Below are 112,109 nucleotides of genomic sequence, written 5' to 3' on the forward strand. Positions count from 1 at the left end.
CAACCTGCACATGGCATTCATCTCAGTTCCTCTTTACCTGGGACAATGACTCAACCAAATGTCTCACAACTGCTTGTACAGGGTGAGGTCAGCAAAGTAAACTAATGTGACATTACAATAGATTTCAGATGACTGATTGTGACTGTATGGACTACAACTGGCAGTGACTTTACATACAGTCATATGATGATCTATCAAACTAATCGGAACATAAACACATGATTTGGAACATAGGAAGTGGAAGGCTTGTTAAATATACATTTGAATATTGTATGCTTATGTTTCCCCCTCTTCTTAGATTGCCCATTGGTATTTCTGTATTTAACATCATGCTCACACTTAGCGTGACCTTGGAGGAGACAGACAGATTATGTGCAGACTAGCACAGCTGTTGGCCATTCAGCTCTGTCCTTGAGGTTTGTTGAGTTGATTCTGTGGTGTCTAAGTCAGGATCAAAACCCTTAGATGGAGCATGCTGTTCTGTTAGATAAAACCTACAAGCTACTAAAATTAAGTCAGCATTCGCCTGAAATATAGTCTATGTATTAAAGCATATGGTTAAGCTGTATTAATTACTGCTGAGGCAGAAATGCTTACATTGCGATAACAAGTCTTCAAGATGCAACATAGATGCAGTTGAGGAGAGGTTTGCTATGCACTGCTTCAGAGGAGTTGGTTATGATCTATGATGGCATAACCACTGTACACTGTATGATGACAACTGCCCACATATTGGAGGCAGGTGAACAAATTGTTCAGAAAGATGTAGATAAACTATATATTGTGGTTGTGTGTATTTGACAATGATGAAAACCTTTCAGAGTCCTTGCCTTTTCAGAATTGCCACTGATAGTCTCCTGCCTAGGGGCATTGTTGCACTGCTGCTTGTATCAGAACAAGGAGCAACACAAAAGATTTTGGCATTTGTGCAGCTGTCAAGATTTTTTTTTTGTAAAACACTGTACAGAACTTCTTTTAAGTAAGAATTCACTTGGAAAACAGTGTCCAAAGGGAAAATGGATTCTTTGAATTAAATCATAGATTGAATGGACTATTTTTTCAACTTGAACAGATTGGCTTTTATGATTATGTCCATGTTCATGCTCTAAACATTATCTAGACTCTAATGTTAAAAAAAAGAAAAAGAAATGAAAAAAGAAAAGAAAAAAGAATACCACACAATCACAGTGCAGTGGCCTTTGCAATGCCTGCAACCCTGTGTCTGGTAGGAGATGCAATATTCTTGGAGTAGAAGACATGATGGGCACATGCACCTGTGAGCACACACACACACACACACACACACACACACACACACACACACACACCTGTCTCTTTACGTTACTAGAGGTGCTGCATTCTGATAGATTCAGCTTATAAGACTGACAGCTGGCAAGTTCACTTTCTCTTACCTACCACTCAATTACTTTTGGCATATCAGTCAAAACATCTATTACACACACACTCACAAACACTGACAGATATACACGTGTGTTCCCGCGCACACACACACACTCTCATGCCTCATACACACTTATACACGCACACTCTGTTGCTCCACTCCCACGACTCAATTACCTGAAATATAGCACTCTAAACAGCTGGAGGGCCTGAGCTCAATAATACAAAGTCGGAGCTGCTATAGGACGAGGAGGGACTGTGATGACCTGGCTGGGAATATCATATCATCAGGCCAAGGGGACATGCTTATCATTCACCTCATGCCATGCACTCAGTGTCCTACTAGGGACACCAGCACAGCAGAGAATAAATCTACAAGGCACACATGGTTCCCACTGATAAACCAAGAAACTGCACTTGGATTTTATGCAGAAGCCAAGGTATTGATACACATTGACTTTCTGTCAGCCAGTGTTTATATGACCGGTGCTGTGACTTTGGCTCTGCATGTGCAAGAGATGCAATATTTTCATTTTTGCTGGGTTAATGAAAGACATAGTTGAGCTCGCCTGACATCATCATGAGTGATTCTCTTCTCTTTGATTCGCAAGTCCTGAATGCCATGCACAAGGTGATAGATGTGGTGTCCATGGCTACAATGTTAATATTGTATTGTCACCTTGGAGACAGAGCATCGAGTCAGAGAAGACAACTAATAGCTAACAGCAACAGTAGGAGCTATTGTAACTACTGTGGATCTGTTCAAGTGTCAGTCAACGAGGTTTAATGAGGCTGTACATTGTACAGTGATTGTCTTATCACCTAAATGAAATAGGCAGACCTATCTGGCATTGTGGGCATGCAGCAAAGAGCGCCCTGTACACCATGCCTGCCAGGAATAAATTGGTTGGAAATTGCTGTATGTCTCAGACAGCAATTAGGAGGTCTCCTGTGGTGAAAAGGCAGGAATTTAATATAGGCTACATTTCCCTCATTTCCCTTGCAAATAAACCTTCTGTCACACCTATGATGATATCAATCACTCTAATTAACCTGCAGATATAGGTTTGTGTGTTCACGTGTCTATGTGTGTGTGCTTTTGTGTGAAAGCCCCATCCTCCTAAATTGCAAGGACTGCTGAGAATTTGGACACTAAGGTAAGAGAGGAGTAACAGCAATACAGAGGATAATTACATGTTGATAAGATATAGTTTCCTAATTGGGTTGGACTTGAATGAGGTGCTGGGTTTTGTGTAATGATGAACTATCCCTCACAGGACTTGAGGTCCTTCTGTTTACATCCCTTACTGTGTTTAGTACATTCACCATGATAAGTAGGACATTAAGAAGGATGGTCACCACTTTCCCTAAAACGCTCCTATCATATCCTGAGCATCTTTTGAGTGTGAATGATGTTATCTAAGCCACCATTAATCTCCTGGTCTTTGCCCAACTTCCTCTGATGGTAGAAATAGATAATTAGCACATTTGGCCATTGTGCCAAAAATAAAGATGAAACGATGACTTTCAGGGAAGGCTGTCTTTGGCTCTCCAGTCACTTGAACAGTCTCCACAGTGGTAACATCACTTGCCAGAGCTGCTAAATCAAGCAGTCTTCAAGTGGTTTATTTTCCCCCATATTTATTTGAGATATGCCAGCTTTTGTCTTTGCTAATCTTTGTTTTTGATCCTCCCATTGCAGAGTTTCAGTTAAAGAAACAGTTCAACATTTCAGAAAATATGCAAATTCGCTTGCTCACTAAAAATTTAATGAGAACATTGATACCACAATGTGGTAAGTATGACACTAAAGCCAGGAGACAATTAACACCTTTTAAGCTCACTAATTAACATGTTTTATCACAGTACTCTAATCCGTATATAAACAGAAGCTGTGTTTTATTGGGGATTACATGCTATAATTGTATCTTTGTTGAAAACAGTGGCCTGGTGCAGTAACTTCCTGGAGTCTCTGATGGTTGCCTGGGAACCTTACATTTATGACTAAACTCCAGCAAGTCACAGCACCCAGCCACTAATCAGCAAGAAATAATTCTAAAGTAAAACCGTAGATACAGCATGTTGGTTAGTGAGATTTGGAAAGGGCTGGGAGGTGTATTTTTGAATATCAGATAGAGCCAATCTAGCTCCTTCCCCCTACTTCCAGTCTTTATGCTTAGTTAATCACCTACTGTTTCTAGCCAAATACATGAGAGTGGCATTGATCTTCTCAACTAACTCTAAAGTGGTTAGTCATGCATCATGAAATGACAAACCATTCCTCTGTGGCAATAACCACTCCATCTGCCACCACCACAGTCATCATTCTTCTTATACCAGGATTATTAATCCTAGTTACAGTAATATTTCAGCAGCTACCTTGTGCCCAGAACCACCACACTGGGAAAAACTAAAACATGTATTATTTCTGTGAAGGACATTTTCTTTTTGAAGGGGGTGCAACCATGAAACAGTGTCAGCAGCAAGACCTGTAAGAAAAAGTGCAATATCAAGGGCATGCTGTAATTACAATGTGTTCAATTTGCCCTGTGTAGACTTTAGTCTCTGCAGAGGAATAGAGCCCACTGCCCTTGAAAAACGCAGCCACACTGTCTGAGTGAAATCAAGAGGTTTCTAAAGGTGGGGTAAACTGCAGGAATTTGAGTGCATAAATGGTTGTGTTGGTAACTGCCATCCACTTACAGAGCAAGTTCACTCAATTTAGAGCAAGCTCAGTCACTTTGTGAAGGTCAGTCAAACCAGTAATAAGTGATTGTTTGAGTTGTTTTGGGAGATCACTCCTGACTGAGCTGATACCAGAGGACATGTAGACTCTGGTCGCCAGTAGAAACAGACAGGGTTGTGGTCCAGATTAAAGGTTACTGTTTTATCCTGTGGGGATGGAAAGGCCATCTTTCATTTCTCATTTAATAAGTGCATGCATTTGTGCACGCGAGTGTGGGTTTGTATGGATATGGATATGTGAATAAGCAAAAATGGCTGGTTTAAAAGGAGAGTGAAGAAATATTTCTCAAATTTAGGTGTTTGACCTTTGATGAACTGATACTGTATGTAACCTGGATAGATAAGGCTGATCAGTAGTGCTTTCATAATACAGATGATGTGTTAGATAATGACTTGTTTTTACACTTATGCACACCAGAGGAAAAAGCTCTACAAGAATGTTGCTTTATGTGCACTGAATACAGGCTCTTGTAAATACCCAAAACACACTGCTGTTGTTTACTAATGTACACCATCATCATCTTGAAGGTAATGTTTCATGTTTAAGTGGAACTGGAAGGTACTTATTCATCAGTGTCAGCGGGTCATGCTCTCAACAGATCCTGCAGCAGTGTGTTACAAATAAAGACTAATAGCCCAGCCAGTGGCAAAATAAGTCCACTGACACAAAATATTACCTCTTATGCATTACAGACATAACAATTATCTACCTATTTAAGACCTTGTAGGGAACATACTGGACTGACTGACCAATGGTATAATTTATAAGTCCACCAAGTAGCAGTAAGTCATACAAAATGGCTGCTACAGAGTGAAATAACCATACCTCAGCCTGCAATTTTCATATTATGACACATTTACCCATACACAGTCAGTCCTCCTGGTAGGAATGGCAGCATAAGGTGTTTTCTCATAATGGTGATTGAGAGGAAGGGCCAGCATACAAATCCATGCAGTGATATACGTATCTGGCATCCTGTATCATTCCCTTTTCAGTCATATGACCCTGTAGTAAGTCAGCGTAATCACCACTGCTCAGGGAGCCATGTGATTTAAAGACAAGGGCTTCAACCTGTAAATCTGGACAATATATCACCTGCCTCTGCACCTCATCTTCTCCTCTTTATCTCCACACTTGGCTCTTGGTTGTTGTCTGTTTCAAGCCTTCTCTCTGTCTCTCTCGCTCTCCTCTCTCTCTTGTGTCTCTTCTCTCTTGTTCTCTCTTCCTGTTGCTATTTCCCATACACACACACACACACACACACACACACACACACACACACACACACACCACACACACACACACACACACACACACACAGGCAGACACACACTCCCAGGCACCTACCCTCATCACCCCTGAGGCCCACACAATAAGACCTTAATGAAAAGGTACTTTACACTGGCGGCTGTGCACTGGGGAGATATCTTTAAATGTCACTGTTAATGGGAGGAATTAGCAGAGAGCAGGGTATTCTCTATCTCTGTGTGAATGTGAGCATCCTGATGACAGTGTATGATACCTGGTTAAATGGTTTACAGTTTATTTGTCCTACTGCCTGCATGTGAGTGTGCATTTGTGTGCTAGTTCACCACCCAGCAGTAAATAGCTGCAGTTCATGTGCCTGATTTATGCTCCCTGGGCCTCAGCTCTTGATTGCAGTGTATCACTGCAGATATAGCCATGACCCCTCTGTGACCTCATAAATTAGCCCCACTGCATGATGGGAGCTTGCAAAATCAGATGATGCTGATCTTCTTGAGCTGATTGATTTAACTACAGTCATAATTTCAGAGTATCATTTATTCTCCCCTAGTCTCTTTTCTTCAAATCGAGTATCTCAGTGGTGCAATGCATCACAGCTCCAGCGAGCCTGGAGGACTACAGCGAGAAGGATTGATGTTCTCCCATGGATCACTGCTGAGAGGGTATATTTAATGGTTACAGCAACAGTTTACATGCTTGATAGAAAGGTATTGAATGAAATGAATGAACTGATGGAGGTGGAAAAATGGAGACAGATCACGATGCTGCTGTCTTATAATCTCAGCTGATGAAACTATGATACACTGAGGTGGAACAATAGGTACTTTCTCAAACTCTGGTTTTACACTGAGACACAGTTGACAGAACCAGTGCAGAATTTATCACTTTTGACCTTTTCCTGAACTTTACTCTGTCTGTGGCAGCTATTTACAGAGCCTTGCAGAGAGGAGCATGGCTGCTGGAGAGAGGGATAAGTGTCCAAGAGAGAAAAGAGGGTGGTTGTTTAGGAAGGAAGGAGGTCATGAGTGTGTGTGTGTCTGTGATTTGCTGCCTCCTTCATATCAAAGCAGCTTTTAGGGAGCAGTTAGCAGAGCTGCAAATGGGCAAATAACACAATTTACAGTGACACAATCTTTACATTTAATATGGCCCCAGGTTAAGTGAATTTATGATGGCAAACGCAAAAAGCAATCTGTGAACACTTACTAATGAAGGGCACTCCTCTGATTCCCTCAATTAGGCATAGATTTGAGATTGCCAGGAGATGCACAGATGTGTGCTGTGATCAGAAGTAGAGCAAGCCACCACAGGGAGAAAGGGAGAGATTCGCACGTGACTGGTAGACTGCAGAGTGTGTCTGCAAAGTCATCTGAGGTCAGCCAGTCTGTGTGATGAGGTAGATGACGCAGAGTAAGGGCTTAGGCCGAGTACAGCTCAGTGCCACACAGGCCCAGGCTCATACACAGAACCACCTCACATACTAGATTAGATAGGGATTGAACCCTGGCTTTATTTGCAAACAAGAAAGCTGTACAGATTATAGCTACTAACAGTAAAGTTAGTAGCTATAATCATGTCCACCATCTTGATTTAGCATGTTAACATGCTACAAGACTGGCAAATTTATTGTAAAATAAATCACTTTTGCTGGTGTGTTGTAGCTGATCTAAGCAATTTATAGATAATTTTATAAGATATTTTATAGGATAATTTTTGCAATTACACAGTAAGACAGTGATGACGTGAGTGAGACAGAAATTGAAGAGAAGAAACTGCTATGGACCAGTGTGATTAGCCCTGTCATCTGTGTTTTAACACAGTGGCAGTGGCTGCTTGGTGATGTTCTATGGCTCAGCATACTAACACAACAGAAGAGAGGAGAGTGAAGGAGAGATGGGGGATTGGAGCAGAGCTACACTGGCCTTCCTCCAGCCCCATCCCAGGCACAGTCTGGGTAGTAGCTGTATGTTGATTCCTATGAATACACCACTCCTACAGGAAGAGAGGTGACTGAACCTCGATAATGGATGCAGCTCAGATTCCACGTTAGCCAGGATTTGATTTCACTCCCAGTTCTTCAAAGGGTATATCTACTACGTTTTTTCCCCCACTTTCCTGTTAGATCCATGGGCAGACATATCCCTTTTACCAGGAGGTGCTTTTCTCTGACAGCACAGATTAGTGCAAATGCATTTAGAAACGGCAGGCTCATTTTCCTTGCTTACAGACTGAGCCTTTACCATGCTTTGCATTCAAAAATGGTTCATCCAAGGTCTTCTACACATTTTCCCATTAAATTCAGCATATGTAATTTTGATGTAAACTCAAATCACACGAAGGAATACTAAGTTCAAGTGATACCAACAGAAGCCAATAGAATGTAAAGACAGAAGATTGCGAGGTGGGGATGAATAAAAAGACAAGGAAAGAACAAGGCACTGTAAGTCCAGCTTAGATTGGTGATGACAGCAGGGATGCTTGGTGACAGAAACTCTTTGGACTTGGCCTCAGCTCTCTCTGCTGGAGTATGGAGCCTCAGTCTCTGTCCTGGAGTTCCTGTAAATCCTGCCTTCTGCTGTTTACACTGAGGCTGAAGCTGATGTTACAGAGGCCTGCTCCTTCCATCTGGAGGAAGCAGACCCATGTGTTTGGTGCTGATCAAGACACTCCCTGAATTTAAGACCCTGGTTTGATCAAACATGTCAACAGCACATGAAATTGCTTTGCTAAATTGCATTTCTTAAAACCACTATGTAAAGATTTTTGACATCTCTGACTTTGGTACCTCACCTCCTGTAGAATCAACAGACCCGTGCTCACAGCGACAATGCTATCATGCTTAGGTTTAGCAGATATAATGTTTATACCATGTTCATCATCTTAGTTCAGAGTGTAAGCATGCAAATATTTGCTAATAGCAACAAACTGCAGCTGCCAAAATATTGGACAAAAAAGTCAGAGGATCCCTAAAGTCAGAGGGATTTATCCTCTTGGGATCATGAATATCTAAACAATTTAATGGCTATCCATCAAATAGTTGTTGAGATTTTTCAATTTGGATTTAAGTGGTGGACCAACTGACTGAAATTACCTTCCCTAGGGTTCAAAAACTGTGCACCAAATCAAACATTGAAGGAAACAACAGAATAATGCCATATTCTCCTCTTCAGTTCTTTGTAAGAATGATTATTGCAAAATTCTTTGTAAAATTTTCACATTTTGCGTAAAAAGCATCTTACGTGCTTTAAAATTGTTATGGTCTTCACACTAAAGTCAGAGGAGCTAAACCTACTGTGTGATTGTTTTTATAGCCTTTTGGTCCTTTCCCAGAGAGAGCAATCGTTCCCCAGGCAAGAGACTGTGTAGAGACTGTGAGACCATCAGGCCATTGTGATGTAACATCAGGGCAAGAGAGGATAAAGACAAACACACACCCTAATAGACACAAATATATTTAATCATGTTATGCACAAATTCAACACATTTTTTATGCATAGAACTGAAATGTTGTGACTCTGATATCACAGGAGAGTGATCTCCACAAGAGTATTTTAAATTATTCAGTTTGTATAATGTACCATGAGAGAAATGCAGTATAAATAGGCTAATGCAAGGGCCACGACATTAGTAGATTTTATTCCAACACAAACAAGTCTCCTCTATCATGTATTTGTATTCTGTATGTTTCCTTGCCAGGGTAGGAGCTGCCTTCCCTGACAGGCACATTTCCTTTGAAGCTGGAGGCTGGGTACATCCAGATTGCACGATGGGGATATAGGCCAGGAATCCAGGATCACGGATATGGGAATAGGCAGTGTCCTTGGGAAAACGAGTTGTGTTGATAAGCCGCTAAGGGATTCCTGGAATGGAAATGGGGTGAGCCAATCGATCAGGAGAGTAAAACCCTGAGGCGGAGCAGAGGTGGTGATGGGTGGGGTGGGAAGTTGAACTGAATGATGGTATCTCCATCATTGCTCTAATCCCCCCCTTGATACCAATGACCAATTGAACGCTCTGGAAAATTAACATTAACATCAACCCTTACACACATGCAAGGACCAGTTATTCTGCATACATAATCCAATTTACAGCAAATCATGAATACAAACCACTGTTTTAGATGTTTCAGATTTTTAAATTGATTTATTATCTCACCTTTCAGGCTGCCATTTGTTTCCATTCATCTGTATGGTTGAAAATCAATTTGCTGACCCTTGAGACTTTCTTTGGTTGTGTCATCTATCACAGTGAACATCAACTATTAATTTATTTTTTGTCAGAGTTACAGCTGTCAGGCAGTATGACAGTGGTTGCATACTTATGTGATAACAACTGAGCAGACTCCATTTGCTGATGAAGACTGTGAGATGTGGTTGAAAATTACTTATTGCTGTTGACCTTGATTTAATATTATTTTATCAATTTACTACTCTTAGCTTAAAGAATTATTTTGTATTTGTATACAAATTGTATACAAATACAAAATAATTATTGTATCTCATATTATACTCATATTTGGTAGGCACCACTCAGGTCATTTAATGAAGTATACATGAACAGGATATCAAATGTATCTTTGCAAGTGCAAACACTACACTTGTTCTTGAGTTGAATTTAAATCATTTTTCTTGTCAATTTGCAACATCCACTCAGGACAGTAAGCCTTGGCTGAGGGTGTTGCCTTTCCTGACCAATCAGAGAGGCTGAGCCTGTCTTTTTTTCCTCTCTGACGTCAGGCAGATGAAAACAAGGAAAGAGAGAGGGAGACTGAGAGAAAGAGGAAGACAGGGTGAGGAGCGAGAGCTTAAGAAAGAGTTATATCAGAGGAGTTACATGGGATAAGCTGAGTGGGAGAATAGGGGAGAAAAGGAAAGAGAGAGATGTGGCAGTAGAAATGAGGAAAGAGGTGCAGACAGATCATTGAAAAGAGGATAAGAAAGAAAAAGTGTGAATTTTGAAGAGGAGAAAGAGAGAATGAAGAGCCTGCATCTTAGCTGTAAAAAACGAACAGGAAATGGAAGAGATACAGTGACAGAATCACTTAAAGAGGTCCTTTTCCATGCTGACACGGTGTGTAGGAGGTGTGAAGGTTGCAGATTTGACACAAGTTGGCAAATGGCCATGTGCACAGTTGGATGATGTCACCTGTATCTTTTCTCTCACTCCATTCTCCTCCTCCTCCTCTGATTGTCAGATGGTCCAGTCTAGCAAACTCCTCTCTCCTCTTCCCTGTCTCCCTCCATCAGGAATGCTGACAGGTGGGGAGAGACATCGCAGTGATGAGACAGTGAACATCAAGGCACAAATAGGTCTTGACAAAAACTTCAAATGTTCATTACGAATGACCCTTTAAAGAACTGACATTGTCAGCATCATTTTGAGCTTTCAGTATGACTCATGGAAACAATACAGAATGAGGTTACTGTTTATAGTTTCAAAACAATCAGAATCAGAATGATTTAAAAAGCATTAAAGACAAGCCTAGAAAGGGCTCTGAACCTTCCACTTGGTTGTTTTTGATTTGTTAATAAAATATTTTTAAACAGACATTTATAAATATAATTTTTTGTTTAATCTGAATGACTGAAATGTCCTTTCAAGTGCCACTGATGAGCCAGACAGAGCAATGGTGTAAAAATAGATATAAAAGCAATTTTGATATTGAATGACGCACTTATTGTTATCTTTTGAATTCCTAGAAACTTAAATAGAAAAAAGCCTGATCAGTACAGCAAGATAATACAATCAACACATGCATGTACAGTTATTTACACACTCGCAGCGTGGATAGTGGATGAGTCATGTCTGCCAGCCCTTACTGTTACTGTGATGGCTCCAGATTTAAGGGCCAGCTATCTGCATTCATCTCACAGGCATTCTCTCTCTACCTCCCAGCCCCACCCCCCACCCCCACCCTCTCTGGTCTGTCTCACTCTTGCCCTCACACTACTTCTGTCTCCTTCTCACACACACACATACAGGTAGGAAAGTGTTGTGGGTGGTGTCAAGCTGACAACTCTCTGTTGTGCCAAACACACACTCCATATGTTGTTGATTGGCTGCCTCTCAGGTGCTGAACTAAGTCAGGCGTTCAGCTCCAACCAATCAAACTGCAGATCTGGAAACGGTATTATGAGACTCCTGGCCAGGTTCCTATATTCATACTTTTACCGACAGAGCAGGGGAAGGCAGGCACACACACCTAGGCTGGGTCAAAGACAGAGTATGAAACTGTGCAACTACAGTTAAAGGCAAACTAGACAATCCCTGCCGAAGTAGGACATCTATCCCCGCGAGGCACAATCACAGCATCCTGCAGTGACATAATATGTGAGAGCAATGAGTGATGAATGATGAGCGTTCAGGCACCCCTAGCAACAACACAACAGATGTTTGCCATTACACCATCCGCAGTTTCAACTGCAGTTAATGTTCCTACCAAAAGCCATGGCAAACGGTTACCATTATGGTAAGAGATGAATCACAGAGCAAGGGGTTCAAAAGCATCAAGCAAATTGAATCTCCTTGTGTGAGCGCCTGCTGACACTTTGATGATACATCAGCAAATTCTGTCAATGACAAGATTTATTCCCTTCACTCGGGAAATCATGACAGAAGTGGCCTATGTTACTGACTGTCCTCGAAAAGCAGTTTTGATTTTCCCTGACAGCTTTTTTTCTTTTTCTTTTTTTTTTAAAATCTTCAACAAAAACACTCAGTGGACGGTGCAGTGCCATCAGCAACACAACACGTAAACATGTCTGTTTGTTGTATTTGGGGGCAGTTTCACAAAGTAAACCTCTCTGACAGGAAACTGGTGAAACTGCAGCTTTCATACAAACAGTGAGCTGTCCATGGTGCTGAAATTCAACACTAAACGTTTTTTAACAGTATGTAATGTTTGGATTAAATTCCCTGCAATATTTAATATTTGTATCTTTTTTTGGCAGAGGGACACTGGCTGCACTAAAACTAATTGGACTGGTGTTAGATGATCACTTTTTTCTTTCAAAAACAAATTATAGAATAAGCTGCCTCCCACCCTGCCTTAAGGACAAATTAATCAGGTAATCATCTCTTGTCTTATCCCCAATATACAGCCCATTAACATGAAGTAACACTCTCTTGTCTCTTTGGTAGCATTCCAAGCCATGGAATGCTGACAATGATTAGTAGTTTTAAGGACTAGAATAAATACTATAATTTACTTTTAGCACCCCGAGACCAACTGGCCACCTCTCTTTCACTCCCTCTCTTTCACTCACTCATTGTCTCTCTCTCTCTGTCACACACACACACACACCGGATCATTGCATATAGGGCTCATACAGTAAGTTGTGTGTTTGTTCTAGACCCACTGACCAAACACAACACAGCTGATAAGATGGGACCCACTTGCAGGGAACAGGTACATGATATTGTTAAACCTACAAGCACAAACCTTTTGCTTGTTCAGCTGCTTCCCACTCGTTCACAGGCTCAAGCCTGACTAGGTTTCACTGGTGTTATCATCAAAGCCTTTATTTACATCTTTTTAATTTCACCTCCTTCCTCTTCTCGTCTGGGTAAAAAAAAAAACATGATCACTTGAGGATATGCGGTATACATTGTGTTGTATGAAACGGGCCAGATCATTGAATCTTAATGACTGTATGGAAGGAGTGATGAGTTAACTGCATTGTTGTTCTTGTGAATGGACTCGCATCTATCCTGCACCAAAAACAAGATGTCGTCAAAAGTGTGTGTGTGCGTTCTGGCCAAGACAGTAACTGTAGATTATTACTCATGAAGAGCAGAGAGGATAGCCAAAACACCTTTAACCATCTTTATGTTTGCCAGTGCTCTCTCTCTATCCCTCCCTCCATGTGTATGTGTGTGTGTGTGTATATGTGTGTGTGTGTGTGTGTGTGTGTGCATATAGGTAATAAACTGCTCCGCCACTGCGCAACGATGGAGCTATCGCAACGATGGAGATGACGCAAACAGACCCAGCTCTCCAAAAAAGTGTTTCAAGACGAACATGGCGGCAACTTAACCGCGGTCCAAGATGACAATGGCCAACGGGAGAAAAGATTCTAGACTTTCCGCCCAGGTACGGGACAGAGAAACCAGCCTGTGTGCATCGAAAGGGCTCGTTGCTCTCCTTTAAGTGTATCTGCAAACCGAACGGCGGCAGACGCTCAGCATCAGCACCGAGAGGCTCGCAACAGCTGGTCTCCCTGCACCCCCCGACGAGAGAACAAACCCGGGGAGGGACGGTAGGGAGAGGGGGGCATGCGGTCAAAGAGGACGCCGTTTCCCCCTGGAGAGCCATGGAGAACCGGGATGCGGCAGCGCGAAGCTTAATCTGTGCGGGCGCGCTAATTGGATCGGAATAGCACCGATTGCTGCGGGCGCGATAGAGGAGCGCCCTGGACCGGCGGAGGCACGGCACCCCACCGTTACAGAGGAGAACCAACCGGACTCCCATCTCCCCCAAAGTCAATGAGTATTGTGGCAGAGCAGCCCCCGCGGTGGAGTCGGCCAGGGCAGCACTTTCCTAAAATATGACCAGGGGTGCTTGGATGCGTCGGCAGCATGATGAAGGCTTAAAATACTGGTTTGCACCCCGAGAGAACGAGAAGCCATTTACCGAGTCGGAGCGGGCCCAGAGATGGCGACTGTCGCTGGCCTCTCTGCTGTTCATCACCGTCCTGCTCTCTGATCACTTGTGGTTCTGCGCCGAGGCGAAACTGACGCGAACCCGAGACAAGCGGTCGGACGAGGGGCTTGCAACTACGGACATGGGCGAGAACCCAAACTCCCTCCAACGACACCATATCCCAACATCACCTGACCCCGACCGTCTCGCCAGAGAGCAAGATGTTATTTTTCTAGGGAATTCTACCAAATTTCTGTGGCGGATGGACGACTGTCACCCTGACAGCCTGTCCAAAGACTGCTTTACTTTCACGGACGCGGAGACCGTGTGCCTGGCCCTCTCCGGTGGAGGGGAAAAGGGGACACAGTTGGCGTACGTGAATCTGAGCGATTTGTACCTTTCTTTTTGTAATTCCTACTCACTTTTGGATTTGTTTTACGGGTTTACGAGTCTGGTCGATCTGAATTGCACCCTGGATATGGCCATGGGGGTGGATCTGCTGGGATGCATCGAGTGTGTCCAGGCTTATCAGAGTCTTGACCTGCAGGCGGAGGACAGGTACCGGGAGTTTGAACTGCTGGTTCAGAAATACGAGGCGGATGCATACTCGGTCAGGACGTGCATGGAGGAATGCAAGGTAGGACTACGAGACTAGGTCGCGCACGCGCATACACCCTAGTGCATGGGGGTGGGTTCACAGTCGCCATGGCAACCATTGGGCATATCTGTCAGTGTGTTAGTATTTTTTACTTATTTATTTATTTATTTTGGATTTCAGATTGCCATTGGGCTACGTGTCTCTTTACATATCATTTGGCCTGTCAGGGTTTGCACAAGTACACAGCTGCACCTTATGAAAGAGACCAGAGGACAGGTCACCGCATAATCCTGCAGCCCTTGATCCTGCTCTCTCTCCTTTTTCCTTGTTTCTCTTCCTCATGCTTTTCGAGTCTCTCTAATATGGACTGCTTTGTGAACTGAGACCGTGGAGGTGACATTGACATTCAGACTAAGGTCCTGGCTTGCACCTCAGCTCTATGAGATGTGGGGAGAGAGGGCTGTTGGGTGGTACTCATTTCAATATCGTTAATAGCACGCGAGCGATTTGTGCACCTAATCCAGGCTTTGTATTGTCCCCAGTTTGCTTGTTGTTCCAATAACATGGCAGCCTTAGAGCTCCACATCATCTGTACACATACACAGACACACACACACTCAGTCTACTTTAGGCATCAAGGCCCACTCAGCTGTGTTGAACAATGAAAAGCTACCTGTAAACAGAAACAGTGGGTTACATTGGTGAAATTACACTTCAGTCCCTTTCATTTGTTGTGCGTTGGACTGCTGCAAAGGCACTGTCCCAGCTAATCAGGTGTGCTCATGAACTCTACTTTGGCTGAGCACACCTGGGAGATGTCATAAACATGATTTAGAATCGGTGGTATTCAAGGCATGAAATATTGTCAACAATGGCAGGGAGTATTTATAATGAGAATGGCTTTTACTATATATAGTATAGATGCAGTATGTCTATTATCATGCTGCATATACTGTACCATATATAAAGCTTTATTTGTCCTTGGCAGATCAACTTTTCACCTTTGCTTTACCATGTTGCACACCTTGATTCACCTTGAATTTTAAGCTTTTTATACATTGTAATGAGCATCATCATCACCCTGACAACACTGTAACACAGGTTAGCGGATGAACTTTCAAAAGCAGGAAACCTTCCCTCAAAATTGCCCTGATAATGATCCTGCAATTTAGAGTCATTTCAACAAGATGGATGTTGTACAAGGGCAGATGGTCAGAGTGCTGGGCTGTGAGTGCTGATGATTCATGTGTGTGTGAAGAAGAAAAGTCCTCAGGAGGATATACTGAGGATAAACCTTCACATTAGATTCATAATGCTGTTCATATGTTTTTTTTTAATTGTGAGTCATACCTTATTGTTATGCTTGTCAGATTGTGTACATGCATATACAGAGCATATATGCTGTATGTAGTATGTGCATGAATCTTTTTCCCATAACATCATATAGCTGCTTTCTTCTTCTTTATGCAGTGTTATCAGTAGTGTGAATTTGCACTCCTACTCTTTGCTAATGTAATAAGACTCAGGCAGGGCTACAGAAGCCTTTTAGCCCCTTTAGCCCAATCTGAATTGCTAATCTGCTTCAATGTTCGTGTGACCTTTGTGAAAGCACAGCACCCCAGGCCTGCATTGCTAACCACTGCTCCTTGAAGAACCACTCTGTTGGACAATAAAAAGACAGAAGACAGCTTGAAACAGTAATTAACTATCACTATTAACTCTTCACTCTCCACTCTTGTAAATCCTTCATCCATGTTTTAAACAACTGATCAAGGCTCCTCTTCAAAATTTTAATATCATATGGTGTTGGTGTGTGCTAAAGATGTGTGTTGTCGGTGGTGTGTCACTTTAATTGATGGAAGAACAGATAGACAATATGATGAAAAGAAAGGAGGAGAGGTAAGGTAAGGTTAAGAGGTGAATTTAAAAGACATTGTGTTGCAGCTGGGAAGGTAGGCAACAATATCAACACATAGACAGTACACACACACACACACACTGTATGCATAAAAAGACATAACTAGCCTATCAGTTAACAAGAACAGGAGCAAACTGCTGTTGTCATCATCACTGAAAACAATATTTTTCACCTGCAGGTATATGGCACTGGGCCTGCCTTGTTTACTGTCAGAGAGTGATAAAATCACAATTCCTTACAAAACAAGCAAATCACTTATGTATTTGGGTATTTCACTGGTGCAAGTGAAACAGATATTGCATTGCATACAATTTTGAAAAGTTAACTTAAAAATCTGGAAAAAAGTATCTTAACAACTTGAGCCCCCTTTATGTTAGCTAAGCAACAGGTCTCCAAAAAGGAAATGTGAGGGCCTGTTAAATATCTTTTAATGCTAAGATGGTTTCTGTGTAGTGAGAGCTATAGACATTTGACAAATCTGTGAGGTGCCCTGATGTGATGCAAATTGGTGTACAGAGGGTACATTATTTGAAGTAGTAAGGTCATGCTTGCTGACATCTGTATGTTCAGAGGAGGCAAATGCAGGATCTACTTCGATGGATGGATCTCCATCACGTGTGTTAGAAATGCAAAGTGAAGCTTTGCACTGTCAGTGGACAAAATGCTCAGGAGTGCTTTTCTCACCTCCCAGCGTCAATGATATGTTTTCGCTATAGTCAACAAATCCCATTCAATGACCAAAACCAAGACTTTCCTGATCTGTGCCATATAGCTCCCATTGTTGTCCAAAATAAAAACACATCACTGAGCCATATTGTTGCAGCCTTGCTTTTCACATTATGATGAGTTGATATGTTTGTTGTGACAAGCCCTTTGATTGCTGCACATTGTTGGGGGCAGTACATATCCTGGTGCTACCTATAGTGCTCTCTGATAAACTCATTTCAGCACAATACTAACAATAACAACAATACAAACTAGCCACGTTTGTAGTAGCCTAGCAAGGTTGTCAGGTTTCAGACTGCCCTCATCTGAGATGGAAGAATAACAGTGTAAGATTAACTGCCACCACCTCTGCAGGCATGCAGATGTGTAGCATTCAAGGAAATTCACATTATTATGAATAAACAAGACTTTTTTGCTATGTGGTTTGTATAGTACACCTCATAAACAGGACCACCAACAGAAAAATAAATCATCAGATGTGAAATAACACAGGAAGGATGTGGAAAAGCTGTTTTTAAGAAGTTTGTATGCATATGCTTGGCAAAAATCCTGCAGACCTGTGCGCTATATCCCTCCTCTGTCTCTGTAGTCCTCTCTTTCCTGCCTTTCCTTCAGATGTTCTTTACATCTGTTGATTTCAGTATGTACCTGTACACACACACACACGCACACACACACACACACACAAACACAAAGAGCCCCATGTGTAGTGTTTCCTGCAGGTCCAGACCTGACTGTCCCTTCCGGTGTAATTTAATTTGCACTCCCATAATTCTCTGCTTCTCTGGTGGCTGTGTCTCCAGGGCTCTGTCTCAACATGTTGATGTCCCTTCTCCCTCGATCTGTCACTGTTTCTCGCTTACTTTCACATCCTCCTCCTCTTTGTCTTTCTCCCATCAGTGTCAGAGCTCTGAGGAACCAACATCACACGTACACACGAGGCCACTATCTGTCTCTACATCACCTCCATCCGCCTCTCCCTCCTCCTTACGGACTTACTTCCTATTTGGGGCCTTACTTTCTCTTTCCCTCTTCCTTTCTGGAAATATATGGGTGCTGAGCTCTCGATTGCTGCTGGAGTGATAGATACTGATCTAGGTTAAGGTCCTTTCCTTCCCTTCAATTACAGGCCTGTCCACACAGCTCCCACTAGGTGCTCCTTCACCCTGCCTCTCTGGCCTTCTGCTTATTCAGTCACCTCTCCTTTATCACTGTCTGTTCCTACAAGACTATACAGTTGAGGCTCCATTTAATTTAGCTGTTTAGGTTATTGTGTTACATTGGCACTAAATACACAGTGCAGCTGAGGCATTAGTTTTCCAGGTATTTGGTCATAATGCAAAGTACTGGACCAAATGAACTTTTGACCTGATGATGGCACCGTGTGAGAAATCAGAGGATCATCAAAGTGATTACAGTTTTTTGCAAGTTTGTAGTAAATTTCATGGCAATCCATCCAACAGTCCATCGCAGTAGTAGCTGTTCTGGAGCATTTGATTGTATTACGTGTTTTTTTCAAAATTTCCTTTCTCCTCTTTTGGCATAAAAGTTGAGAGTTAAAGTTTATTCCTCATCATTTGAGGTGAATCATTTGATGTGGACAAAAATTCATCCAAGAATCATGGAAGTATTCCACTTTGAACCAAAAGTGTCAACCCTCTGATCAGCAGAGTCAATATCTATATATGTAGTACATATGTAGTAATACTATGAGAAGACACAACATATGTTTCTGTTAACACATTTTGTTTAAATACAAATGCATATTATGCTACACTACACATTTGTTGAAACGAACAGCGTTTTATATAAACTAAATGATGAAAGAAGACGTTAACACAATACATAATGTACATATTGTTCTGCTATCAGCACAGACGGTATGGTCCTCCTGCATTTTCCTCTCTCTCTCTCTCTCAAATTCAATTAGGGCTCTGTTGCTTCTCTACACAGCTCAAATAGATCCAGGGAAACTCCCCTTCATATGAGCTGCCAGTGTTTGTTTCTCCCCAGGCAGGAGATAAGGGAATGCGTCTGTTCGAGAAGAACACAGCAGCACTCCCATGGAAACGCCTCCCCGTTGTCCTCTATTCCCCGTCTACGCGGCACAATGGGACCGTACAGCTCCCTCCTCCAGTGCCTTGGGCCTCAGCTCCTATCAACACATCCACACCCTTTTCTTTCTCTCCATATATTTTCCACCCCCTCTTTTGTAGGCCACTACTCTGAAAAAGTCCTTATCCTCACACAGTTAATACATGGAGGAGTGATGTCCTGTTTCTCTGGTGCGTGGGCACTGGTTGGGTCTGCTAAAAAAGTCAAAGTCTACAGTGTGTGCTGGTCCATGCACGTGTGTGTGACTGTGTTTGATGCTGGTGCGCAGGAACATGCTGCATGCATACAGAAAGTTGCAATTAAAGCTGATATATGACATAAACAAATTATGACTTCTACAAATGCACCCTTTGCTATCTGTCTCCTCTCTCCTCTTTCTCACTGTTATGCTTACATGAATGATTTGATGAGTGGGTGATGTGTTATGCTTGATTTTCTGTGACAAAGTGAAGAGAGAGAAGGGGCTAGAGAGAGCGGAAATGACTGTTATTGATACCTAACTCTGTACAAAATGCATTAGAAATTGGAGACCAGTGAGACCATCATTGAAAATCAGTAAATATCAGGCATTTATTTGTTCAAGCTAATGAGAATGATTGTGTGTTTTTAAGAGACCACATCCATATAAAGCAGTCAGCACCCTCATAGCTTTAGAGCCATAACCACTATGTATCTGTGCAGGAGATTTTACACGTGTCCTGGATTTAGCCGATATCTGCCACTTCAGTCTTATGCAGTGTTCACTGATGGTGAACACAAGGAAGGTGACAATTGTAGGAACAAAATCAATAATAATGGGAGACTTATTTTAAAACACAAACCACCTGAGATATGCAAGTGCTACCATGACAGACCATCTCTGTTTAACCATTCTAGTCAGAAGTGTACACTAATTTTGAAGTGCACATGATAATGCAGATCTTTCTGTGATCTGTAGACTTAATTGTTTATTTGAAAAGAAGGAGAAACTGGAATCTATTTAATCAGAACTTAATTTAAGATACTCCATGGTAGCCATTTATAGAGCATAAAATGCAAGTGTGTGCTATTTAGATGCTATTTTTAAAGTTATGTCAGTCAGCTGTTCAGTGTTGTTGTACATATTGGAGCAGTATATCACATTTCATTTATAAACTCTCCTGCAGGTAAAGGCACCTCAATTATGAATGAGGGATAGATTATTCTGATAAATAACAGTTTATTCAATCTGGTTCTGATAAATGCGCATGTGACTTCCTGTATAAACTGCTGATGCTGCTATATATGGTTCATTTTGACAGCAGCTTTTTGTCACCTCCCCCAGCTGCACCCACTGACTCTCATCGTTTTCAAGTGAGAAGGGATTTATCTTAAAGAAGCCTATTTTATGAAATCTCCAACCACTTCCTGCCTATATACAGGAGTGGCTGGAGTGGTTTGTCTTCTTAGACTGAAGGGTATTTTGTTCCCCTGAACTTGACTTCTGAGGCAGCACTCCCTTTCAAGCTGTTTACAAATCCTAGGGTTGTCAAAATCTAACTTAAACGTAAAGCATCTTAACCCTAACTTGAACCATCCTGAGGCTAAAAGGCTTGCAGTTTTAATGGATGTTCACAAGAATACAGGTCATTACAGATTTTAGCAACAGTCTTGGACACATTGGTTAGCAGTATAATAATAATTAGAGATGCATTCAAACCTGAAAGGTGTGTATCCATCTTTCCAAGATGACCATGAAGTCTTTTGTCCTTCAAGTGTAACTACATAATTAAACAGTCAATGGAAGTAGCGGCTTATTGGACCTATCCTGCAAGATAATGGAAGCTGAAGTGACACAGAAATTGCACTGAAATTAGCGATCATTGTAGCTGTGACATTAAAAGCAACAAGAAGAGAGCAGGACAGTGATTTCAGCATACAAGACCATACAGACAGTAAGACATAATGTGCTGCTGTGGCGCTTATCTGATCCCTGATACAACCACTGAATGATCTGTGTGGGTGAGAGACCTCTGATCAGTCATCAGTGAGGGAGAAGTGTGAGTGAGAGCCTGCAATGATGAGCAAACTTTTGTCTTGCTAGTCCGTACATGTGAATCATCCATGTGTTTGTGCTAGTTCATGGGTAGTTGTTAGCTACCTAGCTAAGCTGCTAATGTTGTGAGTATGCTACTAAAGTGCACAAGTTATTCTCCTTCTGGTGATTTGTGACCAAACAGCATCAGGTGCATTACCCCCACTGTCTGGACTGAAGTAGTGCAGACTCAGCCCAGGAAAAACCTGCGGTTAGATTTAGGATCTGGCTAACAGCGATGGATGTAAGTGTAACCAAAAGTGTATTAAATCGCATCTGGATTTTTATCTGTATTTGAGACACTTGAAACGGGGCCTGAGATAAGAGAAGAGAAGATAAGAACAAAAAGAAACTGACAGCAGCAACAGTGAAGTGTGCTGAGAGAGCTACAGTGTGAGCATCACTGGCAGAGAGACAGAAACCAGTCACAGTTCCCAGACTCTGGTGACATTCTCACATTACTGAGTCATCATCATCATCAGCCGCTCACAGCATGTCCTGATTCAAAGAGCAGAGCAGAACGGGGAGAGAAGAGAGACACATGAACATGCAGTCTCATGTCTATAAACTCACACATAGTGTATTGTGCAGACACGGCATTAGCAAAGGCATATAATAGCACAACCAACAAACACACTCACACACACACACACACAGAAGAGAGGCTGACAATGACCAGGTGACAGAAGTAAATAGAAGGGGGAGAGAGAAAGACAAATGAATGGTTATATAAGAGGAAATACTCAGTGGTGTGTGCAGCATGATGGGCTCGTGTCAGATCGTCTGACACACTGCATTTTCTCTGGGTTTTGTACAAACAATTCATTTGAGCACCTGGTCCCACATAATCCTTTCCATTTTAATCATGTTAGTGTTTATGTCAATGAATGAGTGTGTGTGTGCGCGTGTGTATGTGTTGAGTGAGATTGCATGTGTGCATGCATGAGTGAATGGTGGCATAGTGGGATGCTGTGCTATTGTTTCTTAATTTGTCATACATTTAGTATGAAGAATGACAGGAACTTTAAAGGGATAGTTTGACATTTTGGTTAGTTTGGTTAGTAAGTTTTAGACTCACTGAAACTTGAGAAAATGAAAAGTGGTCACATTTAGATATAAAAGCGCAGGTTGAGGTAATATAGTCATTCTTGTATAACACGTTTAAAAAATATGACTATGGTTTGATCTAAATGTTTTCAGTCATGATGGGTATTTTTTTTATCCTTGTCTGGTAAACATAGAAATAAACAGAGAATACTGTTTTGTTTCATGGCTATTTCCAGAGCTGCATGATGGAAGGGTGCACTCGGGGTAACAACCACTCACGTATGATACAGACGCTTTTTTTAAATCTTTGTTTTTTAGTCATTTCCAAATACAGGTTTGAGTGTGATTACCTGTGTTTCTCCTAAAAAGCTTTTTCCAGATGAAATAGAAAAACCTCCAAAATAGCATTTAGCGCATATTACACTGAGCACCTCCATTCAGACTGATGCAAATGAGTTTGTGTTGTCCTGCTCATAGCCCTCATTATGAAGCCAAAGAGGCTGATTATTCACATCATTACTCCAGTGGCACCTAGCAACCACCTCACCACTGAAGAGCCTTTTTTTGGTGTGTGATATAGGCCTGTATGTAAGTATGTCAGGCCTAAGCTAAGCAAGCAGTAACCTCACCCCACACAGCTCCTCCAGTCTGACACAGTAATTTGATTGTGGACAGAGCGGGGAGGGGCAGATAGAGAGAGAGAGAGGTTATTGATGGGTACAGATAGAACTTGGAAAGGAACAAAGCAAGACAGAAGAGGAATGGAGGAGAGCTTGACCTGATGATGAGGGTCTTATCGGCACCTCTTCGTAATGGTTTTTTTGCCTGATGTTTGTGTGTATGTGTGTGTGAAGTTGATGGATGGTGGAGGGGTTAGTGGGGTTTTTCACCTGCTGAAGTTTCCCTCTTTGTCTAAAACCCTTTAGTCCATTTGTCCTCAACCCCATCTGCCATTTGTCAGCTGCACCTGTGCAATTCCGTCTTTACTTTTTACTCCATCTTTCCTACTGTTAAGCTTCATTCTTCTTTGTATTCTCTTTCTTTAACGTTTTCCCTACTTGGGGACTACCTGTACAACTTGGATGATGCTTTAGTCCTGTCCTGCTTTGTCTCTGTTGTCGCAATTTTGCTTTACAGCCGGCATTGACAGCCCCTAACTGATTCTTCGTAAATTATTCATCTGTCATTGACTTTTCAAAAGCACTGAGGTAGAACTGGAACACTCCTGTCCCTCACTCCCACGCCCTTGTGACACCCTGCTGTACCTAACTTTTTTAAAGATAGGAGGTCTCATGTATGTATATGTATATAGCATTCATTAGATGGTAGTATCTAAATGGATGATTTTTCCTCTCAGATCTAGAGATGTCATACACACAAAAACATACATGTGCTAGAGTATTTAGACAGTATTGATGAGTCCAGGCACTGTATCTGTGTGTTTGCCTAAAACTGGAGTATATGTGTGTGCTAGTGTAGATATCATCTCTCCATAGTAAACCTATGGAGTCTGACCTCCATATTGACACTTTCTCCACACATCCTTCTCTCTGTTTCTCCCCCCTACCTATTTCCCTTTCCCGTCCCTTCCATGCCTCCTGTCATCATATCAAGGTGGTTACCCAATCGCTACTTCCTTCGTCACCTCCCCCTCCTCTCGCTATCTTGCTCCCTGTAGCCCTTAATCCTCCTGTGTAGGCTCTTGGCTGGATAAAGCTGTCTCCCATCCTTTGTCTTAATGGCAGGATTCACAGCAGTCCCCCTTCATATCCCCCTTTTAGCACCCTTACGGTAGCTTTCACCGTTACAGGGCTGTGCTCTGTGAAGAGCATAAAATTCAGCTACATCACAGAGGGAAATCCCTGTAGGTCTTTAAAACAAACTACCGCAGTTTTAAAGGGTTAAATATCATGGAAACAACCATAGTATTTTCATGCAAAAGCCACCTTCCTTTTTCAGTTTGCAAATAAATGTCTGGGCTTTTTCCTCAGTGTCCTCTTCTCCTTCATGTCAGTTAGTTGTGGTGTATGTATTGCAGCACCTGAGCATAATTCCTACAGTATAATCCGCTGTGTATGTTATTTCATTCCTGCAGTGCAGCGTCTGTGAATGGGACAGGATGAGAAGGGGATGTGAATTTGTCAAACTGATTTGTCCAGAACATTTAGTATTTGTTTTGAGTTGGTAGCAGTGTTGGTGAGCTATGAGGAAAGGCATATTACTGCACATGTGACTGTGTTTGTATGTGTGTATGTGTGTGTGTGTGTGTGTGTGTGCATGAGTAAATCAAAAGAGAGGGTGAGAGAATGAGTGTGACTCTCACAAACTGGCTTATTGATTTCCCATTTGAAAGCAGGGGTGAGGTTTCGGACAGTGGAGATTGGGAGGTGGAGTCGATGAGAAAAAAGAAGAGATGAGGTGGAGTGAAGAGACAAAACGAAAAAAGGGGGTGGGTCCAAGACAACGGAATAAAACTGATGATGAGATGCAGTGAATTGGACACACACAAAGGAGGAGGAGGGCGGAAAACCAAGGGGAGGGCTGGTGGTGGGAAGTATAGGGGCTTGACCTTACACCCCCCTCTCCCTCTCTTTTTGAGACTGACACTTTGATTCAAGGCACACAGATGCTGGTAGCACAATTCTGGCGCAGGAAATGATTGTGATTGATTGATAGGGCATGATGAGGGTCATATCCTGTACAGAGGACAGCAGGACTGAATCACTTTGCCTCTCTTTCCCTCTCTTTCATCTCTCTCTCTATCTCTATCAGTCCTCCATTCACCTCCCACAACCCACCATCAACTCAGCCTCTTTCTGTCTCTGGCTCTCTCTTCTATGTTCTGATCTCTTCTCTTTCTCCCGCACTACTGATGCCAGTACTCTGCCTCAGGGTATCTGCTGATTCTGAGAACCAATCCAAAGCAGCACTTCCTCCAAATCTGCAGCTCCCTTCTGGTTTACAGAGGTTTATAGTGAGTTTCTACTCATTGTTTAGTTGTCAGACCTAAAACTTTACTGTGTGTGTCCACTACCACTGCTTTCCAAGGGTTGTTAGCTCTTAAACCACTGTACACTACCTATTCATGACCAAAGGACAGACAGACACAGTTAGGGAGGAGCTAGTGAAAATAATGGAGCATGTAGCAGCTAAAGATTTATTTCCTTGAGGAATTTGTAGAGACCAAAACAGAGACCAAAGTGAACATTAAATTTTCCAAGTGGCTGTAAACACAACGTCAAATGAATGCTAACGTTGCTCCATAATTGTCATTTAGCGCATCAACCTCCTGACAACAGAGACATCGTCATGTTCTGGTCTAACTGACACAGTTTATTGCTTTACAATAACTCCTGTTGTGACAGATCTCACCAACAGGTTTTCCTTAACACAAGTATATGCTTCTACATCTCCTTACCAAATCATTTTACCTGTGCATGGCTCTGTTTTTTCTCCCCTAGACAAAAACTGACTTGCAAAACAAAGTAGTTCCTCTAGTAGTGCTTTAAGTTAGATTGTTAGAATTTTTTGGAACAGTGCTTCTTTATCAAGTTTTGTTAAACATGTAATAGATGGTAAAAAAAAAAAAAATACACTGTGCAATCTTCATCGTCATTGTCAGCCTCCCACTGCCTTCACATTAAATATATTTAGAGTGAAGCACATGCAGGAAGTGGAAACGCTTCAGCTGTAGCCTCACATATGTGCGGATTTCATGTCGGTCACTGGGGTCTAGCTGATACCTGATCTGCTTTATTGGGTCAGTATCAGTGTCAAAAACTGTATCAAAAATTTGAATTGATACATCCCTGTGCTTTTCCACTGCCCATCTGGATTTCTTTGTCTCATTTTATCTCTCTCTCTCCTTCCTTGTGTGTGTCTCTCACTCTTGAAGCTGCATAAATAGTAGCACAGTGCAGCAGCAGAGGAAGAAGATCGCAGGTGGAGCACATGATGCTTTTATAAGTCCTTGCTTTCGAAACCTCAAATCCATTTATGTTTGTTTGTCGACATGTGTGAGTGTGAGCTGGGCATGCACGCAGTGTGTAATGTGTCTGTGTGTGCTTCATTGTGTTCCTGTGTGTTCTTGGGCTCAGTGTAATCACAGCTCTAATCTGTCTGCTAGGAGTCTGTGTGTGGGTGACATTAAAGTTCTCATTAGCACTGTAACTCAGCACCAGTGTCACTGTGAAGACAACAACGACACATCCACTGCAGCAAAATCTACTCACCATGTCTGTGCGCATGTATGTGTGCATGAGAGAGAGGGCAAAAGCTTCTTAACATAACAGTATGAATGATTTCTTGCACCCATTCTCCTAATTTTTTCTTAGTTGTTGTTAATGTGCTGTCAATTTCATTACTCACGTAGACAAAATAAAATAAAACAGTACATGAGTGCTTCATTTAACAGCATGCGCTATTAAAAAGTTGAGCCATAACAAGTAATGTCATGTGATTTGCCCGATGAAATGAATCATGTCTTGCTGCTCCACATTTTCATTAAATAACTTAACAGTTCTGTTTATAGACACACTGTTTGATGTAGCTTATGCTGGAGTAAGGCGGGAAGATGGAGAAAGAAGAGGTGGAAAGACGGAATATTTGGGAAGAATGAACAGAGAGGTTGCTATGGTAACAGGAAATGGGCTGGAATTGAGTGAAGCATGTGATTTAGACCGTTTTACTGAAACTACAGTAAATGAGTTACTGTATAATTCAAGGTCTACCACTGCTATTGTAACCAGAGATGCTGCCTTCTGTCTTATTTTCTGTCATCACCCAGATATTGGCATCCTATTTCTATCCCCATCTCCGTGACCCTCCTCTGAATGCTATTTGAAATTAGCATGGCTATGAGCACTCTGCACCAAGTTAGTCTGAGTTGTTTGCAGCAAGCATAATAAGTTAAAAGAACCAGAGCGAGTGAGTGAAGTGGGTCAGAGGAGGATATGGGTGTCTGCACTCAGGCTGGTTCTGTCTGATTTCACACATCCCAGCTAATCTGCCTCTAACACTTAGCATTCTCACTTTCTCTAGCATGCTAACACACCAACAAGCTGCCCTACTAGTTTTTATAAGGGGAGAGGGTAATGCTAACATGCTAACACAGAGCTAATCATCTTTGTTGTGCACAGGAATTATATCCTGTGGAGGATATTATGGTGCTTTAAGGCAGTCCAGCATTGTCTTTCCACTGTGTAAGTGTGTCACACTGATACACTGATCCACAGCTGGTCTGGACTGCCTGGATGTAGCAGTAGCATGCTAATGTTCAGAGCCAGGTTTTCCTGCTGTTAGCAGTGGGAAGTGGCTTTGATTTGAAACAGGTAAGATTTTGTGGTTCAGGGTGGATTTCCATGAATGAACTTTTTTTTTCTTAAAAAAAGATAGGTTCAGTGAAAAAGGTAGTAAATAGTGAGACCAAGTAAAGAGTGGAGAGAGTGATAGCAGATCCATCAGGCTTGTCTCTCGTGTCTTTTGTCCTTGGTGACGCAGATCTGCAGTTTTTCTGCAGTAGGAACAACAGAGAGGGAAAGAGACCCAGACAGAGAAAAAGAATACATTTTGAGGGTCAGGGGCTGACACAAACAGTGAAGCTCAGGGAATGAATGTTCAGCACCTGCAGTGGGACTTAGCTGCTACGGTAGTTCATTTTATTCTGGAAGAAATGGGGTCTCTGATTTGCATTATGCAGCATCCTAGATGCAAAGCCAGCTCTGCTGCAAAGTACAAAGTTAACAGAAATCGGCTTTATATGCAGTAGCTGGGCTTGACTTGTACTCCATGTTGAAATGATAGATAGCTTATTTGGCCCTTGGGCTGAGACCATGATGTCATTTTTGTTGTTGGTGTGTGTGTGTGTGTGTGTGTGTGTGTGCGTGCGTGTATGTGTGTAAGGAAGAAGGGAGTTAAAGCTCCAGGCTGCTGTTTTGGAGTTGAGTTGTAGAGTTTTGGCTGAAATTAATGAACCAATACAGAAAGCTGAAGCGAGCTGATAAAGCTGGAAACGTGAGGAGAAGTATTTGGCTACTTCAACTTTATTAACAGATATCTTCTATTATTTTTGGGCTCTGTAAAACTCAATTGGCTCCTCTATACGGTTACCAAATTGGTAAAAGCTCTTGCTAGCAGCCAGCTTAATGACATGAGGTAAGAGTATTCTCCTTTTGAAGAGATAAATGGGAGCAAGCAGTTCACTTAGTCATGCAGAGTTAGCTTGATGACAACCCCAGTGTTTTATTACTACGCTCACCTGCTGAGTGGTGCTCTTGTCACAGCAGCATTTTACCACTTCAGCTATATATACAGTTTCACTTAAGCATGCAGACACTTACTTTTACTGAAAACACTGTTTCCCATACTTGTAATTTCCAGTAATATTTATCACTAATTGAACTTTTCCTCTCCACTAGTACTGCATAAATTAGCTAATATAGTGAATAAAGCACTCTATAATATAATGAGGTGGTACCACAAAATTTGATTTTGATCTAATGCCAAGTAATAACCAGGACCAGGATCACTGATGCTGATATTTATACTTCTTACATGGTATACAGAAATGTTGGATATTTTGTGTGTTTTCACTCTTAAATATTCAATCAGTGTGCTCCAGTCTCCTCACACTTCTAATTACATTTTTCTTTCATTTACAATAAATGGACCATGCACGTATGAAAATTAGTTTATTGGACTGACAGGTAAGGTGGGTGTGTTTCAGGGTGTTTGGTGATAGGGGTTTGGAATGGAGGGATTGAATGGGGATCAATTTTGGGCCAAATAAGAGAGAAAAGGATTAGATACACTTACAGTATATGGGTAGGCACAGAAAAAAATCATAAAAGCCAGACATGGACTTTTTTCTGAAGCTGAGTTATAATACTTCAAATGAAAGAAGGAATGTGTTTTATTTTAAGTGTGCACAGAGTTCATTAAATGTATGCTTTCTTTCTGCCTTTTTAAAATTTTAACCAGCCATCTTTAAGCTGGTGCAGTCAGAGTGGTGCTATAAATGTACCACAGAAAACTTTCTCTTAATTAATAAAGGTTAATGCATTCAAGATGGAACACTTAATCCTGCAATACAAGGGCATTTGACTGAACATTCACTTTCAGTATGTTTGATATCAGTTTCGTCAATATTTAATGTGGAAAATGAAGTAAAAATTTAAATGGCCTTTCTGGGTCTTTAACAAATCTGTTCTGCCAAGGAATAAAGGAATTTGCTCTTGTTCCGCCTACTTTAGAGATACAAGCATGCACATTGAGAGCATCTAACAACTGTTTACTCTAGATTCTGAATTACTTCACAATGAAGAGGTGAAAGTGAGAAAATTGCCCTTTGAATCAATAGGAACAGTATTCATCCACAACGCTAGGTGCAGTGTTTCTACTAGAAGGGACTGGCCAAGATCCCAGTAAAAATTTAACACTGTCTTATTGGTCTTATTAACCCCATAAACCAGTGAGGAGTCCCATCAAGGTCCTGTGTTGGACGTGAAAGTTCTGCATCACAAAGTCAACTAAATATATTGGCCATAGCCAGATAACCATAGTTTGGTAACTGTAACACCCATAGTTTCATGTTTACATGAGTACAGCTGGGTTTTAATAGTGTAAAATAACCACAAGTGTAAAAATTTAAATGATCATTCTTGCAGCCATACTACAACTAAAAATTAGTTATTTGGTCCTTACTGACCCCCACTATGCTGTTTCAGTATCTCCCCACACACTCATAATCCAACCAGAGGAGAGCTGAAACAGTTAGTTGATCAACTGATGAGTTGATTGAATTTTTAAACCAGTATTCATTCTTTCCAAGTCTTCCTGCACTGCCACATATGAAGCATGTTTGTGTGTTTGTAAATTAAGAGTGCACTCCATTTACATTATTAGAGGGATTAAGCACTGGGTGGCCTAGCAACCAGTAGACTGAACTAAACCTTCTGTTGCAAGACATATTTAGGAGGCAGGTCATCTGGTCACAAAACCCTGGTTTTATGCCATAGAACAAATCTCTAAACTAAATAGTGGTATGATGTACATCAGAGATTACTTAAACCGGAGGGTAAATACATTTAAATAAACATGTAACATCCACAGAGGCTCAATGAAGACCTCTCTTTTAGTTGTCTTTTGAAACGTCATGTTGAATGCATACTATACTGTTTATGAACACAGTGATCAAATTGAGATAGTATTTCAATGAATGGCAGTTGAGAATGAGCCTTGTCTGCAGCCTAAATAAGGCATTAATGTATATAAACCTGGCCCTGTGAATAGTTCAGAGCAACTATACCAATATTGGAACTATTCTTATTAGATCAAAGGTCACACTGGTTCAGTATATGCTAAAATATATATCTGAATATATTAGACCAGCTGTACATATCACACCTGCAGCCTTTGTAAGGTTCCCCCCTTAGCTGTCAGAGGTTTGTACATGGAGGTGCCTGTGTTGTGTGTGTGTGTGTGTGTGTGTGTGTGTGTGTACGTCACGCTTGTGTTTGGTTTGTTGCTATGCACACTCACAAACAGAGAGAGTGGGAGAGAGAGAGTGTGTGTGTCAGCTGCACACCTGTGTATGTTTTGTCCTATGTCAGCGTGGCCTCTCTGAAGCCTGATGTTATCAGCCTCTGGTGATGAAAGGTAGATTTTGTCCTTTCCAGGTGTCTCTGGTAGAGAGAGGGATGAAGAAGAGAATATGAAAGGTTTCTTCAAGTCCTCCATGGACCTAGCTGAACCTTTATTATTGGCTTATTAAAAGCTATTTCAAGCAGATCTGTCTTGCGTTTTAAGTCTAGTCATGGGCTTGAATCAAATCTTAAGTCCCTTTGGATTTATTATCAGCCTTTTGTATAATCTCTCACAGGACTAAGAGCCATAGACAATCACCATGATAATGAAGCATGTTGTGGCTGAAGATTTAATAATGTAGTCTTAATTGGCATCTTCAGTATTTCAGTCTTTTGTAACTGTCTAATTAGAGTTTATATGATGGAACATGTGGAATACGCACTCAGTTGCCACTCAAATATGTACACCTAAAACTAGGGCAGTCTGCAACAAATTCTACCTTTATTAGTTTATAATGTTCGATTTAGAGAGATGTTGACTCAAATCACTGATTTCTTTTGAGGCTATGGTTTGTGGTGCTGTTGAACTATATTGTCTTATACTGAGAGGCTATTCTCACTATCTACTCTGCCTATCCTTTAAGGGTCGCAGGGGGGCTGGAGCCTATCCAGCTGACATTGGGCAAGAGGCGGGGTACACCCTGGACAGATGGCCAGTCTATCACGGAAACAAACAATGATTCACTCTCACATTAACATATGGGCCTACGCAGACAAAGGGAGAACATGCAAACTCCACATGAACCTTCATGCTGTGGGGCAACAGTGCTAACCACTGCACCACCACCAAGACAAACACAAACCATGCTGTTAATTTAAACTTTCAAATAAACCACTGAAAAATGCAGGAAATGATCATGTCCTGTTTTGTAGGTGCACTTTTCATGGACAATGAACATGTTTCCTGACCCAATAAAAGCTCACTGCTACCTGCTTTTAGTAGCAGCAATAGAAAATATTTGGTTTGTATTACTCTGTAAGAAGCTCCCTGAATTTCTAAATTACATCAACAATATTAATGGTTCTTGGGCTGAGTCACTCACTTCAAACACGGAAAATCCCAAACATACAAAGTTTTCCCTTTTTGTCCTCAAATGATTCATCCTCTTCTACATCTTTATTTCCAGTTTTATCTTTAGAAAACATGTTTGTGTGTTTTTTCCACATCACACTGCATCTGTGTGTGATGGTGAAAACAACTGGGCAGGCCAAGGGAACAGCACAGCACTCACTCTCTGTACTATTTTTCAGGACATAGGGTTTATATTAGGTGACTCTTGAATATTTCAATGATACCGCCTTGCTACTGGGAAGGATAATTCTTGAAATGAGAAAACTGTTAAGAATTAAAGGACCATATGTCACTGTGTAGTACCTGAACATACTGTTTGTGAATAAACATACCAGAATATGTTTTTGGTTACATTACAGTTTATTATTATTTCCTTTTTGTTAAGCCCATAAGCAGCTAATTATAACCCATAGTTTTGTTGTTAAGCGATGTCTAGCAGCTGTAGTAATTAAGACGGGAACAAAGTAATTACGAGGTATGAGACCAGTCCACAACATTAACGGCATTGTTACCATGACGACAAAGCTTCTTCTTCTTCCACTGGTACACTCCTATGGGTTGCAACTGAGGGTAGGAACAAGTGACCTGCGTGGTCGTTAACCCTTGCGTTGTCCTCTGGGTCAAAGTGACCTGATGGCCGACAATGTGCCTTTGTGTGTGTGTGTGTGTGTGTGTGTGTGTGTGTGTGTGTAGTAGGATTTGTTGTTGTTCATGACATTCGTGATTCTGAAGTGGTTATCTTTTGTTTTTGAATAATAATAATAAGAAAAAAAGTATATGGAATAGGAAGGGCAATACAAAGGGCAATGGGAGGGTTAAGTTTTGAGGACTTGTTGGCTGCCACTTACTAACATTTGACTTAAATCTATTATTGATTCAATTGATTTTTAGATTCCTGTGTTAAAAGAAAAAAGGTTGTAAAAAGGATTACATTTAATCAAAATTGTGTTTTTTTCCTGTCTGGTCTGTGTGGTCCAAGATGGGACTCAAGAGGCAGGTAGACGGATGTATCTTTTGGCTGCTAGTGCTTAAGACGTGCTTGGGTTTTGCATGCTAAAAGCTAACCATAAAACCACATACCTGCAGCTGTCTCCAGGTATATGTTTTTACTAAGTGTGTGAATGGAACTCAACTCTTCAGATGTTTCGTATTAAAAGCCTACATCAGGAGAGACCGGGATAATGCCCTCTGAACTGCTGGTAAACTTTTTATGTGAAACATTTTTGCTTCAAGTGTGGAGTTTCATGGACATTGGCTTAAGACTGAATAAAAAGTAGGAGCAACTGCAATGAATGGAGACATCTTAATAAATAAAATATTTGTTCGAAAGTATTAGGAATAAGCCTTTCTCTTATATAGGCCAGATGATCTCTCCTGAAAGAGAAAAGAAAGAAAATAAGGAGTTTTGTGACCTAACATAAACTCAGTGTCCTGAAAGGCAGCTGAGAGTTGTTCCCTGTTAGTGCTCAACCTCACACTGATGGAGAAAGATGTTGAGGCAACACACAAACATGCAGGTTTTCTAAGGACAAAAGACAGAGGAAGATGCTGAAGAGAACTCAACAGTATTTGAGAATTTAAGTTATATAGCAATATTTTTGATAGCAAACATTAACCAAAGGGGTGGTTTTGTATGTACTCTTTTTAAACATATTTTATAGCAGCAGCTGATCAGTGATCTGTATCAGCCTGGCTGATTCTAATGACATGAAAACAGTGATTGCCATCTAAAAAGTAGCCCGCCCCCACTCAAATAGCTGGAACAGTTCCATTACCAAAAAGATATGTGCCGGAAAAATGCCACTGATGATTAAAAAAAAGTGATCAAGTTAACAATTTAGCTATTAAACATCACACAGAAACAAACCAGAGAGATATGAAATGAGTTTTACACACACACACTAACCACTAACACACTAACTTGCGATATGTGCTGTGCTGTGCTGTTACTACCTTCCTTTGCCAAACTGCAGTCAGAAGAAATAACATTTTCTTGCTATGTGTGCTCCTTTCAGTCTATGCGACTGATAAATGTCGTCCTTTCAGCGAGCCGTGGCAGGAGGTAACCAACTACTGTTCCAACCTCCCCATCTCCCCTCGCTGTGCACCCCCTGCTGGCTCAGCTGGTCTGGAAACCCACCTTAATATAGATCAGGCACCTGGGAGAACAGCCTGGGGTCCTGGCCCTCTGGCCCATTCCAGAGCTTTATTGATAGGCACTGAGACAGGCTGCCAATATCACAGCAGCACATGGACCTTGTGGCTGTCTATTAGTGTGTGTGTGTGTGGTTTCCTTGAGTACTGTATGTGTGCATCTACATTGTGGCACTAAGAGCTCTTTTAATGTTCTTCCATCTTTGCTAGAACATCCTTTATGGGCATGCCCGGATACACATGCATTAGATTAGTTTTTTTCTTTCTGCCTCTCATTTTTAAATGTCATGATTTATTCCATCTAAATAATGACATTGTAGTGTTAAATCAATAAAATGGAAAATGAGAACAGGGAATGCACGTGTACATCTTCTATCTCTACCCCATTTTACAGAGGTTTGACTTCATCTATACAGCATATAAGAACATGAAACACTTGAAAAATGGGGGTAAAGAGGATGGGTAATAAGAAACACGGAAAGAAAAGTGTAGAAGGAGGCAGACAGAATAGAAGGAGAATGAAGAGGTGGTTAATATTTCATTAGTTAATTAGAGACTGTGCTACGTTCTGAGCGAGTGTGCTGTAGCTCTAGGCTCATGGGTGTCATTGTGGCCGGCACAGTCATCACTTACTGTACCAGCCTATTTCCGATGGCCTCCACTTCACAACAAATACAGCACCAGGACCAGAATAGTTCTTTTGCCAGTCACACAAACCAAGGGAAAGTGGAAGGAAAGGGAAAAAAACAGTTCAAAGTGCTGTTTTGGTCTCTTTATGGTGAGACCAAAACAGCAGTGGTGAATATGCTATAGTCCAATATTAAAGTCCATCATTGTCAGAGGAAATGCTAGAGATTAGTTACAGTTTGGTATCAGTCAAGGCCAGTTTTATCAGCTCCTTTAAAAGCAGCTCCTGACATGATGTAGCAAAAGTTTGAGAACTGCAATGAAAGTCCAGCAGACCTTCTCCTATATGGAAACTGTATTATTCCACAGGGTGTTCAGAGTCATAACATGGACACACACAGTACAACAGTCCAACTATAAATGCTTTCTTTAAGTTGAACTCGGTGACGTCAAGCTGCCTATGAGTTTTTAGTGTCACAGCAATTCCTGGTTTTATGTTACCTTATACAGAAATGATATGAATGAGTTCCACTTAGTGAGGTATACAGATTTAAATATGGGATAAAAGAGCAGTGCTTTTGGCCTGGTATTCATGGTATGGTATTGGCAGATATCCTGTGTTGAAGTATTAGAATCAGTATTGCAATCAGTGATCGACTTTGGCAGGCCTCTAGTGGTCGCGCCCAAAAAGACATAATGGTGCACAACATTGCACGTCCCCTATCAGCCTTTATAGAAATGCTTCTTTCACATTTAAGCAAACAAAAGTGTCTACATGATTTTACTCTGCTACATCATGTATCACAGCCAAGGCTCTTCTCTTTTGCAACCTCTGGCAACACTTTGGCAGAGAGACCTGTGCTCACAAAAGGGCAGGTAAACAAATGTTTTTGGAAAAGTATACAGAGAGAAGCGCGGGCCTGAAATACACCTATTGTAAATGTAACTTTCATGTGTACTTTTTCAAGACGTAAGAACAGAGTGAAGCCATCTTCTCCGATTTGTGCTTCTTTGTCAGGACAGCCCAAACTGACTAACCCTCTTGACCGCTCAGGAGTTCTAACATCACAGATACCTAAAACCTATGTTGAATACAATTGTGCCACTGTGTGCAAATCTGAAAACTCTGGACAAACTAGTAGGCTGTAAGACTGAGGTAAAACCAAAGCGCTTGTTGTGCTCAAGAGCACATACGTTTGTGTGATTACTTGAAAGCAGATGGAAGATTTAATCACCCATCTTCCATTTATCTCATGTCTACACTGCTGGCATAATTTGATTCACTTTGCATTTCTTCTGTACATCTGAATGTGATTACTGGTTTACAGCAAAAGTGAAACAACAATGCGTGGCATGCTGGGACTGGGTGATTTATATAGCTATTTCTTCACTGTAAAGTAACCAAACACTTTTATGCTCTGACCAGTGCACTGTTTGCCTGGTTTGAGCAAGTGGGTGGCAAACAAAGCCAATCACAGTCATACGTTAAACTTGCAATGCAGTGCCCCACTGGATTGGTAATGATGCCTACTGCAGCTGTTGTCCCACTTTGGTAAACGGCAAAGCCTCCAAAATAAAGAAAAGGTTAGGGAACATGTACTTTGCCTGTCAAAGCTCCACTTTTTCTGCACAAAATATAGGGCCTAGAGACCCAGGCAGGGAGACAGCGAGGACATGAGGTAAGAATAATCGAGGACAGAAGGGCAGGATTTAGGAAAGCAGTGGGAGGTGTTTGCCTCCTCAGAGAGAAACCATAGAAATGCCAGTTACCTCAGGCTTCTGAGGAAGAGCGCTGGGAGAGAGGAGTGTACGTTTGTTGTTTGTGTGTGTGTGAGAGAGAGAGCGAAAGAGAGAGAGAATATTAGGAAAAAGAAGTTTTTGACACATTGTTGCTAAAAATGACAATTAAAATGTCTCTTTTTCTGTTAAATAAGTCTGATTACTATTTCAGGCACAGATGTTGAGACAGAGGTGAGAAAGTGTCTTCTCTTTTTAACAAGCATGTTGTAATGTGAGACTATCACATTGAATCCAAAAAAGACACAGATGTCTCAATGATGAGTCGTAGATGCCACAATAGAGAGAGAGAGTGTATTGTTGGAATAAGTAGCTCTTAGTGCATGTGAGCAGGTATATATAGGCAGGAAATCCTGATCAGGTCTCTCTACAGTTGTGTTTTGGTTTGTAGATTTGGCAGCAAAACATTCTAGGAATGAATAATTACACAGATGTACACACACATGCACATACACACACATATGCAGGAACGCACATGAAAAGCTTTGTCTTGTTTTGCGAGTCCCCTGTGCAATAACGTCTTGCCAATCCATGAATACAGTTTTCCGTAGAGAGCAGAGCAGAGAGAGACTGATGCACATGAGCTGTGATTGATGCTTTATTGAGCTTATCAACCCAGTGGGGAACAGAAAACTTAATTCTCCAACTCTTGTCTTCTCACTGCAAGACCAGAGGAAAAAAAACAAAGAGAGCAGGGACCCGGGGTCTGCATGTTAATTATAAATACATAAAATAAACCCAAGTGCTTTGTGTGTGTGTGTGTTCTCAGTAATTAGCACCAATACTACTAGAATTAAAGGTTTGAAGCCAAAGGAATTCATTCATTCAACATGAAAAGTTTAATCATAAAAAGACTTACATGTTAATGCAGGTAACATGTCACATTTCATCTTACCACAATGAAATGAAAAAAAATTTAAAGTCAATAAATGTATTCTTTCTTTCTTTCTTTCTTTCTTTCTTATCACATTACTGCTACTCAGGTCTTCAATCGTCCCTTGTCTCTTTGCATTGCATTGTGGGGCATATTTTCCACTGCCAACATACTATAACATAGGGAAATTATAACATTTTCTTCCACCACCAAAATGTCACTTACTATCATAGCATTAAAATCATGGTTAAAAACTATATGCCAGTAAAATATGTAACTATGACTGTTTGCTCCAAACCCCCCTTAAAATAAAGAATAAATGTGCAATCATACTCTCATTTGAAAACCGGAAGTGTCCAGAAAAGGATTCTGTGGTTATTCGTCCCCTGTAGGAATTTACTGTGTAAAAGAAGCCTGTAATGAGTAATAATACAGATTTCAGTACAGTTTCCATTGGCAGAATGACTTTATATAACTATACATGGTTTGTGTGAATGTGTGTGAATGTGCGTGAGTAAGTGTCTGGCTGGCCTTGAGCTGGTTTGTAACATGACTTTACATGCATTTGATGTGAGCCTAAAGTGTAACTGCAGTCAAAGCTGCACTGTGCTGTTTCTGTGAGAAGTTTGAGGACACTGTATATCCAAGCCACCACACTGTTACAGTATTTGAGGCAGCACTTCCACATGCGTCACACCTTCAACTTTTTAAACAGCTGCAACTGTAACGCTTGGGCCCCTTTTGCTCTTCAAATGAATTACCACTCAGGTCTAGACTGGCAAGTTTGCAGTCTCCACCGGTAATGTTTCACTGAGCAGAATTTGTTTCACTTTGGAAAATTAGCATTCAACAGTAGCTTTCACCCTCAGATCAAGGTGTTGTTGCTGCTGTTTTTAGCAGCTTTCACTCCTACACTCCTGGTTCTAGCCAGCTATGATTCAGGTCTACTAATTGTCTTCATGGCATGAACAAACCCTCAGGGATATCAGAAAATAACCCTGAGTGATAACTCACGTTCATATTTCTTTTTCAGATCAGTTCTTTGCTTCCAGGTATGTCATGTGACCTACAGTATGTGAGTGTATACTGTAGATCTCTGTGAATGCATGTGTGTCATTATTTTTGATACACATAGCAGTCTACTATGGCTACTCATTAAATGTCCATAAAGATGTGGTTATTGTTTCTCCATAGGACTGTGCACACCTGTGTGTGTGGATTAGTGTAACTGTGATGACCTGGCAACAGAGTTATTTGGCTGAGAAAAGACTCTGGCCCTCTCCAACCCTCTGCTGTAGTCATTGCTGATTTTTGACTCCTGGCACACATACTCCAGCTATAGGCCAGGGCAGCTCCACCCCATAATCACTATTGATTACTGATAATCCAGTTAGGAGAAGGAAAACTGCCTGGGTTTTGGCAATGTGTAGAAGATGGCATCAGCTAGATGAGCTATCCTCTTACAGTGCTGCTGAAGTAGGAAGGAGGGAGCATTTTAGAATTGAACTCCACTTTCAGAAAATCCCTCAGTCTCTCTCCGCTCCCTCAAATTTGTTGCCAATTTTATGTTATTTTTCCTCAAGAGCTGTAATGCCAATCTTACTAAATCAGACCTACAGAAGCAACACTCCTGTAACATTTCCAACAAGGCTCAAATTTGATACAGTCAAGGTTTAATATAATTTAATTTCTTGTTCCTTTTTTTAAGAGCTCTATAAAAATGTCATTTGAACATGATCTATTATGCACAAAGAGATCATAGCAAATTTTTAGACTGTCAGTCCAGTCTACAAAAAATTGTTCATTCATTCAAACAACAATAATTATCAATCCAGCTTTCATCTTTCATTAGAATGCTACATACACCCTGTGAACAAATAGGAACTAAATGAGAGTCACAATCTAATGTCTTGTCATGCCTTCATGTCAGCAAATGCCAAAGCCGTCCGTCCCATTCTCATGAGTGCAATATTTCAATAACGCCTTGAGAGAATTAATTCAAATTTGGGACAAATGTTCACTTGCACTCAAGGATGAACTGAGTAGAGCTAAGTAGTCAAAGGTGAAAGGTCAATGTCAGTGTGACCTCACAAAACCTGTTTCTGGGATTGCGAACGCAATTTCTCAGAGAGAATTTCTTCAAATTTGACACAAACTTTCAAAACACTCAAAGATGAACTGACTAGATTTTGGGCCACTGTGACTGCACAAAACAAGTTTTTGGCCATAACTCAAGAATTCACATCCTACATGGCAAGCGTATAACAGCAAGTTGGTAACTCTCATTTAACTCTGCTTGGATTGTAAGCAGAATATATTGAGAAAATGTATTAGGGGGTCTGGGTCTGGACTAGCGAAAACAGAGAGTGTCACTTGCACAGGTGGCATCAGACTATTTAAAGGTCCCCTATTAAAAATCCAGTGTTTCTCATCAAAATACCATCGTGTGTATCCATGTGTCTTTTGGTACTGTTGATCAGTGGAAAGGTGTGCAGCAGAATGTGAGGTACATGTGCATTAAATATAGACACAGGGAGCAACTAGTGGTGGTGAAAAGCAATCATTCCACTGCCAAACACTGGAAAACTTTCCTCCGTCATATCACTACTTTATCACTACTTTCCAACTCACACTTTTCCAACACTTCTCCTGCAGAGTTGAATACTTCCAGTATGGTACATTTACAAAACCACTTTTAGCAAATGCATCAAGCCAGCAAGGTTACAGCAAGGAGTCTGTGTCTGAAAAGGATTTTATATTCTTTGAGAGAGTCCACTCTTTGGAATCTGCTTTACTGAAGGCCATCTATTTTCGGGTTGAGGGGCCTTTGATAAAGAAATAAATAATTTATCAACAGTTTGATACCGTATAGTTTCTGAGTGCTGTTTAAGAGAATCAGATAGAAACAAAATAGATTTAGAAAGAGGAAAAAAGAAAATGAGAAAGGAAACAGAAAGGAGGCAAAGGAGAGAGGATGATAGGTTAAGAAAAACAGCTTCAGTTAATCTGCAGTGTGGGAGATAAAGAGAAAGGAAAAGATGTACTGTAGGTGTATAAAGCTAAACTCAGTAAGGCATTAACACACATGTTTTTGGAAAAAAAAAAACTTTTACATTATATCATACTGCAGTTGAGGAAATATGAAAACTCTTTGAATTTACTTTTAAATTCAAGGTGGAATCATCAGGACAGACTATGTTAGGATGACATTTTAAACACTGAATTTAAAAATGTAAAAATTCAAAACTTAATCATCATCAATAAGGAAGTCATTCTTCACATACTATCATCTTTTTTCCACTGGATACACCACAGCCTTCAGTTAACAGAAACACAAATTGACAGCATACAAACATGATATGTGTACATGCTAAATGCTTTTAAACCACCTTAAATTTGAATTTAAAAACACAACATTGCCCCATACAGATTCTTTGTGATGGATAATAGTTAAATGTGAGAAAGCAGGCATCTACTGCGCTGTATGGCATAATCCTGGCCATCCACTCCCACACTCTCTGCATCTCCACAGCATGGAGCATCCACTGTCTGTCAACACTCTAATGGGAGGCAAACCAAACAACACAGAGGGAAGGGGCCCAGAATATACACAAACTGCACATATATAAATGGATACTGGGCCAGTTTTTTGCAGATTGGAGCATTGTGAGTTACGCTGATAATGGATCTTGTTTTGCATGTTCTGCCTTGGACAGCTGGAGTGGATCTGTGTCATTTCAGCATTGCTGCTTCAGTGAAAAGATGCTCAGATGCCAGTTGTAAAGCGATTATAGATGCTGCAGCTTGGTCACAGGAGGGGGGCAAGGTTTAGAGGGTCATTACAGCAGAAACTGTTAAACACAGACAATAAACAAAATGTCCTCAAGAACAAAACCAATTAGTAGGATGATTTAAAAACTGTATGCATCATACTGTCAGAAAACCTGAGCCTCACTGCCTTTTTTTTTTTTTTTTGCCTTTTTCCCCCTTCACAGCACAGCAGATTTAATAGTGCTTGGATAAAACTGAAGCATGATTAAAGGACTGAGTACAAGATAATTGTATTTAATGCAACGCACACATGGGGTCAATAATAAGAGTGAAAAATGCTGTTGCACAGTGTAGTTAGTGTTGCACAGTGCTGCAGGGCTGGCTCATGTCCTTCCCGTTCTCTGAATATGGGGTCCCGTTGGAGTCTGAAGGCAGTGATGGCAGCTAAGTGAGCTCTGGATTGATGTTCTCCTACAGCAAAGCACTGCAGAGGCCTGACGCTCGCTCCCTTCTATCCCCCACCCGCTGAACCTCTTCTTCACTTACCTGCATTGCACCAGTTATTTCTCACCTCCAACTTAACATCTTCTCCTGTCCTATAGATTCAGAGCACCAGAGTCCTCCTGCCTCCCTCCCTCTGCCCTTGCTCTCTCAGTAAACACTGCAGGGCTTCATTCACATGTGCTCAGGTGTGGGCTGACTTCAAGTGAAGGCAGATAGTCGCCCTGTTAGCACTGATTCTGAAATACGGACATCTGCCATGGGGGAAATAACCATAAACTGGAGCCTCGTGAAACCTGAACTTGAAAGGTTTTTTGTCTTAGCTCTGCCTTACATTTGGATAGTGTTTTACAAACCAGAATGTGTCTGTTTACAGTGCAGTCAAACAAACTTATGTTGTATTACTAAAGAACTCTACTTTTATCACCTACTGCTGCTAATCTCAGAGTTTACTGTGGGTTCTCCTTGTTGTTCCATTACTCCCTGCAATATTTAAAACTGATCAGTAAAAGAATGCAGAAAATGACTTGTTTTATAGACACACTCAAATGATCGATTCCTGGTTAGCACATAAGTACAGTGACAATTACATTTTCTACAAATGTTTCACTATAAAAGCTACCTCATTTGCATTAGCAGCAACTTAATACAGCTCCTAATTGTTTGTAGGAGAGTGAAAACTAAAAAGTGAGGCTGTTATCAGTGAGATAAAATTACAAACTGTTGTGCTGGATTACATACATGCCTCATTTCCTGTGAATCCCTTTTGCGTTGGGGCAATTTGAATCCAGCACCAGAATGGTGGACTCTGCTATTTACACTGAACTACTACTGAGAGGTAATCACAGATTGTAAATACATTGAATGTCTATTGCTGATAAAATGCAGACGATAAATAGCATCATAAAAAGGGCTAATGAGTCTTAATGATAACTTCTAACTTTAAAATGGTGACACAAGGACAAACCTAATTTTATGTGCTGTTTCATGTGTAAGTGCAGTCTTAGGACAGACAACAACATATTGGTTTTCTTTCACATTTACTCATGAAGATGTTGATAAGTAGTCGATCAACTGAGCGGAGCAGAGTTAACAAAACCAGAAATTACTTTTTTGGAAGTAACTATGCCACCTGAATGGTATCTGCAAATGTTTTACCAGTAACGCACATTTGAAGTAACAGGTTAAGTCCCCGGTGAAATACGCCAATAACATCAGATAGGTGTACCACTGTTTTTTGCTAAACTGGCCCCCCTCAGCCAGTGGACCGTGGCGAGCTCCTGGCTGCTGTTCAAAAGCTCTGCCTAGGGGAACAGAACCCAGCTTTACACTGTCAACCCCAGGATTAAATGGATAAGTGGAGGAAAGGAAGGAAGACCTAGATGAGTGTCTTAATGTGTGTGTGCGAGACAATGGTGTGTGATTGATTGTGGTTGTAGGATGTGTTTACAGCATCTGGTGGGGGCCACTGCAAATCAGGCCCCTTCTTTTCCCCTGTCGCTATGGCAATGACTTCCTGATCCACTCTGGGCTGATTTAATACTCCTGGGGGACCTCTAAACACACGCCATGGATGATCTCTAGGCTCCGCTCACCAGGCTTAGGCTGCCATGAATTCAATCAGTTACAAGTTAGAGCACCTGTGTGCACTTGGGTGAATATGTATTTGTCTATGTGGGTTTGTGTATTTTCGCAATAAACAAAGTAATCATTTTCTGAGGTAATTCAATCAAGCAGTCAGTGTTTCAAAATGTAAAATCTGCATTTCATAGGAGATGATAAGTTTTCATTTCAAGCGTCATTGTGATCTGCTTTGTTTTCAATTTCTCACAACAGACAGAGATGGAATTATTTCATAAAAAACAACTTTCTTTTGAGTTTGGTTAGGCCTTTTTTTAATATAAACATTGAATTAAGCTTCTATTAATCTGACAGTGGTGCTCATACCGTCCATCCCACTGAGAGCACCTCAGCCTGCCTCAGGCACTCTGTGCAGCTTTTAGCTTCAGCCTAAGTAAATGAGTGCTGAAACACACACACATACGCACACACACACACACACACACACACTCACGCACGCACACGCACACCTGGAAACTGCCCAATCCAACCACAGCCACAGTCTGAGTGAGAGGGCAGCAGATAAAACTGTGTTGATACTTTGGACTTAATAACTTTAGGTACATGTTTGCCAGAGTGTTAGTCAAAAGACTGGCTGTGAACACAACACTGACATTAAGCTGACATGGAAAACTTGTAAGCTACCTATTTATGCATCCAGCATATACCAAGCCATATTAGCATTTACTTGAAGTCACTTTCCTGGCGCCTCCCGTGCGCATATAGTTCTGTGTGTGTGTGTCATCTGCATTGTTGTACTAAATTCCTGATTGATGGTGATGGTGTTGTGGAACACTTTTTTGGGTGTTAATGTTATTGTTGGAGCATCTTAAGTGTTTTTAGTGGTGGTGGTTTTTGTCTGACAGTTGCCACCCAAAGAAAATTTAGGATAAGAAAACATAAACATAATCTAATGTAATTCCAAAATTCATTCTACCATTAGTTGTGGTGAGTGGCAAAAGTGAACCACAACAGTAAAGTTGCAAGCAAGCAGTGACTTGAAAGATACTCTTATAGACTTGACCTTATGTAGCAGATTGATGTTTAGTGCTTTGACTCACCTCTGAGCAGGTCTCTCACATCAAGTATGACATATATAAACTAAAATGGCCATCATTTAAATGAATGACCATTTTAATCGTAGCTGTTTCAGGCTCATCAGTGTTGTCTGTGCCAACTATGTCTCCTATAAATTACATTAACGTAACAGTTTTTCCTGTTACGTTTCCTGTTTTCTCTTTTGAATGAATGAATTGATTGCAGGTGTGTAAAGTGTGAAACTATCTCACCATAGACTGGGGGTTCATATCCACAACCCTGCCTGAGGTTAGGCCCAGGGAATGGAAACACTTTGGTTAAGGTTAAATGGGAAAGATCATGCTTTTGGTTAAATGTGAACATGTTGTCTGAAGTCACAGTGGATTTTCTCTGGATTAAACCTGACCACGATCTTTCCCTAACCTTAACCAAGTGCTGTGAGTGCTTAAACATAACCATACAAGGGCATATTGCACGGCAAGATCAGATCTTTTTGGCAGAAGACAAATGAACGTCTCACTGATACATTCAGCATGAATGTATCAGTGAGACTCTGTATCAATTTGAGACCTGCCAAATATTTAAATTAACAACATCATATGTTAACAGAAAACTTTTAAATCACAAGTGTCAGTTTAATCAGTGCATTTTTAGGTTTCTGACACAAAAAACAGGTTGTACATGTGTGCATTAAGTGTTTATATGCAGCGCCCTGGCATGTGAGTTGTTGTTTATCATGTGTACTGGTATATTTCTGGTCTGATTCTTGGCCAGGAACCTTCTCTTCACATCCAGCTATCTCTCACTCTTTATGCCCTTGTTTCCTCTCTCTCAGTAAGATCTACTCTCCAATACAGCAAAAATGCTATTAAGTGAAGCTTAAACAAAGTATATACATGAATAATTAACTTGTGCATGAATTTTACAGCATTGTCACTGCTTAAATTTTGAATAAAGGCATGAGTGGACATCAGTCAACTGGCAATATTAATTATCATCCATCATGCTACTTGGAAAATAAGAAAAGTAAAATATGGGAGGCCCGCACACAAAGAGAGATTAAGCCACACCTCTCTCCATATCTGTAGCCGTAGAAACATATAAACAATAAATATGAACAAATATGAGAGTAAGTGTTTTATGTCAACATAAACATGCGTCACTTTTCTGTCTCTTTCCTCTGAAGTCACACACACATATGAGAAGGAGTGAGATTTAAGAGGAGATTGCTGGTAACATCATGACCAGCATTATGATCTGTTTATGTCTGTGTGAGCACTCATGTTTCAGAGGAACCATGTTATCAAATAAGCTTAATAAGCTGATTGCTCATATGTTAATAACTATCCCTCTGATCATTTATCAGTGCTACATGCCAGTAAAGAAGCAGCTGGGTCATTCTGCCAGTAAAGTAGTGATGTGTGTCCACTGAGTAAAAAATGCATGTTGCACAGGTACATACAGTATAAAAGTGCAAATGTGGAATCATTTCATATGATAGGCCTATTCAATTTATTTTGACCTTTTGCATATTCCCTCTGCAACTGCAAACAGCTCCTGAAGGCAAATGGTAGCTATTAAAAGATATTTCAAGCATTACCAAACAAGCAAATGTGGAAGACAGAACAATGAATGACGACTTTTTCATTTTAAATGTTTAATATTACTCTTCCTTTTCTGGCATCACACATTATCTCCAATATTATTGGTCTACCTTTACAACACAATAGAAAAATAATCTAAAATACTCAATTTGCAGACATATCTATTACTAACTCTGAAGAAGGCATCCTGCATTCATCTTCCCTGTTTTTTGCCAGTGCATGGATACCTTTCTAGGATCTTTACTGTCACGAAACGTGAGCAACATCAGATAGGTCCCTCATGATAGTCATGGCCAGTGTTTGAGGTACATTGCAGTTTGATTGAGCTTGATGTTGCCTCTTCCTCACCTCAGTCCTACACAGGTTTCTCTTTTTTGGTCCACATATGAATCTGATTTCTTCAGTAACTGCTAAAACAGGGGCTAGCAACAAACTGAAAGTTACAGATATCTTTGGATGTCATCATTTATGCTATATCCATGCCTTTTATACACTCCATGATTTAGTCCTTTTGTGTCTTGATAAAAAAAAGTTCACTTAGTATAGTCACAGGCCAAGTCCACATGCCAATAATTTCCTATTCTTATCAGCGGTCGTTTTTATCTTTTACACATTTTCATATATGCCAGCTCTGAACTTTCTGAGAGAGATTATTTATTTATTTATTTTTAGCAATCAAATGCTTTAAACTTTTAAATAATTCAAAGAAGGGGTGGCCAACCGTGTTCCATGGAGAGTCAGCAGGCTGCAATTTTTGATTTCCACCAAAAACTCAACACAAATAAAAACTTCAAGTATGTGCAATAAAAAATAAAATCACGTGCTGAGGTGGAATGAAAAGCCGCAGTGTGGGCTCTCAATGGCACATGGCTGGCTTTGTCTGATTTACAGCTCAAAGAAGAAATATGATTGGGAATCAATTCTGTATTCTGTGAATCTGTTTTGAATCTGCTGTTTTTGTTTTTTAGGATTGGGCCAACCTTTCTTTTCCCAATCCTTATAACTTAACTGATCACTCCTTTCAAAAGTCACTCCCTACTCTCTGCCAATTTCTAATTTATCTGTCCTGTGGCTAAGTGGATGAGTGTGAGAGAATAAATGACTGAATGAATGAATGAATAAATGACATTCATTAAAAATACCTTCATATTTTTCAAATAATATTGTAATTAATGCCCCATGATCCTACTCTGATTCAAAGAAAATGTAAAAGAACACTATGCGATAGCCTTAGGGCATTACAAGATGGTTAAAAGGACCTTGCAGCCCACCTTCAGCTCCTCTATAGCCAACATGTCCTATATGACTCCAGCAGCTAACATGGATTATTAAAAATGACTAATTCACCCTGAGTGTTTTAACACTGTTAAACAAACAGACTCATGCCAAGAAAACCTGGGACCCACAGTACTGCTGTTTGCTAGATTGTCAAGCATAACTGGAAAATGCAGAAGACATAACACTTTTTGGAACTGATTTTCAACTGATAACACAACAGCACAAAACAATGTGGCAAGACAAAAAAGTAGGTTAGCGGTGTAAAAGACACCTCCAAGATGAGGGAAGAGGGGAGGTACAAACAAAAAAGACAGATAAAAACTTCACATTATGATTTCTATTTCTGTATTTTTGGTGTTACTTTTAAGGGGTAGGGCACTTTTGTGCACTTTTGTGCACTTTGTGCACAGCGACAAACAATAAATGCATTCAAACTCAGAGGAAGAAACAGTTTGATGTTATTAAAACTGGAAGTGAAACCCTCATTAACATTTTAACAGCTAAAGCAGTGTTATTTTTATTCCCTAATTTACGGTGGGGTTTGATGGAATCAGATTTATCTAATATCAGGGTTATTATTACTATAATTATAATAGTGCTGAAACAATGAGTTTAGTATATAGAATCTATATAATTTATTCATTTATATTCAGTTTTCAAGATAAAATGCCACATATGCCATGATGCCATTTTGCATCATTTTAAATTTAATATTTTTGACTGTTACTCTGGCAGAAAATACTATTTGAAATCATCAACTTGCTCAATTAAAATGATCATGATCGACAGATTAATTAAATTATCATTCTAATAAGGTCTTCTTATAGACTCCATTCTGAATCAAGGTTCGATAGGGACAAAACCATCATAAAAGAGGAAGTGATACCAATCTCTCTGCTGACAGCTGCCTTAGAGGACACGTCAACAAGACATACTGTGTTTTGAATAGAAGCAGGGACCTTCACTTGGTCTGGACTAGCATCTAGTGTTATCATTCAAACATAGACCCCTGCTTAACACGATGAAATAATGAGCTCCTTATTAACAAATAAAACAGATAAAATTATTATAGATGTAAATGCTGTACAGAAACACAATCAGACATATGAAGCTAATTTCACTTGATGTTCTTGAGAGGTTACTGAAAACCATTCTGGGAAAAGTAAGAAATGAAAGTACAGCAGGAAGAGCACAAGAGGCAGATGTAGCAAAAAGTAAAATAGACCACTTAATTTGAAAATAAATTTTGGACTCCATTAAACTTAACTAATTAGTGCTATTTGCAGTTTTCCTGTGACGTATTACTTCTGGTCACCCTCTCTTGCTCTGACATCTGACCTTCTCCCATGGGGCTGCACTCCAATCACAGAAAAACAGGAAGAAAATTGCCTCTGACAGCAGGCCTTACGAGTGGCCTCATGGGAAATGTAGTGCTGGCAATCTAAAGTGGGGTATGAGTCACCATCTGTCTCCTTCACTCAGTCATTACACAAGCGCTGCACATGCGTGATTTGATGTATGTATCTGTGTCTATTGGTATAGACTGTGATTGTTTTTAGTGGTGGTTTGTCCTGCTGCTGTCTTACAGTTTGAATCTATTACGTTTTTGATGACAAGCAAATTGTGAGTGACCTTGTAAGGCACTAGGGGAGTCTTAGATGTCACTCAGTCTTGTGTGTGTGCAGTTGCTTTCTGTGTGTATGGGAGGAGCCATTGCTGCTGGTAGCTGTTCATGTACACACAGTGGATGTGCTACTGCATGACTGCAACACACACACACACACACACACACACACACACACCACCTCAAGGCTGAGACTGTCCTACTGTGTCTCTACTTGGCAGTACGTTTACGTATTTCAGGCTTCGCTTACAGGGTATATTGACATTCCTGTCTCATTGCTTGCTCTATTGTGCATTCTGTGAGAGCAAGCCCCTCTCACTTTTCAGAGCATCAGACTTATTATCCTCACTCACCCTCAGCTTTGGAGCACAGCAAGACAGCACATACATCAAATACACATGTCCAGAAACAGCGATTACTGTATACAGACAATATTTGAAACATTGAGAAGTGACCCCATTTATGTGACCAGTTTACTGATTTGTCTGCGTGTCAGTCAATCATGATTTCAACCCCTCCTTCAACAGAACAGAAGGCAGGGCTTAGTGTCAATACTTTTCAGTACCTGAATATTTAAAAAGGCTTGACATCTACAGCTATGCTCCTAGCAGTATGTTAGCATCATCGATTGGGATGTCATTACTTTTGCTGAGATTTGATATAAAACTACAGGACAAATACAAACAGGAATTTTGACCCGATGGTAGCGCTTCACAAAAAGTCAGGTGGTCACTAGAGTGATTATTTTGTATCTTGAGGTGGACTCTCAAGACAAGGCATTTCACCCAAAACCTCAAATGTCAACCTCATGGTGGTGAAAGGTTAGAATCACAAAATCACCAAGTCATTAAGATTTATCCTCTGAGCACTGTAGACATCAAATTTCATAGCAATCCAGTCAACTGATGTCAAGATATTGCAGTAAAATGTTATCATGCTGGTGACACTAGAGGGAAAATCAGGGGATCACCAAAGTCAGTTGGATTCATCCTCTTGGGACCATGAACATCACGGGAATCCATCTAGTAGTTGTTCAGACATTTCAGTCTGGACCAAAGTGATGGCCTGACTGACAATGCCATCCCATATGTGTTCAGTCAGATTCTTATTTTTGTTCACTTCTTCTTTGATCAGAAATCATAATTTTGCTTAGGCAAAGTTCTTACACAGTTGTCATTAAATGAGGGTGCCCTTGAGAGATTTTTGCTCATTTTGTTTTGCTTGTGTGTGTCCTTACATTTGCAAGGTTCCAAAAGAAAAACTCAATTGTTGGTTGTGCTTTTGTTTTATAACACTGGAGATTTTGCTCTGTGTATGGTAGGTACAGTCTTTTGCAACTTTACAGGCTTTTGTTTCTTTATTTCTTCATCTTATGAAAAATAAATGACATTCTACAGTCATGGTTAAGCATTTGTTTGTGACTGAGAAAAAAAAATTGCTGAAAGGCTTCAAATTGTCATCAGTACCTATAGGATTACTGCACACAGGTGAGTCTGACTCTTTGGGAGCCCACTCAGACTAAATTAAGGCAATTACACCCTATTACACTCTTATTCTTGTTGCCTTACATCAGTTTGGAGGATAATAATGCTCTCTCGAGGTTTGGAATTACCATGGAGTCAGTTAAATGGACTGCAACTTGAGCCCCCTTTCAAATTTTTTTATTATTATTTATTTAGATTTTGGCAAATTGGCACCAATAACAGTAAGCTGAATTAGCTATTATCAGTTTCTGTTTGCAATGTAACCATAAATAAACAGAAAACTATCGCTATACAACTATGGAAGAAGAAGAAAAGTTGAAAACATGCTGATAAGGTGTATCACATCTGTGTGTTCAGATTTGACTGAGTTATTGGCAAGAAGGATTTCATTAGATATCCTTAACTGCCTTTCACCTAATACAATATCTTTGTCTCATGTCTCTCCCTCCCTCCCACACCTCACAAACCTCTGTTATAGCATAATATATCCTGTATTTAAAATAATATAATTTACAATATTGGTATATTGGTTACAGTATTAGTGGAACAATCCTTGTTCGGTTGCAAATGGGGAGCTGCTGTTACCCCATTGTTGTAAATGAACTGTAGATACTGTTTAAAAGCGATCACATGGAAAAGCCACACAATACATCAAAGCAATGGCCCCTCATCACCAAAGGTCTTGCCGAAAGAACACAAGGAAATAACACAAAGCCCAGTACAGTGCTACCAGTTAAATGTTCAATTCAATCTCAGGAGCTCTGACATCAGGAGCTGGTGTAGTAAACAAATGTTTTACAAACCATTGTAAATACAAAGTAATACCGCAGTCATAGTCTTTGTAATGAACAAAGACACATGGTCACCCAAGACACAAAGCACTACAAAGACATGCTTGATTAAACAACAGTCCAGAACTAAGATCTCTGTGTGTTTGCTTGTCTTTGTCTCAGACAAGCAGCGGCTCATCTGCTGCCTGTTTATCTCAGTGCTACATGTGCTGTAAGGGAAAACATGCAGGTAAACTTAGAAATATATTCCTGTTACAAAGTAGAAACTGGTAATTTCAAAGAGTTCCTTAAGTATGTATTTTGTTCCTTAAGTATATATTTTGAATAATCCACCAAATAATAAAAAATATAATATGGTAATAAGGAGAAACAAAACTGAAAAATATAAATATACCTGTGAAAAAAGTGAATCAGTTGAAAATATGAAGTGAAAAGAACTGAAATAGAAAGTCATACTCATAAGTAGACACACTTTATCATACAAACAGTCCTAGTTTGCGCACACAAACACACACACATTTGCACACTTTCAGGAGCTGGAAGCAATGCAGCTTACTCGCATCATGCTGGCCTGTGATGTTGGTTTGTTTATGTGTGCCAAGGGAGTGATAACCTGCTACTGTAGCTAACAACAGCAACAGCAGCTCCAGCGGCAGCTCACGCTGAGAAAATGAATGGGCAGATTTCGTCTGAGTTAGTGTATGACGCAGCTGTTTGTCTCTTTGTCAGCTAAAAACACCCATGTGTTTGTTTACCTTGACCATGCTGCATCCTTATCCTCTCCTTATCCACAGCGTACCTCTCACCAGTTGTCAAAAGTTAGGAGACATGTATTCTTTTCTTCTGAGTTGTTTTAGCATCACCTCAGGACCCCCTTCCCCAGTTAGCTACATAGTTGTTCTGCTGATTTTTCTGTGTAGTGTAAGTCTGGAACCAAAGTGAGACTTGAGCAGCTACTGTTTTAACTGTTTTTACTCAATCAAGGACATTTCAGTTAGAAACTAATCAATTCAACTAATTTTTCTCAACTTTTCAAAGTGTTGTGAGCAAATTTTCCCCAGGTGTGAATGAAGTAACTTTTTACATTTAATTCAAGCGAGGTCAAAAGAGAGGGCAGAATTTTGAAAAACAGAACACCTGCCACCACCACCATCAACAACAACAAAACAAGCTGATCCTTGACTTTGTCTCTAGAGGAAAAGAGTCCTTAACAGGAGAGCAGAACAGTTGGTAGGGAAGGCACAAGATACTTAAGGACATAACTCGCTTAGTAAAATATGTGGAAACTCTGAGAAATAGCAGGGGTGAAATAGAGTCAGTTTAATGTCAAAGAGAATATTAAACTGTCAGCTGGAATATGATCAGCCACTGCCAAGAAGTCAAATAAGCCACTGTAAATACTGTATATATGCATGTACAGACACACACACACACACACACACACACACACACACACACACACACACACACACACACACAGAGCTACAGTACACACAAATTTACAGTACAGAGCTCCGAAAGTCCTTACAGGGCCCTTTGTGCTTATGCTGCAGAAGTCCTCCCTGACAAATCATGTACCCATCTGTTCAGTATCAAATTAAATTTAGTCTGTGAAAATGGGTTGAAACTTAATTATTTTTTACCCCCACTGCAGTTCACTTGCTTATCTTATAAAAACAAGTATAACGCAGAGCAGCAAAGGCAATTCTTAAAACAAGGTTGTAAGACTAGAGGATTTATTGTACCATATTTCCTGATTTTTTCCCTGGTTTTTTTTGACACATTTACCATCATTTCATAGTCTGACAGTACATAAAGAAAGGGCATGATGACGTGTGACAAACTGTCCTAGCTTGAATCAAAGGAGAAACATTGTGGTCAGCACCGCAGCCAGAACTTTAGTAATACTGAGGTCATAAGTTCACCAACTGTACCCCCACCCTCAGGAAAGTTTGATCAGACACCAAATGGAAAGTATTTAAGGAGTAACTTACCACCAGACTTGAGACCAGTGCCTCACTGCCCTCTCTGGCCACACCTATGTACAGTCAGCGCTCGATATTCCACCTGTAACCACACCCAACAATGATGTCACAGTGTATTGACATATCCTGGAGTACACTTCTGCATCACTTTAGGTAAAGAAGGTAAACCACTGAGCAGGTTGGCAAAAATATTTCCAGAAAGTGTTAAGTATTGCTTTAAAATGTTTTAATTATTTAGAGGTTTTTTTTTTTTTTTTTAGTTGAAATATTGTTTCAGAGCCTGCCACTCTGCCAGGGAATAAAAATCTGATGGGGAAAGATTAACTCATTTACCTATTACCTCATTTGGTTAGCATATAAGTGGTCAAAATTAATACTAGAATTAGTCCATTAAATATGTATTCTTTAAAAAATGAACAATGCAAGCACCCCCAGGCTGATACAACTCCCAGAAAAATACTGAGGACACAACATCAGTTTTCTCATTAGTAGTAAAGGCCTTGGCGATGGTTACAGTTATCAGATGATCTTTTATATTCAAATTCCTAATGACTAATCTCTAAATCAAAATTCTTAAGCTGTACACTGTTTGCGTGTGTATAGAGTAACTACAATGTACAATGAGTAAATATTTACGCAGCACCTCATTGTGCATGTCAACTTCTTAATCCATCAAGTACATATAAGAAGTAAACAAATGTGAACCACACATACAAGCGTTTATGTTTGGACGCTGGCATGCACACGCACTCATGTTCACACACACAGGCCCCCTGAACTACATTAAGCGATTCAGCATTGATCAGAACCCCGGAGTGTGGACCTCTTAGCTCTTTTATTAATAAGTGATACGGGCCAGGAGAGCACTGGGGTGCTCATCTTTACTTAGCATATTAAGGCAGGAACCTTTTCCTTCAAGGCTTAGAGGCAGAATCCACTTATGGGGGGTTTGTGGCTACTGCATTCGCATGCTGATGACATTTAGCTGAGCAGGGAGTCAGGGGACCTTATTTAAATGATGGAGGCATTAAGACGTGGTTGTGAGCTGGTAGACCGGAGTCATACAATGAAACCGAATAATGTGGAGAAGTAGATTGAATCCCCACGGGACATGCTTGTTTGCTCTGTTATCATACATATTTGCTATCACTGCATCTTTTACAGAGGTGCTCTCAGAAAGATCCCCCAGTAAAGTGGAAATAACTCCACACTTCTGCCTGCTGTGTATAGTTTTTCAGACTTGATAGAGGGCTTTTACACCCTGCTTGTATTAAATAAGACCCTTTTCTGTTTGTTTGGTAAGACAAGTAAGGCTGACCATAGACTGAAAGAGTTTTGAGGCTTTGCAGACACCTTAAATGATTTGCTTCTGTTATGATATAGCTAAGTTGTTGAGTTAGAGTTAAATTAAATGATGAGAAAAGTGAAGCCTGCTGGTGTTCATGCTGTTCAGCAGGACTACCGGTCAATGCAGTCAAGGCAGGCAGGCAGCATGGGGATGGGGCACTCACATACAGATGACAAAATCCGCTGTGATGCCACAAAGCTGGCTCTGATGAAGACTGATCGGTACGCAGGCAATACACATCCTAGCATTTCTGTGTTATGTAACTGCTCGTACACTGTGGAACATTTAAGGCCACAATACACCTGAGCCAGTAGATACACGTGTTTTCAAACACCCTAAATGTTTTTGATATCCCAGTGAGCAATGAAAGTATCATGTCACGTGCCATGTGAACGCAACCTTAGTGTAGTTGCTCTCAACCTAATCCAAGACTGTAAACTATGTATCACGATCCTGTGTGGCTATTCCCTGTAACCTTTAGGCTCTTAGTCTACCTCTCCCTGGAGGGGGAAGTTATTATAAGCTCCCCACCCCCTGCTGTGCTGAGATGAATATTTCCATGTTGGCAATGACGAGGTCAAAGCCTAGATTGCAACATTATTGCTGCACACATTCACATAAAATCTATTCCATGTGAGATGGCTGCTGAAATATAAACAGTATACACAGAAATAATATGTAGTACAACTACATTTAGTCTCCAGATATGAAAATGATTTCAGAACAGATCACAGAACTTTATTCCTGCATACCACAGGTTGAAATGCAGGGAATACTGCTGACAAATCTCCTGTCTGCAGTGCACCATATTGAAAATGACACATTTAAAAAAGTATTGCTCAGTATATAAACTCAGTATACATATATGAGTTTTGGCAGGGGTGATACATCTGTCAAAAGTAGTAGCCTGGGAAACTGCACTGATTGAATCCATTCAGAATTATGTCACTATGGTAGAAAGGGACTCCCCACATTTTGTGTCAGTTAATTGCGTCGTCCTAAGCATCATTTCCCTGGCTGATGGCATGCAGTAGACAAAGGGTGTCCTCAGACCACAGCCACATAATAGAGTCATCACTAAGAAAGCAACAAGCTCAGAGCAGTGCAGGAGTCATTGTGTTCCCCCTTTAATGACTCCTCATAAGTCCTCTTCTGGTGCTGACATGGCTTTGTGTGTGTATTCAAGGATTCAAGGAGCTTTATTGTCATTCCAACACATATGAACATGAGGTGAAACAAAATAGGATACTCTGGTCCCGGTGCAAGCCAAATACAGAATAAATAACTAACTATGTTTAAAATAGAATATGCAGTAATATAAATATAGAAAAAGGAAATAAATGAAATGACATGACACAACAACAATATCCAAAGTACTTTACCATTGAGGTACTGTGCAAACAGTTAAAGTGACAGCAAAAAGTTAAAGTGACATAAACAGTATGTGCAGATATGTGCCGTCTGTGGTGGTGGATAGGCTGCGTCCCACAGTCCTCTGTGCAGCTTTCACCACCCTCTGCAGAGCTTTCTTCTCTGCCGCAGAGCAGCTGCCGTGCCACACGATGATGCAGGAGGACAGGACGCTCTCCACTACACATCTGTAGAAGGAGGTCAGGACTGAGCTCCCCAGTCTGGCGTGCCTCAGCCTCCTAAGGAAGTAGTGGCGCTGATGTGCCTTCCTAATCGAGCAGGAAGTGTTGGTGCTCCAGGTGAGGTTGCCAGAGATGTGTACGCCCAGGTACCTGAAACTGGAGACCACTTCCACCGCAGTCCCCCCAATGTACAGGGCAGGAGGGAGGTGTCTGCCCCTCCTGAAGTCCACGATCATCTCCTTGGTCTTCTTCACATTGATACAGAGGTTGTTATCTCTGCACCAACCCTCCAGCTGTTCCACCTCCTGCCTGTAGTTGGACTCGTCGTTGTTGGTTCCACTGTGTTCCGTCCGTTTCTGTTCATGCATGTGCATGCATGCACGTGTATGTACACCCTTTTGTGCATAGTATGTGGGGGAGGAAGAGGAGGTGTCAAGCACCCAGCGGTATCCAGGAAAAGATTGTTCTGTTCTTGTAGATGTGTGTGGGAGGACACTGTGGAGTGGGGTCATCTGGGACTGTGGATACTCAGGGAATTAAGGAATTACTTACTGTGTTTTCGATTTAAATGCAAATGTTGGGAATGTGAGCTCCTAGAAGTGTGTATCGACACCAGGAAAGGAGAGTAAAGTGGGCTACAGTATGTGGGTATAGTGTAGGGATGTTTAGAGGCCAGAGTATATTATCCATGATTGGTTGTTGTAGGTAAGATTGTCAAGGGCAAAACCTGATGGGATCATTTCATGTCCCAGAGAATGACCTGAAGAAGGTCTGCATATTTTTTTACATTTTCAAAACCTGTTGGTTCCTGACCATTCATGATGTCATGGTAACTCTGTGAGCTACAGGTCCAGCTACTGCAGTCTGTCCAGTAGAGGATGCAGCATATGTAGGGTCTTTATAAATGTCTGCCCTGCTTTCATAAAATCTCAGGAGTAACTCTTACAGACTCATTTACATAATGGAATAGAGCAGACTCACTGGGGATTGTGACTATGCAGAAATATGTTCCAAATTTTCACTTTCATAAAACACATTGTTGTGGCTCAGGAAACCATGTCTCCATGCTCACAGTGCTTCTAAGCCATCCAGAATGTATCATGCTTATGTCCACCTTTATTTGTAGCATTAAATGGAGTAGCAAATTATGGGAGTGAATGAGCAGCAGAAAGTGGGAGTTGGGAGGACAGGGTAGAGTAATAGTCAAGGTCAGAAATAGTAGGAACGACTCAAATGTGCCTGAGTGCAGCATTGGGAGATCGACAGAATAAGAGAGCTTTATAATTGTAGATAAGGTGCCAAATGTACAGTGTATCACCCACAGATGGATAATCTGTAAGGGATAATTTGGAGGCTGCACAGAACATCTAATTGCCTGCTGTGGTCAAACTTTGTACCATTAAATTAAAGGAAACACTTATTCAGTGGAAGAATATGGACTACATTAGATTAGATAACAGTGCCTCGTACACAAATAAGATTTGTGCAGGTGTTTTACTTTGGGGATTTTCTAGATGTTCTCTGCTTAATTTTGTAAATTAGAAATTGAATTTAAAAAACTAAATAATGTCTGTCACAAATGACTGTAATGACTAATCCATCAGCAGGTCATAGCTGCTGGATAAGCCTAGTCTATATTTTTATTATTATCAACAATTATACTTACAAGTAGTATTGTCTGTGTGCCTAAAGCTCAGTGTAGTTTATTCCTCTGTGTTATGGACTAACTATTTACATGGTCACTGTAGTTTATTGAAGGTTAATTCTACATATACCATCCTGCTGCTGTAAATACAGGGTTGAACATCAAAACTGCAGCTGAACATTTACTAAAAAATTACAGTGTTCTTAAAAATGACCCGTATTTAAAGATTTATGGCTTCAGTAGAGATGAATGGTCTTATAGCTGAGAGCCACAGACACAGTATGTCAGAAACCACTGAGAGATGAACTAACATATTGTTAGTTTTGGTCTTTTCATGGTATTTGTTGACAGTAATATAAAAGAAATATAGAATATTGCCAGACTTTAAAGCAAAGGTAAAACTGAAATAAATGTGATCATCTAACTGAACTCGTGATCCTACAACAGCTTGGCACTAAGCCCTCTTCTCAGAAGATTTATGTGAAAGGGCCCTGAGCTCTAATGTCCAGCTGAGCAGACCCCGAAACTGCAGGGAGATATAGGCTATCAATTATTGAAGCGAGATATGGGTTATCTATTATTGCTGTGCACAGAAAAGAGTGTTGTACTTTCATCACAGCAGACAGTTGGTGAGAATGTTCCTCATTAAGCAGGCCCTCTATGAGTGGGTGACAGTGATTAGTGCTGAAGAGGACACATATACGTGATGAGGCTGAAGTGTAGTATTAGCCTTTGTTACATGGAGCGCTGTTTGGAAGTGGAGCAGAGTGCACCAAGAGTTCCTGTGTTCTCTCCTCCTCACAATGGAGGCAACAGAGTGGAAAATCGCTGGATTATGAAGAACCTGACCCAGGGACATGCGCACATGCACATGCACGCACACACACACACACATCGCTACACACATACTCCACCCACCCCATTTATGTAAAACTCTGTTACGCCTGTGCACCTGTGCTAAACACACAACATAGTGATCATGGGTTTTGCAGGTATTGCAGTGTTACTATTATGGGAAACTGCTGCTGCCCCTGAACTGCTCTCCTCCCTTCTGCTCTCCTCTCATCCTCTCATATATCAACTCCCCTAAGCAGTGCTGAGCTGGGCCCTGAGGCGAGCTATCCTCTACCCAATGACACTATTAGATGATCCATTTTGTCATCACAGCTCCACAGAATTACAGCCATGTTCCTGTTAGGATAAATATTAGATGTGAGGAAGGAAGCCTTGAAAGAATACACGTTAGTGCACCTTTCTCTGCCACCCTCACCCAATATCTCTGTGTTTCTGTCATGAGCCCTTAATGTGGGTGCATGATATGTATTCTGTTACATGTTATATCACAGTGTAGATCGATGATACAAGATGACAGGCGAGGTGGTTTGAGTGGGCCCTCGACTTATAATAAGCCAGCAGGGAAAGGAACGCAACTGTGTTCTAACACAGCCTGTTGTAATGGGATATATGGCTTAGATTAATGGATCTGTCATTGGTTGGTGTGAACATATGGTCTACATTCACAAGAATCATTTATTGAATTTTAGTGCATATACACTCCAAATCCATTTTCTAGCAGATCAGCAGAAAAACTCTGAGCATCTGTAAGATTTTGTAGGTTTTTGTTTTATAAGCTTCCTGCTAATGTATTAAAGCAGTTAATTAGCACTAAATATCATGTTTTATTTTGATAATCTTCAAAGTTGTTTTTGGAAAATAACATCTTGTCCTACTGAATACTTGCTACCTCTTTGCCTGTTGAATCTTGCACCCCGTAGTAACTGTTGCTACGTCTTTTAATCTTTCCAGCCTAGCTCTGGATGCATGCAGTTTGCAGTAATAGCAGAGGCAGAACCATAGAGAAGTGTCTTAACATCAATTTGGCTACATACATTAATTCAGTGCTGTGTAAGATTATAGGTTAGCTGGGCCCAGGTAGCAATCAGCATCCTCACCAGTTGATGATCAATGTAGAAGGTATGGAAGCTTGCTTGCCTCAGAAAACATAGAGTATGCTGCTGCATGTACTACAGGAATACTGCATGGACGTTACCTGGACAATCAACACAAATATTAGACTTAAGCTTCACTGTAAGCATTTTCAAGCAACATGTTTTACAAACACTATAAAACATTTGCTTTACACTGACTCCAATGTGGTGGATGTGCCATTCAAGGCTTATAACCCCACAAAGTAATGGCAGTAACAAATGATATGCTAATTCTTGTCCTTAAGGGTAGCACTCAGAGGGTTTTATCTAACAATTGTGTAATTTTAATCAGTCTAAGTCTTTTTAATCAATGGTTATTGAGCAGAACTATTTTCCAAGGCAGACACATACATGGTGGTCATGGATACGCAGTATGCATTTGGGTGCATATTTAACAGCACCTTGAATGCTTAACTCAATCATGACAATATTCTCCAAGCTATCATTATAATTCAGTGTAGACTTGATGCTTTTCCCTGCAGTAGGCCTACCAGCAGTGTGGGGGCTGTTCTGTTCTGCTTTCCTCTGCTTGCACAAACTCAAATTCTCTCCATGATACAGGACTGGAGCTTATTCTGGCAGCGGCAATCAGATTAATAAGTAAACAAGCTAGTAATTGGCCTCAATGAAATATTCAAATGATACGGCTGTTTACTAAAAGGATACTCATCCTGGAATTTCAGGCATTAACCACCCATGATGATATGACATGTCATTACAAGTGCCATCTCTTCTCTCTGCCTCACTCTCTCTTACCTCATCCCCCCTTTGCATATGAATGCACTCTAAGACTGTCCATGTAACATGCATTTATTTCCTCTTCAGTTGTGGTACATTCTAGGATAATATACTGTAACATATCAACTGATTCATGACTTAATTCTGATCAAATGTACTCGTAGTGTGCTTTACAAAATATACTGTAATCTCTGTGGTTTCACTGAAACATACAGTATGTATGTGCCACAGCATGCATTAGATCTTTGTGTTAATCCCTTCATCTAAGCAGTGTATGTGTGCATGAGCACCCATGTATGCCTCTGTGATCTTGCCTTCTGTCTAAGCGCAGCATTGCAGAGCACAAGCTGCATACTAACCCAATCATTAAGACATAAATGAGAACATCAGAATCTATCTGCAGTCTTGCACAGCAGTCCTGAGAGAGAGGCAGAGGGAGGGGGAGAGGTGGGGGGAGGGCTGACCAATTTATCTTCAGTCTCTCCTTCCTCCTCTTCTTATGTTTGCATCCCCCCATTTCTCTCTTGCTCTCCCACTTCCTTTTCTGTCTCTGACAGATAGAAGTACAGGGGTGGAATGTGGCCTGGTTGAATATATCAGACTCAGACTTTCTTCTGTAGTTTTTAGTCTAATTGGGAGCAGCAAAGCGGCTATGTCTCAGGTTTGGCCCAGACGATGTGACCCCATCGGATTCTGCCATTCCTTTCTAATTTTGTCCTGCATTTCAAACATTGGCCAATCCTGGCCCACTTTCAGAGAGAACATGAAAAGATGGAAAGCTATAATAAAGAGGAAGTTGGTTACAAATTGGGCTATTGTGACTTGTTCTGTTAAGTCCATTTAAAACAAACTCTCTTAACACTGAATATTTGTTTACTGGAAGTATTTTCAGAACATGGTGAAATCTTGGTTAGAGGAGCAGCTTCCCAGACATGAGCTGTGACATAGCAGCTCCACACTTTATCTTTGATCAAGAAATGTTTCACCTCAACTCACATTTTCTTATCCTCTGTCTAAAAAGCAACATAGACTGACTAAAATGAAAGCATTTCATGGGTATATTAATGGCTGGCTGATGGGCCTAATGTATTTAACACAGTGAAAATGCAAGACTATATATTTGTGTATGAGCAAGATTATAAACATATATTCATCAAATTCACAAAACCCTGCTGTATTGTTGTATTGCTCCATTTTATCACAGTTACAAATTGTGTCCATCCAGAAACAATACCTGCTCTTAGATTTACCCAGTAATGAATGTGAATACAAACCTATTTTAACTGATTTGATGGACCAGGACTGTTGTGCCTTTACCTTGGGTTTTACTTAAGAGCGTGAAATTACACCACAGTATCCTATAATCTCATATGAGGGCTGAAAATGATAGCTATCAAATGATATGGTGCATTCATGGTTAATTTAAATTCTTTTCTACGACCTTTCATTAGAAGCTACCATTAGGTTCATATTATTAACTCAACAGCACCACTATCATATTTCAGCCATTCAACATCTGTCCTGCCAACTATGGGAAATGAAGACATTAGATCTGATAAATCATGCATTGTCTGAATGCTTATCCACCACATAACCCACATAGCACATGTACATAGTGAATTACACCTCATAAGTCTGTCCACAGGGTTTGTCATGTAACTAGCAACAAATATGATGAAGGCTGGTCTGAGATCCATAGTCTCATTTAGGCACCATGACCACCTTTGCCTAATGCATGTAGACATGTAAATCTGCATGTGCACCATTTCACTGCCTCAATATTTTCTTGGCAAAATATCTTAATTGTCAAATGCATTGATACATCACATTGAAAGGCTGTATGATGTCACTTGATTGACATCAAATCTGACAAGTTAACTTAAACTGACAAATTTTTGATATGTAAATGTCCGGCTAGTCAAAAATAATCAGAAAATGATTAACTGGCAATTTCATTTTAACACTGTGAAATCATGTAATTTGGGTAATTGGTTCTAATACTTAACTATCTAATTTAATTGCATTTAATCTGAATCAACATTTATTCAATTCAGCATTTAAGTTGCTTTATTTTTTGAAGCAGTGTTTAATTGATCACTTTTGTCAACTCCACCCAAGCCCGAGGACACAAGCAGCTAAATTTATCTCCAAAGTTGTGCAGTTTTACTTCCATGTTTCGATTGTAACATTCAAATATATTAGAAGAATAAATGTAAGTAATGAAGAATGTAGAATCATGTCTACATGCACTGACTTTCACCCATAATCACTTAGTTCTTTATTTTTACCTTGAGCTGTATAACTGTAATGTAAACTGTAAATTTTTAATGAAGTGGCATCTATAGAAACACTTTTTCCACTATAATACAGTTCAATACATACGACCACCATCAGCCACAACCTCAAAAATGACCACTGATGCCTCTCTTACACTGTGTCAACAAAAACGGAACATTATAAGCTTTACAAAAACTGAAATGATTGCATAATTATTGTATGGTACAGAATTAAGTAATAAATTGGTAATTTAGTGTCAGTGGGTTGGATTCACTGAGATGTTCAGAGTTAATAAGGTTCAAAGACGAAACCTTTCATTAGTTGGCCTTGGCAGAGTTTGTGTGTGTGTGTGTGTTTAATGTACTTAAGCAGCTGGTCTTGGGTTCACATGTGACTGTGGCTGGACCAGCCCAGACAAGACCTTCATTATCAATTCCTCCTCAGCTCTGCTGGCTCCTCATCTGATAATTAAACAGTGGACAGTGCTGATTTTCAACTGTGTACCAAGAGACCGGGCATGTATATATATGTGTGTACGTATGCTTTTGTATAAGCAGTAAGGATTTTCACAGACACTAAGGTGTGTTTTAGTATCTCATATGTTCCAGGCTCCATGCTGACAACTGTATGATCCATTATATAAGTGGGTCGTGCTTTACATTTGTTATGCTACACATGTTGGATGTTGCATACTGGTATCAGCAGTTGTATTTATTATTATGTGCCACATAAAAATAGGAAATAAAAATATTTTGATAAGAAAAATGTGGCTTAGTTAAAATTAGTTAAAAAGCTTAGTTAAAAATTTTAAAATCAGCTACTGGCCTGGTTCCTATCACGGACTCAGTAATGGTTGAAAGGGCAGACAAGAATGAGCACTGCTGAGGTTTGAACTAATTTTACCACAAGAGGCTTGTTTGTGAGCTTGAGTTCTTGTGCTAGCAGTTTGAGACCACAGATTTTTACTTTTGTTATACTGGGATAGTGGGACGGTAACATTACCTTTTCGTCTGCATATTTTACAACGGATGTTGCTCTGCTGTTTATCCAGCTTCAGTGATTCTGAACAATGTCCAAGTCATAGGTGTTGTGTAACCTCTCTTCAACACAATTTCCTCATCTTATGGGGTCAATTTTTATCTTTCAGATATCGTGTGTGTGTAATTTTTTTTTCTCTTGCATCAGCTACATAAATCTATTGCTATAATCTGTAGCCCAAATTCAGAAAAAAAATACATTTATCATAAATAACTCAAAAGTTTATCATAGTTATTCTGGGAAATAATGATGTAGTAGATGTTGTAGTTAGAGCTTGTTTAATCGCCATATCCTGTTTCTAACACAATACAGTTAATACATTTGTCAACAACTATAACTTTGTGAACAGAAACAGCAGTACTCCCCTACAAATTTGTAAAAAAACAAAAGCCATCAGCATGTCAAAGATCTATCAAACAACAAAGCACGCATCAGAAGCAAGAACACATTACCACAACATCATAAGGCTATAACCATAACAATTATAATGACTTGATGCATCATTGATAAGGGTCATTTATATAACGTGTAATGTGAGAGACAGCACTTATAGCAAGTTCACCATATCAGCCTAAAAGTGATGATATGTCAGTGTTGGGTTTGCAACTTTTTTTCACTGCGTCAAAATGTGTGTGACTTGTCAAATCCGTAACAGCATTTCCTCATTGTCATGTTAATAGAAAACATTGCAATTGCCTTCCTTCGATTAGATTAGTTGTACATAAGCTAAATTTCTAGGTGACAGGGTGGCCAGAGCAGGTGGCATGTTTGTCTCTATCCTTCACTCTGTGGTTCAGTAGGTCCAATGGGAGCTGTGTGCTATAATGGGCATATTTAACAGCGGGAGCACAGTATGTTTGTTTTCAGATAAGGCGGGGGGGTTATTTTCTCTAACTCTCTACTTAGACTTTCCATACATATCATTTACAGTGTTGCAGAGAGATAACCAGAATTTCTTCTAAGTCTTGTGCACATTTGATTACCTCTTTCCTTGTACCTGCCCTTCTACCATCTTACTCTCTGCTTTTCATGGATCCTACATTTGCATTAATTTATAATTTGAAAAAATATTTTCCTCCTCTGTTGCTTTAATTCCCCTCCCCCAACCAAATGAAGAGATAAATTTCAGTGGCACCCTTTGAAGATTCCTCCCTCCTTTCTCTTTGACTTTATCTTTAATGCCTGTGCCAGATTAACATGGATGGAATGATTTCCTTAGAAGTTATTAAAGGAACAGTTTTGTGTGTGTGGTTGCACATGTATGCATGTCTGTATATTTGTCAAATGGACTATAAACATTAAAAAAAAACTGTGGCTGCTGATGCTACCAGAAACACACTGTGCCTAATTGATTTACGTGCCTCTGAAACAAAAAGGTATTCAGCTAAAAACGAAGAAGCCAATTTAGGACATGGGCTCATTTCTAGCAATCCCCCCTTTAAGAGGCTCCACAAGGTCTGACATGGCTGGCCTGGCTGGGTCAGTGGCACCCATGGGAGGAAAACCCTCTGATAACAAGATACTGTCAACTGTAGGTTATTAATAGTGTAAAGCCCTGCTGACATCACCCGTCCCTCCTCATCTGTCTGCAACCCTTTATCTCATTCAGTCCTGTTCTACATTCCTGTGTGTGCGTGTGTGTGTGCATGTGCTTGCTTTACCTGTAAAAGAGACAGAAAGAGAGCAAGCGAGAGAAATAGCACAGGAAAGCTAGAAAGAGAGCAAGCACGGCTAGCGTCTGAAGGTGAGTGTGTATATCTCTTATGTCTATGCTGGCAACCCTGCACCAGCCCCCACTTCCAGGCCATTTTTCATCCAACTGCTGCAGTACACACTGCAGAGGGAGACAAGCGGGGTGCAGTGGGGGTTGAGGTGGGATGGGGGGTGGCATGGAGAGCAGGAGGAGAGATAGCAGTGCTGCGAAGAGAAAGGGATTTTTGCCGTGATACTGTGCAGTCATGGTGAACAGTTGTCTGTTGCTGGGATTGCTTACATTATTTAACAGGTTTGCATGGCTGGGGATGGGGGAACGGGACCCCACAGAGACCGAGAGAGTTGATAACTGAGCTGCAGGTACAGGCACATGCATACAAGCATGGCCTGGTAGAGCTAACAGCAGTGTGACTGCAGTGGGTGTTGATTCATCACTCTCACTCACAGTAGGCTCATCTTGCTGATAATTATCTTTGCCAAATTAATTATCAGTCTAAGTGTCAGCATGACAGTGCCGATGAATTACATCCAGACAACCTTGATTAATCAACAAAATGAGTTTTAGGGCAAACGTTTTGTGCGTATGGATGTGGTCCCTGTAGCAAATGTCCTCCCCCTTCTTCATCCATCTCCATCCACATGTCCGTAATACCTCATTGTCTTATCTTTCTCTGCCACTGTCTGTCTCTCTGTATGGTCATAGAGGAGGTGTTTTTTTCTTCTCAGTCTGAAAGCAAAGCTGTCTGCCTAGAGTACAGTAGGTAGAATTGGCATGTAGTACAGTGTGAGCTGTGGATGACAGAATACTGCAGCATCTATGCATTTCTATTCATGTTATAGCTGCTGTAGAGATGACTACATCCTGGTTAGTCCAGTATCTCCAATTGTCTCACAACTGCTGGATGGCTTATCATTTATCCAGACATTCATGGTGCCAGTAAATGCTTCCTGAACTAAGATGGTGGACAAGCTAAACATCATACCAGCTAAACATCAGCACAATAGCACACTTGGCAATTAGCTTAAAGCACAAAGCACTGTGTATTAGTTCAGCCTCACAGAATGTTAACATGGCTGTAGACTCTTAAGTCTTGTTCACACTTTTTTTCACGCTTTTGCTAGCGCGGACTGTCTACTGTTCACTGTTCATAGGACATGTACTGTATGATTAGATCTCTTTTAGCATCTGTCATCCTGCTTCTGTTCCTACTTGGCCCATAGACTTCACATTGGGATGACGCCACCACTCTAAAATCTTTACTAGGCTCTGGGAAAGTGTTACAATTATAAAACCTCCATGGTTTACAAAGTCAAAATACAATGAGTAATAATTTTTTTTAGATTTTAGATTTTCAGTAAAAAAAACAAAACAAAAACAAAAACAAAAAACCCATAATTTTTCTCTCTCAGGTCATGTTTATGAATGTGTATGTGCTGGAAACTCAGTGATAATTTTATGAAGCAGTCCAGACACAGTGATATCCTGACAGGAATACCTGTCTGGCTGGCTCATAGGGCAGCACAGAGCACCACCTGACACACTCTTGGAAGCAGTGAACACCTCTAGCATGGGGGAAATTCATTCTTTCATCATTAATTCACACACTGCCATGACCGTATCTTTTATTCATACATTTTTCATGTAACCCTATACTGCTGCTCTTTTGCGATTCGGTGTTCATACGTGTTTTTTTTCTCCTTTTCACTGAGATTCACACTACACTGAGACATGGCCTGTCAAACGTCTCGGCATAACAGTCTGGTGAACTTTGTGCTGTCGGTGGTCTGAGGTCGTTCACGCACACGTCCCTCTCTCATCCTCTATTTGATCAGATGTTTATAATTTACTTTTAACTCCACCCAGTATAATATTGTATGTCCTTGGCATGGGGTAATAACATTAGCGGGGATTTTGTTTGCCCAAATGAGCAGTGTTTGCTGTCGGTTTTTGTCATGCATCCGCCACAAACAGCACGTGGGTCATTATTAGGAAAGCAGGCCTTATGTGTCCTCACAGTCATTTAAATGTAGCATGAATATAATTGAATGGATGCCTCTCGGGGAATTGCATGAGTGCTTTCTGCCTTACTTCAGTTTCAATCAATGTATTGTGTTGTGGCTTCAGTCTGCAGGCAGCCTTACTTGTTTTTTTGTTTGACTATTACATTCTCATTGGTTCCTCTAACCATCTTGGCTAAACCTGTCTGTTTATTTCATGTCTGTCTTGTTGCTCAGATCATTAGTTACATTACATTTTCTCTGTATAACTGCTGTTGACATGGTTGTGCATGCTTGCCGGGTTCTGCCCCCAGGCTAGTGAATATACACACATGCACTCATTCATTGCACGGTAAACACAAAGAAATGCACATTTTTAAATCGCTACCAATTAAATGTTATCTGCTTATGTTTGCATGATAGCATCATGCATCTGCCATGATACTGAATTGATTTTATGTGCACTTTCCTTGCAGAGGCCAACGGTTTGTTTTTGTTTTTTGTGTTCACGCTTGATCACATTAATGATTTGCCGACATGTTTAGCCATGCACGCTTGTTTGTTTCAGTATGTGAATGCACATACATGTTGTTTTTCAGGTTATATTTAATGTTTGCTATTTGACCTTTCAGTCCCATCTTGTAGTGGAACTCCCACTGGGCATTACTGCTGCTGCTGCTGCAGCAGGGATTAAGGGGACATGTACACGCTGGCACCGAACAAAAGACCACCCTCTATTTGACCCCTTACATCTCCGACCGCCTTGGTTTCACTGCTTGAATGGACTGCTCATTGCCTCCAACACCGTGGAGAGCATGCAAAATGATAATCTGTGCTTCTGTGGACAATGTATAGGAAATAGACATGGACTGTATTAAGTACATAGGGTCCAATGATCCAATGAATGCAATCAGTCGAATATACATTTTTTTGGATTACTTAGTATATTTTCAAAAACTATTTAAATTGTCTGAAAATTCACAAGATACATAAACATTAAATAAATCTAAGATCATAACCATTTGTAGTTCTTACACATTCTCAGAAGGAAACTGGTACCTTTTGTATTTCTCTTTTCTTAACTGTACATGTTGACTGTAACGCATGTTTTGTAGCAGGGTACACATCAACATTTTTGCAAATAAATAGACAAAATCTGGCTGACCTTCAGTAATTAGACCAGAGAGAAAATAAGTCTGTTTCCCTGTGAAAATCTGTAAATAATAATAATAATAATAATAATAATGAGTCTTTACTAGAATTCACTCAGTTGTCATCGTTCTCGTTGTTTCAATCCCATGCCCTCTCTCTGACACAACTTGAAAGTACGCTAATACCAAGCTATTGTGCTGTGCACTTGTCCTGGTCTACTATTTAAGCCAAAGATCATTTAAATAAACAGAGCAGAAAAGAGGATAAAAGAAAAGAGGATATCCTTAATGCAGTGGAGCAGTGAATGGCTGTGTTAGTTAATTGACAAGGTGGCTCATGAGACTCTGCATGTGTTTATGTGTCGTAGATCTCTCTGTAGCGCTGCTGTACTGTACGGCACATTGAAGAGGAATGAGTTGCAGTAGTCTGGTGTGTTGCTGTACCAGCTCCCTTAGCTTCTGTCAGCAGTTTAGCCACAACCACAAGTCCAGATAAAGCATTAAAGATCGAGGCTCTGACAAGGCAGGGCCATCCGGGGACCACTTAAAAGCAATACTACAGGGCAGAGTAAGGCCTTCCATCAATTACAACCTTAATAGCCTAATTGTAATGAAATAATCCAATCTAGGAGACAGCTTAGTCTCAACTGTGTAGATCACCAGCAGGCAAGCAAACCAATGGAGAGCAGGGGATGAGAGTGGGGTTTAACAAAACACTGTGACATTATATTTTGTGATTTTAAAATTGCCATTCATTGTAGAGCTACGGAATGGACCATGGCATCAACTGAATCATTGAAACTGGTTTATTTTCAGATTTCAAAAGCACATTTTCATCTCTCTTTGACCACAGCAGCGAACAATGAAGTTAACTTTTGCTGTGACAACACGCGGTGTGTATGACACCTGAGAGCAGACACTGATGTTCACCTCTCTGCTGATATTTCTGTATACAGTATGTACACTGTCTCTGTACAATCATGTAGTCATACAGGGCACTCACTGCTGCAAATTCTTACTCAAGCTGTTTTCAGCCTTGGCAGATGTGTTTTCACCTAAATTCCTATTAAACACATCTTCATCTGTTCATCTACGCTCCTCAGGGCTGTGACTTTGATTACATTCATTCCACCTCTATATACCTTGTCGCATTGTAAATTGCAACTGAACTTGAGCATTTGCTTTGGAAAATGGGGTTTGTGTCTAAGTAAGGCACAATGTCCAACCAAGTCCATACATTTGTTCTTTATGGTAATGAGGACATTCTTTCAGCTTCCATCTATTAATTTACATTCATTCCTTTATCCAGAGTAAAATATTTTTATCCCTATGTACAGATTCTATGTCTTTCTCAAAGACATTTCAACGTGTGGACAGGAGAAGTCAGTAATCTACCAATCCAATGATTAACAGACATTTAGCATGAAATTCTAACAGAAAAAATTAAGAATGGTAAAACAAAAGACATTTTATGAGTAGGAGGGAGCATATCTTATTATATTTTTGTAAAATTTTCTGATGTGTTTCCATTTTGCTGTTAATATAAATTGAAAACCTCCTTCGTATTTACTTGTTGTCTTGATAGATTCAGGTTATGTACGTAACACCTACCTACCTCTAATCCCCATCACTACTTCTGGCACATTTACATCACACTGATCTTGATTATTGTATCATGTCTCCGACAACTAAACTGTTGTGCAGGCTTCACCATTATTTAAAAAAAAATTGTTACAGTAAACCAGCAAAAGTGAATGAGACATGGGAAAGGTGACAGCAAAAGAAGAACAGAAATTTGAGAGCCAACTGGCCGACCTCTAACCGACTGAGTTAGTGATTGAGAAGATGGGGTTGAAAGAACACACCAGATGGGAAAGAAAGTTGTATAAATGAGAAAAAGAGTCTTCCACACCACTATCTTTATCATGACACTCCTTTCCCTATCTCTCTCACTTGCTGCTTTGTTCTCCCTCTCTGAGATTTGACAGCAGGGTGATAAATTACTAGTTGTGGGTCTACAGTAGACTGATGGCTGAGGGAGTGGAGATCTCGTATGCAGTGGCAGCAGCAGCAGTGGGCTTCACTAACTGCCGCTGAGTGCAAAAGGACACAACTGTGTGGCAAAGGGCCAAAAAGTGCTGTGGTTTTTACACAACATCTGTTGCATTTCAGATAGATGTTATGCTGACAGCCAGTCGCATAGGGTGCACTTGCCCTTTTTTGTTCTTGTTGCATGGTCTAGGTGTCACCTAGAGCTAACTTACTGTTGTTACTTGTCCTTGTAAATAAGCATTACTACACACTGACTTGAATTTTGACCTTTTCCTCTACACTCAAAACTAAGTCACTGCTGTAGGTGCTATTTAAAGATAATCTTTTCAGTTGTGATGTTATTAATTATTCTGTTTTTTATGTTTTGATTTATGACTGAATCTTGGTGCATTCTGACATTCTGCCTGAGTAGGGGAAATGTCTGAACACCAAGACAGACACTCATTGCCACTGACATTGTTAGTGCAGTGTGATCCGCTGCTGAGTTAGAGAAAAGCCAGCATTTCACCCAGTTTGTCTTTATCTCCCCATGCTGACAGCTACAGGATGAGCAGTTGTCTAAACACGAAGAACAGCGGAACATGAAATGGAAAATGTGTTGCACAAGCAAAAATAGAAAAGACAACAGTGTAGTCTCACACATACTTGGACAAACACGCACACACAAACACATTAATGTACACACTGTGTGTTAGCAGTCTAGAAATATTAGGTGTAATGTGTACAAGATGTGATGGTCATGTGACCACCTTTTCATCTGTGACATTTACATGACAGCAGATTAGAGAAAAGGGCAGCGTGCGTGTGTGTGTCCTCATGAACCAACCTTATAATCAGCTGGAAATCTAATTATTAGCACACAGTAATTTACTGTACTGTATCTATGAATGTGTGCACAGTGGCTGTATGTGCACATGTGCAGTCATGTATATGGTAAGTGCCTCTCAGTCTACACTATTCATGGCAGATAATACAACCTACGAGTCACTATGTCATCTGAAGGAGTATTTATATTATGATACAGTAATAGAATGAATTTCAGATCCTGCAGTATGACATGCAACTGGGGCCATTATGAGCACAATGGATATCTGAGCAGCAAATAATAGGTACTCGTAAATAAAGACAATTGTTAAATATTTTAATCTTGGATAATATGCCCGCACTCAAATTCCGAATAATTTGCGAGGAAGAATGAAAAACGATTTTCTAATAATAGCTTCCTACTGCACTGTACTTACTTTTTGTCTTCATTCTGCATTTTTTCTATATATGCAGATTGATTTGTAAATGAAACACAAAATATAATAATATAAGACAATCAAAAAAATGACAAATGTATTTTCTGGGTAAAAAATAAAGGAGTGTGTGTGAGAGGACAAGAGGAAAATGTCAGCAGCTTAATTGTTTAAAACATGTTGTAAGATGTGCAAGATGTTTGATGATTTAAACATAATATTGTCTAATATCTATTATTCCTTTAGGATTGTATTTATGCATTTTGTACCCTCAGTAGTTTTCTTGTCCTCTCCACTGTGTTACATTCCTTTCGTCTTGGCTGGATTGTAATAATTAACATCTGTAATTCAGCTAATAGAGTTCAGTTGAGAATTCTAAATATATTATAATATTTATATTATATTCAAATGTAATATATGACATCAACATGCTCATTCTGTCTTGCTCTCTTCTTCTCTGTCTCGCACAAACACACACACAAACACACATGCACAATGTCAATACCAACGTATAAGTGTCTAACATGGAGGAGTGATATGATCTATGGTTTGCTTCACTTAGACTTTTTAGATGTGATGATTAGCTCACAGCAGGTGCTAACTTGCTGTGCAATCGCCAGGGTGGTTCATAGGAAATACCGGCTAATTGGCACAGGTGATAATTCCAGACAGTGTGGCAACCAGCTTATGTCACGAGAGACGGAAAAAATGCTAAGTGCTAAGTAAGTAATTTCTCCCCATTTTTGCATTCATAGAGTTGAGAAAATTGATGAGAAAAAATTAACAAATTACTGCACACAGACATCTCCATTACATAATGTAGACCTTGTTTTGACCATTTACTAATGTTTGTGTAATTACATTACTGTTCTAAACAAAGCCAACAGCAATATTAACTTAAACTGCTGTCTGCCGTTGATCTTGTATTAAAAGAGCTGTCAATCAATTTGGTAGTAATAGGTAATTCATTGTTTAGATTGTATTTTTTGTGGTGGTGCCACTAATTTGTTTATATAAGCTTTACTGTATAGATTGTGATTTCTAGACTTGTAAAACAAGTCGCAGGTCTTGTGGTGCTTTCAATTTCACTCATACCGTGTGTGGTGAAGACCATTTGAAGACCAATGCATATAAAAGCAATCCCTCTGAAAACAACAGAAATGCAGGCACAGTAAACAGTAATAATCAATGGTTCTGAAGAGGAAGTTGGGTAATACTGGACTGTACACTGACTGACAAAGGGATGACTGCCAAGCAGCAGACATATTCTTACAACAGTAGCTGTAAGGACCACTGGGATATCTACTCAGTCCTGTGTGAATCAATAGCTGTAGAGGTCATCGATGATGCATGTATGTGAGAGTGAGACTATGCACATGTAACACATCAATAACCTGTCTCCCCGACCTGTCTTTCTCTCTTTTTCCTACCCTCACCTCTCTGCCTCCCACCTAGACGGTTTATAAGCCGTGGCTGTGTTCGCAGCACTTCCAGACCACCCAGATGCACTGCAGCAAGCGAATCCCCTGTGGTCAGTACTGCCTGGAGGTGCAGCAGCGGTGCCCCTTCGTCCTGCCCGACAATGATGATCTTATTCATGGAGGCAGCCCCAGTTTTATATGCACAGGTACAAAAAAAATAATAATCATGCTTTTGGGTATTTGTTTTTATCTCCTGTGTTTGTTTCTTTTAATCTTATTTCACAGATTAGCATCAGTCCAGTACATGCAGCTGCCTAGTGCAACTTTAGTACTCAGCCAGTAAGCACTCAGGAGTTGGGCTGAAGTGCTCTGTTGACTATCTGAGGGATAAAAGAGTGTTACTTTCCTAAATCCTGGGATTCAAAGCTATGAGTAACAAGCTTCTCTAACCTCTACTGCCTCTGCCCACCCCATATGCTGTAGAGCATGCTCTTGGCCTGTGTAACTTGTGCAATAAGCAAACACCTAATTAGCATGCAGGGAGAGTAGTGTCTTTCTCAGTAATACATCAGTATGACATACAACTGCTGATGGACACACAGCAATCACTGGTGACTTGCAGTTACAGGGTGTTATGTCTAATCAGCAGTCTAACTGGATGATGCACCAGAACTACTGATTGTTGCAACACAAGAATCAGCTGCACAATGGAGCAATGTAACAGTAAGTCTGTATGCTCTGCCTGTACTGAACAGTATGTAAAGTAACACTGTGTGTGTTAGCATTGGTGACTTTACCACTCATGGTGTTAGCAATGCTTAACCTTGTTAGGACCAGATTTTTGTCTCCACATACACTGGAGGTGAGTCCCCTGCAATATGACTGTGTGAGCAGATTTTTGTCCCCAGAATATGATTAATACAAAGGCACTTATTTCACTTCACATGTTGATGCTGCCCCCTGCTGGTCATGCTGAGCATCAGGTTACAGGTCAAGTACAGTGTGACACAAGAAATTTGAAGTAAAATGTACCCGTACATTCACTCTAAAATGTACCCGTACATTTTACTTACTTATGTTTACTTGTTGTGAACGAGTCACATGAAAAGACCAAAGCCAACAATGTGCTTTTCAAGCTCTCAGTAGATTCTGATTTGTAGTCTCTAGCTCTCAGCCCCTGGCTTATTATCATTGTCAAAAATGTGTCACAGATGTGAACTTTGATTTTTAGAAAAAGGCTAAATGAACAGCTGGGCACTGTAATTTCAGTAACACTCTGCAAATGTTACTCAAACAGGAACAAATTCCCCAACACAGATTTGTTGGGGACTATTTTCAGCTGTGGATTGATAAACATTTGGTCCACTAGTTAGTATTTACAGCAGTAGGACAGAGTATGTGGGATTAAATTAAAATAAATACCATTGTCCTTAGTCATTGTAATGAAAGAACTTGTCACCCAGTGCAATTTTGCAGCTCAATGATGTGTTTTTAATAGATTTGGAGAAATTACAGAGGTCTGTACACAGAGGAATAAACTGTATCAGGCTTTGGAATACTTGTTAGAAGAACTGATTCATTGATATTGGTCTTTTCATGGACTTTTTTGAAAAACATGGAATATCAGAAATCAAGGTCAAGGCACAGGTGTCCAGCACAGCCAGAACAACGTTAACCACTCTAAATTTACAGCCTGCTGTGTAGACACATACTGATGTACTCAGCAAGAGTGATCAGTTCCTTAGGTTGGGTCTTGCCTCTTCTGCATAATGTGCATGTACATGTGTGTATTTTGTCAATAACTCTGTAAATGTGGGCCCTCTAAATGCAGTTATGTCAGCAACTTGCAATAATTACATGGTTCCTCTTGTCACAGTTAAGCTGTTGACAGTCAAACTGGGCTGAGTGGGCACAGACATCTTCACTCCCTCACACTAGCATTCCCACAGACCATGACAACCCCCCTTTGCTTATGATGTCAGTGGAAAGTGTGTCAGTCTGCTGTTTGTGATTTCAGCCCTTGTGTTGATGCAGTACATTTTGGCACATAATATTTTTGACTATATTTGGATGTTTTTGTATTATGTGCTTTGTGTTTCTGTGTTTCTTTATAAAAACACAAAAGATCCAAAATGTCCTAGACTACATGTTTAACCAGTTGTCCAAAACCAAAACACTATTCTTACAGGAGAAGACTAAGAAAATCAGCACATATTGATATTTGAGAGGCTGGAACCTTTACATTTTTTCTGACATTAACGATTGATTTTTTCGCAATTGTTGAGTCAATTTCAGTTGACTGCAAAGTTTATCAACTGATTGTTTCAGCTCTGGCTAGCAAATAAATAAAACACAAGCAAATTAAGAAATTCTGAAGGTGAGACAGAAGTGAGTAACAACAAATTTTTTTTGGGGACACTTTAAAATTGCTGAACATGTGTGGCTGCATAATTCTTTTTGAAAATAAGCTAACAGCAATGTGTTTTTGTTTTTTGTTTTTTTAACATTCTGATAGCTTTATACCATTGCAGATATTATACACCCGCTGCAGAATTAGTCTTTCACTGATTACCAGCATATTCATCTTTTTTGTATCCCCTGTAAAACCTCTTTTGTGTTAACTTCTATCTTCTTTCTTTTCTATGACTTGACAGTTTTCTGTATTTGCACAGTGTTTCTGTATCCAGTGCATGAGTTGTCAAATTTGATAAGGTGTTTTTTTTTTCCATTATTATTATAGTGCTTTCTGACTATAATTTCAACCTGAAAGTTCAAGGATCTGTTGTAGTTATTGTCTTTTATATCTTTTGGCTCTCAAAGCAGTGCTTGTTGGGGATGCTGGACAAGCAGCATTACTTATTTTTCTTTTTTGTGATAGGGAGCAAGCACAGGATTTATTTAAAAAAAAAAATGCTACATGCTACTTCTTTAAGAAAATGTGTGAGCTGTGAGCTAACTGTTTATATCTCCCTTACCACCACCACCCCTAAACAAAACCCCCAGGGCTGCTGGAGAACTATCCATCAGGTGTGGACCCAGATGCAGAGTGCTGTGACGTGCGGTGGGACTTGAAAGTGGACAACCGATCTCTAGGGACCCTGAAAAGAACTCACCCGCCATGCCAGCATCGTACCTCCCTCAGCTCCTCAGCAGCCTGCAGACTGTGTAACAGCCGGCTCAAACTCTGCCTGCTGGTCCTTGTCCTCCTACACACTGTTGCCAGCCTCACTGCATCCCACAATGCAACAGGACTGGGCCTCCCCGCCATCACGCCTCTGGAGGAGAGCCCTGCCAATGAGGAGTGATAGAGCTGCCAGGAGGAGGTGAGGTTGTTGGGGTGGGGGATTCCCTCACCATGGCAACCGATGTGGAAAAATACAGCCACAGGAGCTGTGTGCCTGTGGACATTCTGCAACGCTTTCTGGCAAATGGAAAATGTGGAACGCTTTGAGAGGAAAGACACACAAATCAATCAAAACAAATAAATAAGTAAACAAACAGACATACTGAGGGACTCGACCAGTCCCTTAGCTGGGAAAAGGGGACAATGCCACAGCCTTTGTTGAGTGGGAAGGTCGGCTTCCTCATGGCTGAGTTTCTCTCACTACGCTTTTTTTACACTGTGTTTAAATTATTGGTTTCTGTTGCACTGGCTGACTATGGAATAACACAATCATATTCTCTTTCTAATGTTCATCCTTTGTGTTTGTTTCTGGGTCTCACATACAGAAAGAAAATGTGTTCTCTAAATAAGACAGATAATGTGTAAAAAAAAATTATTAGCTGCAAGTTTGTGCGTGTGTGATGGTTTGTGTTTCGAGACTGAGTGTGCGCAAGCATGTGTGGGGCATGACTTTACACGTGTGTGTGTGTGTGTGTGTATGTGTGTGTGTGTGTTTAAGAGAGAATGAGCGTGTGTGGCTGACAAGTACCCTAAAAGTCTACCTAAAAGACTGGTGCAGCGATGATGTTTTTATGGAGACCACCTCCCCTCCCACCAGTTGTCACTTAGCTCTGCCATGCTGGTTTGTTGGCCACAATCCCATTAAAACTTAAGTGGGTTTTGAATGTGGTTCTGGTGTCCATAATAAGTTCTGTGTTTAACACAGGTTTATGGTTTTCCCCTAGTTTGTTCTGTGAGATAATATTCACCTATTTCTTTTTTTTTTTTTTTCTTTACGAGGATCAAACCTTTTCTGTAATTAGAAAGGTTCATCAGTACAAAGCTAACACCTGGTCAAGCTGCGAAAAACATCAGGAATCAGGATGTGTTCCTCCAATGTCACCAGCACTCAAAGGATATCTTAACTTTATCACAGCTTGGGTCCTCCTTTAGTATTGACCAATAATTCCGCTCACAAAACTATACCACAACTCACCATGTGCATTGCTTTCTGAGAATACAGCGACAGTGACGAACTGAAGTCCTGACATGAGCAGACAATTTAAACAAACCCCAGGTTAGCCAAACCTGTTTGGAGGATAAACTGAAGGCTGAGTGTGTGTACAGAGTTTTTCTGTGCAATGAGGGATTTTTAGGGACATTTCAGCTACACTCACTTTTGGTTTTTATGCTAAATAAAATATTAAGAATAAATAAATAATAATAAATTAGCTTGTTTATAGTATATGTAGTGAACATCTGGCCCCTTGTTTTTCTTGCCTAAATATTCTTCATTGTAGCTGATGTTGACAAGTTCCCAGATCTCAGAAATTCCTTGAGTAAAATCATAACTAATAGAAATGATGGCCAAAACTATGATCCATAAAGCTTCAGATTAACACTATGACAGGGCTGAGCTGTATGATCAAAATGATTTTACCTTGATAATCAAAAAATTTCAATTAATCTTTAAAACGTAAAAATAGAAACAACTTTAACTGCCATCTGGATTCTTTGCAAACTGCAGTATGTGCTGAGTGTTCATGGTTTAGAGATGCTAAAGTAAAGCATCAGAGTTAAGAGCAAAAGATAAAGCATGTGATGCCAAAGAACCTGTGGAAAGCTTTTACTAAACATACTGACAGCCAGGAGGGCCAGAGAATGTTTCCATTGGTATAGATACATTTCTGGTTCATCACCCATTAGTGATGCTAGTTGATAAAATATTACACCTGGAATAGCCTCCAACTATCGATCAAGATAGTAACGTGCCAAACTTGCCACAGATTATCTTTAGTTCAGTTAGCACTTGTAAGCAACTTTCTTCATTCACATGAAGGTAAAAGATAAAAGCACAGATGGGATGATTTTATCTCACAGAACAAAACATAAAACTGTCTTAAGCTTGTCTTAACCAAAGATGTTACTTCAGGCATCTAACCAAAACCTCATTCAGATTCTGGTCACTTTACAGCCACATGGGTCAGCAAAGTTAACTGACATTGGGATTTTGGCACTGGATCAATATATTTATCACTGTTGCTCAAAATGTAGAAGCTTTTGTTATTTTAGATTTTAAAGGTACTATCCAGTCAAAACAATGCCTGCTACATTAATATGATGGTTACTGAAAGTTCCTCTGTCCCCTTGGCCTCAAGAGCTTTGGTTCTTTTCCTGCTTTGGGTTAAGAATCTAATGTGACAGCAGTATGAGGAATAAATGACTATATCCCATCACCACTACTTGAAAATAAAAACTCTATTTACAGTTTGCCTCTGAACCAAAAGTATATCAGTGGTATGATTTTAATCTCAGGCCTTTTTATTCCCAGGAAACATGCTGACTGGATGCTATCTTTAAGGACTTTTAATAATTGGTAAACTGCAAATCCCATGCAGTTGTGATAAACTTAAAACACAAACTTGTCACCAAGAAAGGCAACATGCTACCTGCAGTAGGGTTAAGGAAAATCCCCTGACCCACTAATAGGTATATGACATTTTAATCCCACTCTTTTGCCATTCAAAGCGTGTAGGATGACATTCAGCATCTCACCAACACAGAGACACTTTGTTCAAATCCTTCAGTTAGTTTTTGTTGAATAAAAATGCGTAATATCTTCTCATTAATTGCATGTTGAGGCTCTCTAAAAGGTTATGACAGCCTCTTTTTGTTGATTGTCCTCAGCCACCCTCCCATAATAAGCACCACACCTGATCCTAATATCAGCTCCTGTAGCATGCCCACTGTCTTGTACGTTTCTCCTCAAAACATCAAACTGTCTCATTAAGTAAAGGGCTTATTAAGATATACCGTACATTATCATCAACACAGTCAGGCAGAACTCAGACACTCCAAATTTGTTAGAAGACAGAGGGTAAAAAATGGCTCATATTCTGTTTTAAATTAGCTCATACTCCTGCAGAACAGAGGCATTCCACTGGCTGTTAATAGAGAGCACGAACAGAAACAAATCCAGAGAGAGGAGCATGTCATTGTTTGTGGTAAAACCTGATAATCATCTGAGTCAGCTGATACTTATGTTTAACTTTTAAAAAAGTTGACCAGCGTGTGAACAGAAAGGAATGGTGTGACCTTAAGGGCTGACTTCTTTAGTTTCTAGTTTCTATTTTGTGTCTCTTTGATGAATAAGGCTGCGAGATCAGGTATTCAAAGATAAACAGATGTTGCTGAGTGCATTTTTTTCCACTCTGAGTATGTTGATTACTTAAATGAGATGTCCAATCCAATATCTGATGTCAAGAATTTTATTACACAGCTTATATGAGGATTTAAATTTCATCATTATTCACCCCATTTCTGTAGCAGTATATTGGCTTATTTTCACACTGTTTAGACCCTGTGCCACTCTACACTTGCTTATTACCATTCAGCACATCACACCCATGCCCATCTTGGATGACCGCATTCAGTGACAGAAAAATGCTGCTATACTATTGGCCACCAGTAGATGGAGATATTTTTATTCTTTCTTTTTTTATTGCTACTGCTGCTGAACACCTACCACATGAGGACTGTCAGATACATAGAAATCAAGAAGGCTGAGTTCTGGAAGAAAAAGTCCCAGACCTGTGGGTAAAAGTGTGCTGTTGTACTGAGTGCGTGCATGTGTGTACGTCTGCGTACATGCATATGCAGAGATGTGCGTTTGTGTCTGTCACTAATTGCCCGGTGTTCTCTGGAGAGCTCATTAGCGTTGCCACAACCTTGGTGCCTGAGGGACAGGTGTGGCAAACCTCCACTGTCTTTAGACCCACAGGTAACTGCTGCACTAGTTGTCCCATTATGCAGCCCTAAAGCTGCATGGACTGTAGTACAAAACAATTGTACTGTACAATGTATAATAACTGTGTCCCTGCCCCAAAATAGACTAAAGTTTTCCCTGTTTAATAGAATATCCCCCAACCCTTATCTGAAACGAGGCAAAGGATGTCAGAGGCAGTACAGAGAAGGTCATGGTGAATGAAGTGGACAGTGATGTGAAACTGGTGCCAAAGCATATTTTGTGCTGAGTAAAATAAACCAAATTCATATCTGATATGACAACGCTGATATGACACGCTGCTTTTCACTGGGCAACAGGAGGAAAACAGGGTCTATCAGTGTCTTAGAAATGTGCCATGCCAACCTCACCACAAGCTAATTGTAAGGGATCTCCTGAAGACATACATGTGATTTCATTCTGTCATGTCAGTGGTAAGGCTGTGATGTAACAGCCATCACGAGCCAGCTGCTGGACATGTATTCATACAGTAAACCTGCATTCAAAAGTCATGCAGAGGCCATGTCTGCTTTACATGCAGTAATGATTCCTTACTGTGGTTGCATGGGTGCGAATGCTGTGCATATGCGTTGTCCTTCACGCCCCTTCAGACATGTTTGCACCAAGGATGGACATTATTGTGTGCAAGATTTTTTCCAAACAATAATAGAATTAGATTTGACTTATGTAAATCTCTGATTTGACTTTTGTTGGTAATGCAGGCATGCACGCAACAGTTACTCTGCTGTGATAACTTTATTTTTTTGTGTGTATTTCAGTTTGTCAGTTTTTTACTGCATTATACTGAGAAGAAATTGTGTAGGGTCCTATTCCTATACAGTAGATTCAGTCTAGATTCATGACAATGGTCTGTAGCAGTCATAGGGTATGGCCTGTCACACTCCATAACACACCAACCTACAAAAACTTTTGTGTTTTACCCCTGCACATAAACTATGTATGCCTCTTGCCCCGACCCCCTGTGCACCCACCACCAAATGGTATGTACACAAATATTTCCCTCCTTCACTCCTTCTCAGCCTCTCTCTGTTTTCACAATAGTTCCGTTCTCTATCCTGTGGATCTATGCAGAAGCCCATTCCTTTTTTGGTTGTAAATACGTTCCCTAGTATGCTGAACAATGTATGTCTTTTCGTCCAGGATTTCTTGTGTATTTTGAGTTGATGTCATGCTGTTACTTTCTTCTTCTTCTCTAATTCTTTTTGTATTTTGAGCGTCTGAAATCATTGATGTTAAAAGAGAATGTGGTGAGAATTAACCAACAGACTTGTCCTCAGCTTCACAACCTTATTGTGAAAGGTTGTGGTTCTGTGTGTGTGAAAGCGAAAGATTTATGATTATAGAAATGAAAAAGGTTCAAAGGCATATAGAAGTATCATTGCGATTATTATGATTACTATTATACTATCAGTATATTGTAATATTATAGATGCTTTAGTTCAAGTAACTTCTTTAATTTTTTTACAAACAACTTTGATGAAATGATTTATAAAACAGTCTCACAAGTCATGATCTTTTCGAAAAGTATGAAAACTACTGCTACAATGATTAAAATTGTGTTCTGATGAAAATAAATACAGACATATAATCTGTTCCTCTGTTGTGTTCTTGTATGATGTGACATTATTCAATACAAAGATGCAGCACTGAAAACAATAACAACATTTTAAATAGAATAGACATTAGATACGCAAAACTGATATTTAAACTGCCAACAGGCTTTCATAAGCTGACAATGAAAGGGTGACCATTTGTATTTCTAAGAAGTGCTTCAACTACTGTGCATAAGAACATAGCAGGCCTCAAAACATGTCTGAATAGGCAGTTTCTACTTTCAAGATGATGACAGAATCAACAATCATATTAAATATTTTCCTCAGAGGTGCTGGTACTGACAGCAACTCGAAAGGACCCTAATAAAGCGCTGCTGATGGATAACAATGATGTCATATTCGGCAAAGGTAATATACATTGTCAGCTGCCTGAGCAAACTTAACTTTTGAAAAAATGAAATTCCCATAATGATCCTGAACGTCTCTTTGCTCCTCAGTAAATGTCCACATCTTTCAATCTCTACTCCCCCCAGTTTGCAACGCAGGTTTTCTGTTAAACTTGAATCTCCAAACCCACTCTGACATAAACCTGGTGACACAGAGACTGAATGCATGCAACTGGTCCAGTGATGCAGATGATCTCCATCCATCCATTAGCTATACCACTGGCTGGAACTAATCGGGCGAGAGGCAGGGTACACCCTGGACAGATCGCCAGTCCATCGGAGGGCACACAACACAAACAACCATTCACACTCACATTCACACCTGTGGATAATTTCCCAATTAATCTACATGTCTTTGGACTGTGGGAGGAAGCCAGAGTACCCAGAGAGAACTCATGCAGGCACACAGTAAAACCCAGGGTGAACCGAGGTTCAAACCTGGAACCCTCTTGCTATGACTTTGCTAAGCACTGCATGTGTAAAATCAATGATTGAACATTTGATTAGTGGAGATGCAGGCCTACTGCCTACTACAATTAGTACATCAATTTAATTTAGAACAATTAATCAATCAACTGTAACTATGACAATATATTATCAGCAAAAAACAAACTGACTTTCATCCAACAACAGATATTTTCTGACTAAAAGTCAGTTTATAAAGCAGAATGAAACTCCACTGATAGTGTACCATATTAAGGACTAGAACACACTATATCTAAGTATCAAATACAGAATTTTAGACTTGGGTTCATTACAGTATGCCATAATATTCAATAATATATATAATAATATTTTCCATTGTCTACATCAGTTTATGGAGCATGAGAAATGTGACATGTTGTTCCACTTAATACCATCAGGTGGCAGTATTGCATATTAGATGGTGAGTGCTGACATAACTACAGGAGTTTAAAAATAGACCATGAAAAAAATGTCCACAATGATCATGAATGAATGCTATGACTTTATTGATTAAACTTTTAAAAATTATCCACTGGCTGTTTGTTTAAATATACAGTATACCACAGTGTTCAAATAACTTCAGTCTGAGCTGACCGATAAGCCATCACTAGCATTATGGAGTGTGTCAGTGGCTGTCCTGAGATTGCATATAACGTGCCAAACTTTCAAAAGTGAAACCATAGCAGTTTCCATTCATACTAAACTTTATTTTTTACCAACACTGCTCCATGGCAGACTCAAAACTCAGTGCTACTGTAATGGTGGATTATGAAACTGAATAACAATGACAAATTGCATATTCTCATTTGCCTTCTGCTCTGTGCCAGTGGCCCTTCCACCTCGGATTAAGCCCTCATTTCTATTTCAGCTTGTTGGGGGGGATGAAGTGCTCAGCTGACTAATCCTCAGCTAGCCGCCAATAGTCAGCATCCAATATTCCACCTGTCATTCAGACCACAGAGTGTGTGCAAGCGGGTATATGTGGGCTATGAAAAGGGCCATGTGTTTTTATAGTGATAATTCATTGTTATAGTACTGACATTCAGCGCATCTGATTGTACAGACTAGTCAGTCTTTGCTGCTGATTTTGAAATCCTCTGTCAACAACAATCCTGTAGTACAATACAGGTATTTGTACTTTAATGACATTAAATATTGCTTTATGAGTATTGTATGTCAGGAGATCATAAATGGTTCAACTATGTGCTGCACTATACTCACCAACAGAGGTCAGTAGTATTACGGGCATAAAAAGATATAACAGATTTACAAGGGTCTTGGTAACTCAAAGAAAAAAAACAAGTGTTATACAGACAACATGGCCCTTGGAAACAAAAGCTTTCATAGAGAATTGCATTGCAACTATTAGAAGCTATGTTTGTTTTCCCTTCAAATCCCAAACAATCCTTGAATCAAGAGGCAAAAACTGGGGTGTGTGGCAAGCCAAACCACTGAACCAAGTTGAGCCGAGCTGCTAAGTCATGTTTTGATCAGCCTGCATATGATGCTGATTGGTTGGTGGTTAATCCCTCAATAAGAACAGACATTTTTCAGTTCTCCTGGGATCTTTGCAGGTGTGACACAAACAGAAGGAATAGCAGAAATTAATAAACATCTGACACCACTTCAAATTACTTTTTCACCAGCTCATTTTAAATTCGGCATAAAGTACTTACTGTCTCATTGAGGTGTTACTTTTTTGTATGGAGGCTCCTCTGGTGAGAGGAGTTTAGAAATGTCAGCTTGTTTTAATATTTTACAAAGTTAAAGCTTCTGAAGTCCTTATGTAACAGCCTCTCGTAACAGTTTTTAAGCCAAGTCTCTGGCACATCCTCCTGATTTTTTTCCCAGTTGTTTTTGGAGCAGAGTGTGTGTACTGTGTGTGTTCAGGTTTTATAACAAGAGGGAGGGGAGGAAAGCAACATTACGACTGCAGAGATTTAAGGACATGATCTGCCTCAGTGGAAATTCAAACACATCAGACAGACCAGTGTCATTCACATCACTGTTGAAGCTATTTATCTCTGTGCTGTTCCCAATCCATGAGCATCAGTTTGGTCACTGTTGAAGGCTTAATGGACTAGGTATAATTAAACAGATGCTTGAGCATAGTTGATTAGATGAGTAAAGTTGGGCACTGTGTTGTAAATATTGCTTACAAAAGCATTAGGGCTTTGTGAGGGGCTTTGGTGGCAAGCGTTGGTCACAGACAGACACACAGACCTAATTGCACATTAATTGTTTCTTAACATCCCTCCATTACTGATGAGGTGCATCCAATCTGTATGTCTCCCTGGCTTTTACTGAGGAAGGAAAGGGAAACCACCCCTCATTGTAATGACCTTAATAAGTTAAATCCAACGAACTATCTTCAGAATTATTGCCTTTAAATTCACCAGTCCATTGTTTCTGTGATTGCAATATGAAATACATAATAACGTGAAATAACGGATAAGTTTTTGATACACAGGAACCAGGGAACGCAGTATACCGACTGTCTGTAACTAAACTGTCAAAGAGCTAATATAATGTTAAAGCCCTTTACAAGCCTTGCATTTTTCCTCCATGATGCAATGATGACATCACTCAGTGTTGTGTAATGTAACTACTAGCATAGCACCCTAATTCCTCAGAGCTACTGTGAGCTCTACTGTGAGGGGAGATACAAATAAATACACTTGAAATGGCAATGCTTCAAAAATACAGTATAAAGTATTCAAATCCAAAGAATGGTGAAATTATGAAAATGTTCCTACTGGGCATATTATAGGACATGAATCACATACATAGCACATATGGTTGCCAGGCAGAGACACTCTTTCTAACATGCATCCTTCTCCATCAGTTAAACAGAATCTGCATAATTCCTCACACCTCACATGTGCCTGCTGTATTCACTAACCCACTCAACTTGCATTCTGTGGCATACGGGAAGAAAAAATAAGAAGAGCTCACTTAGAGTTTTAATGGTGTCTCACTATAGTTTTCCATTTTTCTCCTTTTTGACTCTCAGTCCTGCACATTATTTTTCCACTCTTCCCTGTTTCATCCATACATCTGATTCACACATAGGACCATTCACATCAAAACACACAGGTTAGGTGTTCTTCTCTTTGGTGGGAAAATCTGGACCACACAGTAGTTGTGCCTCATGATAAAATGGCAAAGAAATGCAGAAAGAATGAATACATGAGGATTTAAACATGCAAATCAGCCATTTGACCAACGAAAGTCTGTATCAGTGAAAACATGGGTTTTACAAGTTGATGTGCAACGTCCGAGTGAAGTTCACACTTAGAGCAAGAACCACAGTATCCACAATGTTACTGAATAACACCAGCCTCATGAATATACACTGCCCATTAGAACTATCAACCTGAAAGGAGCAGGCATGATCTTTAGCCATTCCCCTGCTACCATACCATAATGCTGTTTTCAACAGGACAGCATTTGTTGCAAGCTTGCCTTGTCATCAAAGAGGATGCTTGCATGAATGGTGCTGATGTGTGTTTTCATACCTGTGTGTGTTTGTATGTGCTATATCCTCTATCACTGAACTGACGGTCAAACCCAATCAGACGTTTTATTTGAACAGCACCAAACCGGTTAGAAGGTTCACAGAATCACACCAGGATGAGCTAAACGTAAAAACGCACAGGATCATCAGGCAAACAACTTTAACCTGTCACAATTTTTACTGCAATGCAAAGTGGTAGGTTCATATGGCAACACATTGCTTTGGTCAATTGCAAACATGTAAGCTCACATTGCCGATAGACTTTGTAAAGTTGAATGGGATATCCTCCATTTACATCAGTAAAGTGGAAACTGTTGCCATGATAATTTTCCAAAGTTGTAAAATCCTGTCCCATGGTATAATAACTGAAGCATTCAGAAACTAAATTACTGAATGCTGTAGTCCAACTGGACTTCCTGGATTGTACCATTTTTAATGTAGTGCTGATTTCAGTCTGAATACACTGTCACCAACTCATGAGACCTAAGCCAATATCATGTCATATCATGGCATGACATTCAGAGATTCGGATGACTAGACTGTCCCACCAGCCAAAAGTGATGAAGCATCTGATAAACAAAACATCTACAGTTCCACAACAATCCGTGGATAGTTCAATTCTATCTTGGCTCTGTATTAAATTTGAAACTGATGGGTCTCATTACAGGGAAAATAAGCTTTCCTAGTTTAACTGACACGGTTAGCCAGATGTGCGTTGGTACCAGTTCACGGTCAGATAAGATGTGATGGTTATCTGTTAGTCAAGAGCTTTCTCTTTTCACAATTAAACACAACACAGTGCCAACATAATTTGTTTGCACTTGATCAGCATATTTGTACTTAATGGTCAGAGGAACACTCCATGTGAGACAAACACACACACACAATGTTGTCTACAGTTTTTTCTTTGTACTGGTAAAGGTTATTTAAGGTTTGGTTTGTTTGTATTCAATCGAGATATGCAGATATTTACAAGCAATGGAACATTTTTTTCATTCACAGTTCTTGTTTCCTATGACTATAGCTGTGACTAACAGTACTTGTAATTAAACAGTAAATCATAATGAGAAATATGCTTACAGTGTTTTCTGTCTTATGTGTCTTTGTGATCAATTGAATATCTGCGCCTTAGGTACCTTCCATTTTGTCTTCTCTGTCTATACATATGTGCAACCCATAATAATAGTAAACACATTTAATATTATTCATTAGCTGGTCTATGAGCTAGAAATCTCTTTCATAATTGGATAATTCAGTTTATCTGATGGGATTATTAAAAGATCACATGGACATGAATCTATGTGAGTCCGTGAAATTATCAATGAGCCAGTATGTTATTTGCATTTGATGGGAGGTGTCTATGCTCAACAAGCATTTTTTCTACATATTTCTTAATGGGCATTGTGCAACACATTCTAGAAAAATCAATTACAAAATCAGAGGTGCCATCAGAAATGTTTGAGCTATCTTTCTTTTTTCACACAAAGACAAAATGCAGTGAGGACATGTATTTCTATAACTCGGCTGACAGAGGTATGATGCCCATTTGAATGTAGTCCAGGTGAGGTAAAAGTGAAGTTCAAACCATAAACACAGACACAGACACACATACACACAGACATGCAGGCAAACACACACATACACACAGTCAGACAGCACTGGGTACCATTCTCATCATCTCATCACCATGGCAGCACTTCAAAGGGCTGGTCTGAAGCTCTAATGTGCAATGAGAGCTTTGTATAGAGTCATCTTGAGAATGGGCCACACAAATACTGACACACTGTGAAAACATAAAGAATATATGTGCATTTTTTGTGTCATCTCAGATCTGAATACTTACTCATTTTTGCCCAGAGACAAGATTAAAAGTAAAAGAGTGCCGCTTCCTGTTTATATTCTTTCACGCTGGTCCGTTTGGAGACAAGGTTGATGAAAAGAAAATGTGCAATTGCCATACATCTCGATAGATCTAGATAGTGTGGAAATGAAAGAGCCGGAGAGGGTCACTGGGAGAAGGCTAGCTGGCCTACTTCATCACAGTTTGAATATACTACTTCTTGTTTTTCTCCTGATTGTGCCATGTTCCTGGTGTGTGGACAAATGGAAGGCTTGCTAGATCTGGGCTGACAAGGGGATCGGCTGCATGAACCACCCCCTTTCCCCACAACCTCTGATTTATCCTAGGCTTGGCACAGCGACCCAGCATATCGGCATGGACCTAGATGGATGGATAAAGCGCCCTGAGATACTGCTTAAGGTCTCCTACTTAAGCTGTAGCCAACCCACTTGCAGAATAGGTCTGTCAGATGGGTGTACAGCTCTTGGGGGGACATGAATAATTTCTAGTCTATAGTCTGTGGTATGAATTAACTGAGAGCAGTGATTTAATCATTACCCAATAGATTGCTATCATCAAATCAACATATTTTTGGAACATTCCATTTTAACATAAAAAGAGTCCAAATGAGAAGGGACTGTCTTGCCAGTTCCTGCATCTAAAACAGATAATGACCATGTGCAGTCTAGAGGAGGGGTGAGAGACACAAGAATTAATCAAATGAAGATGTTAAAACTCCTGGTCAGGCTTCCCTAAAGCTCCTATGTGCCTGGGAGGTAATGAGACGTCGTTGTGACAGTTTTGTTTAAAAAAAAAAATTCAGAAACTGCACTCTGTCAGAGGTTTAAAACATTACTAGTGTTAACCCCTTCTGTCATACTTACATTTCAGAAATGCACAACTGAATTTTAATGTTGCTGCAAAAGTTTGCATGTCATTGTGGCATAATGGAGAGTGGAGCAATATACCATTGAATTCTTCTCCCCAATAAAGCTGTGAGCCTCCTGGGATTTACAATCTTCAAAGCTTGGATAAAAAGCTCCATCCAATTACCGAGATGTTGCAGAGCCCCCTATTCTGATCTCTCATTCTCTTATTTTCTGTCACTTCTGGGAAACAAATGAATATATAAACAAGTGAAGAATCACACAGCGAGACTACCAAATCAAATTTCCTTCACCTCTCTTAAGAGTCTCTTGACTTTTTCTTACTACAATGCTCTTACGCATGTCGAGCTGCAGTAGTGTACTGCAGATAAGCTAGTACACAAGTGAATGTGCACACTGTATCGTGCTCATTAAAAAGGTCACAGTCTACACAGATGGGATGATGATTTAAGAGTTAGTGTGTACTGGGGTAAAATACGGTCATCTGTCTAGCTCTCTCTATCTTTGGGATGGCTCCTTTTAGGACTCACTAATCCTAGACAAATAGACACACAACTTGCCAATTTAACAAGCAGTTTTTAACTGTCCTGACAGGAGCAGGAGGATTGAATTTATTAATTCAGTCATTCATCCTCTCTGTTACTCTTTCACATGCACTAACACATGCACACATGTACACAGGTCACAAAGTGCATCAGTGATTAGACCAAAATGACTGATAGCATCTGTTTCTAATACCATCTGTCGCAGACATCGGTCACTGGCTGACTGTGTCTACAATAAATAGACCAGCAGAATTCACTGTGAGACTTGCATAACACTGTTGTGCACACAAATATGACTGAATATTTGTTTTTGTTGAATTAACATAATACAAAATTGATAAAGATGTGATCTTCACAACCTATTACCTACTATGATGAGTCAAAGTGTCTGCTGTGAAGGGCCTATTATGAGAGGTCTACACAGGATCGGGTAGAAAACAAACTACATTGACTAAGAATGTATCTTCACAAATCACCAAACTGATGGGTGGAAAAGATTTTGCATCCAAGAGAAAACATCCCTTCCAACACAGAGTGCATACAATTGACTATTTCCAGCTACAGATGCAGTCAGAGCTTATGAGTTATGAAATCCTGTCTTGTAGATTATAACCTACTGTACAGTAAAGAGGCCTCATCGACTTCCCATCTGGTTAACTGCATCACTGGGTTAATTGACTACTGCCTTGAAGTGGTTGCATTGCTTGTTTCTCATATTAATTTATATTGGTAATTCTACAGTAAAATATACAATTTTCATTTGAGAAGAAGAACATTCTGAAGACTTGCAGCAATGACTGAACCTTCAACTGCACTGGTGGCTTTTTATCTGAATAACTTTAATAAATGTAGCAAATAAAAATTAAGCACTAATAACTAATGTTTGAAAAGTTAATGTTTACCACTGTCTGAAAATCACTGAACTTGTTCAGAGTGGGTATTCTTTGGTCTAATAAATAAGCTCTGAGTCCCACGACAGCTGCTCCCACCTTTTCCTTCCCCTGAAATAGCCAAATTGTGACTCACTCCATATGCTGAGGTACAGTGACTGAATATCTAGCAATGCAGATAGTGACATATTTTCCTCTTAAGGCTTTTGCATACAAATTCAGATGATGACGTGAAGAAACCGGAACCTGATTTGATTAAATGTACATCTCAGTAAATGAGATTCACTGATTGCATGGAGCTCGACTGCATACCTAGTGTCCATTAGACAAGTCACCGTTCCCTTACGGTGTAGGCAATACACTGTCAGCCAAGGAACACACCTAAGGGACAGCTGCTTCAGAAGTAATCAGCATCTGTGGCCTCAGGGGAACCGCTTCTAACAATGAATCACATACTGTAAATAACACACCACACCAAGTGTATGAGTAGCCATCATAAGGGGAAATGAAACAATCAGCCATAATGGTTGCTCTGTCATGCACATTGGTAATGAGGATGTTTATCTTTCATCTGTCATAGGACCTCCTTTCAGTGTAACCCTCTCCCTACACAACCTTTACACATATACATAGAGCAATATACTTTTCAGCCTTGCCATGCAGTTAATGACAGGATATAAACCTAATCATGAGGTGGCACGACTGATCCTGATTAACTCATTAGCAAAGTTTGAACCTTCACCTTAAATTAAATCATGGAAGGTATGCAGGAAAGAGTGTGTACCAAGAAATTCAAATCTGCTACAATAAATACTTAGGGCAGAGAAGATAGATGGTTAGTTATATTATGAGATAAAGAAACCACACTGAGCCTTGACAATGCTCGAGTCATGCTACACCTTAATTCCGTAAACTACACCTTCAAAATAGATTTAACACAATGAATTAAAATACTATGGTATGTTTTACCCCATAAAAATCTCTTAAATGAATTAAACCAAGGCCAAACTAGCCAATAGGAGGAACAGTGTATCTACTTGTAAGCAATGTCACACTTTTAAAATGACAAAGATAAGAAAACTAAGCAACTGAAATTTTGTCACAGTTAAACTTTCTTCGATTTTACTTTCAAGTTTGTCCAACTTCAAATTACACCTTTTATGGACTTTGATGAGTTATGTGAATAATCAGTGGGATATGTAACCAAAACTTCAGTCTGATGGGCAATGTCAAAGCTTCTGCCATTTTAAGGCCCTGAAATATATATCTAACACACTTTTGTTTAATTTATCCTTCCATTATCCATTTGCACTTCTATATATCAACAACTGCTCAACCAATCAATAGGGCATGCCTTCAGTGGACATTATGACGCATGTATTGTGATGCAATACACTTTTTTCCTACATGCTAGAATAGTTAACAAAGACTTACGGATCCATGCCAACCATTACTGATGTAGATCACCCTTGCCCCCAAGCAAGATACAGTTTTAAACATATTTCCAGCTCATCCATCAAATTAAAGCTGAGGACATGAGTTTTTACCAGAAGCAATTATGAAATAGTGGAAACTGAAACAAAACAAATTCAATGTAATGTGACAAGAAGAGGCTACAGCTATACTAGCAGTTCTGTGAGTCTGTACTTAGGCACAGTGATGCTCTGAGCAAAGTCCTACTGTCAGCATGCTAACATGCTGATGGTAGACAGGCAATGTTTACCATGCTGTAGAAGAAAAGTGAGGGGATCAGGTGTTTATCCTCCATTTTTCAGAACTTCAAACTGGATACATCAAAGTGTCAAATAACATTGTTCCTTAGTATCAGCAGAACAGGAACATGTCCACATTACAACAAGATAATTCCTATAAAAAAAAAAAAAAAAACAGCCAAAGGTAAATAGAAAAACTCTCAAAAAAATTATCCTCTAAAGCATGTGAGACAGCATCAAGTGTCAGCAAATGCCTCCAGAATAAAAGCAAAACCCTGAAGAGGCTGTAGTAATTTTAACAACAGCAAAGAAGGATGTCAGAAGACATTATTATCCGGTAACAAAGTCTGTGCAGGGAGGAGGTCAGGGTTAATGGATGGATCAACAAAACACTGGACTTTGACGCGGGAGACTGCAGCATGTTTCCCATTTCAAACCTTTTGTCACGCCATTTCTTTTAACCATGGCCATGACTGTTCTTTTCACCTTAACCATGTGTTTGTTATTGTCATCATAATGACAAAAGTCGTCTAACCTTAACTAAGTATCTATTTTAACCCAGATCACAATCATTCCCTAAACATAGCCAAGTTGTCTTTCTGCTTAAACAAACCTTTACCATAGAACTGTAACTTCATAACAGGATTTTTTATTTTCCAACAATTATTCTTAAAAATGTATCTGTCATATATCTCCTGTTGCCAGTAGGAGCACTAAATAAACATTCAACAACATATATGGTAATTTAGGATGGATGATTTGTTGATAGAAACACAATTGTAATAGTTATCCCAACAGTAAACTAATCTTTACCTAAAAATGTTGTAGCAACACCCTTTGTAGTCAGAACGCAGTATAATGGCAAGCCTAGTATTGACTAAACTGGCTGTAAGTGGCAGAATAATGCTGCCTTGTTTATATAAAGGATAAACAAATAAAATGACGTCAGAGAGATAGCCACATGGTAAACCTGGTTATTCTGCTTCACTTGTGTCCTTGAAATCAAGAGGAATGGTAGCAATACATTAGTGTTTTCTTAATGCAAAGAAAATCGAATTCAGAGAAAGCAGAGGATCTCCTGAATTTAGCTGCATAAACAAAGCTCTTATGTTTGGCTCAATCAGGTGGATTGGGTTCTTTGCTTTTCTTCCTATACATCACCATGACAGGCAGCAATTTTTTTCCCTGCTCTCTGATGTTTTTGACATTGTTATTTTACTGCCATTACCTAATGGCACTTACATTAGCAATCAGTAGAGTGATATCATCTGATTCCACCTGCTGTGGTGTCATCAATATTAGTCTGCCACTATTTATATATTTGTAGACAATAAAAACTAATTTGGGCTTGTTGGTATAAATGGTTTTGAAATATGCTACATAGTGTGTGCCCATGTATAACTCAACAGAGCGGCACATGACAGGTCTCCACAAAATCAGGAATATTGTGAATATGTGTGAAGATTTTGTAAATTACAGTTCAAAGCACACCAGTGGTGTAGAGAATATAGAGTACAACAGACATGTAAGTGCATGTGTCTGTGGCATAGCACAAAACCTGGGCCTCATACATATATGGCCTCACTCCCCTTTGATGCTATCCTTTGATAGCTCAGCCCAACATCAGAGTGAGAGGAAATTTAATCTGCCAGAGAAACTGAAAACTGTGTGGGGCATCTATCTTGCTTACTGAGCCATTCTACACTACCTGTGTTACGTTTTACTAGTTTTAGTTTAGCTTTTCTCTTTAAAAGGCGGAGTAAAGAATCCTGGAGAGTCACTGCTCATATCCGGACTCAGCAGCAAAACAAACAACAAAAAAACCCCACATTCTGTGCTCCCTCAGAATCTCCGCCACCCAAAGTCGCGGACGCGCATCGCCATGGAAACCGACACTAACAACTGGCCGAAGCAAAACGTCAGAATCTAGTGCGTCCGCTTTTTCTCAGCTGAAGCAAAACAAAAGCAATCTAAACCGTAAGCAAAGAAGCGACATGCACACAAACACAGCACCCGCAAGATAACGGAGCAAGAGTTGGTGGTTTATATTGTTTTAACAGAAATTCAGTGACCGAAGACAGGCCTCTACATTTGTAGCTTAATTAACAAGGAACTTCACCTGGAACAGTATTTAAAATTAAGCATCAGTCCCACCCAAACGTTTGTTTTTGGGACTTCGTGTCTATAAAAACCTTAACAAACGTTATTAGGACAAATATAACGATACAGGACGAACAACGACAGAGGTTGTACGTTACATTAGCTGCAGCGAAGCCAACATGCACAGTGGACGAGTCGGTTTCTCAGAGATAGCACGGTCGCTGCAAACAGCGATGGCGATGCTCACAACACTCCTTCTAGTCTAACAAAAAATAAGCCAAGAACAAACAGGACAAACAACACTGTACTACTGGCTCTGTGAAACACAGTAAAACTAGCGTTACCCACCTGTCAAGCAGAAACAGGGTAACCTCCGCGTCTGTTTTCAGGCCTTTCAGCTCCCCGGGGTCTTTCCACTGCTGGAAAGCTGCACAAGGATTAAACCAGAGCTTTCCACTGGCCTCATCATGGCGTTTCTTTTTAAATTCATATTCCTCTGTCCGTCTCCTCTTAGACTGTTTGTCTGCTATTATACCACCTCTGCTCTGTAACGTTTGAGTGCGCCGGAATTCCCAACTTTCTCTCTCCCGCTGTCCAGTTTATATCCTTCCACTTCCGGTGCACAAGTGTCATGATTGGCTGGAATGTACCGCGCCGATCCACTTCATTTACGAATTCTAGCACCAGGGACACCTCTTTTTTCCAGCACACACGTTGCCTGAATTTGAAATGCATTAGATTATAATAGTTAATTAAACCATCATGTTACAAACCTGTCCAGGTTTACCAGAAACGCACAGCATTGAGCACTTGACACAGTCACGTTTTGCAAAGCACCTAAAAATGTTGTAGCAACACCCTTTGTAGTCAGAATGCAGTATAATGGCAAGCCTAGTATTGACTAAACTGGCTGTAAGTGGCAGAATAATGCTGCCTTGTTTATATAAAGGATAAACAAATAAAATGACGTCAGAGAGATAGCCACATGGTAAACCTGGTTATTCTGCTTCACTTGTGTCCTTGAAATCAAGAGGAATGGTAGCAATACATTAGTGTTTTCTTAATGCAAAGAAAATCGAATTCAGAGAAAGCAGAGGATCTCCTGAATTTAGCTGCATAAACAAAGCTCTTATGTTTGACACTCACTTGACACAGTCACGTTTTCACACTTTGAACAGCTCCTGTTCAGTTTTAATTTTAGTCTGGAGCATCTACAGCCATTGCCTCTGACTCAGACTGAGCTGTTTGCAGCATCTTGTTAGGTGCCTATATACCATACAATACATTACGTAGTGCAGAGCAGCCAATTATTGCATTTCTGTGTATGACCACTGAATCTGATGTCTCCTAAGTCCTCACTTCTCATATACCATCACTGAAAATAATTATTTCTCCCTCTGAATGGGAGAATCAAACAAAGTGTCAGCACAAATCAAATATTAGGGTACACACCAGATACTTTAGAGACCTCTAGTTGGTTAACCCGCAGTCTGCTCTGCTGGATGGGCTGATGTGATTGTAAAAAAAAAAAAAAAAAAAAAAAAAAAAAAAAAACGATTTTGGAAGCTTTCAGGCTGAAAGACCAGAATGGCAGAGCAGGGATTCATTTGGTATTTTCATCAGCACAGCAGTGCAGACAGCCTCTCAGTACACATGCCAGAAAGCTTCTTAGCTGTCTCTTGTTTAGCCACCTAAAGCTTTAAGTCTGTGACTAGTATACCCCACTAGCTGATAAGAACAGTACAGGAGATTAATTTCTGTGTTTGCTGTTGTTTACATGGTGTTAATCCACTCTGTGGATAAAGTTTGTTTAGGTTTAGGCACAAAAACAACTTGGTTAGGTTTAGGTAAACATCATAGTTTGAGTTAAGTTGCCATACTTTGTCAAGTTAGTGGGCCTGTGTTTTTTTTGATTTGTTACTTTAAAGGTTATTCTCTGGACATGTTGGTTTTCTCAAATTACAGATCAAGTTAATTGGGAAAATATATATTAATTCTGAATCAATTAACAGTAAAAACTAAAACAGAAACCTGCATTGTGAAAGTGTAGTATACAGCCAGTCTCGCTTTGCAGATTTTGTGGTTAGCTGATATAAATGACTGTCCCACTGGCTCTTACCAGTGATACCTGTTGTATGAAATCCTGCACAGGTAGCTGTCTGTAACAAAATGGTGACAAGCTCAAGTAAAGTAGCTGGTAAATAAAGTTCAATGTTGATATAAGCTAAGAAACCCTCAGGAGTTAAATAGCTTGCTTGATACATCAATATTTTTGACTTGTCAAAACCACATCCAACTCATAACTACCAATTATGGCTGCATTACATCATTTATTTAGGGCATGTTTTTTTTTTTTTCATAAACTCACACAGTTCTGTTAAATTCCAAGGAGGACCATAGCAAGAGAAACATTTTGGTAAACACATGACCCTCAGCCTAGACTGCTCATCCTCAGAGCCAACTCAATTATAACAGATGTTTGCTCAGTGGTGTAAAAATATGAACTGATGTTATAAAATACTTCTAAGCGGCTTGGTGGGTAAAAATAGCTACAAGTGTGTTTGCTTTGACCCCTACTGTGCTCAAAGTGCAATGCTCTCTGTCCCAAACCTTCTAAATATCAGTGCTGGCAACACAGTTTGGCTCTCGTCCTCACTGTTTTCATTCACATAGCTTCAAAACATTCAGTGTATTATGCCAGTGCTACATTTTAGGTTTTTGTTTGGTACATAAACCACTTAAATTGAAATGGTGTACTTCTTTAAAGAACACTTCAAAATCACCCTTAAAATAAGTTTTATTAATTTTAATTAAAATAATAACTGGTGATCTGTCCAGGGTGTACCCAGCCTCTCGCCCATTGGGATTGGCTCCAGCCCCCCAGACCCTTAAGAGTAAGCAGTATAGAAAATTAATGAATGAATAAATGTTGACCTAGACTAGCCTAGTTTTATCCTAATTCAATTTTTATTCATTTTTCCTAAAGAGAGGCTAAAAAAAGACAAAGTACAATCTAATCAAGGTAACAACTGCTTTTATTCAAGAGTCTATTTAACCTAATCAAAGCACATCAGAAATCCAGTCAGAATTCCAGTTAGCCTGACGTCATCTGTGGCACATAGATTTGAATATTTTCAGATTTTGAGAATCAGTTGTTTTTTTGTTTTTTTTTTTTTAGCTTGATGAGATTATTATCACTCTCTTGCTCTCTCTATCTGTCTTACTCAGTCCTTTGTCTTCTACAAATAGATGTCCTTTGTTCATTCCTTGCTTTTCTGTCTCTGAGTCACTCATTCTCTTTCTGCAAGTTTGTGAACATCTTTATATATCTATGAAGCACACACATACATGTACTGTATATATACTGTTTGATGTGTGCTACTGTGAGTGTAATGCAAAGCACACAGCGGGTAGAGCCTCCTGGACACATTCCTCTTTCTCCTTATTGCTGTATTGAGCCACCAGTTAAGCCCTGCCAGATCAGTGCGTCAACAGGGGATCCAGTCAGTTAAGCTGCTGTGGGTGGATGCCTACTCGTCAAGGCTGAGTGTTGTCTGTGTCACGCACTTTTCCACCCAGAAGTGGAAACTTTATCACTTATACAATCCTTATCAAGGCCTGCAGTGTTACCATCAGTGTTTTCCATCAGCAAGTCAGATGAGAGGTTCCAAGGCCAGGGTATTGTTAGATGTTGGGTTGAAGATAGACATCAGAAGCTGTGTTACCATGAGTCTCCAAGGCAGGTGCTTGGATCACCTGGGATGCCCCCAGTAATCATGCCCCTGAAAATTTGAGCAGTAAAAGAATCCATTTACCATTTATCTAAATGTAAACAGAAATATAGACAGAAAGATACTGCTGTATCTTTCAAACTTTGCAACTGAAATCTCTTGAGATTAAGATCTTTTTTCTGACACAGTCACACATAAAATCACAGCACATAAAAAAGTCAAAAAATGGAAGGAAGGAAATTGAGGAGTAAAACAGATATACATAACATTTATACACATTTAAGTATATTATCCATTAAATCAGCAAATTTATCTCTGTTGATATGTAGTAATTTTAGATCTAAAATTATGAGTCAATAAAAAATGAATGAACATAATGGTGTTGCATGTTTCTCATTTACTTAGTGTTTAATTTCTTCCCTAATGCAGAGGAGTAGCAGCCTCTAGTGTAATTATTTTTGCCTTGCATCTCTGACATGCCTTCCCACTGACGCCCAGATTAAATTGAATGTGTAGGCGCTATGTTGGATCAATTTTAGCCTGATCTCATGTGTCATGTGCCCAGATGAGCTGCTGCATGCGTTCAGATCCATCATCATCCATGATGAAACCTGGCCTGCTGTCTGTGATTTTAACAAGGCAACAAGGATGAATGCCTGGTGAAATGACTCAAGGGGACCGCTGTTACATGCACTGCAAGGGTCATGTGACACCTGAAGGCACCAGTAGGTTACCTTTTGGTGGCCTTGCTAGCTTGTCTACTTCTAATATAAGAAGGCAATCAGTGAAAAAGCACAAAATATTGAAGAGAATTAACCCTCTGGAGACCTTGAATGTGATAGCCAAATCGAAAATGTCAAACCAATGCTGATGGAGAAGTGCGATAACTACATCTACTCCACCATGGTGGAAGTAAGATTTATAATTTGCATTGATTAATGTGCTGAATTGAATTAAAATGAATAGCTTATTAAATTTAAATTTTTGTGTTTTTATTTTTCAACTCACAGACTCACTGAAATGGGATAAAAGACAAGTGTAAGAAAGTGTAAACTCACAGCAGTCGAATCAAATCAGAAGCAGGAAGCGAGGTCAAATGGGTTAGAAATGGAAAATGCTGAGTCTAAAGGTACAGAGGGGACAGCAGAGGGATGAAAACAGAGACACATCCTTCGCCCTAACTTCTGACATCATCATTGCTGCTTTTTCACAAGTGTTCTCTTTCTTTGGAGCACTGATTCCACCTCCAGTGTGAGGCGCCGGGGGGAAGCCAGCAATTAGTGCTGATAGATTTGATTACCTGAGTTGTCGACCTGCAGTGTGACTATAAAAACAACCTTGGGTCATCCACACCTCTACGCACAAGATGAAAGGGGCAGAGGATATGAAGAGCTGCAAGGTTAATTGAAGGTTGATGAGATCTTTCATGCCTGAAGCAGAAAACACATATTAATGTTTCATAAAACAAGACACCTTGGCAGCAACATCCTTGGCTGCTATTCATTGTAACTATGGAGTTCATTTATCTTGCAACTGATAGTCCATAAAATATTATGAGCCATTGAAACACAGCCTTCCTGACATACACACTGTAACAAATCTGGAGATGGAAGGTTTTTATAGTGAAGCAGAGTTTGGATGAACATTCTGTCACCAGGTAATAGACAAATTCCAGTGTGTTCACATGCATGTGTTCCAGTTTGCCTGAGTTTATAGTATCCGTGCCTGTTTTTCTCAGTGCATTCTAAATTAACCACTGATTTCCCTTTGGTAGAAACAGCCTCACTCTTTGATTAGCATGTTAGAATTCAGCTCTGTTGTTACAATTTACCAACATCCCACAGGCAGGTTGAAAAGATGTCGAAAACATGCAGCAGTATTGCACTTCCTTCATCCTCCTTTCCTTTCCTTCCCTCTGTCAGTCATCATTAGGCAATGAGGTGCAGGTGACATCACTAATTACCTTTAACTATTTTGATTAGATTAATTTCTTACTAAAATTGGAATTTCAGTGTGTGTGTGTGTGTTAGTGTGCCTCTCTGGGCACTAATTAATTCAATAACTATTTAGCTGGCTGGTACTCACTTCATATAATGGAATAATCAAGATGAAGAGTCAAAGTGCCACTTGTCATCTTTCATTTTTTAACCTTAAAGTTTGACTTATTCAATGAGGAACTTGACCCTACCTTAACTGGTCTAACACAGACAGAGGAAATGAAATAGCAAATTCAGGCAACTTTGATGTGCCTCATTTCACATAATAGGAAATGTCTGCCTTCCAAAGGACTTTACAACAAAACCATTCTAAATTGTTTTCATATGTAAATGTTCAGTGTGGTTACCTTAAAACACACTATATGCCCCGGCAGAGTGGTGCATGATCAAGTATGAGTAACTATACTGTACTTCAGGTAATATTAAACCACCTTCTTTACTCTGGTTTGCTTTACATTTTATCAAAATATTTGTCAGGTCAATTTAAAAAAAAGAAAAAGAAAAAAGAAAAAGAAAGTGATCTGTCTGTCCTCTGTAGAATGATTAGCATCCATCCATTTTATTTGAAATGTAAAAAAATTAAGTGAGACTACTTATAAGCAAAATTGCACAGCAGTCGAAAGTCGATAATGGTCTGTCTATGTGTTAATAGGTCTGTGAGGGTGTAATCTAAAGTTGCTATGAGAGATCAATGTAGTGAAAGCATGTGAAAATGGACAAAAACATATTCACTACTTTCAGATCATTTTATATGTGCTTCCCATTTGGAAAAAAATAGCAGAAATAAATAAAGTAACAAGCACATAAAGAAATACATTTACCAATTTGCCATCACATATGAGGTGTTAAGAAGTGTGCAGTAAATACACATGCAAATACAAAACAAAACAGAAAACAAATGAAGCTGCTAATAATCAACATAATTTGCAAGAAAACTATCCCCTTGAACTTGCAAAACATATATTCTCAAGTAGGGATTAGTCATGAATGGCATTGCAACATATGCATATACCTTTTCCCAGTTAGATGTCTGTTGTACAAGGTGAATACATTTCTGTCTCTACTAAATATACTACCTCCTAGTGACAATAAATGCAGTATGACAATTAAATTTAAGATATAGATTTTGGAAATGCAATTGCCAATCATACAGAAAGTCACTGTTTGTTGAGTTTACAGAGTTGACTTGAATACATGGAAACTTTGTTAACACTTTATTAAGAATTTAGCGCTAGTGTCACCATCTATGGATATAGTGACCTCAAAGTGGTTTAAAACTATTGATTATGCCAGTAATCAGCCTTTCCATCACATCACGTCTCCGATGATGACTAGTGCACTATACCCTTCTCCCTCAGGAGATATCCTGTTAGCATGATGAAAACGACCTAAAGGTCACCTGTCTGCATCATCTTAGTTAGCTAGCATGTTAGGGTGTTTTGGGTGTTAGGAGAGGAGGTGCTCTTGGACGAGAAGAATCTTCAAGAGATTCTTGAAGAGAGAGAGGGACACGCCTTCTCAGATAGCTTGTTTCACCATCAAGGAACCACAAACAAGAACAGTCTGGACTGAGATTGTCTTGTGTGTAGGGATGGCAATGCCAGACAATGTTCCTTAGCGGAGGAAGAGGAAGTATAAGACTTTCAAATAGATGGGTGCAGTCCCAGAAGTCACTCTATAGACAAGCATTAATGATTTGAATTTGACTCAGGCAGCCATGGTTAGCCAGTGGAGGTCAATAAGCACCGGAGTGACGTGCCCTTTAAGGCTGATTGAAAACCAGACATGCCGCCACATTCTGGACCATCTGTACGGGTGTCACTGTGTATGAAGGGACACCTGCTAAAAGGGCATTGCAGTCATAGTAATGCTTTAGATGAATGGTCTCTTAGATTTATAGAAACTGAATTACGTGTAATAGCCACCAGCAAATTGTTTTTTTTTTTGGTGTGCACTGAATGACAAGACTTCTGACTGAGTTTTGTTTTTTAAACTTTATACCTCCAGTTTGGACACTCATTTCTGAGTGAAGTGAATATATGAGTGAATATTGTAAAAATATCACACAACTCAGAGCCCAAGTCCAGCTTTCCACCTTTGTATGTCCTCAAGGCACAATATACCTTGTCTTAGAGTGACTGTCTTATCTGTCTGTCAGAGGTAAAAATATGCCTTAAATATAAATAAAAATTGCTACTTGTAGTAACTTATTTGAGTCAGTGAAGTCTTTCTATTAATTTTTGGTATGTTCCTTCAAAATGGGAAAGTGGTGATCAAATAACTAATCAATTCATCTTTAAGAGCTTGGGTCTTAGAAAACTAAAATTTTGATTCAAATGTCATTGCATTACACAGTCACTTTGCTTTAGTTTGTTCCTCAAACAGCCTGATTTTGCAAATTGTCTTTAGTCACTGGGGTAAAACTATATTCTAGGCAGGAAATGCAAGCACTCCTTAATGGATGTTAAAGTAGTACATTTGGCAAATAAGTGAGCTTAGTCTTCTCTGAGGTAGGGTTTTTATCCATTTGGTAACAATATTTATACAGAGCTCCATCATGTCTGTGGAATTGCTGTTCTATGCATTAAAACTCACTCATGTCTATTTCCATGGCCCTCTGGGCACTCTGTCCATTTTTCCATCCTGTCTTTCAATGTGGCAATTAGGTAAGAGCAGATAGAAGAGTGACAGACCAATCACCCGTATGTGCCCCTTTTTCCTGTTCACAGCTCTGCTGTCCTTTTATTATAGGTTTTATATGGTTATCTCCCTCTTTCTATCAGTCTGAGCTTTTTTTCTAAGTGTGCTGTCTGTAGTATCCTATTTGTCAAACATCTGAGCACAGATGAAACAAAAAAACAAACAAAAAAAATGTCAAAATGAAGCCAATGGGCCTCATGCAAGAACCAGTTGTGGGAGCAGATTATAGTATCAGTATCATCATGCTCTCGCATCCAACACGGTAACATCACGTACAAGGCTGTAATAGTCCCTAATGCAGTACCTTAGTGGCTCACATTAGTCATTGACTAATTGCCCACCTAAACCATTTCCTCTTTGTTTCTGTCAAAGTGGAAGTTGACACTGGGTTCATACACAAAATCAACTGCAATATACATTCACTTTGACATAATATACACATGCTAGTGTTAGTCCAAACTTCCAAATTATGACCCATGACTGGTAAAGAGCTTGTATCCTCCCATAGCGACAAAAACAAGAGATGTCATTCGGGTTAGCTGCTAAGCTACTGAAATCAACTAATGAAATGTTACAAAAACAAGTCTATTGAAAGAAACACTCCCTGAAATGCTTTATGTTTCTTTTTTCTTATTCGTTTTCTGGGGGGTCTTGTGCCTACCTACGAAAACTGCAGGCTGCTGTGTAAAAGTGATGCGAGTCATAACATTGCCTTGTATTCCTGTGTTTCTTCATGTGTGCTTATTAATGTCTCTCCATCAGCATGACTACCTGCCTGCATTTTTGTCAGTTTGTCATACTGTGGCTTTGGCTATGGATTGTGGCTGTTTTGGATTTATTTATTTTTTTTTAACCTTTAGACAATTGTTCCTATCAATACCACAGCAGAAGCATGGATCTGATACTGTTGCTATATCATGGAATGAAACAGAAATGTTACATTTTGTGTTGATTTGTCAGTGATTGCCTTTAATACAACGTGTTAATATATTTAATATGTAACTTATTACTGCAAGTTCCTTTGATTTCATAAAATATATTAATATTTGCAATATAAATTTGATGAATAACATTTTGTCAACTAAAGGTCAGTCAGGTAGATGATGAGATGATGCACTAAACAAGCAGTTATTCAGAAGTTGCCAGGGGGACAAAGCCCCAGCAGTTTGTCAAAACATTCTCCAAGGATCTCAAATTGTTCTTGAACTAAAATGTCACTTCACAGCAGGAATGAGAGGGTCTGAAGCCTTTTCTTCCACTGCTTAGGTGGTTTATTGCCCTTGGTTGTGTACACGGGAGTGTTGACATTTGTCTAAAAACACAAACTCTTCAAACTGTTCTTTCATAGTTGTACAGGGGGCAATTCTTTTGTTCACTGCAGCTGAAATCTCTTTAATGGAAAACCCTCAGAGTTAGCAACAATTGTCTTATGACTATAAATGTCACAGATGAAAACCAAAATATGATCATGTCAGAGTGACTGTAAGCCAAGCTGAGCAGATGAGAACAGATTTACTACTATGTATTGTATATCAGATTGAATTTGAGACCATCATGAGTAATTCAAATACCACCACAACACCTGTATATTAACCAAATAACACCAGGATGAAAGAAAATGAGACTGAGAGTTTACAGCTATGGTAGCAGCTCCATGAGGCTGTATTTATAGACATAGCAATGTATTGAGTGAAATGCTAACATTTGCTAAATAGCACAAAATAGAAAGTGACGTGCAAATTTTCACCAGATGGTGGCACAAGAGGAAATGTCAAGAGATCACCAAAGTGATGAGGATTAACTGTCTGGGAACCATAAATATCTCTGCAAACTTTCATGGCAATTCATCTAATAGTTGTTGAGCCATTTCGTTCTGGCTTGCGCTTGACTGGAACTAAGGTGGAACGAGTGTCCACATAGTTGACTTGAATTTCATTGATCAAAAGAACATTAGAATAATGTTGGAGCATATTATGTGCAAAGCATCAACGTCAGTATTGACCTGCTCATACAATATTTGGCTGCATTTATATGAGGAGTAAGCCCTTGCATGGTATGCATGTTATTTCTCACCCTACAAAAACCTGACGCTCAGGGGAGATCATTTACACGTGAAACATAACACACAGAGGTGTGAAAAAATATCTGTGCCAGGCAAAGTCACATCACTGCTTTGTTTTGACATTTCATTTGGGTGCATTGTTGATAAAGCAGGTCGGGCATGAGACAGGCAATATCTGATATTGAAAGATGTGCAAGAGGAAGTAATGGCTATTGTTTGTAATTATTCCACTGATTTTTCTTTTTAAAGTGTTTTTATGCTGGACAAACTGTGTCTCAATCATTCTATTCACTTGGACCGGAATTGTTTTTGTGTAATTATTCACAGGTAGAAATAAAAAAAATCTCTCTAACACCTCACTGATTTCTGTGATGAGTCCTTCTCCATTCATGAATTAGCCAGGTAGTGCTAATCCTCATCTGAGCCACAGCATTGATTACAAGTACTCCCTTAATCAATAGTCATCCATTACACAGAACTCTACCATCGGCATTGGGTTTTATATTCAGTTTACACAGTGTTATCTATTACAATTAAATTGCTGTCAAAAGATGTCACTCCATTACTGGAAGAGGAATGTGTTTTGAAGGTCAAGCTAACTAAGTGCTAAATCAGCACATCTTTCCTTGGCTGTCAAGCACAAAGTCTTTCATTACTGCATGTGATGGTATGCTCTTGTTGAAGTTTTTGTATGTTTTATTTTCCATTAAGGTCAAGTTGTTATTTTAAAGCACACAATATAGATATATTTACATTTTATGTGCTGCTGGTGTTTTGAAAGGCAATACAGGATTTATGTAAAGAGTAGCTGTAAGCCAACATTTATTTTCCTTTTGATTCCATTAAGACCACTCTAAGCAGAGCTACCAAATACGCAAGAGAATGGGGTCAGTGGCAATGCCTGTGCACTTAACCTTCTCAAATTTCAGCATTGTCTCGTACTTAAAGCTGAAAGCTAAAAGTGCTCAGAGTAGCTGAGACCAACAAAGGTGAGGCCAGAAAGTATTTTCAAATTCATGAAAAGCATCAAGAGTCCAGAAAAAATCACTTACATCAATCACTGTAATTGCAGTAGGACATCAAAGTCATATAAAGAGGACATTTAGTACAATCTGACATAGAGACTTTATTAGATTTAAATAACATTACACAAAAAGCAAAACCAAATCACTACCTGCTGGATAATCACCCAGCTGTACATACACATTTAAAACTGTTTGTGTGTTTTTCTGGGTGTGTGTGTGAGAGAGAGCAAGAAAGACAGAGACAAAGAGACAGACAGGAAAACACAAAATGTGCATCTGTCAAACTTGAAGATCATTAATTTGATAAACCACAGTAGCCAGCATAAAATCTCAAGGATAACATACCACAAATGCCACAGAATTTGCTTATACACTGGCTCTCTCTCCAACACACACACACTTTCCATACACAGAATATACAAATGCTAACCAGATGATATTTGCACTAAGAGACAGCACATGTCTCCTTTCTGCCAAGTCAGAAGCAATGAACAGTGGCTGCGACAACAATCATAATAGCAATGAATCTGCACTGTCATAACGGAGGTAGATCTGTTGAACCTCCTCCATCTAGAGCATAAACCAGAACACAAAACTGCACATTCCAAAACCACGAGTAAACACCTAAGGCCTTACAGCGTCATAGCAGCACATACATACTTGTCAAGATACGTGGAAAGCAGCCAAGAAAAACACATTCAATATTATTCACGTATTATTTTCTCAAAGTTCTCCATTATCCACAGATTTTCAGCAATATCAAGCCAACCCTGAACACGTCGAGTGCTTGCCATTGCCCATATTCTTTTCCATGGATGGAAAAACAGCACTGCCAAATGCTTTTATCTCCAGCTGTGCTTCGAACAAAAGTGACTCATGTATACACACAGTAAATGCAATACACACGATACACACACACACACACACACACACACACGCACACGCACACGCACACAGACAGACATACAGATACTGTACACTAAAAACACACTTAAGGCAATGGTGGCCTGTCAACTGTGACCATTCGAGTAAATCTAAATTATACGCTTCTCTAACCCTTCATCCTTGTTCATCCCATATGAGCCTATGGCCTGAACAAGCTGCTTAGAGACATGGCACACTATTATACTGTACATCACTGAAACGCATGATCAGCTGCTTCCTTCACAGAACATCACTAAGCAAATATGAGAATATTTAATTTCATATGGTTAACACCTGATTTCAGTACAATTCAGAATAATATGTGTATATTAACAATGATACAGATGAGCAGGTATGTGCACAGATATGGAGCAGCTACAATTTATATTTGCCTCTTGGTAAAGAAGGCTTTTGTGTCTCCACATATTGTCACTGACATTCATAGCAAGAAGGCTGCACTAATCCAAAATCCGCCCTGTGAAGTCTTTAATCCTCAGCATAATGTTCCACAATATGATCTCTACAGTCCACATGGATCATGTAGATATGATAGTTGAAATTACATGACATTTTCATTACATAAAACTCTGAAGACTATATTAACTCACACTGCAACTTGCTGCGCATGTGCTTGAGAACTGCCAGTTCTGTTCATCTTGACGAATCAATGGCAAAGATGCTTGTGACAGCCTTAAAAAAATGCTGCATTGTGTTTTTTCCTAGGTCTTTCAAGGGACAATGAAACCTTTGTTGTGCCAGAAATGAGCTCCTCATTTTATAAGCAAATGTGAACAAGTAATTAAAAGGGCAAAGCTGGCTACTATCCTGGAGCGCCAGACCTCCAGGGACCACAAAAGCCCCAAATTCACTGTGTAGTTTAGGTTGTTTGATTAATTGCAAGTTAGTTGAAATCTGCTTTGAATTTGCACCACAAACATACAATCAACACAGGCGGGTCAAGATCTAATATTATGGTGCTCATGTAGAGAGGCCCTATATCACAGTCCAGTTTTAGTGCTTTCTGAGCTTAGTTTATATTTTGCTCATATTTTACTATACAACAGATAATATGTAAATGAAATTTACTGCAGATTACCAGATTACATCCTCTGTTAACATAACAAATAAATGTTGTTAATGTTAATGTTGTATCTACCAATTGCAAAAATGTTTATTTTGAATGTATCAGTTAAAGGGTCTCTGACAATGTATTTAATTTGTTTTCTGCCAAAAAAGTTTTACAATCTTACAATATCCACTCATAGTGACTACAGCTCTATAGGACTATATTTTTACATGATTGTGTTTAGACACTAGCAGCTCTTGTTTAAGGTCTGGAATAAATTGTGGTCTGGTTTAATATGGAGTCTGCAGTGACTTGAGAAACAATGTGATTATCAACATTTCACTGAAACCACAGTCTAACCTCAATCACAGTGCTTTAATTACCTAAACTGACCTGCAGACAAGAGTCTGGATGGGAGTCCCAGTCTCTGGTGTCATAAACCTGTGCTTTGTATGCCCTCCATCCACTGCAACCACTTCCATGTATCTCTGGCACGTTACACAAATATAGCACTTTGTTTACACTAAACATAATCCAGGCAACGATCATGTTTGCCATCAAAATGTAGTTGGGAAAACAATTTAGTACTACACAAACATAACTTAGAGGAGACAGGGGTGGACAGTCTAACACTGTACCAGTTCAATATGCTGGTAATAAATATCTTCAAACACAAATTGTCAAATACCTGCTCATATAATGGTAACACTTATCAATGCAATGTTTTACAACAGTTACAATTCTGTAGAGGATCTGCACCATCTCACATTGCCAGGGCATTCAGGCAAGGAGTTTTATTTGCCATTCAGATAATGAAGCCTTTTTTAAAAAAATCATCTTACTACTGCTAAGCGGATTTGTCATGAATGCACCTGGAAGTGCTGCCCAGTCAGGCAAATTTGCTCCTCAAATATCAGCTTTGCTCACATTAAACAATTATGACCCCACTCCAACTGCCAAACCCTGTATCCCAGAGGCTGCTTCTGCAACACCTGTGGACAGTGTCCTTATCATTCGCTAGCAGCACTTCCCCTGAGCACAGCTGCACTATTTGTCAGTGACCCTTGTGTATTGTAACAAATGGTTACACAAGCAGCGGTGAGAGGTTCAGCAGAGAAACCAATAAATCCTGCAAGAGCCATACAAACATTTCACTGAGATGTGGGCGCACACAATGCTAAAGGTAAGAGATGTCATCGTCAAGCATCATAATAAGACGCTAGAACAGGGGGCAGGTGAGGGTTGAAGTGGGAGAAATTAATCAGCACAAGCAGTAGCAGCTTTGTGTAGTCTTTGTGGAGAGGAGACCAGCAGCAGGGGTATAATACTCAAAAGAATGAGTGAGGGCTTGTTTTGTGTTTAGAAATATCACCTCTTTGTCTCAACTGAGCATGATTGATTACTTGTGTGAATGTGAGAAGTGTCCCTGATAGTGATCAGTCAATAGCATGCACAATCTGTGATGGAGACACTGAAACCTCTGCATTAGAAGATTTGCACCTGAACCGTCTCATTTATCTCACTAAACTTTCTGCAAGACTGATGGGGGGAGGTGTTACAAGCTTAAAACACAACTCTGACATTATCCCCTTGTTTACACATTAAGAGGAGCAAAATTAGCAATTATTTGGAGTACTGTTCCTGTTTCCCAATGAAAGTCCAATGGTCACTCTTCTTTTAGCTCAGCTTTGGTCTCCACCACCTCCTGAGGAGAAATGATTTGTTAGAAACTGTAGCCCGATGCTGCATGGTGATGACGGTGTGGGTCAGAAAACCAAAACAATGATCAAAATTAGGCAAAACTCTCTGTAGAGCCAAGTTGAACTGCAGAGATGGTATATATATATATGGTGATAATTCTCTGTGTATGCGGCACTATGACTGCCTCCTTTGACATCACACATAGCAATTTGATCCATTGGTAATATAGAAAATATTGATTAGTGCAGCTTTAAACTCATGGAGCCCTGGGCAACACCATCTGTGGATATTGCAGATGATGGAGTTCTCTATATAAATAAATTGTCTCTTTTCACCATGTCTCTTAAGCTGTCATTTAAATATGCATCAGAACATTTTACCGTCAACCAAACCAAATTCCCTGATGCATGACATTCCTGTGTATGTGATTTTGAAGAAGCCATTTTCTGCCATGAGCATTTGTAACTTAAATATACATGAGACATGTAATATGAAGCTGACTGAAGGTGACTTCTTCATTAACCCTCAGTACTTTTGTTCACACTGACATTTGTCTGTACTACAAAAGTGGGATGTACTAATTAGAGATCCAACCACTATCTATAGAAAATTTGTCATCCCAGTATTTTCATTTGCATTTCCACTTGTAAGGAAGGGAATTAACTAATTAATGGCATCAGCCTGTAATTGGTTGTGAGGAAGTGCATAATAATCAGTTAAAGCTGGAGCTGTGTTCCTGTGTGTTTGCAGTGACTATATTAGGAGGGGTGGGATAATGTCATAATGTCAAATGGCGTCTGTGACACCACAGGGAAATCAGTCTCTCACAGCTCTCCAGGAAAAAACACCCGCCAAGTGTCACTCATAAACAATAACACAAATGGCTGCATTATGGTATTCCTCTAACAGAGAAACGCTACTAGTTGACAAATAAATACCTCCTCCCTGCTACTTACTGCTGGAGAACTTCATTCACAGTAAAAAAAAAAAGTCAGCTTTTTCTAGAATGCAGCTATGGGAATGAGAGATCACACAGGGATTTTGATTTGAAAAACACATTCCACCTGCCATGATCTCACTGTGATTTTACTGTATGAGCCAAACATAAAAGGCCTGATCCCTCTGTGTTAATCAGCACAGAGGCCATCAAGCCCAGTGACGTCAGCAGCTAGATGAATGTGTACCTCTTGTGTTTTAATGATGATGGGGCTTTGTCCTCCTCCTTACATTGGACAGGTAAGAACGTGACACTGTTTTAGAGACATAGAAGCAGGGGTAGCAGATACTAATTGATTAGCACGTAATTGTAAGATTTTGTTGTCTCAGTCTAGGTCTGTTTTCACGATTGCTACTTGATAGATTCTCCATAACGCAGACTGAGCCACAAAACTGCCGGCTTTTTGCAATCTTCAAAAAAAAAAAAAAAAAAAAAAAAAAGAAAAGAAAAAAAAAGAGCATGACAGCATTGTGCTTTGGTGCACTCAGTGAAATATGCTCATACTCTCACTCCAGAAGGGTGGAGGTTGTAACACAATTACTGTGAGGTGAGTGGGGGAGTCAGAGTCAGGCATGCTAGAAAGGGCCTGACAAACAGAAACCTCTGGAACCTGGCTGCCATCCTGTAGCCTGCAGGTGAGCTCAGCAGGGACAGCAAGTCACTGAACTTGCTCATAAATGCTGTAGGTACTTGATCCTATTGTTACCTTTTTTAAAAATGTACCGTAAGGCTGCAGTGAAATTACTGATGAAAATCACTGCTCGATATTTTCATACAGTATGTATATGGTAAAAAATATATCATACTGCATTAGTAACATTTACTGTATGTATAAGCTACTGTACAACAGAATTAACATATACATGTGACTCCTTGTTTTACACTTGTAATGTGATCCTCATTTTGGATCATAGATTATGCCATTATAAATCAAATGAGTTGCTTGGTATATTATAATATTAATTTAGTTTTGTCTTCACCAAGCACTACATACTACATACAAAGACAGAAAAAAATAACAAAAAAATTTCAGTCACAGAAATGTAACAGATAGACAATTGTCTATCCAAGTCTATTATTCTGCCAGTCACATTAGCACGATTAAGGTTTACCATATAAATCATTTGGATAAATGCTGTAGTCTTGAAAAAAAAATGGCTTTAATGAAGTGTTATTAAAAATCTTCTATCCT

At 39.8% G+C, this 112,109-nt stretch overlaps 1 protein-coding gene across 1 annotated transcript; it reads left to right on the forward strand.

Annotated features, from left to right (window-relative positions):
* Positions 1 to 13,341: 13,341 nt before the first annotated feature.
* LOC108899732 (NALCN channel auxiliary factor 1) lies at positions 13,342 to 82,334 on the forward strand. Its single transcript, XM_018700353.2, has 3 exons — positions 13,342 to 14,691; positions 73,607 to 73,778; positions 76,576 to 82,334. The coding sequence occupies exons 1-3, from the start codon at positions 13,960 to 13,962 to the stop codon at positions 76,875 to 76,877; spliced, it is 1,206 nt and encodes a 401-aa protein (XP_018555869.1). The 5' UTR covers positions 13,342 to 13,959; the 3' UTR covers positions 76,878 to 82,334.
* Positions 82,335 to 112,109: the final 29,775 nt, after the last annotated feature.

Source organism: Lates calcarifer, linkage group LG1 (genome assembly GCF_001640805.2).
Source record: "Lates calcarifer isolate ASB-BC8 linkage group LG1, TLL_Latcal_v3, whole genome shotgun sequence".
Lineage (NCBI taxonomy): Eukaryota > Metazoa > Chordata > Actinopteri > Centropomidae > Lates > Lates calcarifer.

What these genes read in the sequence shown, in the direction of transcription:
- LOC108899732 (XM_018700353.2), top strand. Translation starts at nt 13,960, where the DNA reads ATGACCAGGGGTGCTTGGATGCGTCGGCAGCATGATGAAGGCTTAAAA. An exon ending in CGTGCATGGAGGAATGCAAG is followed by an intron (nt 14,692 to 73,606) that starts GTAGGACTACGA and finishes CCTCCCACCTAG; the next exon opens with ACGGTTTATAAGCCGTGGCT. An exon ending in CCCCAGTTTTATATGCACAG is followed by an intron (nt 73,779 to 76,575) that starts GTACAAAAAAAA and finishes CAAAACCCCCAG; the next exon opens with GGCTGCTGGAGAACTATCCA.